Genomic DNA, 110,718 nt, shown 5'->3' on the forward strand with positions numbered 1-110,718 from the left:
GCACAAGCATAAAGTGGACAAGATTAATGGTCTGGGATAGAGTGACTAAAAACTTCAGGATTCTGTATTCTGGTACACTCTCAGTTACCGACTATTCCTAATTCCCTTTCCTCCTCCCAAGTCTGAATCACATCCTCTGACATCTACTGAAGTACATTAACAGTGACATGGATTATTTGAAACCTCAATTATCAAAACAGAGTTGGGATCCTCACTATTGTAATAACTGAGTCTCCATGCTGTTGTAGCCAGCCTCTGGCTAAGTGCCACTACATCTCAGCTAGTCATTCATCATGTGCTACACTCAGCAGCCTTTTATCCTTCACACCAGTAAAGTCCCAAGCAACTGTACAAAGCAGTCTGGACATCACTTGCTGTGCATCTTTTGTTGTTGACTACTAAGCAAAGCTTTGCCATGAAATAATGAACTAAAGTTAATAAAAAGGGAAAATAACACCATGTTTCCTCAAGCTTGTAATAATATCATGTTGGAGGTTGGAAAATATATCTGATTATGAAATAGTCTTATTTAAGACATCAAAAGCAGCATGGCCAGCAGGTTGAGGGAGGGGATTCTGCCACTTTACTCTGCCCTGGTGAGACCTCACCTGGAGCATTGTGCCCAGCTCTGGAGCCCTCACACAGGAAGGACACGGACCTAATGGAGAGGGCCCAGAGAAGGACCACAAAAATGATCGGGGGGTTAGAGCAACTCTGCTATGAGGACAGACTGAAGTTGCTGGAGGTGCTCTTTCTGGAGAAGAGAAGGCTCCAGGGAGACCTAATAGCAGCCTGCCAATACCTGAAGGGGGCTACAAGAAGGCTACAGAGGAACTGCAGGGACAGGACGAGGGCAATGGCTTCAAACTGGAGCAGAGCAGATTTAGATTGGATGTGAGGAACAAGTTCTGCACCATGAGGGTGCTGGAACAGTGGAACTATTTGCCAAGGAAGGTGGTTGTGGCCCCATCCCTGGAGATATTCAAGGTGAGGTTGGACAAGACTGTAGGCAGCCTGATCTAGTGAAGGATGTCCCCTGATGACTGCAGAGGGGGTTGGACTAGATGGAGGTTCCTTCCAACATAGACAATTCTGTGATTCTTTGAAATGCTGCCTAGATAATTAAAATTGGAAGGCAGCATAAAAGTATCAGTTCCTTTTTTCTACATTCAGATTTTAACTATTAAGACAAATGTCACTGGATGATTAACCTGCTTTCTAAAATACCAGCATGGCTCAGACAGTCTTCTTTCAAGAAAATTAACCTATTTGTAGATCAGTATGCTTTAATTACTTGGTGGATAGGCTCCAAATAAATGTTTGAATAATGCAATGTGAAGTCACATAAAAAGTTACCACGTACTAGTTAAAATCAGTTCTGTTTTGAAGTTATTGGGGAACACAGTGGAGGATGGAAGAGAAAGATTGGTTCAACATGTCTCCCTGAAAGACTTGAATTCATCCAAACCCTGTTAAGAGCTACACTCAAAGAGAAGCAAGGACAACATGCTCAAGGGGCAGGAAAATCAACTTCAGTGATGGAAATCATAGAATCAACCAGGTTGGAAGAGACCTCAAAGATCATCCAGTCCAACCTATCCCCCAGCCCTAGCCAGTCAACTAGACCATGGCACTAAGTGCCTCATCCAGTCTTTTCTTGAAGACCTCCAGGGACAGTGACTCCACCACCTCCCTGGGCAGCCCATTCCAATGCCAATCACTCTCTCTGTGTAGAAGTTCCTCCTAACATCCAGCCTATACTTCCCCCAGCACAACTTGAGACTGTGTCCCCTTGTTCTATTGCTGGTTGCCTGGGAGAAGAGGCCACCCCCCACCTGGCTACAATGTCCCTTCAGGTAGCTGTAGACAGTAATAAGATCACCCCTGAGCCTCCTCCAGACTAAACAGCCCCAGCTCCCTCAGCCTCTCCTCATAGGGTTTGTGTTCCAGGCCTTTCATCAGCTTTGTTGCCCTTCTCTGGACATGCTCCAGCACCTCAACATCTTTCTTGAATTGGGGGGCCCAGAACTGGACACCGCACTCAAGTGTTGGAGAAATTCTTGTTAGCAGAGCACACAAGAACTGATAAACATGAGCAACCCGTGCTGGGAACGTCCTTGGATCCCAGCTAGCCCAGGAAATCGAGCTGTAAACAACTGAGCACCCCACACACAGCTGCAGTGGGCAGAGACTAGATAACCAAAGGGGCTGGAGTGAGTGGTTGGGAAGGCCGACCCTTAGAACGTTGTGATAAGCTAACCTATGCACACCTTACATGTAACTCTGGACCCTCTGACTGTAACCAATCTTGCTGGAGCACGCCTCTTGTTAGAGTGCATTTAAGTCACTGTATCACAGAAATAAAGTGGATTGACCATCTAACCATATTGGTGAACAAAGAGTCATTTTCCCATAGCGCTCCACCGACGTTTCCCCACACTCAAGGTGTGGCCTGACCAGTGCTGAGTACAGGGGCAGAATAACCTCCCTTGTCCTACTGGCCACACTGTTCCTGATGCAGGCCAGGATGCCATTGGCTCTCTTGGCCACCTGGGCACACTGCTGGCTCATCTTCAGCTTATTATCTATCAGTACCCCCAGGTCCCTTTCCTCCTGACTGCTCTCCAGCCACTCAGTCCCCAGCCTATAGCGCTGCTTGGGGTTCTTGTGGCCAAAGTGCAGAACCCTGCACTTGGCCTTGTTAAATCTCATCCCATTGGCCTCTGCCCACCCATCCAGCCTGTCCAGGTCCCTCTGCAGGGCTCTTCTACCTTCCAACAGATCAACACCTGCTCCTAGCTTGGTGTCACCTGCAAACTTACTGATGCTGGACTCAATCCCCTCATCCAGGTCATCTATAAGGATATTGAACAGGACTGGGCCCAGTACTGATCCTTGGGGAACACCACTAGTAACTGGCTGCCAACTGGATGTGGCACCATTCACCACCACTCTCTGGGCTCTGCCATCCAGCCAGTTCTTGATCCAGCACAGAGTGAATCTGTCCAAACCATGAGCTGCCAGCTTGGCTAGGAGCTTGTTGTGGCAGACAGTGCCAAAGACTTTGCTGAAGTCCAGGTAGACTACATCCACAGCCTTCCCCACATTCACCAGGCAGGTAACCTGATCATAAAAGGAGATGAGGTTGGTGAGGCAGGACCTGCCCTTCCTAAAGCCATGCTGGCTGGGCCTGATCCCTTGGCCATCCCGTAGGTGCTTTGTGATGGCACTCAAGATGACCTGTTCCATGCCCTTTGCTGGCACTGAAGTCAGGCTGGCAGGTCGGTAGTTTTCTGGTTCCTCTTTTCAATCCTTCTTGTGGATGGGCATCACATTGGCCAGCTTCCAGTCTTCGGGAACCTCCCCAGTGAGCCAGGACTGTTGATAAATGATGGAGAGCATCTTGGGCAGCTCATCTGCCAGCTCTCTCAGCACCCTAGGATGGATCCCATCCGGTCCCATGGACTTGTGAGGATCCAAGTGTCTCAGCAGGTCCCTTACTTCTTCCTCATGGATTAGAGGGGGCCTATACTGGTCCTTGACTTTATCTGCCACTTCAGGAGTCCAGCTGTCCTGGAGACAACCTGTCCCACTATTGAAGATTGAGGCAAAGAGGTGTTAAGCACTTCTGCCTTGTCCTCATCCTTTGTCACTCTATTCCCCTCTCTATCTAACAAGGACTGGAGGTTGTCCTTGGCCCTTCTCTTGCCATTCATATATGTAAAGAAATATTTTTTATTTTCCTGGACAGTTGTGCCCAGCCTAAGCTCTAAATGGGCTTTTGCCTCTCTAATTTTTTTTTCTACAAGACCTAGCAACTTCCTTGAACTTTTCCTGGGACACCTCCCCTCTTTTCCAAAGGCAATATACTCTCTTTTTTATCTTTAATTCCTTCAGCAGCTCTTTGCCCATCCAGTCTGGCTGCCTCCCTCGTCGGCTCATCTTCTGGCGCAATGGCACAGCTGCTCCTGTGTCTTTAGGAGTTCTTTCTTGAAGTAGGTCCAACCTTCCTGGACCCCTTTGTTTTTAAGGGCTCTTTCCAACAGAACTTTCTGAGTTAGTGCCTTAAATAGGCTGAAGTCTGCCCTTTAGAAGTCCAGTGTGGAGGTTCTGTTGATGCCCCTCCTGGTTTCTCCATATATTGGAAACTCTATAATTTCGTGGTCACTGGACCCCAGGCAGCCTCCAACCACCACATCCCCTACCAGCCCTTCTCTATTTGTGGGCAACAGGTCAAGCAGGGCTGCCCCCCTGGTAGGCTCACATAACAGCTGGGATAAGAAGTTGTCTTCCACACACTCTAGAAACCTTCTAGACTGCTTCTTCTCTGCAGTGTTTAAGTCCCAGCAGATGTCTGGTAGGTTCAAGTCGCCCACCAGAACAAGGGCAGGTGATCTTGAGGCAGCCTCCAGTTGTTTAAAGAGTAATAAATCAACCTCTTCTTCCTGGTTGGGTAGTCTATAACAGACTCCAACCAGGATATTGGTCTTATTGGCCTTCCCCTTAATTCTCAACCATAAAGACTCAACTTGATCATCCTTGATTTCTATCCCCATGACATCCAGAGCATCCCTAATATACAGAGCCACTCTTCCACCTCTTCTCCCTTGCCTGTCTCTCCTGAAGAGTCTGTAGCCATTGATTACAGCACTCCAATCATGCGAGTCATTCCCACCACGTTTCAGTGATGGTGACAACATCATAGTTTTCCTCCAGCACCAAAGCTTCCAGCTCCTCTTGTTTGTTACCCATACTGTGTGCATTAGTGTACATGCACTTCAGCTGGGCTGCTGCTTTTACCCCTATCTCTAGCCTACCGTACTCAATTTCCTTTGATTTATCTCTAGTGCTGTCATGTTTAACCCCCTCCCCCTTCCACTCCAGTTTAAAGCCCTCTCAGCAAGCCCAGCCAGCTCATGTGCCAGGGTCCTTCTCCCCCTCTGCATCAGTTGTACCCCATCTGTTGCTTGCAGACCTGTGGCAATGTAAAGTTCCCCAACATCAAAGAATCCAAAGTTTTGTTGGAGGCACCAGCCTCTGAGCCACTTGTTAATCAAATACGCTTTCCTATTCCTCTCTTCATTCCAACCTGCGTCTAAGGGTAAAGATGAAAAGACTACCTGTGCTCCTGCTCCCTCAACTGCTTTTCACAGTGCCTTGAGGTCCCTTTTGATAGCTTTTAGCCCTCTGTTATCAACCTCATCATTCCCTGTCTGTATAATTAATAAGGGATAGTAATCAGAGGGATTCACTACAGTAGTTACCAGCCTCCTGGTAACATCCCTGACCCAGGACTCAGGGAGGCAGCAGACCTCCCTGTGGAAGGGGTCTGACTGGCATATGGGGCCCTCTGTTCCCTTCAGAAGGGAATCACCAATAACAATTACCCTCCTGTTGGAGAAATTCTTGCTAGCAGAGGACACAGAATGATAAACATGTGCAACCCGTGCTGGGATCATCCTTGAATCCATCTTGGGAGTTAAGATACCGGGTGCTGGGTAGCTTCCCCCGACATGCAGCTGCAGGGGGTGGAGCGCCAGCTGCATGTGGGCTGAGTTAGCCAGTCCCAGAGGCTGATGCTCAGATTGTTATGGTATATTGACCTATCCATGCCTTACATGTAACCCTGTACCCTCTATATGTAACCAGTCTTGGTGGAGCACGCCTCTTGCAAGAATGCATATAAACCTCTGCATCACAGAAATAAAGTGGCGGACTGTGACCATCTAACCATATTGGTGAACAAAGAGTCATTGTAGCCAGGTGCTCCACCAGCGGTTTGTTAATATCCTCCTCTTTTTCTTTTGGATATTCATTCTGATGTGAGGGGGGCAACTGATTTGTTTCAGTTGCCCTCCCAGCTGGTGATGCTTCTGCCTGCTCCAAAACCACCTCATCCTCAACCTCTAGTGCCCTGTATCTGTTGTGTAAGGGCAGCTGAGGATGTGAGGATGGCTGGAAGGGTTTACCCTTGCCCCTTCTGGCAGGTACCTGCATCCATTCTCCTTTGTTGCTTGGTTCATCTCACTCTGGCACGGGAGTGTTCAAATCAATCTGAGATCACACTGAGCAGGCATCAGCCATGTGGTAAATGTAATAGTATCTGTCCACATCCTGGAGATCCAGACATTGCCTCTCTAAAATATATGTGTGTGAAGTTACATTTTATATGTACATATGGAACATTAAAGTGACAGCAAAAAGCCAAGAATTACAGTTTTAAGAGCTGTCAGAAGCAAAATAATCAAGAGAAAAGCCACCATCTTTAGGGGGTCTGGTGTTCTCTTTAGCAGGAATACAAAGATGCAATGCCAAGCCATTGGCCAACCAAACTCTGCCTTAAGTAGTGATATGAAAGCTGAGTTTTGTTTTTTTTTTTTTTTCCTTCATAAGTAGGTGTGATGGTTTGGGTGTTACCTGCCCCCCCCTCCCCACTTTGGAAAATCACATAGACTAGACTCAGCCGATCTGGGAATTGAATGAAGCTTTATATTTACAGCTTAGCACAATATGCAAGCAGATATTTACAATATATACAGTTATATAGCCCCCAACCACCCTTCCACCTTTCTTCCACCCCTCTCCCTTACCCTAGATCTTGCCTTATGCCCAAGGAAGATTGAAGGGTCAGCCAGCAGGGCTAGGAAGCAGGCAGATTAGTCACACAGACAGCAGGTTAGGTTAGAGAGAGAGAAGTTCAGCCCAAAGCCTAGGCAGCGACTCTCTTACCTATGTTTGTGTTCTTGTTCTTATAAACATCTCAGCAAGCCTATGAGAGAAGTAGACATCACCATTGTTTCCTTTTCACATCCTGTAATCTAATTTTTCTCACCAAAACATTCTAGCTAGGCTCAAACTAGCACAGTAGGGAAGAAAACAAAGAAAGAAGCTGACAACAAAGTCCAGTCACCCTCACAAAGAGCAGGTCTAGTACCATACTGTCCCTGCAGGCCTTTCCTTTATGTCTTTTGCTGTGTTGTTCTTGTAGACAAACATTGAAATAAACCTGATGGCTGCTCATATTTAGCTTGCTGCCACACAGAAACAAATGCTTGGGTACATGGATGCCTTTGATATAGCCTATCTGCAGATGGTTTAGGGCTTACTGGTGGAGAAGTGAAGCCTACCCAACAGGAGGGAGAAATGACTCTCTCCTGCCCTTTGCAAGGCAACAAACTGACTTGCTGTTAACACTGCTTGAGGAAGAAAACTGTGAAATACATCAAGCATCTCGATTGCACAGCAAGCAATCTAAAGTCCTTTGTTGCTTTCTGCTTCTGTGCTGGTTTTAGCAAGTTAAGAACCAACACCAGCAGCAAGACTTTCATATGACAACACAGAACTCTCCACACTAATCAAGGAGCAGCGAAGTTATATTTGTAGACTTTTTCTTCTATATTAGCTCTATCTGGGAATGTACTTTGGCATCAGTTATTCTCTAGCAGTGATAAGAATGCAGCTCACATTTTAAGGGAAGGTCATGAATGTCCAATAAAATAAAATAAACCACAAAAGTCTGCCCTAGGCTGATTTATCAACAGCTAGCATGACCAGATAACACAAACCCCTTTTATTTTCATAAGAGGATGGAAGACAATAGGTATTGGTGTTGGAATCAACAAAAAGTGATGGATTAAGAAGCAATAATTTAGATACTTTGACAACCTGAATATATTTGGGTTTAATGAGGCTTAATCTCTACAAATATAAACATGTATGTAAGTCTTTCACTTCAGCAACTTACTTTAGCATGAATGTAAGTAACATTTATGTCTTTAAAAATCAGACACAAAGGCTACTCTCTCGCTCTTACAACTGCCAGAACTGATACTTCTTAACTAGGAGTTTCCACTACCATCCCTTTTCAAGATAAGCCTGGGCTTATCTTTCTTTTTTGTACTTTGATATTTTAGATTTGGTCCCATGCAGTTCTCTGAGCATTTTACATCAGAATTGTCTCTGAAAACATCTCCATATAAGGGAATTTAGTCAAGCAATATAGGGAAAACAGAACACAGATATAAGACAGTAATCCATCAAGGCTGACTTTGGCCCATGATTCAGCCTGTGGCATTTGTAAGAAGTTTGTGTACTTAGATTTTCCAGATGTTGATTTTAAGACACTTGTAAGCTGGCCATTTAGGTAGAATTAATGACTGCCAAGAAAATGTTGTCTTCTGTAGTCTGGCACAGAGGAAAGAGGACTGGGCTACAAACACCTCATAATTGTTCTACAAGGCAAAAGGATCTCTCATGGGATGAGAACAGTCTGTTGAAGTTGCCAAGTACAGCACACACACAGCATAGCACATTTCACTGAAGTACCAAGGGCAATACTGCATGTGCCCCAAATCTTCCCAATCCATTAACACTATGAGTACAGCAATGGTTAGGTCTTTGAGGCAGCACATGAACGGATGTCATACAAGTTACCTAGAACACTGATTCATTTCAAAAGGAAAATCTAAGACGTGAAAGACCAAAATCAACTTTAGGTACAACCAAAGCTCACCATTGACTCTGCTGCAGAGTTGTTATTTTGCAGTTTCTTCAGTGCTACTGCACACTGTGCTGATGTTTGGTCTCAAGAGGCATTAACCAGTGGGAAGATGCAAGTCATGAGTTGTATTTATCCTGCAGCTGTTTAAATAACTTCAGTCATGTAAGTTAATTAGGCTAAAACATTACTGAGTGTTAGCACCCTGGGACAGGACATTTCACAACACCAGGACTAGTTAACACACTGTCATGGGACAGGACAGCTTGGAAAAGACCCTCAAGTTTAAAGGAATTGCAGAAGGGCTTAGCTTCTCACCTCTTAGCTAAAGCAGGTGAAAGGGGAAGCAGGCAGTACAAACTTCTCCTTGCCTCATCAGAATAGCACTCACTCAGTAATTTTTACTCTTGATCCTTAAAGAGGACATAGTTGTAACTCAGAAAGCTTAGAGCATCCTCCCATTCCTTAAAGTACTAGGTTATCAGAAAGCACTTTTTTTAGCCAGGTCCCCCATGAGTTACCTGCAGGCCAGTGAGCTCCACCACAGGGTAGGGCTTGTTCCTCACCAGTCACCTTCTGCCCATACTAAGATAGCATGACTCCTTGCTCCAGTTTCCTCCCACACTGCTACTTTTGAGCACTGCAGCTCCCACACCCACCCACCCAAGAACCTACTCCTATGCTCTAGGCAAAATTGCACACACAAATGCACACCCAGTGGTGCACTTCCTTCACCTTCTCCTACTCAGCCCCATGGCTGGTACCACTACCCTCCCCACTTCAGCACCATACGCCATTCCCTCAGACCAGCACAACACTCAGCAAAGCCTTCCTCCTTCCTTTATATGCTGCCCTTTGGAGCTAGTTAACTCCTAGACTAACTTCCTATAAACAGTTTAGGTCTCCTGAGAACAAAATATTTTGTCCTTCAGGGAAATCATTCTGCTGCTTCTCAGCTGAGCCCATTGATTAAACCAGGACCTTTTATCAGGATCAGATAGATAGGATCCATCTCAGACATAACTAGGCCTGACTCCACGTGTAGGACTTGCCAGTCACCCCTTTACATGTCTTCTGTCTCGGGCTCAGTGTGGCTCCAACACAGAGCGGAACAAAGAGATCATGAAGCATGTTTGATAGCTTTTCACTGAGCCACATTAATTCTATAGATTATGGTGGATTACACAAGGGATAATTTCAGCTCAGGAGTCTAGCAAGTCTACACATACGTTTACAATAATTCATGCCTAACAATGTTTGTAAGGCTATGGCCACATTTCAAAGAATGCAGACTTTGTCTCTTCAGAGCTCTTTCTCCATTGGTGCACATTTATGATATTACATGTGGTTGATGAAGAAGTTACTGCAGTGCCATAAAGAGGATTATGATTTCAGGTGGAGAATAATTCTCATGCAAATCCTCTGTCCACACAAACAGCTTTAGTTATAAGGAATGTAGTAAAATAGGGCACAGAGAAGAGATTTACACATAATGAGCCAGATTGCCCAGTATGTTCCAGCTGCTTTGCTCTGCACTGAGGGGTTTAAATTTACTTTGTGTTGTTGAAGTGATGCAATTCAGAATATGTTTTTAGCTCTGTTCAAATAGTTCTTCTAGAACCTTTTCACCATGGGGTGTGAACACACTACAGATTACAGAATAAATGGTAGCCATTACCCCAAGAGAGGGGTAGCTTTCTTATAAGGTGTTCTGTATCAACACAGAAACAAAGAATAGTATTTGTAGCCTGCTCAGATGAGGTAAGGGGGGGGGAGGGGGAAAGGTCAACAAACCTACACAATTTCTCTGAGGGTTAATTCAAACCCAATTGCCCAGCAAGAAAACATAATGCTGTATTTTTGTCTGCCACTAATTAGGATCCTGTTATTTCAAAATTGACGAAACATGATTTACGGAGCTGAGAAAAGGGCATCCATTGTGAATATCTCAAACTTCTCAAGCCACTGTGTATTGTAGGAAGAATAATCGAGAGCATTAACAAGTAAAGTCTTATTTCAACTTCACTTAATAGAATAATTTTCAAGGACTTTGAAAGTTCAATATCCAGCCCTAAATAATGTTCTCTGAAGTCATGAAAGATGAGTTCACCCTAACATGAATGTCTGAAACCTAATGAGCTTTCATTATGTTTACGTGAGCCATTTCCCTCACCCCATTCTTCAGTTTCCTGCTTCTCTTGCAGAGTTTCCTTTTCCTAATGGGTAGTTCAGGCAGTTCTGTTTCCTTTAATTAGGAACAGCCCTGGCTGTTTTCGTTAGAAGCTGTGCAGCGGTGGAGCAGCTTAAGCTGAGCAGATCCACAGCACCACAGTATGAAACAATCACCTGGCTGCCCGGTGAGTCCCTCAGGACTACTGCAGCCCGCCGGAGCTCCCGCCGCAAGCCTTTTGGGAAAGAATCCGTTGGCTTCAACCAGAGTCGGACCGGACACTGCGCCCTGAGTTTGTGCTGTGAAATGGGAGCAGGCGTTGCTGAGCGATACTATGTAGGTGGCTAGGGCCCAGCTCCAGCAGCCAATCTTACTGCTTTTCAGTTCTTACTCGGCTAGTCCTAGCAGCAGATAATCTAGGGGGAGTTATTTGTTTGGGGTTTTTTTGCTCCAAATTTGTTAAAACTCAGTAGTATTTGAAAGGTTACTTTGTATGCCCAGGATTACGGTAACACTGAAGGCAACACAGCGCTGTCATTTTCGGGCCAGTGCTAGCGTGGGATGCGTGCTGCTCTCTCAAGAGTGCCTGTGCCGAACCCAGCTGCGGCCCGCGGCTCGCTGGGGGGCAGGGACGCCCACGCCTGGATCTAGCGCTGTCCCACTGGTATGCCGAGCACAGAGACCTTATGTGTGCCCCCGCGGCAGGGCGGACCCACTGCCTCCCCAGCGGCTACCGGCGCAGCACTGTGTAGCCTCATCACTGCCGTGCCGCACACCGAGCTCCGGGGCGCCGCAACACGGCGGGGCCGGCGCCGCGGAGGGCCCGTGAGCTCGGGAGCAACACGCCATCCTGCTCCACTTTTATCTCCTTGCAACCACTTGAGCACTCTACTCCCCACTTCTGCTAGCGCACAGCGCTTTTCAAACTTCCCTGTGATTCTGTAACCTTGCAATGGAATTTCAGAAGTGGTGTAAGACAGCTGCTGGCCTAAGCTCAGGCCTTTCCCAGCAGCCAGCCCGCAGGCCGGGCTCTCTTATCCCTCCGCTCTGGCGTTAGCCCCCGATCTCGCACTGTCTGGGAAGGGCGTGAGGAAAGACATCACTCCGCCACGGAGAGCTACCGCTGACCTGCCTGAGCTCCGGGGGAGCCGTCATGAACGGCGGGGCAGCTGCAGAGCAGCTCTGAGCCAGCACTGCCAGTCCCTCACCAAGCCCACCCTCTCCTGCTCCCCGCGGGGGCGCCTTCCCCCGGCGGCCCTTTGTGGCAGCGGATTCCTTCCCGCTGACGTTCCCATTCTCGGCTCCCCGCCCTGGCCTGGACCGCCCGGGCGTCACCCGGCCGCGGGCGGGACGGGGCGGGGTCAGGCAGCCCGGGAGGGGCCGCCGCGGCCCAGCTCCCCGATTGGCGCGCGGACGGCCCCAACAGCCTCGAGGAGGGCGGTGGGGCCGGGCCGTGAGGGAGTGACTAGAACTTTCCGCGGCCGCGGGCGGACTCTAGCCTCAGCCCAGAGCTGCCAGTGCCTGCGACCTGCGCCCCCAGGCAGCGGGGAGACAGCCGATATGACCCACTTCAACAAGGGGCCCTCCTACGGACTCTCCGCCGAAGTCAAGAACAAGGTACGGGGGGCAGCGGCGGCAGCACGAGGCTCGACCGGGCTTTGTCTGCACCAAGCAGGCAGGGGTGGAACAAGGTGCGACGTCGGGGTTTGCTGTCTCCAGCTCCCGACGGGGATCCCCGCCTGGACGTGGCACGGTAAAGGTGCTCCCGCCGGTGGCCGCCGGTCAGCGCTGTTTTCCGTGGCGCCTCTCGGGAAACTTGTAGCCGCGTCGGGAGCCGGAGTGGTGGTCCGACCCATGTGTCGTGATGCTTGCTCGCCTTCGTGGGTGTTGTCCCCGTTCCCCTTCCGGGAGGGGGCACGGAGCGGCGCTGGGGCCTGTGGCCGTCCCAAGCCCACGGCGCAAAGCCGTAGGTAGGGCCGGATCAGGACGCTACCGACAGCGAGTGGAGAGGAGCGGCTGAGACGCGGCGCGGCCCGGCCCACCGCGCGGCACATTCCAGCCGCATGACATCATGGGCATGGGCGGTGCGCGGCCAATCGGCGCCGGCTCCGCATAGGCCGCGCATTGTGTGTGCGGCCCGGCCCAGGCCCTGCCGGCCCGGCCCCGCCCCGCTCCTGCTGGCTGGCCGTGGGCACACAAAGGCGCCGTGCGGCGCCGAGCGGGGTCTGCTCGGAGCTTCGTGTCCCGCGGGGAACGCTGCCCTCAGGGACGGCACCCAGCGGTGGCTGTCGTGGCGGAGGCTTGTCGTAGCTCCGCGGCTTCGGTGCTCAACGGCGTCCGAGGCTTTGCCACCGGAGGGCTGTGCAGCTTTTGTGCTTTGTTTTACTGAGCTGCTCTGGCTTGACTTGAGTGTTCTTCGCGTTCTGTGGAACAAAAGATGCTTATCTTCGTGTCCTGTTACACAGGCTGATACCTTGTAGGGAACAGTTGTCCTTAAGAGGAGAAACATATGCGATAAAAACTCCGCCGGTATATAACTAGGGACGGGTTGGTTCTCTGTGTCTTTATTGGCACGGTTAAATTCTAACCGTGGTATCTAATAACTGGTTATTAAACCCGCGGCGCTGGTTTCGGGCTTCAGCACGTTCCCAAATCCTGCTTGACTTGTGGTTGAATAGGAGGGGGAGAAGGGAGAGAAATAGCTTAAGCATTGTAATTTATGTAGAAAGTCTAGTTTAACACGTTGGAAACGTCACAAAATATACTTTTTTTTTCTTAGTTGTTTTTCTTAGGATGGTTGTGGGTTTCTGCTATAAAGTTTGGTGACATCATGTAACCAAATGTGTTCCAGAGTAATGGCTTCCAATGGCTAAACTTCGTGATTGATCTGCAGTGTTTAAAAAAAGACAAGAAAGTGTATTGTGTGTACTGCGTGTAAATTGGGAAGGAAATAAAAGGTATTTTGCTGTCAAAAACATTGACAGAGTCATGCAGGCTTACCAGGGATTCCTCCATGGGGATGAGATGGAAACAGATTAATTTCAGTTTCTTATTGTCATCAGCCTCCTTAGGGCCTCCTGAGAAGAACTGTTCCTAGCCCCTGCCTTAACAGAAGGTTTGAAACCCGTGCATTTCACACCTTTTTTTCTAAAAGGCCTTCTACTCTCTCTTGTTATCTGTTGTTTTCCTCGCTTTTTCTGCTTTTTTTTCCAGTGCATGTATTTTCAGAGGAGTAGGTGTGGCAGCTTCAGTTCATTTGTGTGCAGGCTTCTGCTGCGGTCCTTGAAAATGTCAGTGTAGCAGTGTCATAACAAAAATATTTCAGATGTGGCAAGGAAAAAGGAATTAATCTCCTTTTAAAAAGAAAACACTAAGCAAACAAACAAAAAACAGCAACAAAAACTAGCAAGAGGTGAAGTTTAAATCTTTTGAGAACATCACACCAACTGTGAGATCAGATTCCAAAGCGATTAGGTTAGAGATAGATGGAATGTGTACCTCTGTTTCTGTGCATCATTCGAGAAGGTAATATATCTGTAATGATCAGAATTTTCTTCTTCCAGATTCTTCCATCTCAAATATTTGAAGAACACAATCCAGTTTGTAGGATTATTTTTAGTACTGATCTTAATGGTGTTTTCTAAGGCACTGAGCTTTGTGCACACGGTAGCGTTACAGGTTTTCCCATGTGGCGGAAGTAGCCATAGCATCTTCCTGCTTGAATGATGCCGAATGTTAGTTTCCCTTGTTGGAAATTTTCTGTGTTTTCCTGCAGAAAATGGATGTGATGATAGCTATGCTGCCTGAGAACCCAGAAAAGTATCCAGGTTTTAGATTTTATTCTTCATTTTCTCACTTGGTATTATTTTACTGGTCAGAGAGCATTTGTTTACAAGGGTATTTGAATAGACGAGTACATCACATCCTCATGCGCTATATGAATTGTGTTTAATTGATGTTCAAGATTTGTCTCTAGGCTTAAATCTTTGTTTAGTTAGATGTTTAGTTTTTTTTTTTTTCGTTTTCTTTTCATTTTTTTCTGTTCCCATCCTTTAGAGGCTCCACCCTTCTCTTGTTTTGCTCCTTACCTTAGCTGAAACTGAGGTGTCTGGTCTCTGTTACAGATACATCTTCCTCTTTCCTATGAAGAATGGATGGAGTCTAGGTACTAGTTCTTATCTGTAAGGAAGCTGGTCTGCATGAGAAACACGTAGGTGGTCAAACCAGTGTAATCCCTTTGAAGCTGATCCCCATTTTGCTTGAAATATTTGATCCAAAACAAAGAGTCTGTTAAAAGCCCTTTGAGCTGATTGCAGTGGGGGAGTTTCTGCAGTACATTAGGCTCACTTTAGATGGTGGTGCAATAGATGAAGCTACAAGCTAATGTTATGCTTGTCTCTGATTTACAACTGAGGTAGATAAGGAATTAGCAGACACTTTTGCTCCATTTTCCCACTGCATAAAGTGTGGAGCAAACAGGAACACCAGGCAGGAGGAGGGGTTCCAGGTCTTTCAGTTGCTTCCTAGTGACTTCACCCTTCCCATGGAAATAATGTTTACATTGGGCAGGCACTTATATTCTCCCTCCTCTTAGGTCTGATAACCTGCCAGTTTCACCTCCATGTAAGACAAAGGATGGGCAGAAGTATGGTCTGTATGGGGACTTATCCTTTGCATAGCATTTGGCTGTCTTGATTCTAGACTCTGTCCTTCCTTCCAGGTCATCCCTCTGCCAGGAGACAGGTACTGGTCAGTACCATTTTCAAAACTTTTTTAAGATACCAGAGTGACTGAGGTGGCTTTGTCCTTGCAGCTGCTGTCCTGAAAGATCAACCACTACTACTAGGGCAAAGGAAGGGAAACAAATCAGACTGAAGGCTGTTAGACAAATAAAACTTGAAAATTAGGAGGTACTTTGTTTACAAGTGTGCAGGAGGGCAGTCATACTGCCTGCTTTCCTTCTTGAAGGCAGATCCAGATTAATAAAGATTTGAAGTCTGTAGTGAATAATGCTAATTAGTCCTAGATATGATTATTGCGTTCCTCCTGAAACTGCTGAGGAGGGAACTTTTGTGCTGTATTTCATTTGCTACAGGCCAAATAAACAGATATAATTGCTTTATCCAAAAGTTACTCTTTTATGAACGTCTTCAACTGGGAACCAGATTTGCATCATTAACTTTCAGGTATTGTAACTAGGGATTTAATAGCTCAAGATTTGGGTGACTGTAGTTTCTTTCCTTTCAAAACAGTAGTAATACCATTTTCCTTCTTACAATTTAACTGTTCATCCTCTATACTTGTTTCACCCTTCCATTTTATGCACCTTGGGTAAGAACTTTTGCTGCTGATAAATTGTATTTCTGTAAATGTTGCCTGGAATGTAATTAAAAATATTATATTGGATAAAAGCAATGAAAACTTAAGCTTTGAGAGCACAGGTGATGTCTTCTGTGATCTCATTTGACTAATCTGATAGCCTTCTATGATACCATGATCAAAGGGGTAGATGAAGGGAGATTTGTGGATGTCATCTACCTTGACTTCAGCGAGGCTATTGATACTGTCTCACATAACACCTGCATAGAACAGCTCAGGAGATGTGGAACAGTCGTGTGGCTTGATGACAGAGTTCAAAGGGTTGTCATCAGTGGCACAGAGTCAAGTTGGAGGCCTGCAGCCAGTGGTGTTCCCTGGGGATCAGTAATGGGTCCATTTTTTTTTCAGTATCTCTTATCAACGACCTGCATGAGGGCATTGAGTGCACCCTCAGCAAGTTCCCTGATGACATAAAACTGGGGGAGGGTGGGGGGCAGGGAGCATGGCTGACACCTTTCAGGCTGTGCTGCCACTCAGTGAGATCTGGACAGGCTGAGAGCTGGGTGATGGCAAACCATATGAAGTTCAATAAGGACAAGTGCGGGGTCCTGCATCTGGAGAGGAATAATGACAGGCACCAGTAGAGGCTGGGGGCTGCCCTGCTTGAAAGCAGCTCTGTGAAGAAAGACCTTGGAGTTATGCATGGGACAGCAATGTGCCCTTGTGGCCAAGAGGTATCCTGGGATGCATCAAGAAAATTGTGGCCAGCAGGGCTAGAGCAATTCTTCTCCCCTTCTACTCTACGCTGCTGAGACCACACCTGGAATACTGTGTCCAGTTTTGGACTCTCCAGTTCAAGAGAGACAGGGACCAACTGGAGAGAGTCCAGTGCAGAGCCATGAGGATGACTGGGGGACTTGAGCATCTCCCCTGTGGAGAGACACTGAGACCCCTGAGGCTGTTTAGTCTGGAGAAGAGAAAGCTGAGAGGAGATCTGATCAATGTGTACAAATACCTGAGGGACGGGTGTAAAACGAAGGGGCCAACCTCATTTCTGTAGTGCACAGCAATAAACCAAGGAGCAATGGATACAAACTTGAGCATAGAAGGTTTCAGCTCTGCATGAGGAGCAGCTTTACAGTGAGGGTGACAGAGCCCTGGAGCAGGCTGCCCAGAGAGGTTATAGAGTCTCCTTCTCTGGAGACTTTCAAAACCCACCTGGATACATACCTCTGCAGACTTCCCTGGGTGATACTGCTTTGGCAGGGGCTTTGGACTTGATCTCTGGAGGTCCCTTCTGTGATTCTGTGCTCACAGTACAGGATCTCTGCATTCCCATTCTCTTGTACTGTACCTGGGTGTCTGTATAGCTTTTAAAGAACCATAATTGTAGAATCATTACGGTTGAAAAAGGTGCTGTAAGATCATAAAATGATCAACAATGCTGTCAACCCAGCACCACCACAAACTCTAAACTATGTCTCAAAATGCCATGGCCACACATCTGTTGAACACCTTCAGAGATAGTGACTCCACTTCCCTGGGGAGCCTGTTACTATGCCTGAGAACTCTTTCAGTAAATCATTTTATCCTAATATCAAATCTACACCTCCCCTGGTGCAACTTGAGGCCATTTCCTCTTGTCTTATCACTACACAGTCGGGAGAGGAGTCCAGCACCCACCTCACTACCACACTTTTTCAGAGTGCTGTGGAGAGCATTAAGGTCTCCCCTCAGCCTCCTTTTCTCTAGACTATAACCAACCCTAGTACCCTCAGCTGCTTCTCACAAGACCTGTTCTCTGGCTTCATTGCCCTTCTCTGGACATGCTCCAGCAACTTAGTGTTCTTCTTGTAGTGAAAGTAATACTGTTAAGTAATCTTTAAGCAAGGCAGTATCTTTCATGTCCAAGTAGCAAATTCAATTCATGTGTTTCAAGTACAACCATCCCATATCACCTTTGCCATGACACAAATTTCCAATTTATTGTATGGAGAATAAATTAAAAACCCAGTATTTTGGTGCTTGTGGGAGTACTGTAACAGCAGCATATACACTCAGATTTTACAAAGGCAATTTGGGAGGAAATAGCAGAAGGGTTTTGCAAGATCAGTCACTGAACTTAGGCTTATTCCGTTAACTCATGGTTTCTGATAGTTGGTCATAGCTGTTGAAGTTAATGTTTACTACCTAAATACCACTTTCAATATGCATAGCACTAAAACTTTTCCCTGAGTCAAATTGCTGTATTTTTTCCCAAAAACTGGTGTTTTTTTCTGTCTGGATCCAAGCTTTAATAACAAATTAGCCATTCAAATGAACAACTTTATAACTTTGTCTTTTATATTTATAATATTCCAGAAACCTCCGTGTTAACCTTCAGACATTCTGTTTTTAGTAGCCATTCCCAAGACTCCTTTATAATTGTAATACACAGAGATTAAGTGTTGAGTGAAAACTTTTGCTATAGGCTTAGTTATGAAATCTGTCATCTAGGTGTACAGAATGCATTCAGTGTAAGGGAATGGTTCTTAATGGTACAGTCAGCAGCAATCCACAAAGCATAAACATAAGAGTGGAATAATTCCATAGCTAAAGGTACAGTTGGTGTTTGACACAGTAACTATGTTTGTCACTTAAAACACCTTAGTGATGGAAATAATGAAAACTTGTACTTTGTTAGTCTTAAGACAGAATACATTTTTTTTAATGTATCGGCAATCAGACAAGTGAGAATTCTCCCAACTTGTGCACAGTATCTCTGCTGGTTACTTATTTCTGATGCTTAGTTTTCCTTTGGCCATATTACATCTCAGTCACTTGTATTCAACAGCACTTCCTAGACACTGGTGCTACTGTCTGCTTCCCTCTTTCCAAGTCACATGCTGTCCGTGTGCTGTGCAAGAGACTCTTGGACCTCTCAGAAAGTGTTTGCCACCTCATCTGCTGAAACATAAGTCTAGCCTTTTGCTGGAGATGTTGCAGAGGGCTTTGTTTTCAAAGAACCCTAGTCAAACAGCTTTATTAAGCTGCAGTAAGGTAGTGATTTGTGTTCTAGCATAATATCCCTTGTGTGAAAACTTCTCATACTGATTGAGAAAGTAGCCCTAATCAGTAGCTACCTGGTTGGGTTGAAGGTTTGTTTTTTGTTTTGCAAAGGAAGAAACTATTCCTGCAGTGTCTCCATTTATGTCCATCCTTCACTGTCTGCCTCAGCATGTCCACTCTCTCTATCTCAATGCATCTGATCTATTTTCATGTTTCCCTGTTACTGTCTCCGAGCATGTCTGCTCTCTTAGCATGTTTCAGGTATATGTTTTCAATTCTATGGCTACTTCAGTAGAACTATTAATAATACAGCAATAATAAGTAGAGCTCCTAACAAGTACACAGTGATGGTGATGAAACCTAGGTAGCGTGGAGTTGACAGTTAATACCTGTGATACATCTCCTTTTATGGTAAGCAGAAGCAAGTAATTTGCCACAGAAACACTTTTTCTTGCCAGCAGCTTGGATGTTAGTGTCTCTGTCATCTGCTGAAATCCACCTGTGTCAACCAAGCATTGCACATTCTGCACACTTGCCCAGACCCATGAACAAGGAGCCTGCCTCTGGAAGCCCTCAGACAGCCCCACTGAGTAGACATACCCTATATCCAGTTCACCCTGAGCAGGTGAGATGAAACAAACCTATGAAAGCAGTTAATTATGTTTTGGAGTCCTCCTGAGTCTCAAAGCTTGGTCACTTGAGACAGTGCACAGCCATTCTCAATCTGCAAGTGCGTCTCAGCCTCCTGTAGGGATGGAGAGGTCCCTGAAGATTGGAAGCTGGCCAATGTGATACCCATTCACAAGAAGGGTCGTAAGGAGGAGCCAGAAAACTACAGACCTGTCAGCCTGACCTCAGTGCCAGGCAAGGGCATGGAACAGGTAATCTTGGGTGCCATCACAAAGCACCTACGGGATGGCCAAGGGATCAGGCCCAGCCAGCATGGGTTTAGGAAGGGCAAGTCCTGCCTCACCAACCTCATCTCCTTTTATGATCAGGTTACCTGCCTGGTGAATGTGGGGAAGGCTGTGGATGTAGTCTACCTGGACTTCAGCAAAGCCTTTGACACCATCTGCCACAAGAAGCTCCTAGCCAAGCTGGCAGCTCATGGTTTGGACAGATTCACTCTGTGCTGTATCAAGAACTGGCTGGATGGCAGAGCTCAGAGAGTGGTGGTGAATGGTGCCACATCCAGTTGGCAGCCAGTTACTAGTGGTGTTCCCCAAGGATCAGTACTGGGCCCAGTCCTGTTCAATATCTTTATAGATGATCTGGATGAGGGGATTGAGTCCAGCATCAGTAAGTTTGCAGGTGACACCAAGCTAGGAGCAGGTGTTGATCTGTTGGAAGGTAGGAGAGCCCTGCAGAGGGACCTGGACAGGCTGGATGGGTGGGCAGAGGCCAATGGGATGAGATTGAACAAGGCCAAGTGCAGGGTTCTGCACTTTGGCCACAAGAACCCCAAGCAGCGCTATAGGCTGGGGACTGAGTGGCTGGAGAGCAGTCAGGAGGAAAGGGACCTGGGGGTACTGATAGATAATAAGCTGAAGATGAGCCAGCAGTGTGCCCAGGTGGCCAAGAGAGCCAATGGCATCCTGGCCTGCATCAGGAACAATATGGCCAGTAGGACAAGGGAGGTTATTCTGCCCCTGTACTCAACACTGGTCAGGCCACACCTTGAGTACTGTTTCCAGTTCTGGGCCCCTCAATTCAAGAAAGATGTTGAGGTGCTGGAACATGTCCAGAGAAGGGCAACAAAGCTGGTGAGGGGCCTGGAGCACAAATCCTATGAGGAGAGGTTGAGGGAGCTGGGGGTGTTTAGCCTGGAGAAGAGGAGGCTCAGGGGTGATCTTATTACTGTCTACAACTACCTGAAGGGGCAGTGTAGCCAGGTGGGGGTTGGCCTCTTCTCCCAGGCAACCAGCAATAGAACAAGGGGACACAGTCTCAAGTTGTGCCAGGGTAGGTATAGGCTGGATATTAGGAAGAAGTTCTTCACAGAGAGAGTGATTGGCATTGGAATGGGCTGCCCAGGTAGGTGGTGGAGGCACCGTCCCTGGGGGTTTTCAAGAAAAGACTGGATGAGGCACTTAGTGCCATGGTCTAGTTGATTGGTGATAGATTGGACTGGATGATCTTGGAGGTCTCTTCCAACCTGGTTGATTCTATGATTCTATGTCATTTCCACTCTCATGTCTTGGCTTACACCTGTTTTTTTTTTTTTCTAGTAGGGAGGTGATGAGTGGCATAGCGTATCTAGAATTAGCTCCTGCCTCTCGAAAATCAAAGCAGAGATATGGAGCACTAGGCTGGGGTGGGGTGTGTGTGTGTGAGGACAGTGCAGATAAAACCTGCTGCTGTTGCTGCCAGCAAAGCGTGGTGCCTATTGTAAATGAAGGGTGAGAATGCTCCCTGTGGACTTCAGTGTTTAACCTTGGGAAGTACAGGGGCTCTGCACTTCCACTTCTAAAACACTTTCTGTGCATTTTTGAAATGTATTCTGGTGACCTTGGGTTTGGTGGATTCATAAACTTAGTGAAACTTCTGCTGGTGATAGGACGACATAATAGACACCTTTAAACATTAACTCAGCTAGTTTTAAGTACTGAGCCTTGTGCCCTTTATGTGAAAGCTCACAGTATATCTCCGATGGCCAGAACACCTCTGAAGAAAGCAGAGTTTGGCAGTCACGACAATTAAATGGGATTGTGGTCTCAGGAAAATAAAAGCTGCATTTGCATTACAGTCAAGTTTGCTGGTTTAAAATGAACAAATGAATATGCACACAGGAAGGTGTAATTTCAGAGTCAAAGTTCAGAAAAATACCTGCTCTGGTCCTGTTACCAAGTCAGGAACCTTAAAAGACAGATGGATGCAAGCACGTGTTGTTGTGGGATAATGGCATGTCAGTGATTTTGTTAGTTTTTTTTCTCTCATCTTGTGGGTTTGTTGGGATTTTTTTAGGACGTTAACATGGAGCCTTTTTCTTGCCTTCAGCTAATTTGTAATTTGCCTTGCAGGATAAAAGATAGATGCTTTTTCTGTGTTCAGAATGGTTGGCTTCAGCAGCTGTGTAACACCATATATGCTGTGCATCTGACTCATCCTTTTAAGGCAAACTTTGTAGAGATTCCCATCCCCTGTGGAACTGTACAGGAAAGGCCTTCAGTGAAAATGAGTTTGAGACCCAGACATGTAGGGCAATTTGAAACAGATTTTTTTTCTAAGTGAGATCATGTGAAAATCCTTTTTTGTTTAAGAGGGACTCTTTTACGTAAAAGTGCTTCTTGTAAGTATCTGATTCTAACAGTTTGCTGGCTCACGCAGCTATCTTTAGCAGCAAATGCTCTCTTTTGTGTAAATATCTTTGGTTTTGCAGTAATGCCTCAGAGTAACTTCTGTTGTTGTTTCTCTTTAGTGGGACAGAACTACAGTGCTTTTCTCAAAACCACTTTTAACTTTCTTCAGGTGGGTGGTTCTATGTTTAGGTGTGGGTTTTTTTGTGCTGTGTTTTGAGTGTTGTGGTTTAGTATGTTTGTTTTGGGGTTTTTTTCCCTCCTCTTTAAACCACTGCAGTGTTTAGTAGATGTTAGGAGGAAAGAGAATTAAACTTCTTACTGCTTATAGAAACCTGTGTCTTACCTGAAGTAGATACAATTCTGGATGTATAGCTGACAAAGCCTTCAAGGTGTTAGTCACCCCAGAGGAGCTGGCAGTAAAAGAAGCCCGTTACAGTGAGGCATGAAGTGCTGCAGTCCCAGCTGCGCTCGAGTACCCTGTTTGGACTCTCACCAAACTGCCTGACTCAGTCCCAGTTGCTGGGCCAAGAGTGCTTTAAGCGTTAGTAACTTACTCTGATCACTAATTCTTGCTTCTTCCAGGAAGTGGGACATCAGTGCTGGAACAATGCATCATGGCCTGTGCTGGAGAGGGAACCTGCATTTAGAGTAGCATTTTGGAAAGCTTGCATCAAGACTTCAGTGTTCTATAACTTCAGAGAGTTCTGACTTATTCGTTAGCCATATGCTGCTGTAAAACACAGTTCCTCTGCTTTGTTAAGTGAAGAAGGTTTGAAGAGAACAAAAAGCGTGAGAGAGTCTCAGTCTCAAATAATCAACTTTTGTAGTCCTGTTTGGAAGGTGAAGTTGGAATGCTTGTCAGCACAGCTGGGCCTTGGGAGAGGGCTGCAGGGTCACAATACAACTTGTTTTGCGGTGTAATTTAGAAGATGTTCTACTGGAGAGTAAAATACCTAAAGAAGAAAGAATATCACAAGATGTCAGAGGTTGGAAGGTACCCAAAGAGATAATCAAGTCCAGTGCCCCTGCCAGAGCAGGACCATACAGTCTTGCTCAGGTCACACAGGAACACATCCAGATGGGTCTTGAAAGTCTCCAGAGAAGGAGACTCCACAGCTTCTCTGGGGAGCCTGTTCCAGTACTTGGTGACCCTTACAGTCAAGAAGTTCTCCCTTGTGTTGAGGTGGAACCTCCTGTACTGCAGCTTCCATCATTGCTCCTTGTCCTATCCCAGGGAGCAAGTGAGCAGAGCCTGATGTGTCCCCCCCCCCATCCCCCCCCGATCCCCATCCCTCAGATGTTTATAAACATTTATTAAATCCCCTCTCAGTCTTCTCCAGACTGAACAGCCCTAGGTCCCTCAGCCTCTTCTCATCAGGCAGTGCTCCAGTTCCCTAATCATCCTTGTAGCCCCTTGCTGGACCGTTTCCAACATATCCCTGTCCCTCTTAAACTGAGGAGCCCAAATACGTAATATGTAATTTCCTGGATTGCTATAGTAGCAAAGTACTCCCAGAAGCATACAGTGCTGATTGATGTCACTGTTTCTAGCCTTTGAGAACTACTCTTCCAGCAGTTCAAGTGAAGTTGTCTTTGGAGGTGCTTCCTGGATTACTAGAAATCTAGCCCGGTTTCAGACTTTCTGGGTTTTTTGGGTTGGTTGGTTTGTTTCTGATTATGTACCAGATTGTTCTGTTAGATTGTTTTTGTAAATCTGTTTTCCCCGCAAACCACCCAGGTGTCACTGCAGTCTTCTAGTACAGCAGCTCAGCAGTATCCCCAGCACAGAGCTTAGCAGGTGGTTTCAGAATCACAAACATTCCACTTGGAAAAGACCCCCAGGTTCACCAAGTCCAACCATTATCCCTACTCTACAAAGTTCACCCTTAAACCATATCCCCAAGCACCATGTACAAACCACCTTTAAACACCGCTAGGGTTGGTGACTCCACCACTTCCCTGGGCAGTGCATTCTAATGCCTGACCATTCTTAGGGGGAAAATGTTTCCTAATGTCCAGTCTAAAAATGTTTCCTAATGTCCTGGGGCAGCTTGAGGCCATTCCCTTTTGTTCTGTCACTAAGGACCTGTGGGACCAGACCAGCAGCAGCCTCTCCACAACCTCCTTTCAGGTAGCTGTAGGCAATGATGAGGTTTCCCTTCAGCCTCTTCTTCTTCAAACTAACCATCTTCAGCTCATTCAGTCACTCCTCATCATATTTACTCTCCAGGCCCTTCACAGCTTCCTTACCCTCCTCTGCACTGGCTCCAGCACCTCCACATCTCTCTTGTGCACAACACTCAAGGTGTGGCCTTACCAGGGCCAAGTAGAAAGGGACAGTCACCTCCCTGCTCCTGCTGGACACAGCATTTCTGATCCCACCCAGTATGCCTTTGGCTTGCTTGGCCACCTGGGTACACTGCTGGCTTATATTAAGTTTGTCTGTTACAACCCCCAGATCGTTTTCTGCCATCAGCTTTCCAGCCACATTGCCCCAGGCCTGTAGTGTTCCCTGGGGCTGTTGTGGCCCAAGTGCCTGACCTGGCATTTGGCCTTGTTGAAGCTCATTGCTCATTCCATTGATGTTGGCCATGGATCCATGTATCCAAGCCCCTCTGCAGAGCCTCCCAACCCTCCTGCAGATCAGCACTGCCACCTAACTTGGTACCATCTGTGAACTCACTACTGGCACACTTATGTCTGCATCAAGGGCGTCAATAAAGATACTAAACAGAAGTGGTCCCAATGCTGAGCCCTGGGGAACACCACTTGTGCCCGGCTGCCAGGTGGATTTAGCTCCACTGACCACCACCCTTTGGGCCCTTTTCACCCAGCAGTGCTTTACCCAGTTTGGCTCTGTGGGGAGTAGTGCCAAAGGCTTTTCAGCAGTCCAGGTAGACAATACCCACAGCTTTTCCCTCATCCCACAGTAATTTTGGCACAGAAAGAGATCAGGTTGGTCAGGCAGGACCCCTGCTGGCTGGGCCTGCTTTCCTGGTTATTCTCTCTATGGTCTGTAATAGCCATATCAACACTTGGCTGAGAAGAAACTTCATATCACAGTATTCCTTGAAGTGAAAACAGCAGTGATTTCAAATGAGAGGTATTATATATAGTATTTTTGATATATATGTATAAAATATAGTATTATATATAATATTCCTGGAATCATCTTCATTTAAACTGTTCAATAATATGGAGACTAAGGATACAGTGCAAAGGGACTCAGTGGCACCAGGCATAATGTAAGGTGCTACAGTTTCAAGTGGAAGCTGTGACTGTGAAGAAATAACACAGGAAATGTGAGCGAACCTGGGGGAACAGACCTGTGTGGGTGAGAGCACTGCAGAGAATGAGGGAAGCAGTGCTGAGTCCAAGGGCTGGGGCACATCTGAGCTGCTGGTGCACTCTGGGGGCAGAGATGGTAGTGTTTGCTTCTTGACTAGTTTTCAGGCTGTCATAAAATCATACTGGCAGCCAGGGAGTAGAATGCTTAGTTCTTCCAGCCCGCTGATCTGGCCACAAACACCATGCACGGCTACAGGCATCTTACTTGTAAAATGAGTTGGAAAGTTTGAAGCACGACTCATTCTTACTTCAGAAGTGGTGCCTATGGGAAGAGTGCCAGGAATTTTGGATTAATGCTCATTCATCTTCCTTTTAAAGATTATAGCCTACATTTTGATTTACAGAGAGAGCAGTGAGACATTGGCAAGTTATCAGTTATGTTGCACATGAAAAATACTGTTGAATATTAAGCAAAATGGATACAGCTGTAAGGTTTTTATGCTATGTAGTACAGTAGGATGCAGCTTCCAGTATTAGTGCTTCCCCTTGCTTTCATCTGGATTTTTATCATCCCTTTATCTTTGGGTTTCTCATGCACAAATTTGCTTCCTAACATTTGCATGCAGTCCTGGTCAGCACAGATAGAATTAACAGGGAGTTTTAATTTGTCCTTATGATGAAACATCATTGAGTAGGTAGCTCAAATGGCAAGAAGCTCCCCTTGACAAAAAACTTGGTACCCTCTGTTTCTCACCCACTATGTTATTTGTTTAGTCTATGACTAAATAACCACTCTTCTGGCAGTCTATAACAGTTAAAACTGTTCTGCAGAAAGATACTGATTTATGTCCTTACTGCTCTCCCTCACCTCTGAAGCATAGATATATTACCTACTTACACTGGAGCATTTTAACCAGAAAGTTTTAACTTAGTTGTATAATTGAAAAAGAAAGAATTCTAGAAAACCTTTCTTATTGGTTATGAGAAGAATGCTTTCTCTGCTGTGCTCTTTCCTTGGTCATTCACATCAACCAGTAAGCTCATACCACTTGTTTGTAGTGGACATTTTGCTGTCTAACTGGCATAGATGTGAGATTCAGAACAGCATGTGGTGAACAGAACAGGGCAGCTCAGGTGTCAGCTGCGGTTCTGGAGAAAAAAATAGGACTAGCTATATTGTCTGCCTCACTCCCACTTGTAATAAGTAAGGGCTTCAGCGATCTTCTGCCTTGGTACCATGACATAGTTACATTTTCATCTTTCCCCACAGACTAGTGCCAAGCAAGTGATAAAGAGATATCAGTGCTGGTGTCTTTGGCCTCCTGAGAGGCAGCGTTTATTTCAGTGCAAAGAACATTTGTGGGCACCACTGAAACTGAAATTGTTTCACTCGCATAGTTCCAAATCAGTAAAATTTGAAAGGTCAATAGAGGAATAAATTGCTGCTTGAAACTTAGACAGCTTTTGGTCTTGAAAGCTGTGTTTTTCCCTTAGTTACCTTTTTGCTTTTAGTAGATATGACATAAATGTGGAAAAGTAAAATTAACCCCCCTGGCTAGACATGGATTAAATTCAGTACAAGATCAGTGTGTCCCATACTTACTGTAACTCCAGTGAGATTTCTCTATTCAGTATTTTTTTAGTGGAATGGGAAGCTAGTAATTTTGTCTAACTTCAACCAAGGATATGGGCTGTTTCTCCCTATAAAGAATATTAACATCTAAAACTTAGGGATTTGTTTAGTTTTTGTGTTCACTCTGAAAAACTGTATGTGTGGCCTCTCCAGGTACTCTTATCTTTTATACCCAGGTTTTCTGTTTGTTAGTCCCAGTGACTTATAAAAAACTTACGCAGTGTGCTTTAACTTTTTCTTGAGACACTGTCAGAGTATTTTTCCAGAGCAGCAGCAATATAGACAGCTGAACTCTTAAACCAGAGATCTGGCACCTCTCTGGCCCTTGGGGTACATTGTGTACTGTGTAATTAGGAAAAAGATTATTATGAAGGGACAACTGAAAGCCCATGTAATACCACTTACAGTGTGAACTACTGGTTAAAATTAGCACTCAAGCTACACATGCTACAGGCACGTCAAATAACTTGAAGGGACACAAAAAATCATTAAAGGCGGCCGACAGAACTTCATTTGTTTCCAGGAATCCACACACTTGATAAACCCAGTGATGACTGCTGTTCTTGTGCTACAGACACAGGAAGGGTTTTACACCTTAGCCTGAGGCATACGTTGGCATAAATATCTGCGTATTGTCTTGCAACAGGCAAGTGACACTTACAGTTGTCTCAGGTTGTAGGAAGAAATGAGCAATTTTGACCAATAGTATAAATTCTAGTTTCCTTTCGAAGATGATCCTGCCTATTGAATCTGTACCCCTTGAAGCATCAACAAAACCCCAGCATGTACAACTTTATCTTTCAAGATTTGTCAGAACAAAGAAAATAACTGTTGGCTTCCTGTTATCTGCTTCCATACTTTTATCAAATCTTCCTGTTGCTATTCATTTTTTCATAACATTGATGATGTAAACTTTATTTAAAGCTGCTTTCACCTTCAGTAGACCATGTATGTATTCCTGTGCTGTGGACTTGTGAGATTGAAGTACCTTCCATGGAAGTTCAGTAATCAAAAAGGATAAAATGCTGGTGTGTTGGTTAGCAGTAACAGTAAAAAAAACAGACTTAAAAAAAAATGTCTATCATGGCTCAGAATACTGCATCCAGTTCTTGGAATATTGCATTCATTCCTGCGCTCCCCAGTTCAAGAGGAACGGGGATCAACTGGAGAGAGTCCAAGGAAGGGCTACAAGGATGCTGAAGGGACTGGAGCAATGCCTGATGAGGAAAGGCTGAGGGCCCTGGGGCTCGTTAGTCTGTAGAGAAGGCCGAGAGGGGATCTGATCTATGTCTGTAAATATCTGAGGGCTGGAGTTCAGGGAGGGACAGGGACAGCCTCTGCTCACTTGTGCCCTGGCACAGGACAAGGGGCAAGGGATGGAATCAGCAGCCTAGGAAGTTCCACCTCAACATGAGGAAGAACTTCTTGACTGTAAGATTCCCAGAGCACTGGCACAGGCTGCCCAGAGAGGTTGTGGAGTCTCCTTCTCTGGAGCCTTTCCAACCCTATCTGAACGTGTTCCTGTGCAACCTGCACTGGATTCTCTGCTCCTGCTCTGGCAGGAGTTGGACTGGAAGATCTCCAGAGGCCAATTCCAACCCCTAACATACTTTGATTCTTCCAGCTTCCCCTTGTAGATAGAAATCAAGGGGGACAGATGTGGAAAATATTAATTATACACTGGTAGTATTACATACATTCTGGATGTGCTGTCAGAAGTAAGAGCTAAAAACTCAGAGTAAGCAGAGTGCTTTGTTTCTGGTAGCACTTGACCTGTCATTCACCCCGTTTAACCCTCTTCTTGTCACTTGTCTAAAGTTTCCATGTCTTTAGCTTATCAGGTGTACTTGGCATAATTTCCAACAAAATATCACCACTCTTCACTTTGTATATCCTAGTTTCCCACCATTTCAAAAATCAGAACAAAATTGTTACCACACTTAAGGAAAACTGTAGTGAAGACAGTTCCAAAACCCAGCAGATTGCTTTCAGTGGCCACAAGACCAGGTTCTTCACACTGAAGCTGGTTTCATTTTCGGTCTCTGGACAGTGCTTACCAAAGCACTGTAATGGCACCCAAAGACAATTTCAAACCTCTCAAAAGACTCAGTATTTGAACGCCATCAAGTAAACATTTTTCAGGAGAGGTGGTAAAATTCCATCTAATTACTTCGAAGTTCCCTCAGCAATAGAGGCAGCAATTTAATCTCCAGATGAGTTGTAATCTGGCACATGGAATGCACTTAGCATTCAGTGAAAACAACTTTGGCCATCTTTTTTCCTTTATATGCTTGCCAAGAAACAGTAAAATCACCACGCTTGCTGAAGTCTTTAGGGTTCTCATTCTCACTGGTTCTTCCCTTGGGTAAGGAAGAGAGCATGATCTTTAAAATGTGCCTTTTGCTGGCATGATCATGGACTTGAAAAATTTATTTGCAGATCTTAAATTAAATGAAGTTTTAGAAAAATAAGGTGTGGGAAGACAGCTCCAGTTTTATTCCAGACACTTGTAACTGCTGCATGGCTGCATTATGACTTAGCATTGTCTTGAAGCTACACTGGAACAGAACCTGCTTGAATTTTCAGGAAGCATAATTGACATGAGCAGGCAGTGTGAGCTTGCAGCACAGAAGGCCAATGACAGCCTTGGCTGTATGCAAAGCAGCATGGCCAGAGATGGAGAGAGGGGATCCTGCCCCTCTGCTCTGCTGAGACCTCACCTGCACTGTTTTGTCCACCTCTAGAGTCCTCAATAGAGGAAGGACATGGACCTGATGGAACAGGTCCAGAGGAGGCCACAAAGGTCGTCAGGGGGTTGGAGCAGTTCTGGACAGGACAGGCTGAGGTAGCTGGGGATGTCCAGCCTGGAGAAGAGAAAGCTTCAGGAAGACTTAATAGTAAAAGAGCCCTACAAGAAGGCTGCAGAGAGACTGTTTGCAAAAGCCTGCAGGACAGGACAAGGACAATGGCTTCAAACTAGAGCAGAGCTGATGTAGATTGGATGTGAGGAACAAGTTCTGCACCATGAGGGTGCTGGAACAGTGGAACAGGTTGCCCAGGGAGGTGGTTGAGGCTCCATCCCTGGAGATATTCAAGGTGAGGCTGGACAGGGCTGTGGGCAGTCTGATCTAGTGGAGTTTGTCCCTGCTGACTGTGGGGGGTTGAACTGGATGATCTTTGGAGGCCACTTCCAACCCAGAGCATTCTGTGGTCTGTGATTTCTTACATGTCTGTGGAACTGAAGAGCTACAAAAGAGATGAGCTTAGCCCCCTCTCTGTATCCACATGCATGCTAAGATGTCCATTTCAACATCATGTAGACTGCCAATGATCAGCCTGCACTGTCTGCTGGCTTTGAACTGGAGTATCAGAGCATAACCAGGTTTTGGTCTTGCTACAGATCCTTTCGCTTGTTTCTGTAGACATGTTCAGAACACATTGTGTGCTGTGCACCTGGGCTGTACTTGTAGCTTCAGATTTTGTAGACAAGATCACTTCTGCTGGGTCACCAGGATCTTTCATGTGTCAGAAGAGCCCGATGCTACTTCTCAGTCTTCTGGGGCTGTATTTTGGTGCTTCTCTTTTGCAACTGACTCAGCTGACTGCTGCTCTGCTGTAAGTTTAAGCAAGCTAGTTGAGTCCAGCCAGATGTTGCAGCAGACACAAATGAAGGCTGTGATCGTGTAAGCCTTGTTTCCATAGGGAATAAAAATAGCCATGAGAAGTAGTGTGTAAATTGATCACAAGGTTAGGAAGGAGAAAGAGGATAACCAGCTTCCTTATACACCGTTTTCAAGATGTTAACCTTCCGTTAGCCACTCAAAAACCATGACTACCAAGCCTTTACTATTATTGCCATCACTGCCAATGAGGAATGTGGTTGTGGTGCTTCTGGTCCAGAGCTTAAGGAAGGTACAAGTGGACAGTCTGTCTCTGTAAAGAGACCAAAATGCAGAGGCTTCCTGTGTGAAGCTGGGAACTTCAGCTAGTCTCTGTAGTCTGCTCAGCTGTCTGCTATCCCAACATTTAAAGTCATGACATTTTCCTCACCATATGACCTGAGTTTTCCTTTTTTTTTTTTTTTCTTTTCCCTTCTCAATGAGAAAAGGAGCATCTTAACTCTTTTAGACCAGCTTTGGTCTAAAATAGCTTTTGGTGCTGAGGTACTTGTTGTCTTGTGCAGAATATTGCACAGAAATTTATACATTAATCAAGATCTTACTAGGAGAATATTTTAGTTCATTATCCCTATCTGTAACTAAGGCACCATAGCACCACCATTACAAATAGTCTAAGGAAAATAAGTACTATCTAGAGCAGTTTTTGAACTAAAGCCAGAGATACAGGAATTTTCCATTCCCCTTGGATGAAAACTGAGTGCAGAATAGTGTAAGTTTGAGTTTGTTCAGTTTAGAGCTGGGGATTACTGACGCTAGCCAAAATGTAGTGTTTGCCTCTATGCAAGTACCTCAGAGAGGCTGGCGTTGTCATCTCCTGCAGTCAGGCTCATAAATGGTCTTTCAGGGCTGAAGTCTAACACAGAGCGAGATTGGCTGTTAACCTGAATGTGGATGGCTCTACGCTGCTCTCTCGTTAAGAATCTGAAAGCAGCCGATGTGACTGAGCTGACTCGCTGTGAGGCAGACAGGAGATACTAGGCAGCCCTTCTAATGAGGGCTGAAAAGTGTTGCCAATCTCCACGCTAGTGGCAGCTATTTATTGCAGAACAAGTGGCAATGCTTCCAATGATACAATCCCTGTGCTCCAGTCACCAGTACTGCCAAGTGTTGCAACAGTTCAGGCTGCAGGAATTTTGGAGCACAGGCCCTGTTTGCTGCTGACGTTATTGAAGGTTACCAGGTGTAGGCATTCCATTCACACAGATTAATTTCTAGTGACTGAAGCATTAAGTGGCACACTGAGTAGAGAGCTTTGAACACCTGGAACGGAAGATTTTAAGCTACCTTGCTAACAGCTCTGGGCCTCTGATACCCCTATCTTCAAAGGCCACTGTAGTTTTTATCTCTGCAATTTAAGACCTAAGATCACAGTTCATTCAATCAATCTTCCAACAGAGCAAGAAAAGGGAACTAAGAGATATACAAAAGATGAAGTTTGAAAAAGCTCATAATTCTTAATGCTGTAGCAACAAGGACAGAACTTACTGGGTCACTTCCATTAATAATAATCTATCTTTAAAAAGAGGCAAGCCCATCATAACTTTTGGCTGAATAACTTCAAGTCTATTCTGTGAAAGTTAATGTGTAGAAATGTACACCTGAGTAGCAGTGCTCATGGCATGGAAGTTCAGAACTCTAGTGTTATGAAACACTCCCACTGAAGCACAGCTTTGACAGTGTCTTTTCAGAGAAGTCATCGTTCCACTGCAGCCATCAAAAGACTCTTCACAAGCTCCTGCAATACTTACAGTGGGAAGAACTGTTAAGTAAGTGCATCAAAGTGCTGCTTTACAAATAAATGTTTAGTAAGGCCAGAAGCATTATCACAGAAGGCTAGAAGACTTACACCCCTACTGTGGTATCTGAAATCCAGCAACACAATTTCTGGATAAATGCTTTAGCATACTCTTGGAAATAGATTGCTGGGCAGGATTCTCTTGTGAAGTGACTTTGTACCTGCTTGTATTACAGATTGCCCTGAAATATGACCCTCAGATAGAAGAAGATCTGCGTAACTGGATAGAAGAGGTTACAGGGATGAGCATTGGTGCTAACTTCCAGCTGGGATTAAAAGACGGCATCATTTTATGCGAGTAAGCGTTTATTAAATAAACTTACTATTAGCAGTGTTCCACTTCTGAGGAACTAAGGAGAGATTTTGTGAAGACTCTCCTTGAAGCATATCAGCAGTAAGAGTGAGAGATAACTGACAGTAGGGTGGCAGACAGTTTCCTTGGTTCTGTGGACAAGGATGAAGACTTCAGCCTCCTTTCTAAGCATTTCTACATGTAACAGTGAAGCTCTTCTCTGTAATAATCAAGTGGCATACAGTTCTTATGGTCTGTTGGACTCATTAGATCTGAGATCTGGGCTAACTATGTATAAGCAAAACAACCCTTTTGATTAAACTAATGCACCTAATAAAGTATGAGTGAAAATAGTATGTAATGCCTGCACAGATGGTATAAAGAAAAAAATCTATTGTTTAAGCATTTCCCTTTTTTTCACTTCCCCAGGCTTATAAATAAGCTGCAGCCAGGATCAGTGAAGAAAATTAATCAATCAAAACTAAATTGGCACCAGGTAAAACAACCAAAAAAATACCCCCAAAACTACTTCTCTAACCCCTCCAATCCCCAAACAGTTCTTTCGTTCTGTATTAACAAGTTTGCTATTAATGTGGTACACCTTAAATCTTAAATCGTACAGAGGTTTTGTGTATGATACAAACACTACAGCTGATGATGCTCCATACATCAACAGCATTCAGCAGCAAGATGGGTCAGAAAGGGCAGCTGAGCATTCCTATGTAATAGTGCATTAACTATTAAATAGAATTGTGGGTGAGAGAAGAACATCAAGCCTCACAGCAAAACCTTTCTCCAAGTTCAAACAAGCTGTTAGCTGCTCTTATTAGATCAACTGGAGTGTTTGATTAAGGCAGTGCTGCAAGGTGTGAGCTCAACAGCTTGTCTGTACTAGGACTTCACTGCATGAAGTGTCCTGCTGGTGGAGAGGATAGGGAGGGAAGAGACCTAAACAGAAGAAATGGTTGTGTACCAGAGGTCAAATAGGGTGCAGACTACAGCATGCCTTTCATTTCAGTCTGTCCAGGATTCCTTTATTCTAGCATTTCCCCCCACTAAGGGACTGTCAGGTACCAAGTATTGGAAGGGCTGCTGGTTAGAGCAGACTGCCTTTTACTGTTGGTTTCATTGTCATTGAACACTTCTAAATACAGTATTTTTATTAAAAAAAAAACCCAACCAAACAAAAAAACCTCAAACAAGTTTGAATCCCTCTTAAGGCTTCTGAAGGGAAGCTGATATGTGGCCCCTACTCCTCTGACGCTGTATTGCTTTTCAATTTCTACAGCACACAGTGCTGGACCAATTGCAATAAATCCCATTATTTTTGTTGAATATGTCTCAAGAGCAAGATAATACCTTCAAACCCAGTCTTATGTTCTAACTCTGCACAGAGTTCTGATTTTACTGGGTCACCAACTGCTGAAGTCAAATAACATGTGCAGTAGGGCAAACTTGCCAGTTATAAGCAGGATTTAGGTAGGTATTTCCCTGGCAAAGGACACAGTTGAGAGAGTTTTGTCATGAAAGCCCTGTCTAATTAAGTCTGTAGTAGTCACTGATGGGAAGATGCCAGGCTAGAGAAATCTTAGACTGCTTTCTGGAGTCAGTGTTAAAACTAGATCTCAGACTGAACCATGCCAACTGTTTTGTCCGGTTTGCAGAAGGCAAAGAACTTGTGTAAAACAAGCAAAAGAAATCAACACCAGAAACCTTTCTAAGTAGTTTCTGAACTGAAAACTGTTTTCTTTTTTTTTTACCTGTTTAGCTGGAGAACATTGGGAATTTTATCAAATCCATTCAAGTGTATGGCATGAAGCCACATGATATTTTTGAGGCAAATGATCTTTTTGAAAATGGCAATATGACTCAAGTACAGACAACTCTAGTGGCACTAGCGGGGTTGGTAAGTACTTGTATCCATGGCAGTGGCACAAAGCCACATGCCAGTCCAGATAGATACACCCTTCTGCTCATGTGTGTGTGAAATGGCCTATACTGCAAGTCTAGGATATTTCAGAGGGCTATGTCCTGCCACATGCCTCCAGGGAAGGCTTGGAGTTCAGAGTTAGAATTCTTGACTGCAGCTCTGGAGCTCTGTGTGTATACGCAGAACCAGGGAGGCTTACAGGAGAACACTAATTCCTGCAGAGAATCCTTCTGACAAGGCCCCTGGGGAGTGTTGGCAGGCCACTTTGCAGCGTCCTGGGGGACTTAACTTCTCTCACCCCTGCCAAAACTGCTAAGAGAGGAACCTGCTTTGTGACATCGCTTGAGAGCCCAGCACCAGGGCTGTAATGCAGGTGTTCCAGTAAGAGAAAATACGCTTTAAAACTGAATACTCTTTATTTTCCCTCTCCCTAAATAGGCAAAAACTAAAGGTTTTCATACTACAATTGACATTGGTGTCAAATATGCAGAGAAACAAGCACGAAGTTTTGATGCAGGAAAACTGAAAGCTGGTCAAAGTGTAATTGGCCTGCAGGTACGTCTGACATTAGCTTGCAGTTAATCTGTTCACTGGAGAACTTTCTTGTTTTTGTAACTGATACACTGTTTATGCAGAACTAAAATACAGCCTTGTCATGGAAGGAGGTATGAGGCTTTCATTTTTGTAAGCAGTTGATTAGCTTTGTAGGCTCAAGTGACCTCGTGGAAAGTTTGTATTTGTGTTAAAGCTGCAGTAAGAGTGCTAAGGAGGAAGGGAGCAGCTTATACTAGCAGCAGCAGCATCTCCCTCCTCTAGAGTGGTTTTAAGTAGGAGCCTTTGATTAGCTAAAGCTTCTTACATGGTAGGAGCTTTTTTTTTTCCTCTTCACTTTGCTAAGTAGTTGTAAACCAAAACTGACATAAAATCTTAAAAAGACTATGGCAGTGAAATTGAATCATTGCTGTCCAAGTTAACACACGCTGATGACACGTGGATATGCTCATCTGATGGAATTGCAGTGTGGCTGGGCAGATGCCCCTCACTGAGATGCCTCATTGTGACAGTTGCCTTTGTGCAGCTGCCTTCTGAAGCTGGGTGTGGAGCAGGGGCAATTTCCACAGGCTGCATGAAGGAGGCATGCACTCAAATTTGCTGTCAGCTATGACAGCTACCAACCATTTGTTTCTGCAGATTCTGCTTGCTGTACAAATAAAAGTAACTTTTTCTGTCCTCTTCCTCTACCCCATAAAGATGGGCACCAACAAGTGTGCCAGTCAGGCAGGCATGACTGCTTATGGAACTAGAAGACACCTCTACGATCCAAAAATGCAAACTGATAAGCCATTTGACCAGACAACAATTAGCCTTCAGATGGGCACTAACAAAGGAGCGAGTCAGGTAAGCATGAGAGCAGACACAGCTCTCCACCTGGGGTAGAAGTCTGCATGTTGTGTGCAGCAGCAGGTACAGTTCAAGTCTGCTTCCACGCGGTGATCCAGAAACTTGAATTTCTTGTCACTAACCAGTGTGGTTTGTGCTGAGTGCCTCAGGCATAGCAATGATCTGTGCTTCTGCAATTCCCAAGCTGGCTGCGTTGCACTGAAGGAAAGCAGTTGCTGCAAGTACTAACGAGACACAGGCAAGACAAAAATTGCTTCCTGGACACTGCCTCAGTCTGAACACTTGCTGTTTTCTGCTCAAAGGAGAATAGCCTGGACCTCACTGCAAGGAGTTTCTTCTCAGATTTAACTTACCAGTGAACACACATTGCTGTGATAGGCTTTGTTAAACTTTAATCCTGCTCTCTAACATGCCCAGTCAGGTGTACTGGCTGTGGTCTTGAACCTAGAAACATAGCTTTTAACCTTACTGACCCTCTCCAATCCTCTCTTGTCAGGCTGGTATGCTGGCCCCAGGTACCAGGAGAGACATCTACGATCAGAAGCACATACTGCAGCCTGTGGATAACTCAACTATCTCATTACAAATGGGTACCAACAAAGTGGCTTCCCAGAAGGGAATGAGTGTGTACGGGCTGGGCCGACAGGTGTATGACCCCAAGTACTGTGCTGCACCAACAGAACCTGTCATTCACAATGGCAGCCAAGGGACAGGCACCAATGGCTCCGAGATCAGTGACAGCGATTATCAGGCAGAGTACCCTGATGACTACCACGGAGAGTACCAAGATGACTACCCAAGAGATTACCATGGTCAGTACAGTGACCAGGGCATTGATTATTAGTCTTGCATCAACAGCTCAGTATTAGTCCATTCTTTTATGCAGAACGAAACTAGTCTTGTGGAATCGTTCCCTGTCTTTCCTACACACTATACTTAATGTACCTAAAGAAATACTGCCTTACATACATTCCTTTCTCTGCCCTTTCCCTCTCTAGTTGCCTTTAGTGCTGTAACAGGTGTAGGCTACAGCATAAACAATAACTGCATATGAAGTAAAAGGAATACTGTGAAAGGGGGAGTGCTCTTGTACAGCCAGGATGTCTCACAAGGAGGTATGCATTTTCACCTCTCTTTGAAGTGGGTATTTACAGGCCATGTTAAGCCTTCGTTTTACACAGTTATAGCTTCTCCATTTGCCAGATGAGATACAAGAGTTTCCTGCTTAAAGTTCAGTGTGTCTTTGCCAATGGTATCTCAGCCATCACCTCAGCTGATTTAACATTCCCATGTTTCTGAGGTCTTGTTTGTTCATGGTAAGTCATGCGTTAGCCAGAGGTGTGCATTTGTGATAGTGTCATTCCATTATCAATGCTGACCAAACTTACAAACAGTTGTCTTGATAAAAAGGGAGCTTGTACAAAGTCTTGAGCCAACAGGAAGTCCCATGATGGATGGTGCATTTACTTTTTATTGTGCCATAATGTATCCATGTAGAAATGCTTTTTCTTCCTTGAACTGTATTTATTGCCACACTTCTCAAACTGATCCCAGTGTATTTTTATAAATAAATATTTTTTTCTTAAAGGTATGTAGAAGATCCTGTCTTATTTGTTGTGCTACCATAACTGGAGATTAGATGCCACAAAAATTATTCCCCAGCTGGCATCGCCTTTGCCTGCGGCCAGGGTAATGTAGAACTGCTGGCTGTTGCAGTTTGAATTCTTCCTCTTCTATGGGATTTAAGCTAACAATGTCCTGGGAGTGACAGTGACCCAAGAGGGAAGGAATGTAGCTCCTTCACAACACAGTTCACTTCCCCTTAGCAGCTCACCAAACCCCTGCCCTTCTTTCAAGGTAAATGAGGAACTGCACATTTAATGCTGTGTCTGCCACAGCCTGTAGCCTTCATACCCCCACTCTGAAAACTCTAAACATCCTTGCTTCAGAGTAAGTCAAGAGATATCCAAGTCTTTGTGCCTGCTGGCCTGCAATCCAAGTGCTGTGCTCACTGACGGTGGAGCTTTGATCCTGTAAAGAGCAGCCTGACTGCTTTCATCACCTTGGAGTGCAGGCAAGCTGCAAGAGCATGCTAGCAATGGGGACCACCAAGCCTAACGACTGTAAAAATAATTAAAAGGTATTTACATTATTTGTTTACCAAAGTATTTGGTTTTACGCACATTGTTTACAGCAACATCTAAAATGTTTGTTTATACATTACCATCTAAAATGAGTTCTGGCCTTACCCTAAGCCAAGCAACTGCTGCTTTGTGCTATCAGGTTTTACTGTCTGTGGGTGTGATGTGGTGACCTGACTTTCAGCTGACCTCTGTTGAGACTGAAGCTTACTTATTTCATAGAACTAAATGAGAAAGGACCTCTGGAGGCCACTGGTCCAGGCCCTGCATCTGAGGCAAGAGAATTATTACTAAGATGTCTCTTAGGACCTGCTCTATCCTGAATGGTAATATTTGCTCCCTCTTGAAAAGAATTAAAACATTGCACTGAATACTGAATAGCAGTGCTACACTCACCACCAGCAGCTCTGTAGCTGTGATAGTTTGGGTGGCTGAAAGCTGTACCATGCCCTCTTGCTCTTTTGAGGTCCAGAACACCACATACACTGTATGCCTATTTGCTGTCAGCCACAGAGGTAGCCAGTGAGATCATAACTGAATTGAGGGTTTGAAGTAGACACCAGGTGAGACCAAATACAAAATGCCTTGCTTAAAACAGTAAGGTCTGATACTGAGCCTCTTCCTGGCAGACACCATCAGCCTCCACTTCCTTTTTTTTAAGGAACATAGTTAAAAGAGTACCTTTCATCTCTCTGAGTCCACACAGTGCTGGGTTGCTTTAGGAGGCAGCTTGAACAAGCATCAATACCTCAGCTAGTACTGTGTATTCACTTGAGCTGTGCGTACATCTAACCCTCCTCATCCTCTTCCACCTGCCTTTAAAGCTGTCTAACTACAGCATCTTGTATGGGATGCCAGAAAGGAGTGCTAAATAGCACCAGCTTCTGCAGGGGTGCTTCTCCCCTCTGTCTCAGGGTAGCTCCTGTCACACAGGAATGCTGCAGCTGGAGGTTGCTGACACAATTGCTAGTGGAATTTATCTTAGGATTGGGGGACCCAAAAGCTATAAAACTGCTATTTGTATGCAAATTTAATTAACAGGTACACTTTTGGAAGTGCTCTGACTCAAAACACTGGCACAGTTGGCACTTCTGGGCTCTGGCAGCATAGTATTGCTTGAATTAAACACAAATACAGCTTCACTGGAACTGTTCAGTACCTTCCTCCTTTAGAAAGCAAACCAAGTTTTGCCCCAAGAAGTCCTTTGCACATGCAGGAGCTGCAGTGAAGACAGTGACCCTGTATCACAACTGTAATGAACAGAAACACTGAGATGGGAGGGGCTCTCTGGAGGTCCAGTAAGGATTTTCTGAAACCGAAGACACGTGAACTTCCCCCAGAGTTTCTGCGTCAAGGATGAGAATCTGCAGTGAGTCTCAAACCCAAACACGCCGTATAACAAGAACAGTTTTTTTGTAACTTCCAAACAAACTGGTGGAGGCACTACTGCTTGGAAAAAAAGCTCACTAGGACCTGTAAGTACCACAAAGAGCTATTGCTTATTCAGTGTGTCAGTTCCCACAGCAGCCACAAGCCAAGATGAAATGGACAGTTGTCAAAATTCAGAATGAGAGAGCCACAGCCAGTAGATGCTCAGCTTCACCTGCAGAACCCCTTCAGCCCATATACTTCAACTTCTTGAAGGAGCTCATATTAAAGCAGGCAAAAGTTAATTAAATGGAGAATAAAACCCAAGTATTTTGTAGCATTCCCTAGCAGGTATCTCTCTTTATTTCAACAACAGGACATCAGATACAGTATTTAGCTGAAACATCTGCTTCAGGCCATAGAATCATAGAATGGTTTAGGCTGGAAGGGACCTCAAGCATCATCCAGTTCCACCCCCTGTCATAGGCAGGGACACCTCCCACTAGAAGAGGTTGCACAAAGCCTCATCCAACCTGGCCTTGAACACCTCCAGTGAGGGAGCAGCCGCAACCTCCCTGGGCAACCTGTTCCAGTGTCTCACTACTCTCTATAAGGAGCTTCCTAACATCTATTTAAAAATCTCTCCAAGTTTAAACCCATTACTCCTTGTCCTGTCATTACAAGACCTTGTAAATAGTCCCTCTCTAGCCTTCCTGTACATCCCCTTCCGATACTGGAAGGCCATTATAAGGTCTTCTCGAAGCCTTCTCTCCTGGGTGAAGACTCCCCCAACTCTTGTAGCCTGTCCTCACAGCAGAGATGCTCCAACCCTCTGGACACACTCTAACAGTTCCATGTCCTTCTTGTGTTGGGGGCTCCAGAACTGCACACAGTACTCAGGAGGGGTCTGATAAGAGCAAAGGGGGAGAATCACCTCCCTTGCCCCACTGGCCACACTTCCTTTGATGCAGCCCAGAACACAGTTGGCTGGCTTGGCTGCACATGGACACTGCTGGGTCGAGATTTTCGTCAACCCAGACCACCAGGTCCTTTTCCTCACGGCTGCTCTCAGCCATTCGCCACCCAGCCTGTATCTGTGCTTGGGATTGCACCAACCCAGGTGCACGACCTCACATTTTGGCCATGTTGAATGTGATGAAGTTGGCCTGGGCCCACCTCTCCAGCCTGTCCAGGTCCCTCTTGATGGCATCTCTGCCCTTTAGCAAGTTGACTGTGCCACACAGCTTGATGTCATCTGCAAACTTTCTGAGGGTGCACTCAATTCCTCTGTCCATATCACTGACAAAGATGTTAAACAGCACTGCTCCCAGCACTGACCCCTGAGGGACGCCACTTTTCATTGGTCTCCAGGTGGACATTGTGCCATTGATCACCACTCTCTGCATGCCACCATCCAGCCAATTCCTTATCCAGCATGTGGCGCACCTATCAAGTCCATGTTTTTCCAGTTTGGTGACCAGGATGTTATGTGGGACAGAGTCAAATGCCTTAGGTCCAGGTAGATGACATCAGTTACCCTTCCCTTGTCCACTGTTGCTGTGACTTCATCATAAAATCCACCAAATTTGTCAGGCATGATTTGCCCTTGGTGAAGCCATTGCTGATTACCACCAATTACCTCTGCTTTGTTTTCCATTTGCCTTAGCAGAGCCCTCAGGAGGATCTGCGCCATGATCTCACCAGGCACAGAGGTGAGATTGGTCTGTAGTTCTCAGGGTCATCCTTTTTTTCCTTCTTGAAGATGGGTGTTATGTTTGTCCTTTTCCAGTCAGCAGGAACTTCACCAGTCTGCCATGACCTTTCAAATATGGTGGACAGTGGTTTAGCAACTTCATCTGCCTGTTCCCTCAAGACCATGGGCAGATCTCATCAGGCCCCACTGTGGTGGTAGGCTTGATGGGGCTAACATGGACTTATCCATGCCCAGACACGTTCCCCTGCTCCACCTGTGTGTCCTCCCCCTACTGTGCTGGGTGGGAGGCAACCATGGGAGGGGAGGGCAGAAGTTCTGGCCTCATCTAACATGGTGAAGCCTGGCAAAGTGCCATTCTGATTGGCTAATCTATGTTGAATGCCCCATTAATTTTGGGCTGGATATTGATAAAAGGGATAAGCAGGTAGCATGGGGCTGCTACTGCTGTCTCATTTTTGCATCCTGAATTTGCCTGTAGAGCTAACCAACAAGAGGCTCTAACTGCCTGCACGCAATCGGCCTGCATAGCCAGCCAGACATTATGCTGAGCCTGCACATGGCAAGACATCCTGCCTGCACCTGAAAGTCTCCTGCTATGACTAGAAATCCTGGAGATACACAGAGGAGCCAGGAAACAACGTCATAGATCATCTGCCTCCTTTCCCCACACGTCTGGGAAGAATCAAGTCTCAGTGGCCCACATGACAGAGTTCCACGTGCTTTGGTTTATACTTTATGAGTAAACACTTAAAAGCCTCTTCTGGTATAATATTTGCGTTTGCCACTTTAAGAAGTGTGATCTAGTTTTGCCTGTTCCCTGCATGTGTAAATTTCCAACCTGTACGTTTTTGAACCTGTGAGTAAGTTTTCTGGTGAGTTTTAATGTTAATGAACAGTTTTCATAGTTATTAACAATTATTGCCTGGTTATCAAAATTAATACATATTAATTTTGCATACTCACACCCATCGACTGGTGCATGGTCAGATTCCTTAGGTGCATGTGAACATGACCTTCAGTTATAGTGGGCAGATCTCCCAGTCTTTTCTTTTGCCCTCTGGGACTTGGACATTGTGGTTGGAGCCCTTGCAATTGAAGACTGAGGCAAAGAAGAAACTGAGCACCTCAGCCTTATTCACATCCTTTGTCACCAGCTCTCCATTTCCCTTCTGGAAGGGGCCTATATCCTCCCTAGTCCTCCTTTTCTCACTAATATACCTGAAAAAGTTCTTCTTGTTCCACTTAATGTCCCTAGCCAGATTCAATTCCAACTGTATTTAGCTTTCCTAACCTGAGCTTTGGTTCTCCAAACAATTTCTTTGTATTCATCCCAGGTTACCTGTCCTTCCACCCTCTGTAAGCTTTCTTCTTGCGTCTGTGTCCAGGAGCTCTCTATTCATCCATGCAGGCCTCACGGCATTCTTACCTGCCTTCCTCTTTTTTGGGGTGCATTGCTCCTGGGCCTGGAGGAGGTGATCCTTTAACACTGATGAGCTTTCCTGGGCCCCGATTCCTTCCAGCGTTTTTTCCAGTGGCATCCTGCCAATGAGGTCTCTGAAGAGGTTGAAGTCTGCTCTTCTGAAGTCCAGAGCAGTGAGTTTGCTGTGCACCCTCCTTGATGCCTTGAGGATCTTAAACTCTTACCATTTCATGGTCACTGCAGCCAAGGCTTCACTTGGCTTCAGCTTCACTTCACTCACCAGCCCCTCCTTGTTGGTGAGGACTAGGTCCAGCAGAGCACCTTTTCTTGTGGGTTCCTCTACCACTTGGAGGAGGAAGTTATCACCAGTGCATCCCAGGAACCTCTTAGATTGCTGGTGCTGTGCTGTATTGTCCTTCCAACGGATGTCAGGGTGGTTGAAGTCCCCCATGAGGATCAGGGCCCGTGACTGTGAAGCTTCTCCTATTTGTTTGTAAAGGGCCTCATCTGCTTCACTTTCCTGATCAGGCAGTCTACAGCAGACTCCTACTATGATATCACCTTTCCCTGACTTCCCTTTAACCTTTACCCCTCTGTTTTTGTGTTGCACATCCCAAGGTGGAGCTCCATGGATTCTACTTTATCATTGATGTAGAGGGCAACACCTCCTCTCCTTCTCCCCTGCCTGTTCCTCCTGAAGAGTCTAGAACCATCTATCCTTATGCTCCGATCATGAGATCCATCCCACCATGTCTCAGTGATGCCAGTGACATGACAACCCTGTAGGCTTGCACATATCTGCAATTCTTCCTATTTGTTCCCCATTCTCCTTCCGTTAGTGTAGAGGCATTTCAGTTGTGCCTTTATTGGAGCTAACTGATTTTCCCTTACCCTGATCTTTGGGAACTCTTTTCTCAGCCTGTACTCCAACCCTAGGCTCAGATCACACCTGTCCATGCTCAGGCACCTCCGTAGCTATCAACCTCTCTCTGCCCCTCATGTTATCACTACCACGTGATGTTTTCCTGTTGGCAGCTACTACCTGAAGGAGATCTGGCTCATCTCTGCAAGATTCTGACTGCATGGTTTAGTCCCCAGCATGCTTCTGGGCAACAGGTTGAGAGGCTTTACTAGTTCTCCACTGCTCCCACACCAGTGTGTCCTCCCACACCTTGCCACATGGAAGCCTGATGAATTTATTCCCTTCCCCCTTCACATGCTGTTTAAAGCCCTGTCAACTAGCCCTGCCATCTCCTCTGCAAAGACCCTCTTCTGCCTTCATGAGGTGTGTCCTTTTTGGTGTCAACAACCCTGGTGCTGTATAGATCATGCCACTGTCAAAGAATGCAAATTTATGGTGGTGACACCATCCATGGAGCCATGTATTAAAAGTCTGTATGTGGCTGCCAACAGTAGGGATAACAGAAGAGAAAATTATTTGTGCTCCTGAGCTTTGTACCACTTGTCCTAATCTTAAGGTTTATCAATCATTATGGAAGCTTGTGAGTCACTTAACTGCAGTGAGGCCTCACTTCTTACACTTATGTGACTGTACTGACATCCCTGGATGGAGTCATCTTCCCACCACAAACAAAATAATCTTAAAGGAGAGAATAAAATCCTGGATAAGATCTACAACTGCCCCATACTCAGAACAAGATGGAGTCCACCTAGCGTGGTATAACCAGGGTGCAGGCACAACCTCAAAACTGCTCACAGGAAATGCTGACAGACTAACACCACCTTGGGGGGTGTCTGCAATTCTGGGCCTCTTCTGAGGAGAGCACTAAAAATCCCTACATTCCTCTGGGACTTTTTTTTCATATCCATATTACAGCTGCATTTCTATAAGGTATTATTTCTAGCACCCTTTTATCTCATTTCTGGCCAGCCAGTGCTCATCTGCTTGCCAAGCTTGAAATCCAGATACAAATTTTTCTGCTTCCTTTGTCTTTTCGATTGTAAAGGGAAGGTAGATTTACAAAAAAAAAACCCAAAAACCAGACTATTCCTCATCTGCCCTTTGGAGAGGACCCAGTGGATAGTTTATGATACTAACTTATATAAACCATTCCCAAAGGAGAAATAGCCATTAATTATATTGTCTATAGAGAATTTCTATCCATGGCAATTTGCATCAGTGAGCTTGGTGCTGTTCATTAAATTGGTAGCATTAGAATCAATCAGGAATTGGTCATTGCCAAGTGCCTCCCCTACAAATACTTCTACATTTACTGGTCCAGGGTGACTGGCCCCAAGGTTCCCAGAGAAGCATTAATACCCCACCCCTCTACATGTTAGCTGACACACCAGAAAGCTAAGAAATACAGATTCGTGGCCTTGCTGACTTGGTATTTTTAGTCTGAGAACATAAAAATTTACAAGGAGTTTATTAGCAACTTTCAGACCACCATAAGAAGGGCATTGATGAAAATGGGAGGTGCTGGCACACAAAATCCACTATTGATACAAGCAGGCTGTGTGTCATTTTACCAGTGCAGTGATTTAGAGCACTAATGCTCTGTCCTGGGGTCTTGGTAACCTTTGCTTTTCTTCCAGGACTGTTTTTGGTACTGCTGGTCTGCCTCCATGCTCCCCAGGGCACTTCAAATTCATGTCTACAAAGAGAGAAAAGGGAATCAGTCTGTAGCACTATTCTTGTTACTGCATTTAAATGTTGTAAGTGTAAACTGGGACAGTAACTGAGGTTCTTTTCCACAACACTCTCACACGGAATCACACCATCCCTACCCCCCATTCCCCAGTTTCTGTGCTCAGCACAAAATTACGGAAGAATGTAATGAGATTCAGTGAAAAAAAACAAGTACTGCTGAGCCCTCACTGTAGCAGTAACTAAAGTATGCTCTGCCTGTAACAGAATGGCCACAAGGCTGTGTGAATTCTCCAAAGCCTGGTTCCTGCTGAAAGCAGGCCAGTAAGAATCACCAAGGGCTGTTCCACTTGTTCAAGGAGCAGCTAGCAAACAAGAGCAGTGGTGTCCAGCAGGAACAGGTGTCAGTACCTGTTGCTGCAGTCCTGGCTCTGCCCCTGCAGTGCTGGGGGAAAACCAGACAGGTTCTGAACCTGCTGGGGCAGCTGCTCAGGTTGGGCAATTTGCAGCATGTTTTCAGAGGGTAGTCAGTGAACCTTTACTCCCAGGCCTTTCCCAAGCCTGGCTGTGGGGAAACATTCCCTTCAGCCATCTCAGCTTTCTTACCCCAGCATAAAACAGGACAAATAAATACACAGAGGGATGGCCTCTAGGCTCTGATTTTACAGCTCTGAAACTCCAGCATGAAATCAAGCAATCTCCCACTCTCTCTGAGTAGGGTTTAGCTCACACTCCCTTGCCATTGTCTGACTTTTTCCTTCCTCAGCTGGGCATGCTGGGGAATGGGAAGAAGGCTGAGAAAAAATATTTGATCCGTTCATTTTGCACCAGCAAAGTGTTTCCTGAGGTGGGGAGGCAATAGCAGGGAAAGTTGGATGCTGGGTGCAGAAGGTAGATTGCTCCAAAACATCAGTAGATACATGATAGCCTACATCCATTGCTCTTGAGCAATGGTGAACACATCAGCTGGCAGACAAATGTCTACCCCACACTGCTGTCTCACCATAGGCTGCAGCTCCATCCCATCTTCATGGTCTTGGAAAGGTCTCATGCTTCTGTGCTGTTGTCTTTCTGCTAAGTTGTGACTTTGACTCACAAAGGTCTGCATGCAAAAAATCAGGTGAATTCCATTAAGGAATGCAAACCATTATGTCAATAAAAATACCTGGTCAAAAAAGATAATTAGCCCACGGCTAAGAAACTGTATCTGGTTCTCAGCCAGATGACACTGAGAGATACCTGAAGGGACCCAACTGAGAAGGACGAATCAAGTATCTCTGCTACATCTCCTACTATACAAATGAAGACTCTGGCTGCCTGAAATCTTTCACTCAGCTCTCCACCCACTGCCACACATTGTCTTGAGGGCCAGAGAGCCTCCCTTCTACCCCCAGGTGTTTGTAACCTGATTGGAACACAGATGTCAAAGTTAAATGCCTTCTCATGCCTGTTGGGAAATTCCAAGTTCTTGGCTACATGAGCAAACTCACCCTTGATCATAGAACGAGGAGTGTGGACATGCTGCCACAAGTGTTTCCACACAAGGTTATACAGCCTGCCCTGTTGGAAGACTTCTTACCCTTGGTATTTTTAGTTTGAGAACATAAAAATTGACAAGGAGTTTATTAACAACTTCCAGACCATTATTACAAGGGTACTGATAGTGGGGAAACCTCTCTTAAATGTAGGGCATGGCTCAAGCCAGAATTAAGATGAGAGCTAAAGAGAAATTACCACAAAGTTTAGAAGCAGAGGAAGAAAAGCCTGTTTCAAGAAGGGGAATTGGCTTAAGAAGTATTGTAGCATTTGGTAAAACAGAGGGTCAAGGCTTCAGAGTTTTCCATTCTGTAACATATTCCTATTTGGGATGTGTGCTTAAGTGCTGCTCTGAATCAAAGCCAGAGAGTATCTCTGTGCTTTCTTCTGTGCAGAGGATCAGGTCTATCTTTAGGCTGCCTTTTTATTGGTTGTTTTTCTTTGTTTTCCACAGAATTCTACAGCCATTACAGGGAGGCTAAGTCAGGCATAAACTAGAGTGGTTCCTCTGACACTGTCCTGAAGAAATCCACCCAGAACATTGGCATCAGCTGAGCTGTGCTGGCTGCTGAGTTTCTTTTGCATGAGTTACTATGCTTTTTCTTTGTCATAGGGTTTTGAAGGAAAAGACAGAAATGGCAAAAACAGCATTCAAGGCAAAACCATCTGCATCTTCAGAAGCTGAGCGTGAAAGGCAGAGCACAGGTAAGAGCCAAGTGCCGGAGATATGAAAGGCATGGCATAGATAGAACCAAGTGCTTCAGATACAGCAATTCACTAAAGCTCTCCACCACTATCAGCTACCCAACAATTCTCCACCGTGCAATAATTATGAGGGTAAAGAGACAGGCAGGCAGTCCAGAGGGAGAAGAATTTAATCAAGAGACAGAAGGCAGTATTCTGGCAAAATAATCTGTATAGGCATGAAGCAGTGCAATAGGTGCTTGAATGTGTCCAGAGAAGGGTACTAAGGCTGGTGAGGGGCCTGAGGCACAAGCCCTACAAGGAGTGGCTGAGGGACCTGGGGCTGTTCAGCCTGAAGAAGAGGAGGCTCAGGGCAGACCTCGTTGCTGTCTACAACTACCTGAAGGGAGGATGTAGCCAGATGGAGCTAGTCTCTTCTTCCAGGCACCAGGAGACAGAACATGAAGACACAGCCTCAAGGTGTGCCAGGGCAGGTTTAGGCTGGATATTAAGAAGAAATTCTTCACAGAAAGGGTGATTGGCATTGAAATGGGTTGCCTGGGGAGGTGGTGGAGTCACTGTCTCTGGAGGTGTTTAAGAGGAGTCTGGATGAGGCACTTAGTGCCATGGTTTAGTTTATTAAAATGGTTAGGTGATAGGTTGGACTTGACGATCCTAGAGGTCTTTTCCAACCTGGTTAATTCTGTGATTCTGTGATTCCATTCTGCAGGGAGTTCATTCAGAACTACAGCACCCACAGAATACAGCTGGATATCTGAACTGCTGTGAGCAACCAGAAGCTCCTTCTTATGTACCTCTGCTTATCGCTGTACTGTAAGGTGCAAGAAACATAAACACTTTTAGGTGGGCACTACAGCTGGCACTCTCTGCAGCTACTTCATCTATTTAGTTACATTTTCTAATTACCACAAAGGCAGCTGACACTTGCAAGGTGTGATCTAAAAGAAGGTCACAGCCAGCACTCAAGACTCAGAGAGAGCCATTTGTTTTACTTTACAAATTCTTGTATGATTTGTTACCCCAGAACTCATGCTGCTCTAAGGTGCTGGAAAGGAAACAGCCTGGGACATGGGTTCTGATGACTAGGTATCAGGAAAGGAAAATGTCTCTGCAAGTATAGAATGGCTTGAATGCCTTTGCTATTCTCACTGGGCTTTACCAGCAGCTCCTGATCCACAAAGTATGGCTTCTCTGCAGATCCACTGTTTGTTTCCATATCAATAGCAAAGCAAAGGAGCATGGCATCTGCTGTCACTTCAAACACAGACAGGAAGCTGTGGGACATCAGGTAGGCAAAAAATCCAGTCAGCAGCAGAGGAACCACCCAAGCTTGCAGCTCCCGATGGTAGTTAAATGCCATCAGTCCTCCAAAAACAGTAAAACATACAACAAACACCTGCAAAGGACAGTGAAAGACAAGTGCAGCTTCATCCATCATGTAGAAACCATTCTTTAAAAAAACAAAGCAACCCAAAAAAACAACCCCAAAGTTCCCCAAATCCCTGAGGCAAAGGTGTTACAGCAAGTGTTAGAATGGCAGGTCTCATCTGGGAGAGAGTTGTGTGGCTTCTAGTGGCAAGGAACTGTCACAATTTATGCTCAGGTCAATATATAAATTCTGTTTTGCAAAGGCAGTCTTTTACCATAGGCCCACGGCAACAGCAACTGTGAGAGGGGCACCATGGACACAGCCAAATAACTGTGAAGACTGGGAAAAGGATTCAATTCCTCAAACATCATCTTCCTTCCTGAATTCATTTTACAGCACTAACAACACTGAGTTTAACAACGATAGAACCTTATTTATTTTAGGTATAAGGAGACAGCCAAGCTCTGGTATTTACCTCATTCCTTACTCCTACCTTTCCTAGAAACAGGAGAAAATCTCCAAACCAGCTGATGGATGCAAGTCTAGCAGAGGTCTTCTCCAAAATACAGACAGCATCCTTTGCTGACATACAGAAGTTTGTCCCATTTATGGCTGTAGCTGTGTATGCCTGTGGAATAAGAGGAGAGAATAACTTGATGAGGGCAAAAGGCAGAGCCTTAGACTCTACTGGAAACACCATCTTCACCAATAGAAAGACTCCCTGTCAGAATATAGCAACTGGAGTTGAAATGCCTGTAATAACTACACTTCTAAATTCAAGTATTTTATTCTATGTCATTTTCACCATTAGCAAATGTCAGGCCAGAGGCTAAATATATTTCTGGACCTACCTTTATTCAGTTTATTTTAAAACACCAGTTCTCTACTCTACATTTTGTAACTGAACATGACATAATTGCCACAAGGCATTTACTTGGAGTCCCACTATACAAACTTACTTTTTATGACTGCTGGCAAACTATGTAAGTGGAACAATTAAGTTAAAGAATTTGAAAGTTGATGATTAAAAGGTTTTATATGTGCCCTTTCAACCTATTTCTATGCTATTCTAAGTAGAGTCATACAATAAACCTTTTATGAAAGATGAAAACAATTGTGAAAGTGACTGGAGAAAACCACCTAAAGGATCCTGGACTAGACCACTAAGTATTAGGTCACCAAAAAGCCTCAGAATGACAGCAGACGTGAGACGCCCTCACGGATTTTGGATACACTGAGAACTTTGTAAGATTTATCTGTGAAGGAACTTGCCAAGACAGGTGGAGAGGGCAGAAGATCTACCTTCATAGAATCATAGAATCAACCAGGTTGTAAGAGACCTCCAAGATCATCCAGTCCAACCTATCACCCAGCCCTATCCAATCAACTAGATCATGGCACTAAGTGCCTCATCCAGGCTTTTCTTGAAGACCCCCAGGGACGGTGCCTCCACCACCTCCCTGGGCAGCCCATTCCAATGGGAAATCACTCTCTCTGTGAAGAACTTCTTCCTAATATCCAGCCTATACCTACCCTGGCACAACTTGAGACTGTATCCCCTTGTTCTATTGCTGGTTACCTGGGAGAAGAGGCTTATTTCAGCTCTTGTTCATAACTGGACAAGTATGTCCCATTTATGGAACACCTCAACAAGAGTTTGAAACTGTGCCCAAAATATCAGCACTCAAGTCACCCTAAGTGTAGGCTCAACTTTACCAGCAGTTTCCTGGTGCTCAGAACACTGGAACGTGGATCACAGCACAAAGGATTAGTCACAACTGGCATGGTCAACAACAGCCACAGCGTGCAAGAAATTCCTGTTCCAAAGGTATTTATTTATGCATGTATTTGGTGCTGTTCCACTGTTCCACCACCTTCACGGTGCAGACCTTGTTCCTCACATCCAATCTAAATCAGCTCTGCTCTAGTTTGAAGCCATTGCCCTCGTCCTGTCCCTGCAGGCCTTTGCAAATAGTCTCTCTGCAGTCTTCTTGTAGCCCCTTGCAGGTACTGGAAGGTCACTAATAACTCTTGTATTGGAAATTAATAATAATTATGAATTAGGAATATTAATTTCTATATGAATAATAATTTTAAATTGATATCAAAAAATCGGGAAAATTCCCTGAGATTCTTTGGATTTTTGGTTGGCAGGAAGTAACTGCACAGAATTAAACAGTTTAAACAATCAGAACTTGGAAAATAGAAATGCGAAAAAAGGAAAAATTCTAACTATGCCTATGGGGTCCTGGCATTCACTCCAGCATATGTACTCAGGATGCTTTTGGTCCCTGAGGAAGTCTCCTGTAACAAAGACACTTTCTTCAAACTCACTATAACGGTTCCAGGATAAAATACAAAATATTCTAGGCAGAGGGAAGGAGAGCTGAGCTGATGCTAAGCTGCATAGATGTGGCCGCCTTTAACAAGCTGCAAACGATGAGAGGCAGGAAGGCTCCATGCAGACAGGCTGAATGCAGAAAGGATGCAGTTTTCTAAATCATCCCCCTTTAAATACTTCATTTTGAAAATCAAACTGGCCAAGAGGCACTAACACTATTGTTCTGGCCAATGAATTCAAAGCGTCATGCCTCGTTTGACCACGCAGGCATGCTGAGGGCAGTGCAAGACACCTGACATGTGGTGCTCCGTCCCCTAGCCCTCAAGGCTTTTCTGGGGCCGAACTCTTATTGTTTGCTCATTCAAATCCACTCCCCGACCCACAAAACAAGAGGAGGAGAACAAGGGTTAAACTGGCCTGGCGGGTTTTATGCCCTACCAGGACAAGTCTCCCTGAAGCCTTCTCCTTTCCAGGCTGAACAACCCCAGCTCCATCAGCCTGTCCTTGTGGCAGAGCTGCTCCAACACCCTGATCACTTCTGTGGCTTCCTCTGGTCCCTCTCCATCAGGTCCACGTCCTTCCTGTGTTGAGGGCTCCACAGCTGGACACAGTACTGCAGGTGAGTGCAGAGTAAAGTGGCAGAATCACCTCTCTCCATCTCTGACCACACTGCCATTGGCCAATGACATGCTGTAAATACTGTACTTACACAGCAGCAAATACCTCCTTAGATGGAAAAAGCATGAATAAAAGACCATGGATTTATTGCCTACTCTAAGAAAATCATAGACTCCACTGAAGTCTACAGGATCATACAGAGCATGAAAATCTGTTTAAAACCAGACGCCTAAAGAGGACAAAATGCTTTCCGTGCTGCCTTCTATGGTACTGATGTTGCTGCTTTCTCTGGTGTGTGCTGCAACAGGACCAGAAGAGCACTGAACATCACACCTTTGCCTCCTTGGTTGCCTGAACCTCTAAAAGAGAGGCATCTTTGTCCCAGATGCCTCACTCAACCTGAGAGGTCTGTAAGCAGCCTGTGTGAGGAAACCTGGCAGCCTGCAAGCTCAGCCACGATAGCATCAGCCCAGAATGTGGCAGGAGAATGCTAGCAGAGGGTAGGTGGCCAAGTCAAGCACCATCTCTGTCTTCCATCTGTATTTGCCTCTGCATGCTTTAAAATAGGATAGACTTTAAGGGCAACAAGGCTGGGGAAGTGCCTGGAGCAGCTGGGCTGTGAGGAGGAGCTGAGGGAGCTGAGGGTGTTCAGGCTGGAGGAGGCTGAGGGCAGAGCTCATTGCTCTCTACAGCTCCCTGCAGGGAGGTTGGAGGGAGGAGCGGGCGGCCTCTGCTCCTTGGTGGCAAGGGACAGGAGCAGAGGAAATGGTTCCAAGTGGCACCAGGACAGATTCAGGCTGGATGCTAGGAAATATTTCTTCCCAGAGAGGGTTCTCAGCCATTGGAATGGTCTGCCCAGGGCAGTGCTGAGGTCACCATTCCTGGAGGTATTTAAGCAGCCTGTGGAGCTGATGGATGGACATGGTTTGGTGTTTACCCTGCAGTGCTGGGTGGAAGGTTGGTCTGGATGAGCTTGAAGGGCTCTTCCAACAGAATATGTTCTGTGATTCTGTGACTTTATAACTCACAGCATAAGTCCATTTCATCTCTCCCTTTAACTGACAAGAAACTGAGACACGAAGTGGAAAAGGGTTTTCTAAGTTGGTTTCTGTCCCTTAAGAACAAAATTTACAGAGCAGATCCTGATCTGGTGGAGTGAGTGTAACTTTTGCCAATATGTTAAACAGAGATTTCCAATTCATTACAAACAGCAAAACAGTCCTGCTTTAAAAAATTGCAAAGAATGCCTACAATGTACCTGCACTTGTACAAACACTGTTAAGACAAATAACCATTTGTTTGCACTCCAGAATTAGCCACTTTGGTATCTAAGGAATGTGCCATGGAAATAATTTCTGATATTTATTAACTACAACTGTTACCCTGGAAAGACTAAAAATAATGCTGGAGACTGAACACTGCCTGTTAGGAGACAGTTGATGAAGAACATAATTTGTAACAATTACAACCTCAACAAATTATCCAAGCATCAACTAGTTGTAACATTCAAGGAAGAAAGGCAGCCAGGTTATAGAAGGGGTAGAGAAACAGAAATGAAGGAGCTGCTGTAGGCTCCAAAACTAGTTACTGACATGCTCTTGTGAGACTCCACCTCAAATACTGTGTCCAGTTCTGGTGTCCCCACTGTAAGAGTGACACAGATCTGCTGGAACAAGCCCAAAGGAAGCCACAAAGATGATCTAGGGGCTGGAGCACCTCTGTTACAAGGACAGGCTGAGAGGACTGGGGGTGTTCAGCCTGGAGAAGAGAAGAACCTAGGAGCACCTTAGAGCTGCCTTCCAATAGCTGAAAGGGATCTTGCAGGAAGGCTGCAGAGGGACTCTGTACAAGAGTGTCCACTGATAGGACAAGGGGAAATGAATTTAAATGGAAGGAGAATAGATTTAGATTTGATCTGAGGAAGAAATTCTTCACACGAGGGTGGCAAGACTCTGGAATGGATTGTCCAGAGAGGCTGTGGATGCCCCCTCCCTGGAGATGTTCAAGGCCAGGTTGGATGGGACCTTGAGAAACCTGGGCTAGTAGAGAGGTGTCCCTTCCCATGGCATAGCTGAAGCAAGAATGTTACTAGCACAAGCCAAAGACTTAGCTGAGTGATTTCTACTTTTTGGCAAAAAATATATGGCTGAGAAAACCAAAATATTTTTTAATATCTATGGAGATGGTTTCTCATTCAGCCTCAGCTGCAGCTCCATGCACTTTCCTCACAATTATCAACATTCCCATGCTGATCCCACACTTTGCTGCCATCCAGGCACACAGAAACCTGCGTGGTTCTGACTAGCAAGATCCCTGCCTCGCACTTAGGCAAACGTACGCTCCCACGAACCTCGGAGGTACACAGAAACAATTTCCCGTCCTTACCCACCAGAGCAGACCTAACACACAAGCTATTAGCAGTGTCTGCAAATCACTCTGGACTTTGCACTAAGCAGCTTCAATACCCTGTTTGTTTCAGTAGGTTACTTCAATGAGTTTTTCCACAACAATGTGCTCTCTTTTTTCCCCCACACAAAAGCTTTACTGGATGTTTGAGAAGGGCAGCAGGAATGATTCAAAAGGTATGGAATGTCTGCTGTCTGGGGAACAACTGAGTGCTGCAGGCTCTGCTGTCTGTAAGAGAGATGACAGAAGGAGAATGTGATGAGAAGGCTACAAAGTCATGAGAAGTGCTGAGAGGATGTAGAGTCAGATGGCTCCCTGTTCTTCCAGAACCATGACCAGGCAGGGTGAGAACCATACCAAGTAGCAGGAGCCAAATCTGAAAGCAGATATTTTTAACCAGAAAAAGGATGCTTTAGCTGCTAAATGCTTGTGTGAACTCAAGGGAGACTGGGAAAGCTCCGAAGGAAAGCCACTGTCCTCAGCTCAAGAAGTCATGTGGCTGAAACCATACAGAAACAGCATGGGGGCAGGGAAATGGACGCTCATTCTGCTTTGGCCTTTGCTCACAGCCACTGCTGGATACTGAGCTGGATGGGAACCCCGTATGGCCCAATATAGCTCTTATGCTCTGCTCAATGAATCGATGCCTTATAGTTGTAGTCTCTGATATGGTGACAAATCAGTAACAACAACATCAGTATTATGCCACTAGTCAGAAAGAGCAGGGGACAGTGGGTCAGGAACAGTCTTTATTTCTGTACCAGCAAGTTGGTATGGTATCACCACCCTTGTGAAGAACCTAAGCTTCCTTTGGCTTGGAGCCTGGGAACTAGACACCAGTTTCTCAGTGCTGAGATGAATAAATAAGGAATGTGAATGTTTACATATTTCCAAATACCACAGTATGCAAAACAAACAAAAAAACCCCACTATTTAAAGAATACTTCCTTCTGTGCCTCACAACACAGAATGTCAAGGGTCTTGGAAAAACTGGCCTACTAGTTTCATGAGAAAAGCCTCTGTGGCTCAGACTCAGGCCAGAAGTTCCCCAATTGTAAGGAATAATTGCTGCTCTGTGTAACAGCTGAAATCAGCCCTCCCTTCGAGGGCGTAACACCAGAGGGCTGCCATAGCAACAGGATCTGCTTGAAGCAGCAGCAGGAGATACAGTGGTGTGCATGCTGGTGTGTACTGCATCCCACTTCAGTTTCTTCTGCCCTGATGGTAGTTTCAGCCTGATCTGATCTTGTTGCTGCCAACTGTCTTGGGGGCTGCCCTGGTTACCTACACCCAGTGCAACACTGTGCAGTTCAGGTTGGACTTCTGAGCGTCTTAGCTTGCAAGCAGCACAGCTACCAGTGGAATCCCATCGGAAAAGAAAACCCAGTGGCAGCAAGAGGCTATGACATTCCTGCCACTGCTGTACAGCAGTGACCTGGTGAACAAGCTGTGTCTCTCAGATAGTGGTGGAAAATGTGAGGCCCAGCTGAAGAGATGAGGCCATGTGAGGCTGCCTATTATACACTAGCATGTTAGATATTATTTTTTTCCCTTAAGAGGAAAGTTCCCTCTTTAATCTATTTAGGGCTTTTCCCTACCTCAGCCCTTATATTTGGAACTATTCCAGGAAGTTATTCTTCCATTTCTTAGGAACCTTCTTCCAACTTCCAGACAACATTACGTAAAGAACAGTTTACATCTACTCATTCTTCTTCTGAGTTTCTCTTGGCTCCTACCCCTCCCTGCTGTTCTTTTTTTTTTTTTGCTATAAATGGCTAACAGGCTTGTTCTTTGCCTTCAGTTATCCCAGCAGACACACCAGGATATTCCAGCTGCCCTATTAAGATGAGCCTGGTCAACCAAGCAGCAGCTTGCAAAATAGCATCTATCCTCCTTTTTCTGGTGCAGGTGTTTAACCTCACACCTTCCAGGGCTGAATCTGCCCTGTGAGCTGCCTTTGTCTTGTGGCTGACTTTCCAAGAAGAATACAGCTAATACAGAAATGGCTGGTTTTGATTCTCACACTAAATACCATCTGCAAGAAACTCTTCAGTAGCCCCTTGGATTGTCCCAAGCAGTCCAAGAAGCACACCTTTCCTTTATTTCCATTCCACCTTACATGTACAGCCTGAACTTAATGGAGAAAAGCTTGTCCTTTAACTTTCCTTGCTTCCTACTCCAAGTAAACTACTCCCTCAATGGCTGCCATCATGCAGTGGGTAAGACTAACACAACTTTCTCCTTGGAGGGTAGCTGGGCATCATTTCCTGCAGCATCACATTGCTACACCTGGGCTTAACTTCAATGACAGCAGCTGGACCACAAGAATCCCGCATTAAGCTACCCCTGCACCCTGGTGCCATCACTCCTGGCACTGCTTACAGTGCCTTCTGCAGTTGGTGCAACAATGCTCTCATTTTCCCGAAACAAAATCAAACTGAACATTTCCAGAGAGCTGTTCGTAAACTACCCAGCCCAAAACCACTGAGTCACTTGCTTCATTCCCTTTTATTGTCTTTCTAGGGTGTGTTTTGCTGGGGTTTTTTTTGGTTGTTTGGTTGTTTTTTTCCCCCTTTTTAATGGCATAGGGGAGAGCAGAAAACTACCAAACAAAGAAATAGTCAGCCTTGTCTCTATCCCCAACATCATTTATCCTGCAATGCAAGGAAAGACTTAAGGAATTTTATTTCCTGCTGTCACATCCATAAAACCTCTTGAGGGAAAACAAACATGCTTAAAATAAAATTTCCCTGCAGATGAACATTTTAGCTAATTGCATTTTCAAGATGATTGAAACTTTAGCTTAACATCTAGAAGCAATTTTGCCAGCAACATTAAAGTCCAGTATTGATTTTGGCAGGAAAAAGTACTTGATGGAGTGAGGCAGTGCAGAGAAGAGCTGTACTTACATTGGCATGCATGGATTTGATTTTATATAGGTTATTTTTTTCCCCAGGTATTTAACCAAAAATTCCTGATAGGAACACCTCTGCTCTGAGGACAGGCTAAAGGAACTGGAGGTGTTCAGTCTGGAGAGAAGACTCTGGGGGAACCTGAGAGCTGCCTTCCACTACCTGAAGGGATCCTATAGGAAGGCTGCAGAGGAACTTTGTACAAGAGTGCCCCCGCCTATGGCAGGGAGGTTGAATTAGATGATCTCTAAGGTCTCTCCCAGTCTAAGCTGTTCGTTGATTCTATGATTCCACCCAAAATTGAAAAGACAACCAACTGCCACGGATATATGCCCATTAGACAGACCTGGTGCTGGTTTTCTCCAGCAGGCAGTTGCTGGCTTTCCTGTCAGTGAAGGGTGTCAGTGTCAGGGAATGCAGCCTAACACTGTTGACTTCACTAATGGATACCACTGGGCCTGAAGACTTCACTGCAAGCAGTGTGCTGAAGCCAACAGAGAGAAACCACACACTGCTCAGTAACTGCTTCAGAACCCCACAGCTGCACTTTGGAGCCCTTGCTTGCCAACTGGCTGCAGACTGGGAAAAAAAGACACAGGAAAGCAAAGCTATCCTGAAATGGGTATATTGTTTAAATAAAAGGGCTATAAAGGAAAATAAAGTAAGCACTTTGCTGCATTACGGGTTAAGATTGCCACTACAGTTTAACAAAAGGGGAGACAGCCAGCTCCCAAACCACATAAACTCCCCAATATATTCTTCTTACAGAAGAGAAATTTCATCCTCGCAAGTTTTACTTTAGATGATTGGAGAAGTTTATCTGGAACATACTGAAGCCATCAGAGCTAGAAGATGAAAAACCTGTGGTAATTCTGACAAGTGTTGGCAGGCCAAACTGTCAAGAAAGGATAATGACTATATATTCACAAAGCACTTTTCATCTAGCTAGAACCCAGAGTGCTTTACAATTGTTACTAATGGATTATACACACACATGAATCACTTTGCCCATGACTGAAGTGGAACAGCTTAAGGAGTGAACTGTTCAACAGCACATAGTAACAGGACACCACAGTGCAGCACAGGATCCAGCTGCAAATCCAAGAGAACTTTCAGAAGGCGAATGTAGTCACCCACACTGCAATCCTGCACAGAATGCTGGGTGTCCACTACCCCTTCTCCAACAACCAGTGCTGCAAAGAAGGCAGCTGGCAGTGTCTAGTGCAGCACTCTATCACAAAGCAAAAGTGTACAGGGGACCATTTTTTGGCCCTGTTTCAGTGAAGTTCCAGGAGAGCTGAACACAACTTAGCTGAGCCTGCAGAGAATGAGTCACTTCAGCGATGCACAAAACCACCAAAATCAGCATTAAATCCTACCTGAAAGATGACAGCTCAGCCTAAAAACTACCTTTTTTGATAACATAACAGAGTGTTTGACTGACATGCACAGGAATCAAAAAGATCACACTGTCACCTGTTTTGATTCCTCCAGCACCCGTTTCTTATCTGCAAGTTTCCCAGTGGGGCTCTGTTTAATCCCGATTAAACTTGTGAATACAGGATCAGAAAAAAATTAGATCACCTAACAATATAACAACAGGAAATTAGTGCAGAAGAGAAGAAGTAATGGAGAATGGAATGCTTTTCTTGTAACAGTTGTTCCTTATCTTGGCAATTTAAACTCACATGAAAATCAAAATCTGAACCAAAACATAGTGGCAAAATGTCAGAAATACAGGTACAAGGATATTGTAAACTCCTCCTAAGGCCTATTCTCTAGTCTACATTCAACAACTACGTGAAGTTTCCAGGCTGGACCTGGTAGCTTTCACTGATCTCAGCAAGAGCTCCTAAGAGTTCAATACTTCCATTAACTAGGCCACACTTTAAGCTGCTTAAAACTGCAGGCTTCTCTATTTTAACTTTTTTCACACTTGGCTCCAAATTTTACAAAATTTTAGGTGAAGGTTTTAAATTGAAGTCCAAATATATTTTAGTTTAAAATAGCCTTGAAAATACTTTTAATGGAAAAAAAGCCCAAAATAATTAGGCACATTAATTGCTCTATGACATAGAAGAATTAGACGAATGTTCCCCCTTCACACAGATCCAATTTCTAGTGAAATCTTACAGTGTGTTTTTGCTTTCCTCCTCTTCCAATCCATGCAACCTGCCCTACACTTGGAGCATGTGGAACACCAACACATTTTCCCAAGAAACAGTTCTCTAAAGGCAAGGTGATGGAACAGGTCATCTTGAGTGCCATCACAAAGCACCTACGGGATGGCCAAGGGATCAGGCCCAGCCAGCATGGCTTTAGGAAGGGCAGGTTCTGTCTCACCAACCTGATCTCCTTTTATGATCAGGTTACCTGCCTGGTGAATGTGGGGAAGATTGTGGATGTAGTCTACCTGGACTTCAGCAAAGCCTTTGACGCTGTCTGCCACAAGAAGCTCCTAGCCAAGCTGGCAGCTCATGGTTTGGACAGATTCACTCTGTGCTGTATCAAGAACTGGCTGGATGGCAGAGCTCAGAGAGTGGTGGTGAATGGTGCCACATCCAGTTGGCAGCTGTCACTAGTGGAGTTCTCAGGGATCAGTGCTGGGCCCAGTCCTGTTCAATATCTTTACTGATGATCTGGATGAGATGATTGAGTCCAGCATCAGTAAGTCTGCAGATGACACCAAGCTAGGAGCAGGTGTTCATCTGTTGGAGGGTAGGAGAGCCCTGCAGAGGGACCTTGACAGGCTGGATAGGTGGGCAGAGGCCAATGGGTTAAAATTTAACAAGGCTAAGTGCAGGGTTCTGCACTTTGGCCACAAGAACCCCAAGCAGAGCCACAGGCTGGGGACAGAGTGGCTGGAGAGCAGCCAGGAGGAAAGGGACCTGGGGGTACTGATAGATAGTAGCTGAAGATGAGCCAGCAGTGTGCCCAGGTGGCCAAGAGAGCCAATGGCATCCTGGCCTGCATCAGGAACAGAGTGGCCAGTGGAACAAGGGAGGTTATTCTTCCCCTGTACTCAACACTGGTCAGGCCACACCTTGAGTACTGTGTCCAGTTCTGGGCCCCTCAATTCAAGAAAGATGTTGAGGTACTGGAGCAAGTCCACAGAATGGCAACAAGGCTGGTGAAAGGCCTGGAACACAGACCCTATGAGGAGAGGCTGAGGGAGCTGGGGTTGTTTAGCCTGGAGAAGAGGAAGCTCAGGGATGACCTCACTGCTGTCTACAGCTACCTGAAAGGACATTGTAGCCAGGTGGGGGTTGGCCTCTTCTCCCAGGCAACCAGCAATAGAACAAGGGGACACAGTCTCAAGTTGTGCTGGGGGAAGTATAGGCTGGATGTTAGGAGGAAGTTCTACACAGAGAGAGTGATTGGCATTGGAATGGGCTGCCCAGGGAGGTGGTGGAGGCACCATCCCTGGAGGTGTTCAAGACAAGCCAGGATGAGGCACTTAGTGCCATGGTCTAGTTGACTGGCTAGGGCTGGGGGATAGGTTGGACTGGATGATCTTTGAGGTCTCTTCCAACCTCGATTCTATGATTCTAAAGGCAGATGCAGTGCTATGATCATCCGGATAAAACTCACAAGTCCTTTAACACCAGATATTTGCCTACAATAGGTTAGGAAACAGGAAATCTTTGAAGGGAACAAGAGCTACAAAACAGTCTTCAGAAACAAAAGGAAGAACGGTACAGTAATTGTTCTTTTACCAAGCACATAGCCCACTACAACTGGAGAACATAAACACCAGGATCCTGGAGATCTCTTTGAAAGGCAGGAAGCCAAGGGGCAAAGGCAATTACAGATGGAACGTCTGGAGTCAGAACCGACTCTGAGACTCCTCACCCAGTCAGTAACCACAAAATCTGCCTAAATGATGTCTGGAAAATTCATCATCCAGGACCAGAGATTTCAATGCATGAGTATTTAACCTAGGCTGAACTAAATGACAAACTTTCTTTTCACAGCTGTCCAAGATGAAGCTTAATTTATGCACCTATCTTAAAGAAGGCAGAGCCTTTATCAGAATTGTCTTGTTTGCTTCACTACTACCCTCAGCAACAAGAACAAAGAACAGAGCAGAGTCAAGAATCAGCATGAATGCCTGATTTCCTTTCACATTAAGGATACCCCAGTCATAAGAGGAATACAAGGGGACTGAAAAAGGGAAAACTGAACTACTTACAACGTAGAGTTGGAAAACATTTTTAGAAAACGATCAAGAAGGAAAAAGTAGGAGTGCAGTATCTGAAAAGCTGCTGTACGTCAGGAATGATCCATTTCTAATAAATCCCCACCGCAGACAAAACTGACAACAAAACAAAGCTGGCTCAAGAGTCTTACTTCGGCTGCCTGGCTTCCTCCTGGAAACTGCTAATGGAAATCAGCCAGGAGTTCAAGTTGCTGTATTCTGGACTTTAGGGTGGAAAAACTGTATCTACTTCAAAGACACATCTCCAGTGCTCCTTTTCACCTGGACCTTCTGCACTCCAGTAGCCTGTGCAGCACAGTTCAACATAACACTAAGTCTTCTTGCCCACAGAAAGAGCAAGGGACTCTCTGAAAGGGCTACCTCAATCTGTCTGCAGTTTTGTAAAATCCTGCACCTTGCACATTCCTCAGTTCTCTGCTTCTCTGCAACAAGTTCCACCTACACACGAAATTTTTGTTTCTTTAGATCTGGTGACCATCAGGAAGCTGACTTGCACACTCTGGATGTTGCTTTAGTCACGCTGCATGGAGGTAGCAGATGCATCCCCCAGACTTGAGATACAGATGGCTGAGAGACAGAGAGATGACAGAGTATACCTGGTTAAAGTATCTCAAGCAACTCCCCTGGCACCAACACCAGCAGAAACAGCACTTGAATAGGCACTTGGCACACGCACTCTCCTGCAATAAAATGAAATGGTGGTTACTGGACAGAGGCTCAAAAGCTGGCTTCCTTTTAAACAAACATGCTGTACAGGTGACTGATTCTTCTAACACAGCATTCACTTAGGCAGTAGACACTTCCTCTAGGATTACAGGAACTGTTTTTAATTCAGACACTTCAGTATTAATGGCTGATGAGCTCAGCATATTTTCTTCCTATAGATGGAAGATTCTTCTCTGGGAAAAGAAAGGAAGAGCTGCAAGCAGCTTTGTGAGCTAACAGCTGCTTAGAGAACAAAACAGGCAGGCATGTCAGTAACCCTTATAGAACTTTGTATGAATACACTGACAGATTTTTAACTTTTTTATTCACCACAAAACCTTCAGAGTTCTGCAATGACTGCTACCCTAACAAACAACAATGAAAGAATGCACAGAAGGACTTATATGCACACATATGCACAGTTACTCAGAGCATATAGGCCCCTTTTCAGGGCAGAAGGAAAAAACAAGCACTAAAACAGAGCAGAAAATCTCAGTGTTTGTTCCACCCCTCCAGTTACATCACAAGCTCAGAACACTTCATCATATATGACTTTACCAAGACACAAAAAAGCCATCTTGATAGTCATGGTAGACTTCCAGATTTAAGAAGCTGCTTTTCTCTGCAAAAGGAAATTCAGATCAGTGACACTTGAATGTTTGCAATCTTTTCCAGAGGTCAGAATGTTTTTGTTTGGTTTTGGAAAGCAGAGATATTCCTATTATTATATTCCAGTCACACAATTAGCAGTGCTCATGCAGAAACTATAAACCTCCCCCATTTTTCTAAATATATTCTTGCAGATATTCCAGCAAGAATTTCTTTCAAATGGTGACTGTACATGCAAACTTCTGAGCGCAGAGAAATATCTCAGTCTTGCTATGTAGATCTCTCTAGCTGGAGAGATCATTTTACTCAAAGGGGATTAACATCTCCTAAGTATTGCTTATTAAAAACCCAGAGCAAAGGACTTCCACTGCCATCTCTTTTCTGAACTCTGTTTGGAGACCACAGTGTAGAAGACATCTGTGAGTTTCCCAGCAAGCTTCTAGAGCCCTGACTTCCGCCCTGCTCATGGGAACGTTTGCAAATGTAGCAAGGTCTGGGTGAGCTCCACTAGTACCACTGCTCTGAGCCTGGGTGGAAGCAGGCCATAGCCTGTCTTTTCTCCTGCATGGATTCAGCAAGGTTACCTTCCGAGGCAATGCTTTTGTGAACCAGGGATGCAAGCTTGCCTGACCACTCGACAGCCCCATTAGCAGCACAATTCCTTCTACTTATCATTAAATAATGTTCTTAGTTAAGCCAGCTCAACAAATATTATAACAAAACTTTCAAATTAAAGTGACCAGCCCAGACACGCACCTCCACAGTGTCCCACTACAAGGGGTTTTTATTTAGGCATTCACTAACTGCATCTCACATACATCCTTCACAGGTACCGGGGATGGTCACTGCAGACACCCTGTCATTATTATATAGAAGATGCTTCGAGGTAAAAATAAACTCTAGAGGAAAAGACATATTTAAAAACTGGCTCTAAAATTAGAGCTGTGCAGTCATGACAACCCTCGCCTCTTACCCAGGTGCCAGAACTAAGTGCACTGATATGCTTTCAGCAGCAAAGAGATGCATGGAAGACAGAAAGCAAGCAACAATCAAAGCAGCCAGGCTATACTTTTTTTTTTCATACCTTAACAAAAGATATGGTTTGAAACAATTCCCATTTCATACATTCTTTGTATAGACTCAGATTACAGGGCAATTGAAATCTTCTCTGGAATATATATTTCATATGCAATAATCATGGTCTTAATTTGTCATTTGTTTTGAAATCTATGATGCTCAAATATAAAAGGCTATCTTATGTCAAACCCTCTCCTTTACCATGCATGAAAACTCTTACATAAAAACTCCACATAAAGGTGACTTTTAAAATTAGTGTCTTCTGCTTTTGGGTTGAGAATAAAAAAGGGAGCATTGTCTGAGTTAAAAACCAAACAGCCTCCTTAAATGAAGAAAATGGGACAAAATATCAAGTCCACATCACATCATCCATTTTAAAGCAAAAAGTATATTCATATTTCTTCATGAATCTCATCTTTTAACCACTATTTTTAGAGTGTTACATAAGTATATACCTACCTTTTGTTTTAGGGCATTATAAAGGGATAAGAGAACAATCCTTGGTATTCTCAGTATTGCAATTAGAAAGGAGCCTTTTATGGCAGTTCCTAGATGATAGCAAAAAAGAACTGATATGGAAGACAGGACTGGGTGAGGTGGTGGGCTAGTTTTATTTCTAGAAAGAAAAAAATAAAAACCAAGTAACTTTAAAATGTTTTAGAAACTTCTTTAATGAGATATACATTGTACCCTTTCAGCATCTGGAATTTCAAAGAATACATTTGGGATCTCCTTTACCACCTGAATAGCTCCAGTTTTCCTACATACTTCATCTAAATGTTCACCTCACACCAAAGGAAAACAGGCAGGTTTATAACTTCTTACAGTTATGGATTAGCTTAATTCTTGATCAATTCTTGCTTTGCTGTATTCAGCAATGGCAAAACACCCAGAAAATTCCTACAGTGGAAAACACCTGAGAATATTTCCTTGAACATCTCCCCCAGTTTCTTGTCACTTCTCTTAACTCTCTTCCACCTTTTGTTTGACCTTTGTTTCTGCAGGATTTTAGTCTGAAGAAATGCTAGAAAAAAAGGACCACAAGCTCTCAGAGGAAAAACTCAGAGCTGATCTTAACTTTTAGTGTTGCAATTTGGCTGAATTTTGGGTTACAGTTTGTTCAGATCATACTTCTGCGTGAGTCACTAAATTGCCAAACAGGGTTTGCTTTAAAATTGAACCAATGCAGAAGAGAAATATCATCATACTGTGTGTTGAGAATGGTCATGTGGCCCCAAAAGCTCCTCATTCTATTGCACGATAACCTGCATTGTTTTGGAGAAACACTGTGTTTCCCAAAACTGAAAGTCAAACCAACAAACCCAACCCTGGCCTAAATATGATTTTTCCTTGATTCTTTTATAAAGGCCACTTCACTGTCAATCATTTACAGACATCAGCATGACACCTGGTTGATTCTATGACACAGCTCTCAAGAGTTTGAAATTAATGTCACTTCCCCACCTCTCTTGAAATGTTGAAAAAACCCACCAAATAATCCCCCACACCTGAACCCCCCCTAAAAGCCGAAAAATCCCCACAAAATCCCACCCTATCAGACTGAACTATAAATCAGAGAATTGAAATAACCCCACTGATCAACACAGGTAAAGAACCCTTCTAAAAAGCAGCTTTCAAACAACTGGCCAAATCTGAAAAACTTACTTGGGCAATAAAAGCAGTAGCAGTTAAGTAAAGATCAGACCTCACATCACAAATAAGATGTCCTATTTTTTAAGTGATTCCCTCAAAACTTCTACAGTCTTGAACAACAGTGATAAGAGAAGGATGAGTTGGGGCGAAAAAATGCTACAAACACATTTTTATGAAACCCTCACTTTGCCAAAGGTTTAAATCATACAAAACTGTATCAAGACAGGGATCAAAGCTCTGTGAGAACCCTGAAGGTATCACTGCAGTCCATCTAAACACTGGAAACTCTGCCAGACCACAAGTCCTAGTTAAATATATGAATATACCACACGATTCTAAATAGAATCATAGAATCATAAAATCAACCACGTTGGAAGAGACCTCCAAGATCATCCAGTCCAACCTATCATCCAGCCCTATCCAGTCAACTAGATCATGGCACTAAGTGCCTCATCCAGGCTTTTCTTAAGACCCCCAGGGACGGTGCCTCCACCACCTCCCTGGGCAGCCCATTCCAATGTCAATCACTCTCTCTGGCAACAACTCCCTCCTAGTATCCAGCCTATACCTACCCTGGCACAACTTCAGACTGTATCCCCTTGTTCTGTTGCTGGTTACCTGGGAGAAGAGGCCAACCCCCACCTGGCTACAATGCCCCTTCAGGTAGTTGTAGACAGTAATAAGATCACCCCTGACCTTCCTCTTCTCCAGGCTAAACACGCCCAGCTCCCTCAACCTCTCCTCATAGGATTTGTGCTCCAGGCCCCTCACCAGCTTTGTTGCCCTTCTCTGGACATGTTCCAGCACCTCAACATCCCTCTTGAATTGAGGGGCCCAGAAATGGACACGGTACTCAAGGTGTGGCCTGACCAGTGCTGAGTACAGGGGAAGAATAACCTCCCTTGTCCTACTGGCCACACTGTTCCTCATGCAAGCCAGGATGCCATTGGCTCTCTTGGCCACCTGGGCACACTGCTGGCTCATCTTCAGCTTACTGTCTATCAGTACCCCCAGGTCCCTTTCCTCCTGGCTGCTCTCCAGCCACTCAGTCCCCAGCCTATAGCGCTGCTTGGGGTTCTTGTGGCCAAAGTGCAGAACCCTGCACTTGGCCTTGTTAAATCTCATCCCATTGGCCTCTGCCCACCCATCCAGCCTGTCCAGGTCCCTCTGCAGGGCTCTTCTACCTTCCAACAGATCAACACCTGCTCCTAGCTTGGTGTCATCTGCAAACTTACTGATGCTGGACTCAATCCCCTCGTCCAGGTCATCAATAAAGATATTGAATGGGACTGGGCCCAGCACTGATCCTTGGGGAACACCACTAGTGACTGGCTGCCAACTGGATGTGGCACCATTCACCACCACTCTCTGAGCTCTGCCATCCAGCCAGTTCTTGATACAGCACAGAGTGAATCTGTCCAAACCATGAGCTGCCAGCTTGGCTAGGAGCTTGTTGTGGCAGACAGTGTCAAAGGCTTTGCTGAAGTCCAGGTAGACTACATCCACAGCCTTCCCCACATTCACCAGGCGGTTAACCTGATCATAAAAGGAGATCAGGTTGGTGAGGCAGGACCTGCTGCAAAGCAGTTGTTGCATGCCTTACATGCTGCACGCCTTTGTCTTACAGCTAGGTGGGGAACAACGTGGTGGATACTCAGTAAGGCAGACTTGTTTTTCTTAAGCCATCAGAGGCTTCTGGTTTAGAAACACAGACAAGACAACATAGATGAGTTACTCTACTCATTTAGTACCACTCTCTCATTTTCCCTTGTAAACTACCTTCCATATGACAGTTTCAGGCAGGTCTCAGAACAATCTTTACCATGAGGGTAGTGGAACACTGGAACAGGTTGCCCAGAGACATAGTGGAGGCCCCATTCATGCAGATATTCAAGGTGAGGCTCAGAAGGGCCCTGGGCAACCTGATCTGGTTGAGGATGTCCCTGCTGAGTGCAGAGAGAGGTGAGCTGGATGAGCTTTGGAGGTCCCTTCCAACCCAGCCCATTCTGTGATTCTAACATAGAAGATTAAGTTTCTGGAAGTATAATGTTAACAAAAGCTGAGAAATACAGAAATGACAAAGTTTATACTCCTTTGTTAATAACTTACTTGCTACTGAGGAGAACAATGAAAAAGGGTTTTAATATTTTTAACAGGAACAATGAATGAGCAGGAATGTAAAACATTGAGTAAAATCTCCTAACATGTAAAAAGTTCCATTTACCTTAGTTTCTACACATTTGGCTCCTTTTCCAGACCTTCTTCTCCTAGCAAAGGAATTCTTGAACACAAGAAGAACTCTGACAAGGTTTCTTGCTTTGCTCCCACACAGATTAGAAAAAGAACAAAGACCTCCCTTGTAATTCTAGCTTGGTGTAGGAAATACATGAAAGTTCACTGCACACACAAGCTACCAGGGTAAAATAGGAACCTGCCTGATAGAGTCAGTTACAAACTGACTGGGGACATGGCTCGCTTTTCATTTTTGGTATTCCCTTTTTATGTCACCACGGGATTGCTGGATTTACCTAGAACATTACTATTGCAAAGTCCTGTGAACCTGTACTCAAACCCACAGAATCTTTTACAGATTTTCTTTCTTCAGTGCTGCCAATGGTCCTTATTGTCTTGGGAGCTCTGTGACACTGTCTTAACACCGAGTTCCCTGAATCCAGTGATCACATGCACCATTTTAAAAACACTTAATGTGGAGAAAAAAATGTCATCTTACTACAGTCAGAAGACACAAATGTTGCCATACCTGAAAGGAGATTTTGTGTGAAGGAAATGAATCACATCTTCCTCCAAGCAGCACTTTCAGACTAACAGAGTACAGACAGACTGTACTTCCCACTGCCCTTTTTCTCAAAGCCTTAAGGGACAGGTCTGACTACAGACACGCTGACGGCTCTTTTACATGGACTGGGTCAAGTACATAAACAGGGAAAAGGATCCTCATAAATATTGCAGATGGATTAGAAAAGGTAAGTGGAAATGCCTTAAAAATGTAGTCTGGGTTCTTCTTGCAACAGTTCTGGTGCAAGTCCATAAACCTGGACCTTTCACTTACTGATGTACAAATTTCAAATCTCAATGGATGTCTGAGGCTGTGTTGCTGAACACCTCACAGCCAAGTGGAAAACGCCAGTCCTGACAATGCTTCACTTCAATGCTTTGCAGCCACGTACATGCTTTGGAGTGACTGAATAAGCTCAAATACAGACAGCACAGCAATGCCTGTAACATGGGACAAGTTGCCCTACAATACCTTTATTCTCATCTCACTGAAAAGGTAAACATAAACACAACACCTAGGCAATCTAAGATGAAAATAAACCCTTGTGTAAAGCAGCAATAGTAAGAAAGGAGATTTTTAAAAAGACTAAGCTCTAAAAAGTCCTAAAAAGTACTCCTTGAGCAAAACCCCTCCTATTTTTTTCATTAAATCAATCATATCTTTCACATACTAATCCTTAATCTGAAGTCATGTTTGACCAACCTGATAACCTTCTCTGAGGACATAACCAGGTGGATAGATGATGGAAGAGCAGTGGATGTGCTTTACCTGGATTTCACTATAGTGTTTAGCACTGTCTGCCACAGCATCCTCATAGCTAAACTGAGGAGGTGTGGTCTGGATGATCAGGGTGTGAGGTGGATGGGAACTGGTTGAAGGGAAGAAGTCAGAGAGTTGTGGCCAATGGGATGGAGTCCAGTTGGAGGCCTGTAGCTAGTGGAGTCCTTCACGGGTCAGTACTGGGACCAGTCCTACTCAATACATTCATCAGTGACCTGGACGAGGCCACAGAGCGCACTGTCAGCAAGTTTGCTGATGACAACAAACTGGGTGGGGCAGCTGCCAGCTGGAGAGTTGTGCTGCCATTCAGTGAGACTTGGACAGGCTGAGAGTTGAGCAGGCAGAAATTTAATGAAGTCCAACAGGGGCAAGTGTAGAGTCTGGCACTTGGGAAGGAACAACCCCAGGGATCAGTATAGCTTGGGGACTGACCTGCTGGAGAGCAGTGAAGGGGAAAAGGAACTGAGGATCCTAGTTGATGGGAGGCTGACCATGAGCCAGCAATGTGCTCTGGTGGCCAAGAAGGCCAGTGCCAGCCTGGGGTGGATTAGAAAGGCTGTGGTTAGTAGGTTGAAGGAGGTTCTCCTGTCCCTCTACCCTCCCTGCTGAGGCCCAGTGACAAGACAAGGGGCAATGGGTGGAAGTTAAGGCATAGGAGGTTCCATGTGAACCTGAGGAAGAATTTTTAACCTGTGAGGGTGACAGAGTCCTGGAACAGACTGCCCAGGGAGATTGTGGAGTCTTCCTCTCTGGAAATATTCAAGAACCATCTGAATGTGTTCCTGTGTGACCTGGCATAGGTGATCCTGCTCTTACAGCAGGGGTTGGATTGGATGATCTTTCAAGGTCCCCTCCAGCCCCTGATGTTCTATGATTCTATGAAATGAGGCAAAATCACTTTTCAGTGGTGGCATTACAGATCAAACACCTGTAAAGCTGATCCAGCTGGAATGCTCCTCATCCCTCTTCATTTGCAGCTGCACTGGCAGAGTGCTGCACGTGCTGCGGAAGGTGATTTCCATAGGGAAAGGCTGTGCCACTTCCTCTGAGCACTTACAAGCAAAGAAGAAAGCCTCTCCCTGAGGTATCACAAACAAACTCTTGTGACATGCCTTTATGATGCTGCCCCAGGGAATACATCATAAAACTACAGCACACAAACTCAGAATTGCTGGAACAGCTTGAGATAACCATTGCCCTCTATGGTGTGACTGCTCTTGCAGTTAACCACTCTCTCCCCATTCCCACACCACTCTGTGTCTCTGCACATCTGTGCTGACAGCCTAAAGGCTGGGAATACCACAGAAAAATTGCATTGTCCCTTCCAAGCAAAACTGTCTCAGCACAGTATATGTCACCTAGCAAGCAAACAGGGGGCTCAACAGCAGAAGTACAAGATGATTTCAATACAAATGAGTGCAGGAACTTCTGTACTCTGGCCAGTTCCTGCAGCAGCGAAAAATAGCTGGGGAGCAGAAGACTCTAACAGAGCAGTAAATGTCATCACAGCAGTTTCTGCAGGCGCTCTCCTGTGCTGGGTGGAGAAGACATGGACGGTGTCTCTGCTGCAGAGATTCAGTGTGTCAAACCAAAAAGCACTGCAGTAAGCGGGTGAAACTGCTTTTCTTTCCTATGCCTTCTCAAGCAAGCCTACTTAAATGATTGTTACAGCATCCAGCTGTTAAAGCTGAATCACTTATTAAAGCCTGAGGGACAGAACTGTGCTTAGAAGAAAAGAGCAGCCCATTACCTACAGCAGCACAGCTCTGTTTAGAGTTTCATCAGGAAAAAGATGACATGAGAAATACCACGGCACACAAAGTAGTAGCAAGACTGTGCCACTCTACAAATCTCAACCTTTGAAAAAGCTGCATTTTAATTTTTTTTTTGCTCTTTCACCAACACCAGTTCAGTGGCACAGCTGTTGGCTGCACATAGATTCTGAGAGAGAGTCCTGATATATGTGCTACACATTGCCCTGTCTTGAGCTTTTGGATGGAAAGGCAAAAAGATCCCTTCCAATGATGATGTAGGCTGGCTGTTCCCAGGTTCAGCTTTGCTGTTTTGCCTGGAGCACAGCAGCTGTCAGCTGTAGCAAGAAACCCTTACAAAACTGCTCCTGCAAGAAGGGCCTGTGCTGCTGTCTCTGTTGGATGGAAGAGAACAGATCAGTTGGAAGCATTTCAGTAGGAGGCCCTCCTATCAGCAACTGAACACTCAGGGATACAGTCTAGAGAACATCAACAGAAACCTGTTACCTAGGTTTTGGAGAAGTCCAAAACTGCCCTTCCCAGCCACCCAAAACCAGTGGTCCCATGTGGCTGTGGACAGTGCTCCAGGCTCTTCAACTTACTCTCACATCACCTTCCTCAAGGGCTGATTTTCCAACTAATTAAGATTATCACCAGGTTCCTCAAAAAATGAAGAAATGTCTTAAGATGCCAGAGTTTTTCCACAGGTCAGAAAATCTCATGGCTGGGTGCAGAGGGGCAGGGTGGTGAAGATGGATGACAGAGCTCACAACATACTTATGAGGAAAAGCACTTTCAGGATACTACTCTCTTCATGGTCAAAAAACTCCATGTCTTGGTAAGTTTAAATCTTTTGCTGTAATGACAGCACAGCAATGCTCCACTGTACAAAGCCAATTTAATTTCATTTTACAGTGTCTAAATCCGAGTATAATTAATAATTAATTCCTCATTTCCTCAACACCTGGATTTCAGAGCAACATAAAATTCAAGGAAGTTTGCTTATACATCTCTAAATTCTCCACAGAGGTGTTAAAGCATTTAGTTTACTGAAAATACCTGTGCAGAAAAAAAAAAAAGAAAGACATGTAGGCACTTCTGTGGCCAGAACAAACAGAAACCCAGAGCAGGGATGAACACTTAAAGGAAGAGGTCACACTGCCCACCAATAGATGGAATTCCCAAGGACCTGTATATTACACCTCCATCTGCAGCTAATGCAGTCTCCGGCAAAAGGGTGAAATGCAGCCTGTGCCTTCCTAGCAGCAGCCTCATCAGTAAGCTGGGCTCTCCTGGCTTCTACTAGGGCTCAGTTCGGCACTTGAGTGGTAGGTATGAGTCACACTAGTATCTTATACGCCATAAAATCTTAGTCAAGACCTTGTAACAAGCAACATTATTTTATACTAAATTGGATTTCAAGATAGTAATATAAATTGCAGTCTATTTTGCCTAGAAAAATTTTAAAGTGATGCTGTGACATCCTTAAAAACCATATGGGGGCAACTCTGCACTCACCTGTTGAAGTAACAAGTGACCACTGCTCCAGCAATTGTCATTTGTTGACAGGCAAGAATGAACTCACTGGTCCAGATAAGGCCAACAAAATGATACCACACCAGGTAGCAAATTCCCGACAGAGCTCTGTGTTCCACTTGTCCTCCTGAAGTAGTCTGTGCAGTACCTGGAGTTGAGATTATTGTAACATACCAGAAAAGAAAAAAAACAAACCAATAAAGTACATCTAGGATAACAGAAGTACTGCTGTGCCCTTGCTTCTGAACTTTTCCTCAATACAGTTACAACAAAAGAGCAATTCAGATGCTTTTTAACTCTGTTGATTCTAACAACATCTGAGAGAGAAAATACTGAATTTTAAAAAATAAAACTCTTACAAAAAGCAAAAGCTGGGGTTTAAATTAACAGAGACACAGTTGCCAATGATGTCCAGAGGACGGCTACAAAGTGGTCAAATTTTCAAGAAAGTGTTGATCAAGACTTGAGTAATCAATGGCTCAGAAGTAAACCTTCATTTTCTTCATTCATATTTGAAATAAACTCACAGTCAGTACCATCACAACAAAATAGAAGTACTATTTTAATTACTACCTTTAATAATGTTAACTAATTAGAATCATGGCAACTGGTTTTCTGCTCTCTGTATCCTGCATTTTTTGTGCAAAATATGGGTGCATAAAGGTGGCCTAACACTGTGCTCAGGGACATGAACTTACTCAAGCTGAAACCCCTGCTTCCAGTTCTGGTAATACCAGATGTATGGTCTGGATGATCAGGGAGTGAGGTGGATGGGAACTGGTTGAAGGGAAGAAGTCAGAGAGTTGTGGCCAATGGGATGGAGTCCAGTTGGAGGCCTGTAGCTAGTGGAGTCCTTCACGGGTCAGTACTGGGACCAATCCTACTCAATACATTCATCAGTGACCTGGACGAGGCCACAGAGCGCACTGTCAGCAAGTTTGCTGATGACAACAAACTGGGTGGGGCAGCTGCCAGCTGGAGAGTTGTGCTGCCATTCAGTGAGACTTGGACAGGCTGAGAGTTGAGCAGGCAGAAATTTAATGAAGTCCAACAGGGGCAAGTGTAGAGTCTGGCACTTGGGAAGGAACAACCCCAGGGATCAGTATAGCTTGGGGACTGACCTGCTGGAGAGCAGTGAAGGGGAAAAGGAACTGAGGATCCTAGTTGATGGGAGGCTGACCATGAGCCAGCAATGTGCTCTGGTGGCCAAGAAGGCCAGTGCCAGCCTGGGGTGGATTAGAAAGGCTGTGGTTAGTAGGTCAAGAGGGGTTCTCTTCTCTCTCTACTCTGCCCTGGTGAGGCCATATCTGGAATATTGTGTCCAATTCTGGACTTCTCAGTTCAAGAGGGACTTCAAGGAACTGCTTGAGAAAGTCCAGCACAGAGCAACAAAGACGCTGAAGGCAGCGGAACATCTTCCTTAGAAGGAGAGCCTGAGGGAGATGGGGCTGTACTGATTGGAGATAATAGTCCTGAGGGGTGAACTCATTCCTGGATATAAAGATGTAATGTTGAGTGCCAAGAGGCTGGAGATGGGCTCTGCTGGGTGATGCCCATGATAGCTCAGTGGAAGCTGAGGTATACGAAGTTCCACGGAAACATGAAGAGGATTTTTTTTTCCCTGTGAGGGTGACAGAACACTGGAACAGGCTGCCCAGGGGAGTTGTGGAGTCTCTCTCTGGAGGTATCCAAGACCTGCCTGGATGTGTTCCTGTGTCATCTGCTCTAGGTGTTCCTCCTCTGACAGTGGGGGTTGGACTGGATGATCTTGAGCTTTCAAGGTCCCTTCCTGCCCCTGACATTCTGTGATTCTGTTTGCCCATAAATTATGAAAAATATTATTCTACCTCACACTAGCACTGCTAAATAATTTTAAAGTTCTTTGAAAGGATAAAACAATGCTACAGGAGTGCATAAATACAGACATGCACTCTAGAGATTTTAGTTTCTGAAAGGCTATCAATTTTAGCTAAGCAGGCAAGCGCTTTGAAGTGCTGTCCCTCAGGAATATACTGTTGCTTCCATTTACTTTTTTTAAAGGGGATTTTTTTGAGGGTAGGTTCATCTGCATTGCTCTGTTAAAACAATATATGCATTATACTATTCTTTAAAGATTTTCATTCTCCCTTACTTCTTCCACAAGCTCTTGACTGCCAGTGTCCTGCAGTACATGGGACTACCAAATATGCTCATTAACCATAGCCTATAGCCCTTACTCAGACAAATGGGGAGTGAGATACAAGGTAGTCTTACACCTCCACATTTTTAAACAAAAACATATTGCCATTTGCTAGCAGAATTGCACACTTTTCCACCACACAATCCATGTGAACACTTGTTTTGCAAAGAAAGTCCCATTTCACACCTTGTTTCTGTAGTTTTGTCACGAAGCCTGACAAGTCAATTCTGCTTGCTTTTTCCCAGCCTGCTGAAATAACATCCTGCAGTAGCTACGTATCTGGCCGTGCCTCATCCACATGCACATGCTGTTGCACAGAAATCAGGCATGTCCACCTGGGAGTTGACCACTGACCACTATGCTGTCTAGGTATGTAAATTGGTTTTGTTACTTCCCTTCACAGAAGCACCAGTGTAAACAGCTGTGTCTGATTCTTCTGCCTGCTGCACCTACCACACATCCATAATTCTGCCCACAGAACTACATGCAATGCTGCTTTTCACATGTCAGTCTCAGTGGCATGAACTTTAAAGCTACCCTAGATACCCTGTTAGGAGAAGCATTCACTATAGCCCTTATCACTCTGCTGTCATCCATCTGTTCACAGAAGCTAAACTTTGTCAACAAAGCCTTGAGATGTCACCAGAATATTATTCTCCAACTACAAAATCATGAATCTTTCTGGTGTACTACACACTCTTGGTGACATCATTAAGAAGTCAGTAAGTAAATGAAGTCTTTATAGCTGAATCAGAAAATCTAAACCCTTCTGATAGTACAAACCCTGATCTGTTGAAAGTGCTTCCAAAGAAGTGTCACCAGCAATGCAAACGGCCACAAGCGTTTGCAGCTTCATTCTCCAGCTGACTCTGCAGCCCAGTACTGCAGCACAGCAAAACAAAGATACCTACCAGTATACACATGCAGTACCATTAGCTACATTCTGGTACTTGCAGACCTCTGCCGGATGCTCTTACTTGGAAGCTGCTGCTACCAAGGTTTTGCTGATGCCTCGAGCAGCAGGCATTTTTAAGTGAGAGAAACTCTTGGAGAGTCTAGTCCAGCCACAGAAACAAAGGACAACTGACCAGAAAACATTGGGAGCTTGCTTACCAATTCCTGTTAATATAAGAATACTATGCCTCCTTCCCACCACTGAGGCAAGGTTCTGGCACCATACACTGAATTTTCACGTTTCCAGCAACAGAATTTATCACATTATCTTATTCAGCTTTTTTCTATGTAGTGGTATTTTCAGTTAAGTTAGCTGACTATTAACTGAAATGTCAAAGGCCCAGAAGGAAATGCATTTTTATAGCTAGTTTTGCTACTGCACAGCTTTATGTGGCAGTTTTATTGCTTCCTTGCCTGTAGGCCTCACCTTCACTACATACAAGTCCTTTACCACATTTTCATCCTGTACTACATGCAGAGCATTCATGCCATGCCAACCTCACAACTGCTGCATGCTGCAAGACATGCTTGGCTGTGTCCCGTGGCCACTTCAGCTCTGCAATGAAATACTGCACAAATTAGCAGACAATAAAACTCCATCCAGCTTTTCCAAAGTGCAGCTGAATTCCATTCCTAGCCAGCTAACAGTTCTAATTGGTGCCACTCTGGGTGAGGTACCAAGTCTCGTGGAGTTTTGGCATTTCTGCTGGCTTTCTAGCTCTGGAATTCACTCAGCCTCTGCTGCTCTTAGAGATTCTGAATTACCAAGGTACTTAAGCAGGTGCCCACCTTAAAGTGCATAAGCAGCCCCATTAATTTTAACAGGATTATCCTGATGTTTCAAGTTAGTCATGTGCAGACTTATGCAGACTTGCCAAGTGCAGGCTACAGCTTCCTAGAGCTTCCAAGGGGATAGCCTTTTCTCAGAGTAACATTAACTTTGAGAGGGCATGTAAATAAGATGCCTGTGTGGTCCATAATGATCAGGTGTACTACAGATGAAGGAGGATCAAGTGCTCCAGAGCAAAACTCAAAATCCAAAGAAACGTCTTCCATTTACAGAGTGATTGTAGCAAACCCAAAGGGCTTCTGCAGCTGCATTATGAAGTGTACAGCACTACAGTATTTTCTTCTTATGTGATGTGCAAGTCTTAGTCAGCCTACAACAGAAAAACAGCCCCCAGTGAGCTGCTCTTCAGGGCATCATTTCAGAGGACTCATCTTTGGACTGAAAATTTGAAATACACTTCAAGGGATATGCTGAGCACCAAACCTAGTCTACTCTTCATCTGGCCAAGTTTTGAACTACAAAACAAATCTGAGGTCAGAGCAGGCAATTGCCATACCTCCTGCTGACACCAACCTCTTGTGTAACTGGGACCAATTACCTCAACCTGATAGCTGGGCAAAACAATCCTTTGCTACTTCCTCAGTTTTTAAAAGGCAAAAATCACCTCCGCTGTCTTCAAACTCCTCTCCAGAGTAGTTCCTTTGTTACCAAAAGCAGCTTTCTCCAACCGCTTTTTCAACGCCTAGTGGGTACTGACGCTGCTGCAGGCCATCAATGTCTTCTGTATAGAAACACTTCAGCCCTTGAACTTTGCTAAGAGATTGGTTTACACCTGCTGGGCAACGACAGTCGCCACAACGTACACAGCATAACAAAGGGAATAACTACAAATACAAATGACAGAATCAATAAAATTGAGTTTTAACCTGCAAAGTAATTGAATATGTAGAGTGGCATTTTTCTATCTGAATTCATGCTTATGCTGTAACTTGGAATTGGTTTGTGTTATTTACCAAATGTATGTCCTCTTCTAAATACCACCACGGTAACTGTTGACAGAAAAATCTCACCAGGATTGAATTACACTAAAAACGTTCTGCGGAAGACCTCAGACAAAACAGGTCTTACCAGATCTCTCACCTGAGCAATGTATTAACATGGAATGGCCTGGAAATGACCTTCCCTTCTTATGCAAAAAGGTAAATTCATTCAAAACTGAGAGCGTCCTAGAAGCTTTAGTATCACTCTACTAAGAAGCTTCCCTCTGCACTGTATTGTTTTTATCACTGGCTGGAAAAACATCAGCATTCCTATCACACTGGGAGAAGACAACAAACAAAGCATCGTTGAGTCAGAAGACGTGTGCTGCACTACAAACCTAACAGCAAGTCACGAACTCTTCGGATCCTACTTCGTAAGCAGGCAGAGGAAAAAGAATAGTTTAATGGAAAGCTCTACCAGGAAACAGAGAACATAACCAATGAAGGAAAATGGAACAACATGGATAAAGCACAAAAAAACTCTCCAAGGCAGTTTCCATGTTTCCATTGGGGTTTATTTCTCTGTGAATACACGTGAGATTTGCTTCCAGATATCATGTGCAAGACACTACTTTCCTGCAAAGTCTGCAAAAGCATCCTGGAAATACCTGACCAGGTCCCCATCCTGCACTTAGCATCAAGCTGTTTGGATCATATGAAATAGACTATTTCCACACTTCTAGTGCATGCTGTGCTTCCAAAAGCTTTTGAGTACAATGGACTCAGATGGCATTTTCTAAGTCTAGATTTAACAAGGGCAAGCTTCACACATCCTTACATGTGTATACTAAGAGTAGCAATGAATTTTCCTGTGGGAAGTGGGTCAGCTCAACATCAAGGATGTAGTATTTCTCTCATAGGTAGTCAATTACATTTCACAAATATGTGTGTTACAATTAATTTTATTTACCTGCTACTAGATTTACTATCATTAGACTTATCTTACAAATGACTCCTGCCTAGCTGATATGAATATTAATGGGACGAAGACTTTGGAGAACAGCTAAAAAGCACACAAAGCTGTGTCCAGCTCAAAATGCTACCTCTGTGAAGGAAATATACATCCAGTTCTGGAGCCTCTATTACAAGAGGGATGTGGACATGCTGGAGCATGTCCAGAGAAGGGCCACTAGGATGATCAGAGGGCTGGATCACCTCTCCTATGAGGACAGACTGAAAGAGTCGGGGCTGTTCAGTCTGGAGAAGAGGAGTCTCCCAGGTGACCTTGTTGTGGCTTTCCAGTATCTGACAGGCGCCTACAAAAAAGCTGGGGAGGGATTTTTTGGGATATGGACTGGACGGGAGAAGGAAGTTCTTCACTGTGGGAGTGGTGAGACTCTGCAATGGGTTGCCCAGGGAAGTAGTTGAGGCCCCATCCCTGGAGGTGTTTAAGGCCAGGCTGGATGAGGCTCTGGCCAGCATGATCTAGGGTAGGGTTCCCTACCGATGGCAGGGCAGTTGAAACTAGATGATCCTTGTGGTCCCTTCCAATGCTAACGTTCTATGAAAATCCAGCTCAGAGAAGTGTGCAAAAGGAATATCCATGACAGGTAAAGCAAAGCAAATCTGCTTGACTACTTAGAGAGAAACAACTCACAAAAGGACCACAAGCCGGACATTTGATCTTGCTAGGTCTCACTGCTCTGCAAAAGAAATAGGTTATCAGACAGGCATGTGCTTAAAGCAGCCATTTCTGACAGGCAAGACCTACTGGGGGAAAAGCAGCAGAAACAGAAATGCTGGAGGCTTTTCTGGCCTAGCAAGGAGTGGTGAGCCTGTACAGAGGAGCTGCTGCTGCTGTGTCAAGAGGTGGTGGAAACACAAGATAAAATACATTGAAAGAGTTAGGCTGGATTTGCTTTTCTACATAGAAACCATTGCCAAGTTTCAGAACAGATAAAATCCGTAAATAAATATGGGAACGCCAAACAACTGCCTCTGTCTGCAGCAACTCTATATCAACTCAAACCTAAAGGATAACAAACTCCTAGCAGTGGCCCTAGAAATTTAAAATAAAACCAAACCAATCCCCAAATCATAAGGCTTCCTACATACAAAGGTTGGTATCTGCATGAGGAGTTATCCCCAGAGCTACACAGCATTCCGCCTCCTCTCTTTGGGTGACACTGCATGGAAGAACAACTTCTCCTTGCCTTGGATGGCATGGTTGCTGGGCCAAGGGATGGCATCCACACTACCTCGCTCCAGTCAGTGACAGATCTTACAGTGGTAGGTCTCTCAGAACCCCAATTCCACATGAGACACTTGTTATTGCAGACATGTCACAGTCACTGACTATTTCTAGAGAGCACCTCCCCTACAACTGCAAGAATCTGGATTAATCCAAATACTGCTGCACCAGTCTAAATCATGGTAGCAGCTGTCAGTGAACTGTTCGCTTTCCTCTCACACAACAGTGGAGCCCAGTTACTGATCCCAAATAAATCCACCCTGCAGCCCCCCAAACCTCCCCAAAGTCCCCAAAACACTCCCCCACCCACCTCCAGCCCCTCATTTTCCTCCTCAGCCTCTCTCACATGAGGATGAAACCCAGTTACTGATCCTAAATAAACCCACCACACAGCTCCCCAAAACCCCCTCCTAATACCACTCCCCAATCCCACCCTGAGTCAGAAACAGTGATCAGCCTTCACAACAACAGCACATTGCTCATTCACTGCATAACAACTGCACTAAAAGCTGTCTCCTTCCTCCCATTCCTTTCTTTAAATACACCGAACATACAACTCTATCTACTGTAATCTAACCAAGATTAAGTATTGGAGAAAGAAGAAAACTAAAGCTCACTTAGAGGAGCAAAAACCTTTCTTCTGTAGTGCTATGTCTTACAGAACTACAGTGACGCTGAAGACTCCAAGTAGGGATAAAAAGAAAAAGACAAACCAAATGAGTAACACCGCTAGTGTAACACTGTTAGTGAACAGTGCCAGCCCACGGTTTGCACATTAATACCAGAAGGTTCCATATTTCAGAATTCAATCTAGGAAACAAGATAGTACTTACCCAAATACATGGGAAGCATACACTCACCTGCAGTTCCTAAGCTAAGCAGTACAGCAACCCAAAACACCCAGAACATCATGAGAATAAGAAAGGTCCAGAGTGGCTGGAACAGGAGGAAAGGAATTCTGCCAACGATTTCACTGACATTTCGAAAGAGCTGTACAGTGAACTGAAGTCTCGTCCTCAGTACAAGTATAAGGGAAAGCAGAACAACCTGTTACAGAAAATAAAAAGACAAATTGTAGAGTTGTTTTTTTTTTCCTTAAGAAAAGTATCAGAGTTGTCAAACATGGGATCAGGGGCCACAGACTTCACACAGACACAAAGCAAGGTTGTGTTATTTCACTGAAAACCTTTCTGAGACTGTCTTTATTCTCAAAGAGTCTGTAGATTAAAACCAGGCTGTCTAAAATCATTACCACTTTTTAAATGAAACAGGATTGGTAAAACTGTAATTCACCTAATGGGAACACAAGCACACATGACATGCTACACACTGCATTTGTATATTACCAATATTTACACTTTCTTCCTACTCAGGTCACAGAAGTAGGAGGACTAGTCCTTTTCTGCAGAAAGGACAGCAGCACAACCAAACTACTCTGACAGCCAATGTCACTCCAGTCTTCAGAAAGGGCAAGAAAGAGGTTCCAGGGAACTATAGACCAGTCAGCCTCACCTCCACCCCTGGATGGACCAGCTCCTTCTGGAGGGCCTCTCTAGGCACTTGGAAGGGAAGAAGGTTATCAGGAGTAGTCAGCATGGGTTTACCAAGGGGAAGTCATGCTTGACTAACCTGATAGCATTCTATAATGACATAACTGAATGGGTAGATTCAGGGAGAGAAGTGGATGTAGTCTACTTGACCTTAGCAAGGCCTTGACACCATCTCCCATGACATCCTAGTGAGCAAGCTCAGGAAGTGTGGGATGGAAGAGCAGACAGTGAGGTGGATTAGGAACTGGTTACAAGACAGACTTCAAAGAGTGGTGATCAATGGTGCTAGGTCCATCTGGAAAGCTGTAACTAGTGGAGTTCCCCAGGGATTAGTGCTGGGTCCAGTGCTGTTCAACACCTTCATCAACGACATTGATGAGGAGACAGACAGACAGAGTCTGCTCAGCAAATTTTCTGACGACACCAAACTGTGAGGCTTGGCTGATACAGCTGAAGGCTCTGCGGCCATCCAGCGAGACTTGGATAGACTGAAGAGCTGAGCATAGAGGAACGAAATGAGGTTCAATAAGGACAAGTGCAGAGTCCTGCACCTGGGAATGAACAATAAACTGCATCAGTACAGGCTGGGAGGTGATCTGCTGGAGAGCAGCCCTGTGGAGAGGGACCTGAGAGTACTGGTGGATAACATCCATGGAAGAGCAATGTGCCCTTGTGGTCAAAAAGGCCAATGGGATCCTGGGGTGCATTAAAAGGAGTGTGTCCAGAAGATCAAGAGAGGGTCTCCTCCCTCTCTACTCTGCCCTAGTGAGACATCATCTTGAGTACTGTGTTCAGTTTCGGGCTCCCTAGTTTAAGAGGGACAGGGATATGCTGGAGAGGGTCCAGCAGAGGGCTACAGGGATGATAAGGGGACTGGAACACTGCCTTATGAGGAGAGGCTGAAGGGCCTGGGGTTGTTTAGTCTGAAGAAGAGAAGACTGAGAGGGGATTTAATAAATGTCTATAAATATCTCATGGTTGGGGGTCAGGAGCGGGGAGTCAGGCTCTGCTCACTTGCTCCCTGGGATAGGGCAAGGAGCAATGGATGTAAGCTGCAGCATAGGAGGTTCTGCCTCAACACGAGGGGGAACTTCTTTACTGTAAGGGTCACAGAGCAGTGGAACAGGCTCCCCAGAGAAGTTGTGAAGTCTCCTTCTCTGGAAACTTTCAAGGCCTGTCTGGATGTGTTTATCTGTGACCTGAGCTAGATTTTATGGTCTTGCTCTGGCAGGGGATTTGGACTCAATGATCTCTTTGGGTCCCTTCCAACCCCTAACATCCTGTGATCCTGTGACAGCTGTGCATTTACAAAAGCAAAGCAGACATAAAAAGAAATCTCCTTTAAAAAACTTTTTTTCTCAAAGTGAAAAAAAAACAAACACAAGTCAATTCTCCACAATGTCCCCACTTCACTGATATGACCAGCAATGCTGAAGGGCCATTAGAAGAGGCTAGAATCCATAAAATGACTGCAAGCAGTGGCAGTTTCTCATTCGTTTTCTTGCCTGCTGTAGAAAGAAGGCTGTGAAGTGTCACCTGCAGATGTGGGTGCTCCTCAGTTCTGCCAATGAAAGTACTGGAGCATGCACACTTGCGAGGTGTGGCCGTTTGAGCTGATCCTCTAGCTCAGACATAGGGGAGAGATGAACATTCCAGGGATAGGCCACATAAATGGCAACAATAGATAAATTAATATAATTTCATTGGAGCATCAAGAACTTAATGTCTAGAAGCACAGTTTGTTCTCCCCCTTCACCCGCTGGCTTCTGCTGCTGCAGCTTCGCCTATCTTCCCCGGCTGCTGTTTTGGCTACTGCTGCTTCTGCTGCTTCGCCACCACTTGACCCCCTCCCCATCTCCCTTAAGGTTATTGTATTGTTTTTCTTTTTTTCCCTTCCTTCCTTCTCTAGTTATTATTTCTCTTTACATTGTTATACTTATATTATAAGAAAATACAATTTCATCTTTCCCTGACTTTCAAGAAGTAGGGGGGTTTGTGTTGTGAATTTCTTCCCGGGGGACGGATCAGCCCAAACCCGGGACAGGACTCTTTTGGCGCCTTAACGTGGGGCACGATCTTGGCTTGTTGTTTTGTTTTTTTTTCCTTTCCCCCTGTTGATTTATAATCAGAATAAGAACATCAGGGAAAAATGAAGTTGTTTGATATATTCTGGCCTATTATTGCCTCAATTCTGACTCTGTCGGTTCAGCAGTGTTTTACAGCTATGGTGCACTACCAGGTGTGTTCATTCTTTGCTAAGATGGTCTGGGACTCGGTAAAAGCTGTGCTAAGGAAGGTTGGAGATGTTGTTAGGAATATTTTAGGGTTTAGGAATGTCGTTGAGGGTGTGCCGTATGTGACATTGGTGTCAGAGACTAGGAGTTATTTGGAAGAGATGAGCTACCCAGTAGCCTGCCTAATATGTGTGAACTTGATGTTTTTGGCTGCTATTATAGGTCTGGTTATAGTGTGGAGATGAGAGAAATGCAGGAATAAACAGGCTGTAAGTGAGGTTTTTACCTTCTCCGGAGGCAATAGTAGGGAGCTAAGGGTTAAAGAAACAGTCTGCAAACGAAGCGGGGGAGGGAGGGCCACGGCACCGGGCAGACGGACTGCTCGCAGAGCAGTGAAACGTCCTGCCTCGGAGCCTTTGAGAGAAGAAAAGATTGTTGGACATGGCCCGTACCCCACTGACCCTGAAGCATGGAGGCAGGAAACAATCTGGTTCCCATTCGTACCTAATAGAACGGAGGAAAGTAAAGGTAGAGGCGATGGAACCCCTGCAGAAGTGCAGTCACAAAGGGCTGCTGCGGCGGCGGCAGATCTGGCTGCAGACGGTGTGGGCTATGGCAAAGTTCCTCGGACAGATAAAGTTGAGGAACTGATTTGTGGAAAATGCGGCTCGAACGTTTTGATCTGTAGGAGGGTCGCTGACACCAGAGCCTCTGCCAGCAGAGAGGCTGCTGAGGCAAAGATTCTTTCGCCTGCAACCAGGGGACTGGAAGCGGTCCCGGGGGGGCGGCGAGGTCCTCGGAAGGCGAACCCACTAACGCCATCAAGCCTGCTAATGCCACTGCTCCTGCCTTAGCCCCGTTTGCCTCTGCTGAGCCGGCTGCTATTGCTGCTGTGGGGAAGGGTCCTTCTGCTTCAGCCTCAGCCTCAGCCCCACTACCGCGTGTGGAACAGAGCCAGGCAGACAAACAAAACTCAGATGATTCAGTGAAAACCACCTCCCAGAGTAAGACAGAGTTTACCTTAGATAAGGTCTCCCTTGCCCCGGTTAAAACGAGGAGAAAAATGGCAGCTAGCCTTGGGGGTCGAGATAGCTCAGATGACAATGGGGATAAACTAGAGCAGGGTGAGCAAAGGGAAGAGGATCCAGGAGAAGGTACATCGGCTGGTGTGAAGGCCAGTACCCTTGTGGGCACAAGGAGTGGAAAGGCAAAAGCAAAGGAAAAACATATTCAGGAGACGGATGATAGTGATGATAGTGATGATGAGGAGGGAGCCCCGTTGCCAAGGAAGGAGGTCAGGCATATTAGGCAAGACTATGCCCGGAAAGAGCGAGAACTGCTGATGAGTTGGCTGAACAGATGCTGGCATGGAGGCATGGACACCACAGAAATAAACCCTCCGACAGTAAGGCAGTTGGGAGTTTTCTCGAGAGACAATGGCATAGATAAACACTTAGGACATCTCGGTGGCAACTCTAACCTCTGGTCACGCGTATTGACAGCTGTGGTACTGCGGTACCCTAACAGGGATGATTTACCCTGGAGACCCTTACACTGGAACACAATTGAACAGGGGGTTCAGTGCTTGTGAGAGATGGCCATAAGAGAGCTAATCTATGGAGATTATACAACAGAGAACCCTGAGGAGATACCAATGAGCCGAGCTCTCCTAAAGAAACTTATCCAGCTTGCCCCCTCTAGTTATGCCCATACATTGGCAAGCAAGATGGTGGGGAAAGACGATGCAACAACTTCTATGACTGTGGGTGAATTCGCTGATCAAATGAGGCAAATGGAGGATAGCCTTACGGTTAATGCTATGGTGTCAGCCATAAATACTATGACTGAAGAGATTAAAGATAGCATGAAACAACTCAAAGAGGAATTTAAAACCTCCCTATCCCAGTTGGCAAAGGACAGTGAACTTTCTTCTTCACCCTCAGAGTGGGTACATGTCTCGGCCATCAGGGATAGGCGTCTTCCTAGAAGACCAATTCAACCAAACTCACTAAAAAATAGACAACAGTCACGTGGGTCTCTTTGGTTAATCCTACGTGACCAGTTTGGTGAAAACATGGATAAATGGGATGGAAAACCTACCTCTCTTCTCCTAAAAAGAGTGAGAGAGTTACAGAGTGAGAAGCCTAAAAGAGTAGTCGCCTCAGTTTCACCACATGACTCAGATGGTTCTGGTGATGATTCAACTAACACCACTAAACACTGCGCCAATTGCAATTGTAATGGCCAACATTAGGGGGGCCCTGCCTCTTACCAGGCGGAGGCCAGGGACCAGGAAGACAACAGAATATACTGGAATGTATATGTTAAATGGCCTGGTACCTTGAAAATTCAGAAATACAGGGCTCTAGTGGACACGGGTGCACAATGCACATTGATGCCTTCAAACTGTAAAGGAATGGAGTCTATTACTATTTCTGGAATTACAGGAGGCTCTCAAGAATTGACAAGGTTAGAGGCAGAGATGAGTTTGACTGGAAGTGATTGGCGAAGGCATGTCATTGTAACAGGTCCAAATGCACCTTGCATCTTGGGAATTGACTTTCTGAGAGAAGGGCGTTTTAAAGATCCCAAGGGTTTTAAGTGGACCTTTGGAATAGCAACTGTAGAAGCTGTTGGAGACAAATTGAAGTTGTCTGCTAGGCCTGAGCTCTCAGATGAGTCTGCAGTTGTTGGGCAGCATAATGTAGAGGATGTGAAGTTGCCAGTTGCCACCCAAATTGTACACCACAAGCAATATAGAACAAACCGTGACTCTTTGGTGCCCATACATGATCTGATTCGTCGTCTGGAGTGCCAGGACGTCATTAAAAAGACCCATTCACCTTTCAATAGTCCCATATGGCCTGTGCGAAAGGCAAATGGAGAGTGGCGACTTACAGTTGATTTCCGCGGCCTAAATGAAGTGACTCCGCCCATGAGTTCTGCTGTGCCGGACATGTTAGAACTCCAATATGAGCTGGAATCCAAGGAGGCCAAATGGTATGCAACCATAGATGTTGCTAATGCTTTCTTTTCTATTCCAATAGCAGAAGAATGCAAGCCTCAATTTGCTTTCACTTGGAGGGGGATTCAGTATACGTTTAATCGTTTGCCCCAGGGGTGGAAGCACAGCTCAACGATCTGTCATGCAGTGATCCACGATGCATTGGAGAAAGGTGGAGGTCCAGAGCACCTGCAGTTCATTGATGACATCATTGTCTGGGGGAACACGGCACAGGAAGTTTTTGAAAAAGGTAACAAAATAATTGACATTCTGCTGAAGGCAGGTTTTGCCATAAAGCGAGACAAGGTGAAAGGACCTGCTAGAGAGATTCAGTTCTTGGGAATTCGTTGGCAAGATGGTCGCCGTCACATTCCAATGGATGTGATAAATAAGGTTTCTGCCATGGCAAATCCCACAAATAAGAAGGACACATTGTCTTTCTTAGGAACAGTTGGATTTTGGAGGCTGCACATCCCTGGGTACAGCCAAATTGTAAACCCTTTATATGATATAACTCGAAAGAGAAACAACTTTCAGTGGGGACCTGAACAACAAGCAGCCTTTGATCAGATAAAACAGGAAGTAGTTCATGCAATGGGTTTGGGGCCTGTTCAAACTGGTCCAGACATTAAGAACATTCTGTATACAGCTGTGAGTGATAATGGTCCAGCCTGGTGCCTATGGCAGAGAGCCCCAGGAGAAACACATAGTCGACCACTTGGTTTCTGGAGTAGGGGATATAGAGGGTCAGAAGTAAACTATACACCAACAGAGAAAGAGATCCTTGCTGCTTATGAAGGTGTGAAAGCTGCTTCAGAAGTAATAGGAACAGACTCTCAGCTTCTTTTGGCTCCCAGATTACCAGTTTTGAACTGGATGTTTAAGGGAAAGGGGTCATCGCCACATCACGCAACCGATGCTACCTGGTCTAAGTGGATGGCTCTCATAACACAGCGAGCACGCATGGGGAGCCTTGAACGACCTGGCATAGTGGAGATGATCACCAACTGGCCAGAAGGTACAAACTGTATAAATCCTCCAGAGGAGCGAATGAGTCGGGCTGAAGAAGCTCCTCCTTACAGTGATTTGTCTGAAGTAGAAAGAAACTATGCTCTATTTACTGATGGTTCCTGTCGCCTTGTTGGAAACAAGAGAAAATGGAGAGCTGCAGTTTGGAGCCCTATACGGGCAGTGGCTGAAACAGAAGCTGGAGAAGGTGAGTCAAGCCAGTTTGCAGAAGTAAAAGCTATCCAACTTGCTCTTGACGTGGCTGAACGTGAGAACTGGCCCATGCTTTACCTCTATACTGATTCATGGATGGTGGCTAATGCCTTATGGGGTTGGCTAAAGGACTGGAAAAGAAATAATTGGCAACGGAAAGGAAAGCCAATTTGGGCTGCTGACTTATGGCAGGACATTGCTACCCGTCTAGAGAAAATCCCTGTAAGAGTACGACACATAGACGCTCACATGCCCAAAAGTAAAGCTACTGAGGAACATCAGCACAACCATCAGGCAGATTTAGCTGCCAAGGTGTTTCAGACCGATGTAAATTGTGATTTGGATTTAGATTGGGAACACCGAGGTGAACTGTTCTTAGCCCGGTGGGCCCATGATTCCTCAGGACATCAAGGCAGAGATGCTACCTACCAATGGGCACGGGACAGAGCAATCAACATCTCCATGGACGCTATAACACAAGTTATACTTGACTGTGATATTTGTGCTACTATTAAACAAGCCAAGCGTCTGAAACCCTTGTGGTATGGTGAGCGATGGGCAAAGTACAAATACGGTGAAGCGTGGCAGATTGATTACATCACTCTACCTCGTTCTCGGACTGGAAAGCAATATGTGCTGACCATGGTGGAAGCAAGCACCGGATGGCTGGAAACCTATCCAGTTTCCCGTGCCACTGCACGTAACACCATTTTGGGCTTGGAAAGACAAATCCTGTGGCGACATGGCACTCCAGAAAGAATTGAATCGGATAATGGTACCCACTTTAAAAACAATCTCATAAAATCTTGGGCCAAAGAGCACGGCATTGAGTGGATCTATCACATCCCCTACTATGCACCCGCCTCAGGCAAAATTGAACGTTACAATGGCTTGTTGAAAACAACTTTAAAGGCAAAGGGGGGAGGAACCTTAAAGAACTGGGAGAAACATCTAGCCCAAGCCACTTGGGTAGTGAATAGTAGAGGTTCCACCAACCGAGCTGGCCCAGCTCATTCAGAGGTCTTACAAAAGGTAGAAGGTGACAGGGTTCCTGTCATTCGTGAAAAGAATTTGTTAGGCAAGTCTGTTTGGGTATTCTCCCCTTCGGGGGAGGCTACACCTGTCCGAGGGGTGGTTTCTGCTGAAGGACCTGGTCATACATATTGGGTTATGCAGAAAAACGGTAAAATACAATGTGTGCCACAAAAGAATCTGACATTGGCAGAAAGAATGTAGATATGTTGTTATGAGTTCTTTTGCAGATGATTGTGGTGTCCAAGAAAAGCCATGAAGAGCCCGCTACCCATGAGCATGAGCCCTGAGAGTGCCAAGAGTCCTGCTCTGTTCCACTCATTGAAAAAAAAAAAACATTGAGCTAGCCAATGCCTGAGGCAGATGGAAATAAGAAGATGAATGACCGAAGATTGAACAAAGATGCTTGAAGCCTGGAAAATGACCATCTACGATACTGATGTTATTCCTAGTTACATAGCATGACTTGATGCTGCAATGGTAAATTATATTAAAGGGGTGGATTGTGGCCGTTTGAGCTGATCCTCTAGCTCAGACATAGGGGAGAGATGAACATTCCAGGGATAGGCCACATAAATGGCAACAATAGATAAATTAATATAATTTCATTGGAGCATCAAGAACTTAATGTCTAGAAGCACAGTTTGTTCTCCCCCTTCACCCGCTGGCTTCTGCTGCTGCAGCTTCGCCTATCTTCCCCGGCTGCTGTTTTGGCTACTGCTGCTTCTGCTGCTTCGCCGCCGCTTGACCCCCTCCCCATCTCCCTTAAGGTTATTGTATTGTTTTTCTTTTTTTCCCTTCCTTCCTTCTCTAGTTATTATTTCTCTTTACATTGTTATACTTATATTATAAGAAAATACAATTTCATCTTTCCCTGACTTTCAAGAAGTAGGGGGGTTTGTGTTGTGAATTTCTTCCCGGGGGAGGGATCAGCCCAAACCCGGGACACGAGGGAGACTTTTCTTACCCCTTTACTATCAGCAGAAGTAAAAAAGTCATGACTCGGAGGGAAAAAAATCTGACCTGCAACACATTTACATTTGTCATTCTAAACTGTTCAGTGAATTTCAGTCTATGGGTCCCAGTGCACTTCAAGACAACAGCGGAACAATTATTTTGACAAACAGCCTCTACATTTGCATTAAGCAATGACTCCTTCCACATTGCCACATCAAAAGGAAAAAAATCACTTTAAAAGTTGCAAGCAAGATTCAGAAAAAGCAGAATTCAATTCCGTAACTAGAGGCCCAGACACTGCTGCCTGTGCCTCAGCACCCTACTACGGAGCTGCCACTTCTTTCTTTTACTAACAGGGTAGACTGAATGCACAGCTCTCATGTTCACATGGAGCCAGCACCCTCCTGTTTCCTCAACAGTTTTCCAGTTAGCTGAAGTAGACAAGAATGGTACTGGAACATTTCTACACCACCAACGTAAACACTGTTTGTACAGGTTTGAAGTGTGACAGGGCACCATGCCGATGAACTTCACAATGAAGATACAAAACTATTTACATGAATGTAAGCAGAGCTTATAACTGATTCTTGGTTTTGGATTTGAAAGGAATGAGGAATTATTCTTACAGCTACAAAACCACTGACATTTAGCCTCTAATATTGCTCAGAGTAGAATGCTACTTACAGTAACTGCTGTTGAGAAGATAGCATATCCAAGTAGAAATTTTACATTTTCCTTTTCTGTTTCCAATTCAGTGCTGGGATCATTCCTGTAGTCATAATAGAGCCACCAGAGAACACCTGAGACAACTGAGCAAACAAGAGCAGCATGAAGGTGGACAGCAACTCCTAGCCTGATTTCTACGCGGCCTCCCTCCCGAGACTCCCACCCTTGTGCCTAACTCAGGCTCAGAACAGGAGTATTGTTAGGCAGCAGAGAGGCACAGCATCAGTGAGCACAAAGAAAACTTACACCATGATCTGTTAGTCTAAGGTAAAACTGCAGCAGAATGTTTGGTTCTCTTGCAGTTATTCTGAAGCCCAAGCATGCCATTCCATTCAAGAGACTTTCATGGAATGTCAAGCTTTAGCTGGACACATTCCTATGGCTCTTTACTGAAGCAGGCAATGCAGAACTTCACTAAGCTTTCTTTGAAAGAGCAGCATTTTTACAACTGCATTCATCTGCCAAAAGCAATATTGTTTCCAGTCATCTGTAAAAAAACACCACTCAGTAGCTGAACAGCACATCCAGACCTTGGCACCAAAAGGTAAGCAGGGCCCAGCTTGGAAATGGCTGTGGTTAGCTTAAGGTTATTGTGGATGGTGATGAAGAAAAAGGATAGTTGTTTGTTCAGTTGCTCCTCCTTCCACTCAATGAGCATGTGCCAAAACATAAATATACTTACACAATAAACCAAACACAAGCAGTGCAATCAAAGTATGCACAAGAAGCGTCCCAATAAATCTGAAGGCTAAAACCAGCATAAGAGAGAAGGCTGAAAAACACACAGAGTTTATGATGAACATTACAAGGCATTTAACTTAATACTCTCTTTAAATATCAATTCAATATTCTTGCAGAATTTGAGCTTTTCTTTTAAAACAGTGGTGCCAAAAGCAACAGCATTTAGTAATGCTAGCAACTGTTTTCACGTCTAAAGCACACAGTTCACTAACAACGAACTTGTAAGTGAGCTATTTCACCTTGAGAATTATGAGCTTTTCAAAATTCTGGATAAGATTTAAGTTCAAATGTTTATGTTAACGCCATTTTTTTTCCCATCAGAAATTTCTTGTAGTCTGATGAAACAAGGTCTGTGATCACAACAAGCAGCACAGAATCTGGTATTTCAGAGAGCTGTATTTCATCAGGCTATTAAATGTTCCCTGTTCTCTCTCTTGAAATCCACTCTGCCCAGAAAATGAGAAAAAGACCATGTCCAAATTAAAAATCTAAAGTAATAGAAACGTTTGAAACCTCACATTTGAACTGAGTATCATTATTCACTTTTTTGTAATATAACCTTACCTAGTGCAAGGACACTCAGTCCTACCACAGTATCTCTTCCTGCTAATATTCCACTCAGGATTCGGTGAAAAACATCCATGTCATTAACCATGCTTATCAAGACAGAGGCATACTTGGAGTAACATTCAGGACTTTGGGGAACACATCGATTCAATAATGGAAAAGATTTACTGAAAGGTTAAAAACAAAAATGGTTAAAAATCCATTACTGGAGCAAGAGTTTCCAATCCACAGAGATACACTCCTCCTCCTTCAAGCCCTTGTAAGTCCTCTACCAGCATCCTCAACACAGCTTTGCAGCCACAGCTGGCCAGACCAACATGCAACCTGGCAAGCATCCTCCCTGCCTAGAAAGAGAAGCTGCACGCCACATTTGACACAACAGGGCACCAGGTATGGCAGTGCTGTTGCAAATGGTGCTTTTAAGTTTCATCTGCAGAATAAAGTCCTAGCAACATTGTACCTGTAGCACTGCAGCAGAACATCTGTTCAAGGTCAATCTGGGGGAAAAAAATTAACTACTATCTCAGACAACATCACCATGTAGCTCCTACTTCCATGCTAGTCAGGTTCCACCTGCTTTGCTCTGTTTATATAACACCCAAAGCCATGCTAACATAGCCATAAAATATGCTGTTTCAGGCAATTCTAGACAAACCACAAACATTTTGCTTCTTTTTAAATCATATTCAAGCATTCCAAAAGCCACATCAAAACAATATTGGTAAGGTTCAATTAGTGCCACCAAAAAGTTGCATACAAAGTTATTTGGCACGCTCAGTCAAGCTGCATGAATATATTTATTGTTCCACTCTGGCAATGTTGTGCTACAAAAGACATGTTCACACCTAAAAAAGGAGAGGTTTGATCATCAACAGCTAAGAATTTCTCAGCTAGCTTTATCTCCACTATGAAATATCAGCGTGCAAGATGAGTAACTTTGCTGAGTTCCTTGTCAAATACAAAGCACACAGTATTGTTCCCACCGGCTGACATGTTCTCCTCTGATCTACTGTCTGTAATGGGTGTTGTCTCTCCTGCTCTCTTTTTCTTCCCTCTTTTTTCTCTTGTTCAGATGACTTAGCTCTGCAAACATGAAGGTTCCAATTCTTTGCTTTATTTTTGGGACACAGTGGAATTTAAAATCATGGGTTTAAGGCTTTTTTGCCTCTTAAATACCCAGTGTTAAAGACAGCTCATTCACAGACCTGGGCTTCAAGCTGGCTATGAAATTATGCTGATTGGTCATTTCTGGGTTGAGGATAAGGAATGGCCAAGACCCCAGCTTCCTCTTCAGTGGCATTGAGGGAGAAAGCAAAAGTCTGCTGCTCCTTATATGTCATGCATTCCTCTAAAGCAGGGGTCCTCAAACTTTTTAAACAGGGGGCTGGTCCACTGTCCCTCAGACACTGTTGGGGGCCGGACTATAGTTGGGTTCCAAGTCCAGTCCCGGTGGGTGCCTCGGGCGAGCAGATTAAGTGGCAGGAAGCGGCTGCTTGGTTCCGCCCAAACCCCCGGCGGGGGGGGTGTGTGTCTGTAAACACCGGCGGGCAGGACTGAGGACCCTGGGGGGCCGTACCCGGCCCGCGGGCTGTAGTTTGAGGACTCCCTGCTCTAAAGGGTGGAGGGAATGCCATCCTTGTTCATCCTCTGGGACAGGACACTGGTGTGTTCACAGGTACGTGAGGATGGATGTACACAAATAAGCAGAAGCACAGTCCTCCTGACAACAAAGCATGAAACCGCATACAGTGTGAGGAGCAACAACCCTTAAGAAACTGTTTATTAACCCAGGCTGTTGTAATGTACCCAGTAACTCTCACCTTGGTGGAACTGGCAGTGTGGGACACAGCTCAGCTGCCCTCGGATCTAGTGTGTAACTAGAAACATTCAGGTTGTAAATGCAAAGACAAGAACCTGAAAAGGAAAAAATAATAAAGTGTAACTTAGTATTAGTTACACTTTTAGAGAAAAACACCTTAACAATTCAGGTGTGTTTACACTGCTACTTTGATCCCTTAGCAGGCCATATTCATCTCTGATATTCCAGTGAGAATGTAAATTACAAAACAGTTACTTGGGTAAATCTGAGGCAACCTCTGTGGAGTATTTTGCCTTCTGGACTTCCCTATGATCACCACTTACAAATCTTCCTGGAGAGCAGGCACACTGTTTCACAGTGCAATGCTTCTGTTCTAAACTCTCACTAAAATAATAGAAAACCCTACCATGACAGAAGCTACACCAGAACTAGGCCACTCATGATTTACAATAGCGTATTTAACTATCTAGAATAGTTGAACAGGACAGATGTTAGGAAACATTTCCCCACAGAAAAGGGAATTACACACTGGAATGGACTGCCCAGGGAGGTGGTGGAGTTGCCTTCCCTGGAGGTGCTTAAGGAAAGATTGGATGTGGCATTCAGTGCCATGGTCTGGTCAATGTGCTGGTATTAGGTCATAGGCTGGACTTGTTGATTTCAGAGGTCTGTTCCAGCCCAAGTAATTCTGTGGTTCTGTGAACACCTCCTGGGCTCTGAGCTAAGTATCACCAGGTTTCTAAGAAAGAAAGGCTGGATATATTCAAGGCATTCGGAATGCAATGCTGCCCTCTCCCTCTGAGCAAACAGGCAAGCAGTTTTCAAACATAGTTGAGTTGCACTAAAAATACTTAAATAATATCACAGCTGTTTGCAGCTTTCAGTACATACCAAATGACAACGAACTATCTCAACATGAAATTAAACCAAATGTTGTCAATCTAAACAGCAGCACTTGACAAACAAAGCAACAAGCCAAAAAACAATGTGATGCTGACAATAGCCACTAACATTCCTATGGTCTGCAGTCTATATATACCCCAGGGAGTAAGGGTTAGCATGGGTTATTCTATTCGCATGCCAGATGTGAATGACCTGAGCTGCCTCCTTTGCACAGCAGCTATTTCTGACATCACATCCACTTGGAACAGAAACAAATTTTTTAAAACGTCTAGATGGAACAGCAAACTGTGGGATATGGTATCTAAAGGGATAAACCCAACTGAGTTTCTCTGGAAACACTTCGTTTTAACTAAGTTCAAATGAACCATTTGGACAAGTTTTTTAAATAGTATATGAGCTCTGTTTGCCTGCTGGCACCCTCACTGAAAACACCAGTTGATTCTCAGAAGGCAGTTCTCTACTGCATAATCTCAGCACTGCAAAGAAATTAATCAACAACTTTTGAATCTGCCTAAGTGAGCTGTAACATTTCCAGAAACTAAAGCAGAAACAAAACATTTTATTTTCTGTTGCCATGGACTGTTCTGAAAATTACTGGTAAGAAATTACTCCCTAGCACATCAAAGGTAAGAAGAGCAAAGTGAAAGCTGCCCAACTGTTTTACACATAAACTAGGATATTCATATTCCCTCTTGCACACCATTATTCCTTGCAAAACTCTGGAGATCTTCCAAAGAGTGGAGTTGCTCTTCTGGACAACTAGACACGCACAAGGAAAGCGAACTTATTTTGAGGCTTTGCATTTCCAGGCTGCAGGAATTTAGATGGAAGACATACCTGGAAAGAAAAGACAAAAAAGATCCTCAAAACACAGGATTTGGGGGCGGTTGTAGGTTTAAATTCTGACCTTTCTTTCTAGGTATTTAAAGTGCTACAGAGCAAATAAAGTTTATTTTCCACATATAATGTTGGAAGTGAAGAAGCAGTTTAAGGATATGCCACATTTTCATTCCTGATTTTTTGGTCTTACATGGGATCAGAAGCTGTCCAGGTAGGTGCCATTCTACAAGCACTAGTTCATGGAAAGTGACAGAATGATTGGGAACTCCAACTTCCTTAAATACAGAGATTTGCTGCACAGAATGACTGCTGCTTTGGCTGAACTCCTATTTAAAGTCCCATTTAAGAAGACAGCATAAAGCATAACAACGAAGCATATTTCCATTTTTTATCTTCATTTTTGCATTTCAACCACCATTTGGCACCATTCTCACACTTTTTTTTTTCCTTTTGCCCTTCAAAATAAGCACAGGTGTTTGTGTGAGGGACAATTAGAAGATGTGTACCTTATTATGCTCTCCAACGGTTTGTGTTTAGCCATTAGCTGATGTACTTACTTTTTATTAGTCATATCCTGTCCAGAAAGTGGTGCCCCTTCTATAGGAGTGTTCTTCCTACCACATATGTTCCCGAAGCTGTCATATCCAAGCACAAGTCTTTCTGCAGCCCCAGCCATCACAGCATAGCCAGCAACAAACATCTGTTAATACATTTTTTAATGTGAAATCAAGCCACAATAGCTGAATGGGAGTTCATTAAATACTCCTTTTAACCCACACATTTTCACCTGCTTGTGTATGCAAGCAGATAAATCTACAATTCACCGATCTGCACAGGGCTGGAGCAAGTCATAGGGACAAGTGTAGCCTAACTGGCTCCTTAGAGCTTTCCTTTGCCTGTTGCTCAAAGTATATACTAAGCAGAGTATCACAGAAGCAGCAAGCCAGGGGTCCTGATTAAAACATCAGGAAAGTTGTAGTAAGGTGCTAAAGGCTGGCTCTATGGAATTCCACACGTTTCACCAGGAAAGGTCACCAGAAAGTTATGCTTTTAAGAGACACTGCTTCTGCTTTTCCAGGGTACCCTTCAAGACATATCTAAAGCAATATATCTGCTGAAATGTCTAGCCTTTGCAGCTGCTATGAATTTAATCAGTGGTATGTTTTAAACACAAAAAGTGTAATTAAAATGCAGGTTACATGACAATTCAGGAAGATGCATTCTTTAACACAAGTGAAAAACCTGGGGAAAGCAACACTGTGGACTCAGATAACACTGCACTGATCTTTGCAGGCACTCTGCTGTCACCTCAATGCCCCATTACACCAGCTCCCTGCAAACCCCAGGAGCAGCTACACATCTCCGTTGGCCAAGGAGCAGCAGTGGTTAGTCAATACAAGTCACCTTGCCTAGGAATGCAACTAAAAACCCATGAGGGCCAGAAGTCTCCTTGGAAAAAAACTTTCCAAATGCCAAGAAGCAGTAAGTCTTCTGCCAGGATGCTGGTGGAGTCCTGGGCATTACTTTACCCAGAGGTTTATTCACAGCACTCCAGCTACTGAAAAAGTCATTGGTTCAGTGCTCTCTTCCACCCCATGGGGTATAACCACATTTTGCACACACCGAGGATAATGCACTAAGCTCTCTGCCTACATGCCAAATGCTAGCTGCAGCAAATATTTTAAGTCCCACATTGATCACTACTGTATTGCATGGGGATATTGTTGAGTATCAGCCGTGCTGGTGCGGCAGAGCACTCCAAACTCTCTTCCCCATTCCCCCGCGTCTCTGGAGGTTTGATTGGGGGAAGAAGGCTGCATTCCCCCACCCCTGTGGGCTTGAAGAGGGAACAGCAAAAGGCGCCCTCTGACTCACTTGTGAGAAAGCCCGCGCTAGACTCTGGGATGGTGCCTGGCTGGATTCTTCGCTCCAGTATTTATATGGCACTGTCTGAGGAGACGTTTAACTAAGTGTAAGGAGAAAGTGTGCGTGGCCCCAGCTTCCGCAACCTTCTGCGCAGTTCGCTCACAAGTCTTCAAGTCCACCAAGTCCTCAGGTCCAAGAGAGAGCGAGCTGTCAGCGGCACCCAGACCCGGCTTCTCCTCGGACCACTGCATCCTGGCTTCCTGATGGCAGGACTCTGCCTCTGCCGTACGTGGCGCTGTTCGCAGGAACATGCCAGCAGTTTGGCTTCTCTCTGGGCTGCTAAGGCAGCGTCTCTCCACAATCTTTGCCTCATGGAAGCTGTGTCTACACACTTTGGACTTTGGCAGGGTTACTCGTATTGGACTCAGTGCTGTGTGGACCCCACAGATAGATTATAACTTACAATTCCAGAGACTGCAGCAAAGGAGATCCAGGGACTATCGCTAAATTCCTGCTCCACCTCCGTGAGTAAATCAGACTTTCCCTAGGGCTCTGGGCTGCCTCTTAAAGCTACTTTGTGGCTTAGCCTTTTCCACTTTCTGATTTTCCTAAATTACTAAAATTTCCCATAAGCATCGTTGTGAAGATTCTCAACCCAATTAGAATCTATAAATAAAATTTAATTAGTTTTGTATATAATTTGGAGGATGGGCTTTGGGGGAAAATAAAAATAATGCTACTTTTGTAATTCCTGCCTTGTTAATATCCCACCCAGCACAAGTGCTTTCCTACTTAAGTTTCAGAACCTTTATTTGTTATTTTACTACCAACATTTGTGAATAAAGATGAGATCTGGGCAAAATCTGAGTTTCACATAGATAGATGCTTCTTTAGCTCCCAATGTAGTCTTATTTTCACTTATGCTTGCTGTATAACTAGTAAATATTTTTTTTTTATTTTTAAAAATTATTATTATGACTGAATGTTAATGCTGTTAACACTGGAGATCTCTGTTGAGACTCCAGAATTTTAACTAGCATATTAATTCCACATGTGGCATTTGCTACAACCACAAAATGTTTTCAGATCCAGTTTATCTACATAACAAATATTTGTTAATAATTACATTGTTCACGAAGAAAAATGAGAAATGACGTGGCCCTGCAACTCAACTCGAAACATGCTTTCACAACAACTCTGCTATTCCTTCTAAAGATGGACATTACCAGTCCATTGCCATCAGTGTGGCACAAGTGAATTCTTTGGGGGGGAAGTTAACTGCAAAATGCTGGATGTAAGCCATAAATGTTCTTAAGTAATAGATGGCTGCAGAATGCTGGAGGAGTGTGTCTATATGACACACCTTCCACAGTTATTAATGTGGTTTCCATTTTTTCCACTATGTGAACACATCAGTGCCACCCTACCAAAAAAAAAAATCACAATTAAGATTAAACAAAAGAAAACAAATACATACATGCAATAAAGCATTTCACATAAACTGAACAATAAGCCAATGGGAGGAAACCAAAATCTACATCCTCGCCACTGACAAGTTTCATGTCTGTCATTCCCTCCACTGGTCAGAGTACTAAGCACAGAACTTACATGGTCACAAATCTCAGCTCCCTCTCAAGCAGTATTGCAAACGTGCATGCAGTCTTCTGCATCAGCTTCCGTTAAAAGAGCTATTCACAACTGAGCTGAAAACGGCTCAACAGCATATGCACGACAGCCCTGAGCAGCCTCGGGCACACCACGCAAAAGCAAGCACTTCAGAAAGAAAAGGCTGGCTTGACGTTCTAAGAACAGGACAGGCAGTGACTGGATACAACATCCAAGGGGGACAGGACAGCACCAGCACAATGAATGCGATAAGCAGAAATAATACCCCGGCCGGAGTCTCTACTAATTTATTAATGAGGTAATTCTAAATCTAAAACACACGGGCAGAACTTACAACTCTGTGTAAGAGACACTGCAATAAGGCACTGCATTGCCACAAAGGTCAGCTCTGCCCGAGTGCAATCCTGGGATCCTAACACCTGCACCTATGACAATTTCAGTTTAGAGTCAGAATAGCGTACAGAGCCTCTTTAACCTTAAACCTGATTTTTCCTCCAGAAAACAAACCAAAACAAAACATGCTTACCAAACCAGCCCAGAAGAGAAAGAAGAGGAGCAACCAGAGAGTGTCTGTGCACTTTCTGTAAATGACCGGTCTCCATTCCCTTCGTTCACCAACACCACCTCCAGAATCCTAACATGAAACGAAGAATCAAACTTGCTGTAAAATCGAGCTCCAAACGCCTCGAGAGCGTCACCCTGCACTTAAACCGCCTAACACCTGGCACTTCTCTGCCGCAACAGCTGCGGCACTCGCCTGCGGCGAGGTACGCGGCGACCCCACCTCCGCCCCCCGAGCCTCCTGTGCAGGCCAGGTCCTCGCCGCAGGCCTAAATTTTCTCCGCGCCCCCTACTGCCAGGCGCTCACCTGCTGCCGTACCCCGCACCCCTCCATGCTGCCATGCTGCTCCATGTTCACCGGGTCGGCCTGCGCCATCGCGCTGGGCTGCATAGGGGCGGCAGGTGGGCCGAGGGCGAAGCTGGTGAAGGCGCCGCGGTGGGGCGACGCTCGTCCGGCCACGGTACCAGCGCCCGCAGTACGCACCGCGGGGCCGAGTGCCCGTCCGGGCGGTGGCAGCCCCAGCAGCTCCTCCTGCTGCCGCTACTGGGCTCTGCCAGCCCGGGCCCGGCCGCTGCTCCTGGAGACTGGCGGGGCCCGGTCGCCTTCCCGCCGGAGAACTGCGCTGCGGGAAGAAACGGCATTTGTTCTCTGAGCTCAAACGCCAGCGGCCGGCCCGGACAGGGGTCGACGGTGCTCGGCGGGAGCACGGCTGGATTTCTCCCTTTCATGCAGTTAACCCCGAGGAGACGGCCTCGGCGCGACTGCGGTCCCTCCGCACTGGGGCCCGGGGATGCGGCAGAGGCCTGCGCCCAGCGGGCAAAGACCCTCGTTCCGCAGTAGGGGCAGCGCTGCGGGCAGGGGGACGGCGTAAGCTGGCAGTTCGCTCCCAGACGCAAGCTTACACTGGGCGCTGCCCACAGTGGGAGATTTATTTTTCAGAGGAATAATTGCGAATTTGCTACTGCCAATGCAAAATGCAGGCCGCTTCCCTGTGTGAAGCTAGCTGATGAGCTGTTTGGCTATTGTGGCTGCAGTATCCATACGGATACTGCAGCCCATGGAGAGATACAGGCTAGGGTCGGAGTGGCTGGAGAGCAGCCAGACAGAGAGGGATCTGGGGGTACTGATTGATACCCACCTGAACATGAGCCAGCAGTGTGCCCAGGTGGCCAAGAGAGCCAGTGGCATCCTGGCCTGCATCAGGAATGGTGTGGTCAGCAGGAGCAGGGAGGTCATTCTGCCCCTGTACTCTGCACTGGTTAGACCACACCTTGAGTATTGTGTTCAATTCTGGGCCCCCCAGTTTAGGAAGGACATTGAGATGCTTGAGCGTGTCCAGAGAAGGGCGACGAGGCTGGGGAGAGGCCTTGAGCACAGCCCTATGAGGAGAGGCTGAGGGAGCTGGGATTGGTTAGCCTGGAGAAGAGGAGGCTCAGGGGTGACCTTATTGCTGTCTACAACTACCTGAGGGGTGGTTGTGGCCAGGAAGAGGTTGCTCTCTTCTCACAGGTGGCCAGCGCCAGCACAAGAGGACACAGCCTCAGGCTGTGCCAGGGGAGATTTAGGCTTGAGGTGAGGAGAAAGTTCTTCACTGAGAGAGTCATTGGACACTGGAATGGGCTGCCTGGGGAGGTGGTGGAGTCGCCGTCCCTGGGGCAGTTCAAGGCAAGGTTGGACGTGGCACTTGGTGCCATGGTCTAGCCTTGAGCTCTGTGGTAAAGGGTTGGACTTGATGATCTGTGAGGTCTCTTCCAACCCTGATGATACTGTGATACTGTGATACTGAGTCAGCCACGGATATTCCCAGCTTTTGTGTCCTTTGTTTGTTGTGTGTACCGTTACTTAGGCTGGCATGGTTCCTTTTGCCACAGTGCCACCTCACATCCGTGTGAATGTTGAACGCACAGGAATTCCCACCGCGGAATTTGGTGCTTGTAACTTGAATGGCTGATGAAGGCACAGTTCATTAGCCACTTCTAATAACTTGTTTTCTCAGTGCTGTCCTCGTTGTCTCCTGGCTCACTGCAGAGTTCCAGAGACTGGAAGCTGGCCAATGTGATGCCCATCCACAAGAAGGGCCAGAGGGAGGAACCAGGAAATTGCAGAACTGTCAGCCTGCCCTCAGTGCCAGGCAAGATCTTGGAACAGGTTGACTGCCATCACAAAGCACCTACAGGATGGCCAAGGGATCAAGCCCAGCCAGCATGGGTTAGGAAGAGCAGGTCCTGCCTGACCAACTATGATCAGATTACCCTCCTGGTGAATGTGGGGAAGGCTGTGGATGTAGTCTACCTGGACTTCAGCAAAGCCTTTGACACCGTCTGCCACAACAAGCTCCTGACAAAGCTGGCGGCTTCTGACTTGGACAGATTCACTCTGTGCTGGGTCAAGAACTGGCTGGAGGGCTGGGCCTGGAGAGTGATGGTAAATGCTGCCACATCCAGTTGGCAGCCAGTCACTAATGGTGTTCCTCAAGGATCAGTGCTGGGCCCAGTCCTGTTCAGCATCTTTATTGATGAGGGATTGATAGATGACACCAAGCTAGGAGCAGGTGTTGATCTGTTGGAGGGTAGAAGAGCCCTGCAGAGGGACCTGGACAGGCTGGATGGGTGGGCAGAGGCCAACAGGATGAGATTTAACAAGGCCAAGTGTAGGGTTCTGTACTTTGCTCACAACAACCCCAAGCAGTGCTACAGGCTGGGGACAGAGTGGCTGGAGAGCAGCCAGGCAGAAAGGGACCTGGGGGTAGTGGTAGATAGTAGGCTGAAGATGAGGCAGCAGTGTGCCCAGGTGGCCAAGAGAGCTAGTGACATCCTGGTCTGTATGAGGAACGGTGTGGCCAGTAGGATAAGGGAGGTTATTCTTCCCCTGTACTTAACAGTGGTCAGGCCACACCTTGAGTACTGTGTCCAGTGCTGGGCCCATCAATTCAAGAGAGATATTGAGATACTGGAACATGTCCAGAGAAGGGTGAAAAAGCTGGTGAGAGACCTGGAACACAGCCCTATGAAGGGAGGCTGAGGAAGCTGGGGGTGTGAAGCCTGGAGAAGAGGAGGCTCAGGCGTGACCTCATTGCTGTCTACAACTACCTGAAAGGAGGTTGTAGGCAGGTGGGAGTTGGTCTCTTCTGCCAGGCAAGCAGCAACAGAACAAGGGGACACAGTCTCAAGTTGTGCCAAGGGAGGTACAGGCTGGATGTTAGGAGGAAGTTCTTGGCAGAGTGAGTGATTGGCATTGGAATGAGCTGCCCAGGCAGGTGGTGGAGCCACTGTCCCTGGAGGTGTTCAGGAAAAGACTGGATGAGGCACTTAGTGCCATGGTCTAGTTAATTGGATAGGTCTGGGTGCTAGGTTGGACTGGATGATCTTGGAGGTCTCCTCCAACCTGGTTGATTCTGTGATTCAGTCATCTAGAGAAAGATACTACTATAAATGGAAAATATAGTAAAAGTTAATTTTTGCTCCCTTCCTGGCAAAGGAAAACACATCCTTTTTAAAAAGCAGTACAACATCTGCAGCTACAATAAAATGGAGTAAAATTGCAACTGTTTTAGAAAGCTGTTTAAGGATTGGCCCATCCTGCTCAAGAGACAGAGCACTGAGATGGCCGTGTTTAGAAGAAGAATCTTACTCCATTTCTCAAGTGGAACGAAACTTTGGTGACAAACTAATATAGAAAACAGTAAGTTGATAATAATAGAAACTGGGATTAAAAAAGAACAACAACCCAACAACCAACCAGCAACAACAACAACAAAAAAACCAACAACAATGAAACAAAACAAAACAAAACAAAACACCCAAAACTCTTTTCCAGAGCATTTCAGAGTCCTTCCAAAACGGAGATAAATCCATTTTTCAAAACAGTTAACTTAATGTTTCTTAAATTGACTTTTTAATGAACAAAGTTCAGTACAATTCTGATTTAAATTTGCTACCACTATCACCACTCTCAAGAGGTGGTTCAGAGAAAATATGGCAGGGAAAGTTTCTAAAAACCTGTTTATTAAACTATTTAGTTTCCATCCAATTCATTGTTTATGTCTTCATCAGCATTGTACCTTTTAACTACTCAGAGAATTTGTACAACGCTTTTATAATATGTGTGAAAATTAGAACAGAATCTTTAATACGTGTCACAGAAGTAATTTTGTGTCTGTAGAACCTAAACAGAGACAATAACTTTTCCTTCTCTTTGGATTGTTGTGCATTAACCAAAAAAAAAAAAAAGAAAAAAAAAGTGGAAAGAAGTATTTTCCCTTGAAATACAAATGTGAAATGTTATGTGAAATGTACCTTTTTTCCGTAAGATCAGTATTTTATAAAGAACAGTAACCAGAGTTATTAATAACTTTTGATACAAAGACTAAGTTGATTATCTGATTGTTCTAAGAGCAATGCCAATGGAGAAGGCTGGTACTAGAACTGGCTGGCCTGCTGTCATCATGTGTCGGTAGTAGTCTGCATTGTTTGGTCCTTTTTGAATGATTCTTCTCAACTTTTGTGTTGCATTCTTATTGGGAATAAAGAGATAACAGCAAGTGGAGCAAATAATTTTAATAAAATCCAAATTTTGATCAGCTGAAGTTGATGGAAAACTACTGGAATCAGCAGTAGGGCCTGGATCTAGTAAGCAATATCAGTCAGAATTTTCGTACTCCTTCGATAAGCCTGGGAAAAGTTATCTGATAACTGATGGCAAATAGCTCAGGATAGAATAGGATTTTGTTTTTTTAAATTATAAATTAAATGCTTTTACTCTGCTCAGGTGAGACGTCACCTGGAGTACTGCATCCAGCTCTAGATCCCTCAACATAGGAGGGACGTGGACCTGATGGAACAGGTCCAGAGGAGGCCACAAAAATAATCAAAGAGCTGGAGCAGCTCTGCCACGAGGACAGGCTGAGGGAGCTGGGGGTGTTCAGCCTGGAGAAGAGAAGGCTCCAGGGCAACGTAAGAGCAGCCTGCCAGTATCTGAAGGGGCTACAAGAAGGATGGAGAAAGACTGCAAAGGCCTGCAGTGACAGGAGGAGGGTCAATAGCTTCAAACTAGAGCAGAGCAGATTGAGCTTGGATGTGAGGAATGCGTTCTGCACCTTTTGGTGGAACAGATTGCCCTGTTGAGGTGGTTGAGGCCCCATCTCTGGAGCTATTCTAGGTGAGGCTGGACAGGGTTATGGGCAACCTGCTCTAGTTGAAGATGTCCCTGCTGTCTGCCGAGGGGGAAAGGTGGTTGGTGACTCTTCCAACCCAGACCACTCTATGATTTTGCGATTGTAAATGCAGGCTTTGTTGTTTGGTTGGTTTGTTTGGGGGGACTGTTGTTTGTTTGTTTGTTTGTCTGTTTTTCTATTCCTTAATTTCCAATCTGATCAAGTTACACCTGTATTGTGTTCAGTACCAGATGAGTGATTTTATCATATGTCACTAGGTGGTGATCTGCTCCTTTAGATCTAGAGCATTTCGGGTTGGTGAGACAGGCTTCTGCTTTGGTTAGCCTCTCTTCACGAATGAGGATTTTCATGCTGCAGTTGAGAAGAATGCCAGGAAGGGAAGCTCAGGTCAGATAAGGGATTTAAACATCCATGTTCAAAATGTAATACCAAAAACTTTGCTTGGTACTTGTCCAACCCTGCAAGTGCCTAAATTGCCAAGAGCAATTTTAAACTTTCTGGTTTTGCCAGTTTTATGGGAAAGAGCCTGGTTCTGCAGCTGAGAAGTTGAGGGGAGTAGGGAGTTTTAGAACTAACATTTTTTAGGGTTGATCTAGTTTAACCTAAAATAAAAATGAGATAAGAAAGAGTTCTGGGAAAAGAGTTTTGGGTTACAGAACTCTTCCTTTTATGAGGCCTCCAATAACATAACCAAAGAGGTGTAAACTGGCTAGTGCTGGCTCTCTCTGGTGAGAAGTCCAGATTGGAAACTTTGGTCTAAATGCAGACGATGACTTCACCATCTAAGTCTCGTACCCAGCTACAGCCACTTTCCTCAGAAATTGGTGTGATGAGGGTCCATATGAGCCTTCTCTGCTCCCTCAAGTATGTAATGCTTCTTCTAAAGGCAAATATTGAAAGTATTGAAAATTCTGCAGAGCCCAGAAATTCACAGTGACTTAAGTGTGAATTAAGGCAGTAACCACTCCACGTGCTTGTTTTATTGTGGTGGAGCAACCACATGAATGGAGATGAAGTTTCACATTTTCAGACTACTTCTGGTTTTTGAGAGTTTGTTTTTTTAAATGTTAGCATCCAGCAAAAGAAATACTGCAGCAGTGAAGACTCATGCATTTTTATCTGGTTTTGATTATTTGTTTTTTTCGTAAAGTCATGCAGAATATATAAAAGAAAACCAAACATAAACTCAAGGTTCCTGACTCCAAGCCTCTGTATTCACAATGTTCTTATTGTTACCTGTGAGTATGTTGTTTACTCAGAAAGAATGATTCCTGGTGCTGCCTGCTCTGCCTCCTAACCAAGAAACTTACCTGGTGTCCTAGTAGGGCATAAATCCTGCCAGGCCAGTTTAACCCTTGCTTTCCTCCTGTTTTGTAGGTCCGGGAGTGGAGTCAAATGAGCAAACTATGAGGGTTTGGCCCCAGAAAAGCCTTGAGGGCTAGGGGCCTTAGCACCATGTGTCAGATGTCTTGCACTGCCCTCAGCATGCCTGCGTGGTCAAACGAGGCATGACGCTTTGAATTCATTGGCCAGAACAATAGTGTTAGTGCCTCTTGGCCAGTTTGATTTTCAAAATGAAGTATTTAAAGGGGGATGATTTAGAAAACTGCATCCTTTCTGCATTCAGCCTGTCTGCATGGAGCCTTCCTGCCTCTCATCGTTTGCAGCTTGTTAAAGGCGGCCACATCTATGCAGCTTAGCATCAGCTCAGCTCTCCTTCCCTCTGCCTAGAATATTTTGTATTTTATCCTGGAACCGTTATAGTGAGTTTGAAGAAAGTGTCTTTGTTACAGGAGACTTCCTCAGGGACCAAAAGCATCCTGAGTACATATGCTGGAGTGAATGCCAGGACTCCATAAGCATAGTTAATTTTTTTCCTGTTTTTGTGTTACTATACAGAACTATATATGTATGCTATACAGAACTACAAGTTCTGACTGTTTAAACTGTTTAATTCTGTGCAGTTACTTCCTGTCAACTGAAAATCCAAATAATCTCAGGGAATTTTCCCAATTTTTAAATAGTAATTACAATTAATATTCATACAGAAATATTCACAATTCATAACTATTATTAATTAACAATGCACCTGGTTGAAACTGGAGCAGGAATGTGGGTTGGGAGAGCAAGGTCTTAACTGAAAGCATGACAGTTCCTTGCTAAACTGGTTAAGCAAGATGACAATTCCTATCTGTATTCCCTTCTGGGCCAGGCAAGGAAAACAGACCAATTATGTTAATAGCACAACATAGCAACTGAGAAAGTCTAACTAAAAGCAAACCTTTTCTCCCTAATTAGAAAAAAGGTGCATCTGAGCATAAATTTCCATCCCTCTCAAATGATTGTGCTTACACAGTAGCTTAGCAAGTACACACTGTCCTCCATCTGTAGCTATGTCACTTGGAATATCCTGAACTGGAACACCCAGAGACTGAACATACATGTGCCACCTGTCATATTCCAGCTGCTAATCAGGTTTTTTGCCGGTTTCCATTCTAAAGACCTAATGTTTATGACCTTACCTCAGCTGAATCATTCAGCCTGAAATTTCTCACAGCAGGTGCTGAAGATTTTTGGGCTCAGTGACTTGTGAGTACCCACAGTCACGCTCTGGCCTGTCTGACATCTCAAATCAGTCTAGCAGGTATCTGATCAGCTACTGTACACTCCAGCCACATATTTCCAGCTTCTGGTGAACATCAATCCCATCTTCTGGATACCTCCAATGCACTGAGAAGCCTTTTTTTTTTTTTTTTTTTAAATTTCAGAATACCTATTACTAAGTACATTATCATGGGATCTGGAAGAACAGTGCACACACCTTGTAGCCCAGCTGTATAGCTGTAGCTCAGTACTGCTAACAATGATGTCCCCTATGATTTGCAATCTATGTGAATCATTCAAGGAAGGACTATAATGCCATCAAGTTCATTTGTTCCCCTTTCTACAAGAGGAAGCAGAGATTTGTACAAAGAGGCCTTCCATCTCTGTCAGTATGCAATCTAGAGTGCAATCTGACCCTAGAAAAGAGTTTTGAGCATGCTTGCTGAGCTGAATCTGCTAAAAACCACCTCTAGAACTGGCTCATTTCAAGATTTCAGAACATAGCAAGAGGACCAGTGTCTCAAAATTACATGGTACTTTATTAACAACCCAAAAAATTAACAGTAGTGGAGCTGTAGCTTTGTGGGATGTCAGAATTAATGGTAAATAACATAGGTAGCATAGAATGAAAGAGCTTGAATTGGAACTACTTGTATTGTTCAGGACTTTCAATGTCACTTTGCAGTCCAAAGAATAGGCATGCTAGTACATCTGGGTTAATCAACGCAGAGATCAGAGGAGTAATTGCACTGCTCTTCTTCTTGGTCTGGTGAAGACCAAGCCAACCAACCAAAATCAAACACACACGGAGACAACAAAACTAAACCCGAAACATAAACCAAACCAGAAAACACAGGTATTACTTGAGTTTCAGAGAAAGTGAAGAGTGCTGTGGATTTGTAAGGCTGAAGAAGGGTAGCTTGTTCTGTAAATCACATGAAAGGAAAAACAGAAGGCATTCTTGAAGGCAATGAAGAAAACAATAACCTAGGATAAAGCTAAATTAGACAGACAGCTTGTGGACAGCATCAGGGTGGAGTCTGTGGAAATACCTGTGCTCTCCATAGTCAGGTCTAGAGCTGAATTAAAAGTATGGTAAGTTTTCATTAACTGGGAGAGCAGGGCAGTCTGACTTTTGTCACCGCGATAAGCAGCAGCTTCCTTGCACAGGCTAGAGAGAAGAGTTTTGTGCCAGCACAAGTCCCTTCATTGATAGCTTAGCTCTGGTGACTGTTTGCCAAGTGAAAAGGATCGTGTCCCACCTGGAGTGCCAGCGCAGACCTTAGGCTTGCCCCTCGCATGAGCACTGCATTTGCAGAGCTGCCACTGCTGCAGGGCTCCCCATATAATGTTGCGCCAATCCCTGCTGGCAGCTGCAGAGGGACAACTCGACTGGCAAGCCCAGAGAGAACACCACTTTCTTTACCTTCTTCTGACTCTATTTTTGTGGCTGCTTTTAGTTTTGGACTTCCTAAGCGCTGCTTTTCACTGCTTCTTCTAGGAAGTATGTAGTAGTGAGATTAGGGTGAGTGGAAAGTAGAATCATAGAATCATATAGGTTGAAAAGGACCTTCAAGATCAGAGTCCAATCATTTATTCTGTTCTGCAGTCACTTATCTGAGCAGTCCGTTTCAATGCTTGACAGCCTTTTCAGGGATCTTTTTTTGCCTAATGTCCAGCCTAAAGATCCTCTGGTTCAGCTTAAGGCCATTCCCTCTTTTCCTATCAGCAGTTACTTTTGAGAAGACACCAAAACCCACCTTATGATAATCTCTTATCAGGTAGTTGTAGAAACCAGGGAGGTCTCCCAAAGCCTCCTTTTCTTTAGACTAAACACCCCCAGTTCTGTCAGCTGCTTCTTGTAAGACTTGTTCTCTAGGCTCTTCACCTGCATAGTTGCCCTTCTCTGGACCTGCTTCAGAACCTCGTGTTGCAATTTTGCTCCTCATATGATTAGTAAAAAACAAATAGCCACTCTTTTTGAGGTCTGATTGCTGTTCTAAGGCTAATTTCAACTGTAGAATAGCTGTCAGAGATGCTGGCATACTATTTTCAAAGTCCCGTAGACATTTATGGGACTCCCTGGCTGAAAGGTACAAACCCATCATGCCATGGTTTTATTGTGTTTGAAAGCATGTATGATTCTATCTGCATAGTGTATTTGTCTTTTTGGAACAAGTCTTGTTATTGTATAGTAATGCTTGGACAGCAGCATCTATTGTCCTCTTTTTTTCTTCTTAGAAGTCCCATGGTCTTTCACATGGGAAAGACAGCAGATTATGTCTTCCCCAGACTATGTAGTCTATTCAAACCTAATGTTCTTCAGCACACCACAGGTAGCCTGCAGGGAATCTGCTCCAATTATTAGGCTATTTGTAGTTTCCATTGTATTCACTGCACAGTGTGACCTATTACTGCAATTACATCATCATCATCATCACCACTTTGGCCATGAGTTCTAGGATAAGGCTCTTCATTTTTAATAATGTATTTCTATATGATTTTATTAAACTGAACAAAATCCAAAGTTCCTGTCCTGGAGTCCTGTATACCCCAAAATTCTTCTCCCTCTGTGGTTTGAATGGGAGAAGAAAGATGAGAAAAACCTGTTCCCCCCCCCCCCCCCCCCCAGCAGACATGAAGGGGGGGAGCAAAGGGCCCTTCTGGCATGAGGAGTGACCTGTGTAGATGCCCACACTGGAATCGAGCTGTGGTCTTCGTGCCTAGGAAGTGGTAAATCGACTCTTTGTCTAGGAAGAGTATAAATATTGGGGTACTTCGTGCCTTGGGGTTCCTGCCTTAGAGTTCTCCCCAGCCTGGATAGTTCCTGCAGAAAGAGTCCCCTGGTGCTCTGAAGGGCAAGCTCCTGAGGGACAGGACTGTCCCTGCTTTGGATGGCACTATAAGCACCCTTTGTGCCAGTCTGATGAGCCTCAGATGTCCTTTGAAAGACAGAGAGCTGACACATCTGGACTACCCTTTCTCTCAGACAGCCTAACTCACCTGTGAGTAAACTTTCTGCTCAGCCTGATTAATAGTGGGGAATGCTATGTTTAGTAGCTTAGCCTTTTCCATCTCCTGACTTCTAAAATAGTCAAATTTATCTATGGTATCCCTGTAAGATCTTCTCAATCAAGCTGAGTCTGCTAATTAAACTAAATTAATTTCTGTATGTAGTTTTGGGGCAGGGTTTCAGGAAAATAATTCTACTTATGGATATATATTCCTGACTTGGCCACATTAATTCCCTGCCTCCACAACAGTTCCACTGCAGTGCATATTAAAAAGCCTTAAAGACATGTCACCTGCACTGGTTTGGGCAGCCTGTTAAGGGTGGAGAAAAGGTGACTGCTGGGTACTCCTAGGCTCCCCTGTCAAAGCATCCACAAGCTGCTGTGTAAACACTGATGTTTGAACAGCACGATTAAACCACCTGTAAGTGGCTAGACATGGTGAGTCAGGTAATAGCCCACACGATGCCTGTTGTTTAAGTGACCTGTTCCTTACACTACGTTTGGT

At 44.9% G+C, this 110,718-nt stretch overlaps 2 protein-coding genes across 5 annotated transcripts; one reads left to right on the top strand and one right to left on the bottom strand.

Annotated features, from left to right (window-relative positions):
• The first annotated feature begins 12,054 nt into the window (after nucleotides 1–12,054).
• Nucleotides 12,055–37,943, top strand: CNN3 (calponin 3). Its single transcript, XM_064147300.1, has 7 exons — nucleotides 12,055–12,284; nucleotides 32,906–33,027; nucleotides 33,451–33,517; nucleotides 34,790–34,927; nucleotides 35,390–35,506; nucleotides 36,203–36,349; nucleotides 36,849–37,943. Exons 1-7 carry the CDS (start codon nucleotides 12,228–12,230, stop codon nucleotides 37,194–37,196), a joined length of 996 nt encoding a protein of 331 aa, XP_064003370.1. The 5' UTR covers nucleotides 12,055–12,227; the 3' UTR covers nucleotides 37,197–37,943.
• A 7,425-nt stretch (nucleotides 37,944–45,368) lies between these two features.
• Nucleotides 45,369–100,024, bottom strand: SLC44A3 (solute carrier family 44 member 3). 4 transcript variants are annotated; one of them, XM_064147301.1, is made up of 16 exons: nucleotides 99,729–100,024; nucleotides 99,387–99,494; nucleotides 95,926–96,068; nucleotides 95,229–95,365; nucleotides 93,627–93,720; nucleotides 91,804–91,973; nucleotides 91,181–91,270; nucleotides 90,457–90,581; nucleotides 80,635–80,821; nucleotides 72,603–72,768; nucleotides 64,563–64,719; nucleotides 62,309–62,392; nucleotides 49,710–49,844; nucleotides 49,007–49,243; nucleotides 46,610–46,708; nucleotides 45,369–45,613 (listed from the first exon to the last, which is right to left on the bottom strand). In XM_064147301.1, the coding sequence occupies exons 1-16, from the start codon at nucleotides 99,810–99,812 to the stop codon at nucleotides 45,608–45,610; spliced, it is 2,022 nt and encodes a 673-aa protein (XP_064003371.1). In that variant the 5' UTR covers nucleotides 99,813–100,024; the 3' UTR covers nucleotides 45,369–45,607. The 4 variants fall into 4 exon arrangements, with proteins under 4 accessions (XP_064003371.1, XP_064003372.1, XP_064003374.1 ...); XM_064147302.1 differs by lacking the exon at nucleotides 99,387–99,494; XM_064147304.1 differs by lacking the exon at nucleotides 95,926–96,068.
• Nucleotides 100,025–110,718: the final 10,694 nt, after the last annotated feature.

Source organism: Pogoniulus pusillus, chromosome 8 (assembly GCF_015220805.1).
Source record: "Pogoniulus pusillus isolate bPogPus1 chromosome 8, bPogPus1.pri, whole genome shotgun sequence".
NCBI classification, from domain to species: Eukaryota; Metazoa; Chordata; class Aves; order Piciformes; family Lybiidae; genus Pogoniulus; species Pogoniulus pusillus.

Coding starts and splice junctions, on each gene's coding strand:
- CNN3 (XM_064147300.1), top strand. CDS start 12,228: ATGACCCACTTCAACAAGGGGCCCTCCTACGGACTCTCCGCCGAAGTC. Junction 12,285..32,905: donor CCGCCGAAGTCAAGAACAAG/GTACGGGGGGCA, acceptor CTTGTATTACAG/ATTGCCCTGAAATATGACCC. Junction 33,028..33,450: donor GACGGCATCATTTTATGCGA/GTAAGCGTTTAT, acceptor TCACTTCCCCAG/GCTTATAAATAAGCTGCAGC.
- SLC44A3 (XM_064147301.1), bottom strand. CDS start 99,812: ATGCAGCCCAGCGCGATGGCGCAGGCCGACCCGGTGAACATGGAGCAG. Junction 91,271..91,803: donor ACTGAGTGTCCTTGCACTAG/GTAAGGTTATAT, acceptor TGTGTTTTTCAG/CCTTCTCTCTTATGCTGGTT. Junction 62,393..64,562: donor ATAATGCCCTAAAACAAAAG/GTAGGTATATAC, acceptor ATTTTATTGCAG/GAGAGTGCGTGTGCCAAGTG.